General features: G+C 41.0%; 3 protein-coding genes across 6 annotated transcripts; all 3 read right to left on the bottom strand.

Annotated features, from left to right (window-relative positions):
• Window positions 1-267: 267 nt before the first annotated feature.
• LOC116622695 (kinesin-like protein KIF28P) lies at window positions 268-1308 on the bottom strand. Its single transcript, XM_032389251.1, has 2 exons — window positions 1129-1308; window positions 268-615 (listed from the first exon to the last, which is right to left on the bottom strand). The coding sequence occupies exons 1-2, from the start codon at window positions 1174-1176 to the stop codon at window positions 400-402; spliced, it is 264 nt and encodes an 87-aa protein (XP_032245142.1). The 5' UTR covers window positions 1177-1308; the 3' UTR covers window positions 268-399.
• A 7915-nt stretch (window positions 1309-9223) lies between these two features.
• LOC116622694 (kinesin-like protein KIF28P) lies at window positions 9224-54729 on the bottom strand. Its single transcript, XM_032389250.1, has 12 exons — window positions 54682-54729; window positions 54138-54332; window positions 42431-42634; window positions 41003-41038; window positions 29221-29445; window positions 19397-19551; window positions 15577-15688; window positions 14242-14309; window positions 12363-12472; window positions 11692-11813; window positions 10350-10440; window positions 9224-9369 (listed from the first exon to the last, which is right to left on the bottom strand). Exons 1-12 carry the CDS (start codon window positions 54682-54684, stop codon window positions 9311-9313), a joined length of 1380 nt encoding a protein of 459 aa, XP_032245141.1. The 5' UTR covers window positions 54685-54729; the 3' UTR covers window positions 9224-9310.
• Window positions 54730-60421: 5692 nt separating this feature from the next.
• AHCTF1 (AT-hook containing transcription factor 1) lies at window positions 60422-140244 on the bottom strand. 4 transcript variants are annotated; one of them, XM_032389246.1, is made up of 37 exons: window positions 139911-140244; window positions 137020-137131; window positions 126770-126894; window positions 124331-124584; window positions 120596-120776; window positions 115733-115940; window positions 114637-114753; window positions 110435-110519; window positions 108735-108885; window positions 107250-107382; window positions 106985-107166; window positions 106458-106519; window positions 105494-105622; window positions 99999-100089; window positions 98887-98976; window positions 96278-96418; window positions 95544-95648; window positions 94543-94636; window positions 92834-92957; window positions 92613-92669; window positions 91280-91426; window positions 90533-90720; window positions 85506-85650; window positions 85297-85428; window positions 84462-84612; window positions 83855-84005; window positions 83433-83525; window positions 80581-80758; window positions 78401-78604; window positions 77130-77541; window positions 75466-75589; window positions 73372-73457; window positions 71530-71738; window positions 68030-69986; window positions 64066-64199; window positions 62933-63015; window positions 60422-62163 (listed from the first exon to the last, which is right to left on the bottom strand). In XM_032389246.1, the coding sequence occupies exons 3-37, from the start codon at window positions 126885-126887 to the stop codon at window positions 61974-61976; spliced, it is 6906 nt and encodes a 2301-aa protein (XP_032245137.1). In that variant the 5' UTR covers window positions 126888-126894; window positions 137020-137131; window positions 139911-140244; the 3' UTR covers window positions 60422-61973. The 4 variants fall into 4 exon arrangements, with proteins under 4 accessions (XP_032245137.1, XP_032245140.1, XP_032245138.1 ...); XM_032389249.1 differs by having other exon boundaries at window positions 108747-108885; XM_032389247.1 differs by having other exon boundaries at window positions 139915-140244.
• Between the last annotated feature and the right edge of the window lie 3935 nt (window positions 140245-144179).

Here is a 144179-nt window from a genome sequence, read left to right as displayed (position 1 = left end):
CTCTGTCTTGCACACAGACACCACCATCAGTTGGATAAACTCTCAGGCTCCTTTCTGGTACTCAAGCCTTTAAGTCATGTTAAAAATAGGGCACCTGGGTGGCTCAGTTGGTTAAGCATCTGCCTTCGGCTCAGGTCATGATCCCAGGGTCCTGGGATCGAGTCCCGTATTGGGCTCCCTGCTCCGCGGGAAGCCTGCTTCTCCCTCTCCTGCTCATGCTCTTTCTCTCTCAAATAAATAAATAAAAAGAGAGAAAAAAAAAAACAACAGAAAGTATTCAGTGCTGGTGATCGGGACCAATCCCAGGACTTGGTGCCATGTGGGAGAGAGGCCCAGGAGGGAAACACAGAGGAGGGGTCTTCTGTCCCCAGACACTGTCCACAGAGTCCCAGCTCACACTCAGAACACATGGTGTCCTTTCACTGGGTCTCCACAGGCTGTAGGGGTGAACTGAACTCTGTCCCTGGGAGAGCGCCTCAGAAACCCCGTCCCCAGAGGTGTCCTCACCTCATGAGTCCTTTGGTGGGTCACTTTCACCATGACCTCTTTCTGTAGGTCGTAGCCCCTAGAGTCTGACGACGCTAAATTCTTCACCTTCAGTTCCATTCTGAGTCCCTGGCAAGAGAAACACTTTACCCTAAGTCACCCTGCCTGTCTTTCCCTTTCTCTGACACTCCCAAAATGTGTAAGTCTCTTGCAAGTTTCCTGAGGATTGGGATCCTATATCCAGGGGGCCAACCCCCGCTCAGGTCCTCTCTGTGGCCTAGAAGGCTTCGGGGTGCTGGGCCCAGAGAAACCCCACTGGAGGGCAATCTGGGATGGGGTGGTTTGGCAGGCAAGCATTGGTCTGGGGCCCTGGGGTCTGGGGCCCTGGTGGCCGTGGCGGCCGTGGCGGCCTCAGTGGCCAGAGGTGGAAGGAATGGCACTAGCGGCTGGGCCTGGTGAGTTCTGGGTGTTGACCTGGATTCTGTCACTGGCTCACGGTGGGGTCCCGGGTCCTGACCTCTCCAGGCCCCGATGTCCCCATCCATACCACGGAGACAGCTGGAGCAGTGGCGTGAGGGGCCGTGGACCTTGTTCCCCGGGGCCTTTCCTGGACCTGGCGCTGTACCGTCTCCTAGCTCTTACCTTCTCCAGCTCTTCGCCCATCTGATTCGCTTCCGCCACCAGCGGCATCAGTTTGACATAGTCCTGGAACACGGCCAGCACGCTGGGGTCTGCGTTCCCCTCCCCGTGGCCTGCGGCCCCTAGGAAGACAGCACAGTGCTCCTGAGCGCTGGCCACCTGTTCCGGGACACTTGTCAGCCACAAGGGAATTCATATGCTCACTCATTCGTTCGATTGTTCATCAAATGTCTGCATTTAAAAATTATAAGCATGTAATTAAACAAAACAAAAAAAACCCAGGGGTGTCTGTGTGGCTCAGTGGGCTAAGCATCTGCCTTCGGCTCAGGTCATGATCCTGGAGTCCCGGGATCGAGTCCCGCGTGGGGCTCCCTGCTCAGCGGCGAGCCTGCCTCTCCCCCTCCCTCTGCCCCCCCCACTCATGCACGTGCTCTCTCTCTCTCTCAAATAAATGAAATCTTGAAAAAAAACCCAAAACCAAGTAAGTGTGGAGAAAAACCACCATCCGACTCTCTCTTAAATAGCTACTCATCTCAACCCATGAATCTCGGCAGTGTCACGACAGGAAGATCCCTGCCTCTGGTTCTCATTTGTGGTCTCAGGGTCCTTGATCAAAGCAGCTGCAGATTGTCCCGGGAGGAGGGTGGGGAGCGTAAAGCATGGTTGGCTACATGAAGGTCTGGGGATTCCTCTTGAACAGCAGGTAACCTGTTCTTACTTCTGTCCCTTGGGCAGCTTGCAGCTGGGGGTCCTGGAGATGGTGGGACGGCCAGTCCCCCTGCCAGACCCAGGCTGGCGCTGCCTTGTGTCAGGGACTCTCAACTCTAGGGATTTCCTGCCCACGGGTCCACACTGTGCCCTGTGGCCCTGAGGTCTGGCTCCGCAGAACTGTCCACTACTGCCTTGTTGAGGACCCGCAGTCTTCACAGATGCCGAGTGCTTTCAACCGAGGGTCTGGCGCTTGTTGCACCTCGTTGCGCCACTAGCCCTGGGCTGGGGAAGAAGGTGTGCATGAGTAAATGGAGTATGTAGGCTTGGTGCTCCAGAGCCTTGTTTGTTTGGGTCAGGAACTGCAGCAGAAAAGGAGTAAGGAGGTGAATTTCGCATCCGTTTATTTTGCTGAAATTCGGAGGAAAAAACTGGTGTAGGGAAAAGGGAGAGACTGTTTTGCACGCGTGTGGGTGCATCCCAGTGCCCTCCACTCATGGTTTTCAGGCAAGTTCAGGCAAGCTAGTGTTCTCCAGGAAAGGGCTGGCCCTGGCACGTATGAGCCGCTCCTCCACCCAGGGGCCCAGCACAGCACAAAGCTTTCCGTGGAGTGCCGGTTCGCCCAGACCCCAGGAGAGCCTTGAGCAAAGCCACCCAGGCCTGGTTGTGGGAGAGGGGGAAGGTGCTCCGGAGCCTCCCTGATGCAAGGAAGGGCAGTGTCAGAGCTTTGAATGCTCTTGACTCTGAGGAATCCCAGATTATTGCTGGGGGGTGGAAGGCAGGTTGAGAGCAGAAGGAACATCTTAGACTCAGAAACCCAAGGCTGGATTTTCTCTAGTCCAGGGCCTGGACTCTGTCCATCACCGTCTCTCCAACCATCTGTCCAGCCTCACACTGGGTCTCTCTAGTTATTGGGTCACAGCTTCTGTAGGCTCAGAAGGCCACTGGGTGGGGCTAGGAGGTGAGTGGGGAGCTCACATCCCAGTCTGCCCTCGCCTGGGAGGGACCTGATGTCCGGGGCATGACGCTCCTGGGGGTGGCTGTGTTCCCAGACAGAGCAGGGAGGTGCCTGCATTTGGGCCCTGGGCCACACACATGCATAACTAAGCTTCTGTGTGGGGACTGATTCAATTTATCTCATTCATCATTCACACAACAAATACTCACTGAGGGCCCTCTGGAGATTAGGGAGTGAACATGCTCCTGTCAGCTCTGTAAAGCAGGGAAGGATCCCCAGGACTTAAAACCACATCTAGCACATAGTAGGAGCTCAGCTAATACTTAATGAAAGAAGATATAAATAAATGGATGAACAAGAGAAAAAAAAAATCCCAGTTAGAGCTGATATTCTCACATGGATGAATAGAAAATAATCAAGTAAAGCAATAAGTAAAATTTTAAATGTGATAAATGTTAGAAGGAAATAGAATTATGTAAGAGAGAGTAACTGGATAAGACCAAGAAAGGGGAAGATCTATCTGAAAGGTAAGATTTCAACTGAGGGTTGAAAGCTGAGAATGAGCTGAAGAGGCAAAGGAAAACAAGCAACAAGTACAAAGGCCCTGAGGCAGAACAGGGCTTGGTGTGTGCTGCAGGAGCACAAGGAGACCAGGAAGTTTCAAAGTGAGGTAAGGAGAGAGTGGTGTGAGATGAGGCTGTGGTGGGTCATATAGGGCCTTCAAGGCCATGGTAAGGAGTTTGGATTTTATTCTTACACTGAGAAGTTGATGAATGATTTTCAGCCTGAGAGTAACAGGCAAGAGAAGAAGGTGGCTTGCACAGAAATGGCAGTGCAAGCCGATGGAGGAAAGGTGGACTGGATCATGAAGTGAGGGAAGGGAGGAGGCCAATGTGGTAAATCTTGGGGTGAAAATAGGGTGCAGTGAGTGGTTGAGATGTCTGTGGGACGTGCAGGCGGAACTATCGGGAAGGCAGCTGGATGAAGATGCCAAGCAGAGCGCAAGTAGATAGCAAGAAATGGTTGCTGAGGGTCGTTTCCATAAGATGGTGCTGAGCGCCACTGAGGCTGGATGAGGACCTGGAGGAGCATCCATCTGGAGAAGAGTCCCAAGGTCCAAGCTCAACATGGCTCAGATGAGGGGGAGCCAGGAAAGGGGATGTGGGAGCAGCAGCCTGGAAGGAAACCAAGAGGGCGTGTTGTTCCAAGAGGAAAATATTTCATACGGGAGAGAGTACTCAACAGTGCAAAACGTTGCCCAGACCTCAGTGAGATGGGCGTGGACAGATGTCTACTGATCTAGAACACAGGGTGCACAGCGTCTAGGAATGGTCGGGACGGAGGCCGGCTGGAGGAGGCCAGGCCGTGCCTGAGAGATGAGAAAGTGGGAATAGTTGACTAGTTTTCTATCAAAGGGAATAAAAAGCAATATGGCATAGCTAAAGGGGGGCATGGGTCAAGGTAGGGGTTTGTTTAGTTTTCTGATGGAAGATAGTGGAGCATGTTTGTGTGATGGGAACGACCCATAGAGAGCATTTGATGGTGCAGGGGAGGGGACTCTGCAGGGACAAATGATAAAGAAGGTACTGGGGTGGGGGCGCCTGGGTGGCTTGGTTAAGGGTCTGCCTTTGACTCAGGTCATGATCTCAGGGTGCTGGGGCCGAGTCCCACGTGGGGCTTCCTGCTCATCGTGGCGTCTGCTTCTCCCTCTCCCTCTGCTCTGGGGGATGGAATCCAGAGGACAGATGGAGAAAAATGGAACATAAATATTATATTAAAAGTTTTCTGCACCAAGGGAAAACTAGACTAACTCCTGGGGCATTGAACTGGAATTGGAAGTTATCATATATGAACTCATGGTTTTGTGGATATAGACAAAGCTCTCCATATGTGTGTGGGAGATGTACATCTCTCTGTCCATAGAGACATATATCAATACAGCAGTCTGCACACCCAGCCCCAGATCTTGATTTATAAATGCCATTCTCAACCAAAAGGAGTCAGGATGCTAGGAGAAGTGCCTGACTCCAGTGCTGGGACTGAGAGTCCACAGATGAACCTAGAATATGTTCTTCTGCCAGAAAGGAAGCTGGTGTTCAAAGAACGATGGGGACATGTCAGGAAGACACGGAAGTTAGCTTGAAGGGACTCCTCAGGCCATATCTAGGACAGTTTGTGCATCAAAAAAAACTCTGAAAGCAACAGATTAAAACCCATTGTGTAAAATTGGATTCTGTGAGTTCACATCGACATAAATAAGTGAATAAGCAAATAGAGACCATTTCTTCTTCACAGTGGATTTTTTCAACTGAATGTAGAAGAAAGGGTCGAGCTAGAAATTCACCATTTGACAAAAGTCATCATCATAATCCAAGCCAAGAATGATCAAAGGATGATAAAACTAATGGATGAAAGTATGACGAGATGTAGGGTATCTACATATCTAAGTCTCTCATAAAATATTAATTAAAGGGGCGCCTGAGTGGCTCAGTCATTAAGCATCTGCCTTCAGCTCAGGTCATGATCCCAGGGTGCTGGGATCGAGCCCCGCATTGGGCTCCCTGCTCAGCAGGAAGCCTGCTTCTCCCTCTCCCACCTCTCTCGCTGTCTCTCTGTCAAATAAATAAAAATAAAATCTTAAAAAATATATTAATTAAAAAGATAGAATTAGTAACTTCACAGTGGAGAAACTGGGCAGCCACCAAAAAGATAAATTAAGGAACATTTTGCTAAACAACTGGCCTTTACTCTTTAAAAACATCAGGGTCATGAAAGACAAAGACCTTTACCAGGTTTAAGGAGACCAAAGACGTGACAACTGAATGTGGTCCTTATTTGGATGTTGGACTTGAATTTGTTGTTATAAAGGACACTGTTGACACGAACAATTAGTTAAATATGCATCAAGTCCATATTACTCTCAATTACTCTCAACCCACTTACTCTCAAATGATTAGGAAAAAATTATATATATATTTAAAGATGATGTATACACATATTTACATATATATACACACATTACAGATATATAATAAAGCAAGTATAGTAAATGTTGACACAGGAACTCAGGTGTGTATGAGAGTCCTATGCACGACTCTTGAAACTTTTCTGTACGTCTCAAGAAATTGCTTCAAAATTGAGAATTGCCCACACAGTGCTTCCCCACCATGGCAAGCGGCTCTGGGGAAGGAGGGCGGAGCGTGTCCAGGCACTGAGGACAGGTGGACTGGCCACGACGCAGTGGGAATTGTGTGTGAGAGCCACATGGCGGCTGTGAAGTGCAGGGGAGGCTCTGGAGAAGAACCTCCAGAACACGGAAATAAGGCAAAAGGGATGACTGTCCTTTAAATGTCCTAGCAGAGCCTTGCGTAGGGATTCTGATCCCCTAAGGGGATGTCCCAGTGTCCACTCACTAAACTATTGGTTGGGGCCCCGACCCCCCTTAGAGTCAAAAATCCACTCAACTTTTGACTCCCCCAAATCGTACCTACTAGTAGCCTATTGTTGGCTGGAAGACTCACCAAGAAACAATTGATGAACACACATTTTGTCTGTCTATGTATTATATACTGTGTTCTTACAACAAAGTACGCTAGAGAAAAGAAAATCCTAAGGAAGAGAAAATACATTTACAGAACTATGCTGTATTTATTTAAAAAAAAATCCACATATAAGTGGACCCATGCAGTTCAAACCCGTGTTGTTCAAGGGTCAACTGGATATACCACTCTCTTCTCTACTCCATTTATTAAAGAAACAGTTTTTTATTTTTTTTAAGATTTTATTTATTCATTTGAGACACAGAGATAGAGCATGAGCAGGGGGAGAGGCAGGCTCTCCGCCGAGCCAGGAGCCCGATGTGGGGACTCGATCCCAGGACTCTGGGATCACAACCTGAGCTGAAGGCAGACGCTTAACCATCTGAGCCACCCAGGTGCCCTAAAGAAACAGTTTAATGAATTAAATCTTTGACATGCCCTCATTTCTACATCTACATGGAAATCTATTTTAACTTTCCAAACATTGCCCTTTGAAACAGTGAAAGATGATTTTCTTAAGGCAGGAGCGCACACAGAGAAAGCGGTTGCTTTCAGATCAGCACGTGGAATATGCTGGGAAGGCAGGGCCCTGGGCTGCTCACCGAGCTTGTCCACGCTCACTCCTTCTGCAGCCGCTCTCTCCAGCTGGAAAAAGTCATAGTCAAACCTGTTCAAGTCTTCATTGCCTCTCTCTGAAGGAAACCCAATGTAGAGGTAGGCGCTGTTGGATCCCAAGATAATGCGGTCCTAGGGAGGAGACAGGTGGCTCAGGGGAAGAATGGAGGCCAGAGGTGTGGGATCAGCCTGCCCCAGGGGAGGCCAAGGCCCCATGCCCAGTCCGACTGTGTTAAATCACAAGACCTTCACGAGTTCCCCAGACAGGGAAGAGACCCATGAACAGGGAGGAAGAGGTTGGCATCTTGCTTTTGTGTGTATGCTTTCATTTTTTCTTCGGTATCCCACATCGAGCTCTGACTCAGGAATCCCAGTGGGGACCAAACAGACCTGGGCCCTCCCCTCTAGGACTTTATAGACAAATAGTGTAATAGCCTGAGAGAGATGCCTGAATGAAAGGGTGTGCTTCTGCAGAAGGGACGAGGGACCTAATACGTACTGGGGATCCGAGCAATCCTCTCCCGAGGTGCACTATTTAAGCTAAGACGTCAGGGGTGGTAAGTTTCACCAAGGCAGAGAAGACTGCTGCTGAACAGAGCCTGGGATGTTTTGAACAATCAAGAGAAGGTCAGTGTGACCTTCGTGCGGAGCAGTGAGGCTGGAGGAGGCGGAGCGATGGGGCCACTCACACAGGTGTGGTCACTGAGGATTTCCAGGAGGGCGGGGTCTACCCCAAAGAGCTTGTCTAGAAGGTTCTCTGTGGCTACAGTGTGGGGAATGTGTTGAAGAGGGGATTGGGCCCTATGGTGCTGAGGACTCAGGCGGGGGCATGGGGAGGAGATGGGGAGCCCAGGCTCTTCGAGGTGCTACAGTCTCTCCCTGTGGCAGGTTTTTAAAGAAGTCTAAGCTATCACAAAACATTAGAGCTGGAAAGGGTCTTGGTGAACTTCTAGTTCACGCCTCTCTGTTTTGTAGATGAAGTCCAGAGAAGTGAAGTGACTTGCCCAAGAACACACAGCGAGTTAATATCAGATCTCCCAACCCCAGGCTGTGACCGTGTCTGTCGTGACCGTAGCAGAAGGACACGGGGTGGTTGGCGCCTGTCGAGGACCCCCATCCTAGCTCTCGGGTTGGGCTTAGGGAATTCTGTGACCAGGCGGGAAAGTTCACCAGGTGCTGCAGCTTCGTCTTGGTCACGATGGGCACCCCATTAACGACAACTTTGCATTTGCTGTGTGGCGTGACCGTCACTTTCCCATCCAGATTGGTGAAGGAAGCGTGTTTATCTGAAATTCTAGAAGGACAAGAGTTTGTCTAAGGAGCCACAATAATGATGACTCTAGCGAACAGTTCTGATTGTTTGCCCTTTCTCCTGCTTCAGTAAGACCTCCCGCGGCCGCCGAGTGGCAGGAAGCAGTCTGGGGCTGTAGCTCCCGGGGCTGCAGGGGGAGAAGCAGGTGCAGAAGGACAACAAAGCAATTCCTTTACCAACAGAAGCACACGGGCTGAGGGCTGAGAGCCACAAGGAGTCCGGACAGGCTGGGTCATGGCTAGAGTCCTCAAGAACTCACAGGCCAGCAGGATTGAGGGGCGGGGGGGAATGAAAAGCAAAGCTGTTTCCAAAGGGATGCCGGGGCAGGCGGCTACTAATGACTGATAATAGTGTCCATACCACAGAGAAGTTTAGATCCATTTCTGGGTCTTATTATATAAATCCAGACTTTATACGCTAAAGATTTGGGGGATCGATGTCAGAGGTGTCAGAAATTGGCTGCCCCCTAGACATTATCTGTGTGCCCTGAATGACCAGCTTCTTAACTCTTCTAGAATGTTCCTCGACTCCTTGGCTGTCATGGAATGTTCTGAGTGTCGAGACACATGTCCATCCATACTGTTTGTTTGCTTGGTGCCCAGGGATGCTGTGGGAAAGGTTTTAACCTCAGATCCTCTTGAGTTCAGCCATTTACAGATCTGTGTAGGGTCCCCACAGGGAGTGGTCACGAAAGACGTGAACCACTTGTGGGCTCTCTTTTCACTCTTTGGCCTCATCTACTTATGTCCCCGTGTGCTAAATTCTCATACAGTGTCTAGCCACTGGCCTTCCCCTTTCTCCCCACATCGGAGCCAAGGAGACAAGGTGGGCGCAGCAGGAGGGATTCCAGTGAGAGCTTGAAAGCCCTTCCAAGGCTTTCTTCCCTAAGCCCTGGAGTGGATCCTGAGGACAGTCTGGTACTTTCTTGTTCCGGGTTGTCCAGCAGGCTTTGTGGCCTGGCCCGGCGACAACCAGACAAACACTGAGATTCTCCCGTGGGCTGACTGACTGGTCACAGCTCATGCATGCTGGACAAAGATGGTTCGTGTAGACTTACCCTAAACCTTGAAGAAGGATGGCATTTGACGCAGCCCGACCAGCGTCACACAAACCTTGAAAAGAATTGGGATAATTGGTCTTCAAAGTTTGTCAGGATTTGACCTGGACAGGGATCATGTCTCACGTTTGGGCAGTGCTATTTTGTCTCCAAGAGGATCGTGCGAGGGGATTTTGCTGCTAGGATTTTCAGTAATAAGTCCTTGGACACCACCCTGCCTTAGGGATAATTGTTTTACGTTCTGCGCTGTTCTGGTGGGATTCCTAACTTTTTTCAAATTCCACCTTATTGGTGGGAATTCTGGAGGAAGAAACTGTTTCGTCTGGGCCTTGGGAGATGCAATGAAGCCTGGCCACGGGGAAGGTCCTGGTCTGTGAAGCTCTGTTTCAGTCCTGTCACTGACCCCCAGACAAGGCCCAGAGCACAACATCGGCCCTCCTGGGGGGCTGCCCCCCACTTCCATCCCGCATGAACCCTCTCCTGTCCGGGGGTGTGTGTAAGGCCAGGGTGCAGAAAGCCAGATGTTACTATAATACCGATGCCATTTTCCAAAGTTTGAATAGATAAAAAAAATGTGGTATACACATATAATAGACTATTATTCAGCCTTAAAAAGGAAGGAAGGAGATCTGACACCTGCTACAACATAAATGAACCTTGAGGACATTATGTTCAGTGAAACATGCTAGTCACAAAAGGACAGATATTGTACGATTCCAATTATATGGGGTGCCTAGAATAGTCGTAAGTGCAGCCCACTTACGATCTGATACTGGCAAGGGCAGGGGGTTATTGTTGAATTGGGACAGAGTTTCAGTTTGGGAAGAAGGAAGGTTCTGGAGATGGATCGGGGTGATGGTTGCATAGCACTGTGAACACACTAATGTCCCTGAACTGTATACTTAAAAATAGTCAGCATGGTGAACTCTATGTTACGTATATTTACCACAAAAACAGAGATTCAAAAGAACCAGAAACATGCTTGTGAAGCAAGAAGCAAGGGCAGGTGCAGAGTGAATCAAGAGGGGTGAGTACCAGCCTGAATGAAGTACTTGAGAACACCCGTGAGCTGTGGGTCCTCGTTGACGTTGAGAAGGTGAGGGAAGGTCTCGGTCATCTGCCGCTCCTGGAGGAGACATGGAGAGGTCCTAGGGCCTGCACGCTCAGGAGAGAGCAGCATTCCTGTCCTATCCACTTCGCACCAAAGCCATTTGTCTATACATCCTGTCAAATCGCCCAGTAAAGCGAACCCGGACGAGGAAGGCTGAGTGGGGCTGGGGGCTCGACTGAGCAGGGGTGAGCCCCTTTGGCAGGTCGGCCATCGGGGGCCTGAGTTTATCTGGACAGGAGTGTTGCAAAGTGTAGCCCGTCTCCAACTCTGTTCCCGCTTCCTGGCTGCCCTGCATCGACCCCTTCCACCCTGACTTCTACTTTCCCCCCGAGTCCCCCGCCATCCCGACGCCCCAGGCCAGTGCCTCACCTGGCTCATCCTTCCCTGGGCCTCCACTAAGCCTTCTCCCCTACATCTCATGCTCCCCCGTCCTGCTGGCGAGCTCACTGGTCATCAGACATTGATGACAAAATGGGACATGCTGTAGGACTCTCTCTTGGTCACCTGAACGTGTTTCATCCCTGAGTATAGTACAGATTGGTCTTGGACTTCTAGAGGATCAATAGTCAATGAGAACCAGACTGTATGGTGCAGGCACAAGGAAAGCTTTTAAATCTTGGAATTCTGATAAAGAGTAAGGAGGGTAAGAAGCTTTGCCGTTGTTACTGTCCACACCTCTAGAATCCTTGGGCCCTAACTCGGCCTGGCCTCCTGGTGCTGCAGACCCTGCCTGCACTAGGCTCCCCTGGCCTGAGGCTCACCCCTCTTCCAGGCTTCACGAGCCTTTCAGAAGCCCGGCTGGACCTCCGCCACCACTCCCAAAGTGCTCCACATCTGGCCCCTGACTTGGGGTTCATGCAGAACCTGTGGCTTTGGGGGGCCAGGTCATGGCGGGAGTGTGCTGTGGATGGGGGACCAAGAGGGCATCTCCCTGACCCACGTACGAAATTCACATCGCAGCCCATTTAGGATCTGATACTGCCAGTGAATGACAGGGTAGGCACAATATGTCCCCACAAGACAGTTTGTCGTAGTCCTCAAATTCTCCCTGAATGGTAATTATCAACAGCCTCGAATCTACCCTCAGCCTCACTCATCAAGCCTCTTGGCTTCCTTCCCTCTTGTCCCTGCCGATAGCATTAATGTAAGTCATTGTCACATCTCCCATACTACATGTTCACTGAAAACAGAAGCCACTCCCATAATCCACCTGGCCGCAGCTCCCCGTGGGGCCCGGCCTCTGCAGGTGGAGGCAGTGAGGCTCACCTGGGTGATGGCCAGATACTGCTGATGCCACTCCTCCCGAGCCTGCTCCAGCTGGTGCGCCCAGGTCGGCTGGCCAGTCTGCGGTCTGGGCCCTGGTTCTGCCAGCGGGTAGGCCAGCCGCTCTGGAAGGGGGAGGCATTTTCAGCAACAGGTATGCAATGTCAAGGGGGAGGAGCAGAATAACTAATAACCAGCTGAGGCATCGTGAGCTCTTCTGCTGCCCCCAGGGATTAATGGTGAGGTCGGGGTGCTGCCACTAAGGTTTCTGGAGAGTTGAACATCATTTAACTGCATGAGACCATTAGTAGAATAAACGACAGATGGCCGCCGTGCAATTCTGGGAAGGAAAGTGTAGTCTCGGTAGAAACCATGACTTCGGAATAAAAATGGCAATAAAAATGAGACTGAAAATGACTCTCCAGGACGGGCAGGGCCGTTATTTCTTACAACTGCATGCGACTCTGCGTTTACCTCAAAATAAAGTGTGCTTTTCCGAGGCCAGGGCCAAAATGTTCCTAGAGGCTGCCCTGGCCTGGGCTAGGGCTCCAGCGATTCCAGGCAGGTGTTCGCCGCCCCCCGACCAAGCCTCATGCTGAGGCTGCAGCCGGTCCCTCCCTCCATCCTGCTCCCAGCCTGACCTGGACCGGGCACTGACTCCAGACTCAGTTTACCTGCCATCCTGGAATTTCCACGTGTGAGCAGTACTTTGTTGTTCTCTGCCTTTGACTCTCTCATCAGCGTCGAGGTGTTGACCACGGCTTTGTTCTGGATCTTTTTAGCCCTTCCATGTGCAAACATGAACACACACTCAGGCCCTGGGCCCCTTTGCAGAGCACTGGCCGGCAACTGGCGGAACAGGAGCCTTTCAGCCCAGCTGGTTCCACTGTGTTGGGTTCCAGTGAATCGTTAAGGCCAGAAGGAACTTGAGTGATGTCCACCCGCTCAAATAAACATGAGCAGCTCAGCCGGGCCCACAGCCCGGCCCTGACACGTCCTGGGTCCTGAATGCACTTGGCCGACTGGGCTGACTCCACTAGTGGAAGAGTCTACACAGTCAGGGCGGCTGCAACTGTCCTAACTCAACCCTGGAGGCTGTCCACGCTGCTCTGCACGTGCCCCAGACGGGTGGGGGTCCTGGGGGTTAACTTTTTCACTGCCTCTAGTGTATTGCATGGGACATACTTACACTAACACACTGACTTGCTCTGCATCTGAAATTTGAGCTTAACTGGGGATCCTGTGTTTTTATTTACTAACTCTGGCCACCTTACTCCTTTCACTGAGGAGGAGAGGATCTCCAAGGCTTGGCGCCCAAGTCACACAGCCCGTGGCACATCCGGGCTCAGAGCCCGGGACTTTTGGCTACTGTTTTCTCCTTCCTCTGCATCACATAGTCTCTCACGTGAAATCTGCTGGCAGCAGATTTGCACCTGGTAAGCAGAGAGACAAAATTGACCCAAAGATCTGAGCTTGTGGTGCAGATGCTGGAAGAAATGTCTAATGATGTAACACGGTCTTGAGGCTGCACGAGGCAGGACACTAGTCTGTGTCCTTGAAATGCAAGGTTCCCTCCCTGAGCCCAGGCCACAGGGAAGCCCCCGACGAGCGGCCACTACTTGGTGGCGCAGTAACAGCTATGGTTTGGAGCATCTGCCATGTGTCTGGCACAGTTCGTGCCTGATCGCCTGTGTTCTTCACCCCAACTCTGATGAGAAATCACCTCCCTCCATATGGGATGCAGCTGAGGGCTGGGGAGGCCCAGAATCCCAAGGTCCCATCTGAACCCGATAGGTGGGTCTCAGTGGTAGATTCTCAATGTCCGCCACATAAAGGAAAGGAGGAGGGGTGGCAGCCTGTGGCTTCTACCCTCCTTAGAGTATCCCTCACCCCGTACCCTCATCTTTCTTAAAAGGGTCCGGAGAAGCAGGATCCAGATACCTGCCTTGAAAATCAGGAACCTGTCTGGGCTGCAGCCTCCTCCCCAGGCTAAGTGTGTAGACTTGCTTCCCAGCCCCATTGGACAGAAGGAAACTGGCGATGATGAACCCTCCCCGGGAGGAGATGCCGATGACCGCCAGGCCTACTCCGAGAGTATGATCTGTATGCGTGGGGCCTGGAGAAATGAGAATGAGCCTGGGGGGAAAGCTGCGGAGCGGGAAAGTGGGTGCCAGCCCGGGGAGTTGCCTCCCACATTATTAGCATAAAAGTCCTCTGCCTGCCACTCCGCGCTCCCCGTGGGCCATGTGACAAGGGAAGAAATGTATGAATGGCCATGCTATTTGGCAGGAAAATACAGGGAGGACAATGCCAATCACATCGGGGGATTGGCAAGCCCTTCCCCATCGGTTTGCACCCCCGGTGTCTTTCCCATGCAGAGCTGGAGCGACCGAGTGACAGGCTCAGGAGGGCCCCAGTTCCCAGGAAGCATTCTGTCTTGTCTCCTCCCGCACCTCTTTCCCAACTGCCAACCCATAGGGTAGAGGATACCAGAAGAATCTGGCAGATTTAGAACCGAGAGCTACTAGGGATAGTAAATATTCATACCCGTACCTTTCAGCGTATCTTAATGTGGACAAAGTTTCTTCATAGCAGATGTCAGCGGGGCTTATGGCTGCTATCTGTAAAAAATAGCCCTTTCAGCTTGTGTGATTTTAGAGGGTTTTTTTGTTGTAGATATTGTACAGCTAATGTTCATAGAATATCTTGTAATTTACAGTATTGTTCAAGCTTTACAAGTCGGAAAACGCACGTGACACATTTATAGCATATGCTGACCCCACATATACCCCCACACACACGACACACACAGCTCACAGACACCTCAGATACACAACACAAACACACGACACAAATTCACAACACACACAACAACACTTTCAAGGGAATACTGTTAGCATATCCACTTTAGAAATAAAACAAAGGAGGTGTTAAGATAACTGTGCCGGAAATAGGATTGGAGCCACAGAGGATCTGGCACTTGGATGTTGGCTTTGCAGAGATACTCTTTTAAGTGACCCCCAACTTCCTCCCAAACCACATCTTTCTCTGTTAAAGCGTCGTAGCGCCCAAGTCAGGGCCTTGCCCTGCAGACCTGTTACACTTGACTTTGTAGTCTAACATTCTGAGCATCTTATGGGCCCTTTTTTAGTCCAGGTTCTTGGGGGATGTGCCCACTGTGGCCCACGGGCAAACAGACAACCAGAAGAACTTTGAAATATTTTTAAATGCGTAGGCAAGATTCGGCGATAGAGAACAAGGATGTCTTCTGTGAATTTGGGAGAGCATGCACAGAACAGGCCAGGCAGTGAGCATTTCTCTCCCAATCAGGACAGCAAGCAGGAGGCAGGCAGAGTTTGCCCGGCTTTGTTCCTTCCCACACCTGAAGCCAAAGAGCACAGAATCCTGATTTTAACACATTCTACATTGTACCCACTTGGCAAACCTTCAGTAGTAAGAGTCTGGAGTCTTTGCTAGGGTGACACAGTTCAGCTCCTCTCCAGGTTAAACACCTGCCTTGTGTCTCACACATGGTCAAACTGATTTCCAGTCTTGCCCTGAATGACCCCTGATTTAGAATAGTACGACCTTATCAGTGTGATTTGAAAAATCTGATGTTTTTTCCTGATAATAATAGTATGTTCCTTGTAGAGAGCCTGAACACTACAGAAAAGAATAAATAAAAAACGAAAATGAACAATATTTGAACATTGTAATAGAAAGAGTTCCAGGAGTCACGAGCTAGGTAAGAATGCGCTACATAAATGCAAAGTGTGACATCATAGTACACTAAGCATAATTGTAACAGTAACAGCGACAACAACAGTAACAGCGACAACAACAGCAACAGCTAAATTGGTGTCACATGCTGTAAGAGAATCACTTTACCAAAGTCGTTCTGCTGTTCCCGCCCAGAGCTGGCTGGAGCAGTTTGGTCAGAACAGAATCTCTGTAGGGAACATGCAAGACTCTCTTCCCCGTGGCTGCATCAGCCAGAGCACTGAATGAAAAAGAAAATACAAAACAACAGATAAAAAAATATGTCAAGAAGAAATCTGCCTCCCTGGGAATAAGTCAGAAACACCCCACCCGTCCCCTCGTTGACCCCATAAACCCGAGGCATGACTCTAACTAATATCAATTAGTTGAGACACCTTCTGTGCGAGGATGCTGCAGCAAGACGGCTACCCACATGGGCCACAGGCTCCCTCCCTGCCCTCAACCCTGGAGAGACCATGACAGACAGAGGGAAGCTTAGATCTGAGGAACAAACATGCTTAATCATGTGAGGAAAACCCGGGGAGCCTGCAGGCTATTGTAAATCTGTGTATAAAGAAGAGTTCAATCTGAGGAAGAGGGCAGCCAGCTAGCGGTGGAGTAGGGGAGAATGGGGAGTAGGTTTAAGTCCTCTTCTTGCTTTTCTCTCCTACTGCTTTCAGAAGAGCCCATAAAGTTAGGACCCCATATGACAAGGCACCAGAGAAAGCATGAATAAGCAAATGGGCCAATCCCCACCCAACTCCAGGGGACCGCAAACACAGTGGTGTTGTCACTGACCGGAGCAGGGAGGAGGAGGGAGGCAATCCCATCGATGGGAAATTATGATCACAAGCAATGACAAGGAATTTATAGAGTTAATCTAGCAGGTTTGGAAAAGAGACAAAATGATCTTCTAGAAAGAAAGAAATACAGTAATTGAAACGAAAAATACAATGGACAGGTTTAACAGCAAGTTAGACACTGCTGTAATTGGAATTAGTGAACTAGATAGTTCAGAAGAGATTAATGAGATTGCAGCCTGGAGACACGAGACGGGAAACAAGCGAGGAAGGTTAAGAATCATGGAGGACAGTGTGAGAATATTTAAATGGTTTAATTGAAGTTCCAGAAGAGAAGAGAGAAAATAAATGGGCACAGACAGTACGTGAGAAGTAATGGCTGAGAACTTTCCAGTCCTGATGAAAATCACTAATCTACAGAGCTTTGGGGGCCAGGGAATTCCAAGCAGAATAAATAAATTCACACTCAAATGCAACACAATGAAATTGGAGAAAATCAAAACAAAAGAGTTTAAAAGCAGCGAGGGGGAAAGATAGATTATCCTCAAGGAAATAGCAATTAGACCACTGGCAGAAAACAGGAGACTGTAACCATAATGAGTTGAAAGAAAATTCTACACATCTGGAATTATATACCCAGCAAAATTACCTTTCAAGAATGAGGTGAAATAAATACATTTCAACCGAACAAAAGCAGAATTTGCCATCAGCAAGTGATCACTGAAGGAAATTCTATAGAATATATTTCCACCAGGAGGAAACTGATCTTAGCAGCTCTGAGGTTCAAGAAGGAGTGAATAATTTAAAAAAATGAACACTGTGGGGGCGCCTGGGTGGCTCAGTCATTAAGCATCTGCCTTTGGCTCAGGTCATGATCCCAGGGTCCTGGGATCGAGCCCCACATCGGGCTCCCTGCTCCACAGGAGGCCTGCTTCTCCCTCTCCCATTCCCCCTGCTTGTGTTCCCTCTCTCGCTATCTCTCTCTCTGTCAAATAAATAAATAAAATCTTTAAAAAGAAAAATGAACACTGTGTAAAATAGAAATAATAATGTCTTTGGGGTTAAAGAAGAATAGAATTAACATACATATCAACAATTACAAATGTAGGATGGAGATCCTTGTATTATTCAGGAAGAGGATGAAGCATTTATTAATATTTAGACTTTGACCAGTTGAAAGTCAAATATATTGAATTTTGGTCTATGACAGAGGTAGCGCAGAAAATCCACTGTGGAAAGGAGAGACTATTCAACAAGTGTAACTGGAAAAATTGGTAATCTATAAGGAAAAAATAATGAAAAGGACGCCTACCCTACACTACACACAGACGTCAACTCCAGATGGATAGGAAATTAAGTGAAATGTAGGGAGATAACTTTTGGACTCTACTTTCCTTAAACAAGACACAAGAAATGCAAAACAAAAACCATTACCATGATTTCTGCTCATCAATAGATACCTTAAAGTGAAAAGACAAGCTACCTGCTGGGAGAAGATATTTATTATATACCTGAGGAAAGAGTAATACAAAATATGTAAAGAACACCTAAAAGTCAATAAAAAGACAGTAACTGAATAGACTGAGGCAAAACATAACAGGTATTTTGAGAGGAGACATATTGCCAGTAAATGTATCAAATGATGCTCAAACTTGCTAATAACCAGGAATATCAAGACCATGGTAAGATGCTCAAAATTTCTAGTAACCAGGAATATCAAGACCATGGCAAGACCATTTAATTAGTAAATATCAAGAAATGTGACAATACTAAGCCTTAGAAAAGATGTGGATCAATGGGATATTTATTGCTGCTGAGAGTATAAATTGGCTCAAACGCTTGGAAAATAATTTGTCCCCACTGTCAAAAGTTAGGTATTGCCAAAAAAATAGGTATTGCATACACCTTACAAATAATTCAACAATTTCAGTCCTTTGTCTATACTCAAGAGAAACTTTAATATAGTGATACCCAGTGATTTGTACAAGAATGTTCATAATAGCACTGTTTATAATAGCAAATAACCAAAACCTGGAAACAACCAAAATGCCAATCCAACAGGAGAACAAATGAATAAATTGTGGCATATGCCCACAATGGAATTCCCCACTACATCATAATGAAAAAGAAGTAACAACTTCTACTACAACAGGGGATCTCATAAACACAATGTTTAGTGACAGAAGAGAGGGCAAATTAGCCAAAGCCACACATAACATGGATACATATTGTTAATAATGTTGGATCAAAAAGCCAATCCCAACAATTCCACTACTGGGTGTATCCTTGAGGGGAATGAGAAATTGTTTTCCCCAAAGCATATGTACAAGAATGTTCATAGCAACATAGCAACATTATTCATAGTCAAAACCTGGATACAAACGAAATGTCCATCAATAAGAGAATGGATAAATGAATTGTGGTATATTTTCTACAATGGAATCCTACATAGCAATGAAAAAGAGCTGATACATTACATGAGAAACATGGCTTAGTCTCATAGATACAGTCATTTAGATGAAAATCAATACAGTTAGGCAAAACCAATTTCTAGTGGCAAAGGTCAACTTCTTTTGGTGGGTGTAAAAGCTAGGAGGAGGGTACAAGGGAGCTTTCTGGGTTTTGGAAATGTTCTATATCTTGAGCTGGGTGGTAATTACATAGATATATACATATAAAAATTCACCAAGCTGAACATTTAAGATTTGTGTACTTTATATAATTTATACTTTGATCACTTAAAAAAGAACAAGATCCTAAAGATAGTATAATATTTTACCCTTTTTGTACATTTCAAAAATGAGTGCCACTAACTAATAATATTCACAAGTGATAAAATAAGAATGGGTGAAAAAAGAAAGGGAGCAAGGGACAGAGAGGGGATAAGCAAAATTCAAGATGGTGGCTACCTCCAAGGGGAGCATAGCACAGAAATACCAACTATTTCTTGGGTTGGGTGGTGAATTTACTGGTGTTTTTAGTTTTATTAAAAAGCAATAAGTTTAAAATAAAATATATAGGAGGACCAGGTATGAGCCAATGAATTCATGAGTGGGTCATGAACCAAGGGCTATGATTAATCTGATTTTTTAAAAATTTCTGAGGCCATTTTTACGGCAGAAATAAATACCCATGCACCGATTATTTACCTGATAACATTTCCTAAATTGGTTAAACTTAAGTTAACTCGTGATCCTTCCTTCAGTCTGTCTCCTTCAGATCCTGAAGATTTCTGCCTTTCACTTCCTGCTAAATCCACCAAATTAATACTGGAGTGCTTGGTGAGGTCGCTGTCTGGGAAAACCTATAGGAAATCGCCACAAGTCATGCTATTAGAGTGGTAGCAGGCTACATATAAAGTCAATCTAGTTCACACTTTAAAACATTTTTTCTAACTGTACATCACACTCAAAATTATATATTAAAATTTACAAATTAAAAGGCTACCTTCGGACCACCTGGGTGGCTCAGTCGGTTAAGCACCCGATTCTTGGTTTCGGCTCAGATCATGATCTCAGAGTTGTGAGATCCAGCCCTATGTCAGACTACCTGCTGGTGAAGGAGCCTGCTTAAGATTCTCTCTCTCTACCTCTGACCCTCCACCCCTGCTCACTCTCCTCTCCTCTCTCTCTCTCTCTCTCAAAAAAGGCCATCTTCTTTACAATGACATTTCACATTAATACATCATCAGGCCCAAATGTCTCAGTTGCTCCTTCTCAATTTTGCAAAGCTATTTCCAGTGGTATATTAGGTACCAATTACTGCTCTAGTATTTCTGTGATCAAACGTTTTAAGTAGAAAATACTGGGAAATCTGCAAAATAAGGAAATGTTTGGAACAGTGTGGTCATGCAGGGAGGGGAAAAGAACGTAGATTTTAGAATGTGACAGATCCCCTTGCTGGTTACATGACTGTGAGAACTAGCTTTTCAGAATTGCAACTGTCTTAGTTGAAAAACAGGGATCACAGCATATTATTGCGGTGTTAGGAGGGTAAGAGATAAGAGAAGTAATGGTTCTCACCATGCCCAGCATACAGTAACAGGTGTTAATATCATTACTGACACTAATACGCAGAGTGTAATGCTAGATCCCTACACATATTTTTTCAGTGGATTTCTTCCCTTGCCTCTAAAACATCAAGTTAAAAAAGGGCAAACCATATATAAAGTTTATGAATGTTACTAATGTAAAATCATCTGAATAGTACTTAAAGTTTATAAAGTTCTTTATTCTTTTACTTTAAAAAAAAGATGTATTTATTTGAGAGAGTGTGCACGTGCACGCGTGAGTGGGGTGGGAGGGGCAGAGAGAGAGAATCTCAAGCAGACTCCCCACTGAGTGTGGAGCCCCACCCGTGGCTCGATCTCATGACCCTGAGATCACGACCTGAGCCGAAACCAGGAGTCAGATGCTTAACCAACTGAGCCACCCAGGGGCTCCTATTTTTTTTTTTACTTTTAATCGAAGTACAGTTGACATGCAACATTACATTAGTTTCAGGTGTACAACATAGTGATTTGACAATTATATATGTTACAAAATGCTCACCGTGATGAGTGGAGTTAACAAATGTCTCCATACAATGTCATTACAATATTACTGACTGTATTCTCTATGCTGTACTTTTCATCCCTGTGACTTATTTTTTAACTAGAAGTAGATACATCTTAATCCCCTTCACCTATTTCACCCATTCCTCTAAACCCTCCCACTGGCAACCACCAGCTTTCTGTATTTATGAGTCTCTTTCTATTTGCATCTGTTTGTTCATTTGCCTTGTGTTTTAAGATTCCACATACAAGTGAAGTCATATGGTATTTTTCTTTTTCTGACTTATTTCACTTAGCCTAATACCCTCTAGGTCCATCCATGTTGTCCTGAAAGGCAAGATTTCATTCTTTTTTAAAGCTAAGTAATATTCCATTGAGTATATATACCATATGGTATCAGTGGGCACTTAGGTTATTTTTATATCTTGGCTATGGTAAATGGTGCTGCAATAAATACAGAGGTGCATATATCTTTTTCACATAGTGTTGTCATTTTCTTTGGGTAAGTATTCAGCAGTGGAATTACTGGATTGTCATGGTATTTCTATTTTTAATTTTTTGAAGAACCTCCGTACCGTTTTCCACAGTGGCTGCACCAGTTTGCATTCCCACCAACAGTGCACGAGGGTTCCCCTTTCTCCACATTCTCACCAACACTTGTTATTTCTTGTGTTTTTGATTTAAGCCATTCTGACAGGTGGGAGATGATATTTCATTGTGGTTTTGATTTGCATTTCCCTGGTGATAAGTGATGTTGAGCATCTTTTCATGTATGTGTATCAGTCTTTGGAACAATGTCTATTCAGAGCCTCTGTCCAATTTTTAAATCAGACTGTTCCTTGTTTTGATTTTGATGTTGATTTTTATAAATTCTTTATGTATTTTGAATACTAACCCCTTATTGGATATGTCATTTGCAAATACCTTCTCCCATTCTGTAGGTTGCCTTTCCATTTTTGTTGATGGGTTCCTTTGCTGTACAAAACCTTTTTATTTTGATGTAGTTCCAACTGTTTATTTTTGCTTTTGTTTCCCTTGTCTAAGGAGATATATCCAAAAAAATATTGCTAAGACTATCTGAGCATTTACTGCCTATGTTTTCTTTTTTCTTTATGTAGATTCAGTTATCACTTTTGGTCTTTAATCATTTTGAATTTATTGTTGTGTATGGTATTAGAAAGTGGTTCAGTTTTGTTATTTTGCACATAGCTGGCCAATTTTCCCAACACTATATATTGAAGAGATTGTCTTTTCTCCCATTGTATATTCTTGCCTTCTTTTTTTATAGATTAATTGACCATAAAAGTGTGGGTTTATTTCTGGGCTCTCTATTCTGTTCCATTGCTCTATTGTCTGTTTTTGTGCCAGTACCATACTCTTCATTACTGTAGCTTTGTAGTATAGTTTGAAATTTGGGATTGCAATTCCTCCAGCTTTATTCCTCTTTCTCAAGATTTCTTTGGCTATTTGGAGTCTTCTGTGGTTCCATATAAATTTTAGGATTATTAGTTCTATAAAAAATAGTATTGGTGGGTGCCTGGGTGGCTCAGTTGGTTAAGCGACTGCCTTCGGCTCAGGTCATGATCCTGGAGTCCCAGGATTGAGTCCCGCATCGGGCTCCTTGCTCGGCAGGGAGTCTGCTTCTCCCCCTGACCCTCCTCCCTCTCATGCTCTCTGTCTCTCATTCTCTCTCTCTCAAATAAATAAATAAAATCTAAAAAAAAAAAATAGTATTGGTATTTTGATGGGGATTGCATTGAATCTGTAGCTTGCTTTGGATAGTATAGACATTTTAACAGTATTTGTTCTTCCAATCCATGAGCATGGAATGTCCTTCCATTTATTTGTGTCTTCTTCAGTTTCTTTTATCAATGTCTTATAGTTGTCAGAAGACATTTCTTTTACTTCCTTGGTTAAATTTATTGCTGGGTATTTTATTCTTTCTGATAGAATTGTAAATGGAATTGTTTTCTTAATTTCTTTTCCTGCTAGTTCAGTATCAATGTATAGAAATAAAAGTCTATAGATTTTTGTGTATTAATTTTTTATCCTGAAACTTTATTGATTTCATTTATTAATTCTAATAGTTTTTTGGTAGTCTTTATTCTATGTATAGTATCATCTTACCTACAAATAATGAAAATTTTAATTCTTTTGTACTTATTTGGATGCCTTTTATTCTTTTCCACATCTGATTATCTGATTCCTTTGGCTAGGACTTCCAGTACTCTGTTGAATAAAAGTGGCAAGAGTGGACATCCTTGCCTTGTTCCTGATCTTAAAGGAAAAGCCTTTAGTTTTTCACCATTGAGTATGATGCTAGCTGTGGGTTTGGCACATAAGGACTTTATTATGTACATTGAGTTGTTCTCCTTAAATCCACTTTGTTGAGACTTTTCATTGTGAACATATGTTAAGTTTTGTCAAATGCTTTTTTCTGCATCTATCAAAATAATCATGTGATTTTTAGCCTTCATTTTGTTAATGTGGTATATCACATTGATTGATTTGCAAATATTGAACCATCCTTGCATCTCTGCAATAAATCCCACTTGATTTGTGGGGAATGATACTTTTAATGTATTGCTGAATTTAGTTTGTTGAAGACATTTGCATCTATATTCATCAGGGATATTGATCTGCAATTATTTATTTATTTATTTTTTGCATCAGGGTAATGCTGGCCTCATAGTGTGAATTTGGAAGCTTTCTTTCCTCTCCTAATTTTTGGAATAGTTTGAAAAGGATATTAACACTGCTTTAAATGTTTGGTAGAGGGATACCTGGGTGGCTCATCGGTTGAGTGCCTGACTCTTGATTTCGGTTCAGGTCATGACTCAGAGTTGTGAGATCAAGCCCTGAGTTGGGTTCTGTGCTCGGAGGAGAGTCTGCTTGAGATTCTCTCCCTCTCCCTCTGCCCTTCCCCCAAATCATGCTTGCACACACTCACTCTCTCTAAAATAAATAAATCTTTTTTAAAAAAAAATGTTTGGTAGAATTCATCTGGGAAGCCATCTGGTCCTGTACTTTTGTTTGTTGGGAGTTCTTTGATTCCCAATTCACTTTTGTTACTAGTAATTGATCTGTTCAGATTTTCTATTTCTTCCTGATTCAGACTTGGAAGATTGTTTTTAGGAATTTATCAATTTATTCTAGGTTGTCCAATTTGTTGGTGCATAATCTTTTGTAGTTGTCTCTTATAATCCTTTGTATTTCTTTTTTTTAAAGTTTTTTTATTCATTTGAGAGAGAGTGAGAAAGAGAGCACAAGAAGGGGGAAGGGTAGAGAGAGAAGCAGACTCCCTGCTGAGCAGGGAGCCCAATGCGGGACTTGATCCCAAGACCCTGGGAACATGACCTGGGCTGAAGGCAGATGCTTAACTGACTGAGCCACCCAGGTGCCCTGATCCTTTGTATTTCTGTGATGTCTGTTGAACTTCTCTTTAATTTCTGATTTTATGTATATGGGTATTCTCTCTTTTTTTCTTGATAAGTCTGGCTAAAGGCTTATCAATTTTTTTATGTTTTCAAAGAATCAGCTCTTAATTTCATAGATATTTTCTTTTTTTTAGCCTCTATTTCATTTATTTTGACTTTGATCTTTATTATTTCCTTCCTTCTACTACGTTTGGCTTTTGTTCTTCTTTTTTTAGTTCCTTTAGGTATAAGGTTAAGTTGTTTATTTAATATTTTTCTTGTTTCTTGAGGTAGGCTTGTGTCACTATAAACTTCCCTCTTAGAAGTGCTTTTGCTCCATCCCAAAGACTTTTTAAAAAGATTTTATTTATTTGAGAGAGAGACAGAGAGAGAGAGAGAGCACATGAGCAGGGGAGGAGCAGAGGGAGAAGGACAAGCAGACTTCCAGGTGAGTGCAGAGCCTGATGCGGGGCTTGATCTCAGGGCCCTGAGATCATGACATGGGCCAAAAACAAGAGTAAGATGCTTAACCAACTGAGCCACCCAGGTGCCCCTGCATCCCAAAGATTTTGAACCATTATGTTTCCATTTTCATTTGTCTCCATGAATTTTTTAAGGTATTTATTTGTTTGTTTATTTGAGAGAGAGAGGGAGGGAGAAAGAGAGTGCAAGTGGGGAGAGGAAGGAGGGAGAGGAAGAGAGAGAATCTCATGCAAACTCCCTGCTGAGCACAGAGCCCAACACAGGGCTTGATCTCATGACCCTGAGATCATGACCTTAGCTGAAACCAAGAGTCAAATGCTTCACTGACTGAGCCACCCAGGCGCCCCAGTCTCCATGTATTATTTTATTTCCTCTCTGACGTCTTTGTTGGCCCATTGGTTGGTGAGTAGCTTGTTGTTTAGCATCCACTTGTTTGTGTTTTTTTCCAGTTTTATTCTTGTAATTGATTTCTAGTTTCATACCATTGTGGTCAGAAAAGATGCTTGATATGATTTCACACTCCTTATGTTTATTGAGGTTTGTTTGGTGGCCTAACATGAAATCTATCCTGGAGAATGTTCCATGTACACTTGAGAAAAATGTGTATTCTGCTGCTTTAGGATGAAATGTTCTGAATGTAGCTGTTAAGTCCATCTGGTCGCACGTGTCATTCAAAGCCACCATTTCCCTGTTGATTTTCTGTCTGGATGATCTGTCCACTGACATGAGTGGGGTGTTAGAGTCCCCTTCTATTATTATATTACTGTCACTTTCTCCCTTTATGTCTCTTAGTATTGGCTTTATATATTTAGGCGCTCCTATATTGGGTGCATAGAGATTTACAGTTGTTATATCCTCTTGTTAGATTGATCCCTTTATCATTATGTAATGCTCTTCTTTGTCTCTTGTTACAGTCTTTGTTTTATTTTTTTAAGATTTTATTTATTTATTTGAGAGAGACAGAGCACGTAGGTGGTTGTGGGGGAGAGGGAGCAGCAGACTCCCTGCTGAGCAGGGAGCCTGACGCAGATATCGATCCCAGGACCCTGAGATCATGACCTGAGCCAAAGGCAGATACGTAACCAACTGAGCCACCCTGGCACCCCACAGTCTTTGTTTTAAAGTCAGTTTGTCTACCCTAGCATTTTTTTTGCTTCCAATTGCATGGAATATCTTTTCCCTTTCAGTCTGTATGTGTCTTTATGTCCGAAGTGAATCCCTGTAGGCAGCATATACGTGGGTCTTGTGGCTTTTTTTTTTTTTTTTTAATCCATTCAGTCACCCTATGTCTTTTGATTGGAGCATTTAGTCCATACATTTAAAGTAATTACTGATAGGTATATACTTGCTATTTTGTTAATTGTGTTCTGGATGTTTTTCTGGTTCTCTGTTCTGTTCTTCTCTTGCTGTCTTCCTTTGTGATTTGATGATTTTCTTTACTGTTATGCTTGGATTCCTTTCTCTTTACTTTTTGTGTATCTTATAAGTTTTTGGTTTGTGGTCACCATGAGGTTCACATATAACTTTCAATGTAAATAAAGGTCTATATTAAGTTGATGACTGCTGAAGGTCAAAAACATTCTAAAAGCTCTACATTTTTCCTCCCCCAGCATGTTTTATGTATATGGTGTCATATTTTACATTTTTTGTTATGTATCCCTTAACTGATTTTTGTATATATAATTAATTTTATTACTTTGCTTTGTAACCTTCATACTAGCTTTAGAAGTGATTGATTTATTACCTTTACTATATGTTTGCTTTTGCCAGTGACATTTTTTCCTTGCACAATTTTCTTCTTGTTAGAGCCTTTTCTTTTCCACTTAAAGTTGCTTTAACATTTCTTGTAAGGCTAATGTAGTGGTAATGATCTTTAATTTTGTTTGTCCTGGAAACTTTTTTTTTTTTAAGATTTTTTATTTATTTATTTGAGAGAGAGAGAGCACAAGCGGGGGAGCAGCAGAGAGAGAGGGAGAAGAAGACTCCCTGCTGAGCAGAGTCTGACACAGGCCTTGATCCCAGGACCTCGAGATCATGACCTGAGGTGAAGGCAGATGCTTAACCACCTGAGCCACCCAGGCGCCCCTGTCTTGGAAACTCTTTATCTCTCCTTCAATTCTGAATCATAACCTTAATGGGTAGAGAATTCTTCATTGTAGGTTTTCTCCTTTCTGCTCTTTCAATATATCATGGCATTCCTTTCTGGTCAAGTTTCTGCTGAAAAATCAGCTGATACCCTTATGGGGTTTCCCTTGTATATAGCAATTTGCTTTTCTAATATTGCTGTCCTTTAGATTCTCCTTTTATTATTAATTTTCAATATTTTAATTATTATGTGTCTTAGTGTGGAGTCCCTTGGGTTCATCTTGTTTGGGGCTCTCTGTGATTCCTGGACCTGGATGTCTGTGTTTTTTCCACCAAGGTTAGGGAAGTTTTCAGGTATTATTTCTTGAAATACATTTTCTGCCCCTTTCTCTCTCTTTCTGGGACCCTGATAATGCAAATTACTTAGCTATGATTGGTTCTTTTTATATTTCTATCTTTTTGTTGAAGTTCTCGCTGAGCTCATCCACTCTTCTCTCTAGTCTGTGGAGCACCTGTCTCACTTGGAACTCTTTATCAGGCAGATTGCTTATTTCCATTTTGTTGAGTTCTTTTACTGATGTTTTGTCTTGTTCTTTTGTTTGGAACATATTTTCCGTTCTCCTGATTTTGTCTGACCCTTCTTTTCTTTCTGTGTATTATGTAGGTTAACTATATCTCCTGGTCCTGACAGTAGTGGCCTTGTGTAGAAGGCATCCTATGGGGGGCCCAGCAGCACAATCCCCCTGGTCATCAGAACCAGGTGCTTCAGGGATATCTGTTGTGTGGGCTGTGTGCACCCGCTGTGTGACTGGCTGCACCTGCTGTGGGTGTGCTGATGGGCAGAGCTGGCCCCCAAGCCAGCTTGCTGAGAGGCCCGACTGTAGCTGCTACAGGTGTGCTGGTGGTCAAGGCTGGCTCCCCTCCTCCTTGGGGAAGGAGTCTCTGTGGAGGGGTGCCTTCCACAGGGAAGGGGTGGTGGGTGAGGCATGTCCACAGGGGTGGGTGGGTGAGGCATGTCCACAGGGAAACACCGGGCAGGGCAAACAGTGTTAAGAAGGTGGGTGGAGAGTGTCAGAACTGGCTCCCATAAGGACTGACCAGCTAGGCAGAAGGTTAAGAAAAATAGCGCCTTCCAGCACTCTTGTTTCTACAAGAGCTCCTACATATCTCTGATCCTCTGGCACATGCCCTAAAATTAGTCACTATATCTTCTTCATGTATAACCCAGGCACTTTTAAACTACTGTTTCTGTGCTGGGTCTCACAGTGCGTGATGTAGTGTGCTGGCCCTTTAGGAGTGGACTCTCAGTTTCTTAGAGCTTTCCACCTTTCCCAGAGTTGAGTCCACTAATTTTCAAAGCCCAGTGTTATAAGGCTTGTCTTTCTGATGCAGGTCTCCAGAGCAGGGGGGTGCCTGATGTAAAGCTTGATACCCTGGCTCCTCAAGAAATACCTTGGTGCCTGTGATATCCTTCTTGCTTGAGGGTCTCTGTGCCTGGGCATTGGTTTCCATCTAGACCACTGCCCCTCCTACCCTTCTCATTGTGGGTTTCTTTTTATGTCTTTAGCTGTGGAAGAGCTGTTCTGCCAGTCTTCAGGTCGTTTCCAGAGCGAGTTGGATTATGCATAGTTGTTGTCTCTGTGGAAGGAGGTGAGCTCAGAGCCCTCTCTGCCATCTTCCCAGTCATCCTTCAAAGTTCTTTAAAATGCAGGTTCTTCTTTAAGTGTCCCAGCACTCCTGCAGGATAGCTATTTGTCTCATTTTACAGAATAGGAAACTGAGACTAAGGACGAGTAAGTTATTTCCCAAAGTTTCAAAGCTGGTAAACAGAGAGTTAGATATAGTCCAGTGTTTTCCCACTATTCCTGGTTAGAGCAAGGTAATCTTCATTTTCACCATTCTGTCTATTACTAGGGATGTGGCTTAGGGAACAGAGATGGTGAAATCATAGTTAACTGTAATGCTTACCCAGGCTTTGTAAATAACTATTTAGAATCAAACTGATGATGATCTAGAGTTTACTCTCTGATATCTACCAAGAAGTATGGAGGAGAAAAATGTGCTCAGTTTTTTCAAAAATTCTAGTTAGTGGAAAGTTACATGGATTAGCTAGTTTCAAAGACCTTATCTTGCTACTTCCAAGTATTGGAAAGGTAGTTCAGTATCTGGTGGTTCTCCAGGCTCATGGATCTGAAAGCTGGTCATCATCATCCTGGGGAGCCTGTGTGGAGCAGGGATATGGGGAAGTAGGAAAAGAGAAAGTGCCTCACTTTCTTCTGTTTCTGACCCCATAGCCCATGGTTGGAAGTAGCCACCTTAATCCATAGGTCAAATCTGAAAGGATTCCATAGTACTCACCAACTCATGCCACTGGGAACCCTTCCCATGGATCACGCTTAGTGGGAAACTGGGACAGCAGCCTTCCCATGAGTCTCACCTGCTTGAACTGAATGGTGATAACCATATGAGACCGGCTGCTGCTGGCATTCATGTTGGTCGATGCTGTGGTCCTTATTTTTGTCCCTTGTTCCATCAGCCTTTCAATCTGTGCATAGTTCTCACAGGGCACTGACTTCAGGCCATCCACATAAAAGCCCAGCTGTTGGTCTTCCCTTACTTTTAGTCCCCCAGGTTTCTTGGTTCTAGATAGCAAGTCTCTTACCTGTGGAAAAAAGAATAAATAATGTAAACTTCAGGAAGGCAGAGATGTCTATTTACTTCACCATTACACCTAACACCTACACCTCTGCCTAGAATATATTAAGTGCTCAATAAAAACTTATTAGATGAATGAATAAATGTTAAATTTCTGTAGGCACCAGACAAGCTCATTATTTAGGTAAATAAGAAATAGGGGAATGGCAAACAGGAGGGAAACCTGTTGTAATAAGTGACGTAAACATAATTTTTTAAAAACTCAGTTCTAGTATTTTCTAGTACCTAGAGCGCTTCAACCAGCCTGTGAACTCCCTTTGGGTGGGACCAGGGCTTTATTTATTTATTTATTTATTTATTTATTTATTTATTTATTTATTAAATTTTATTATGTTATGTTAGTCACCATACAATACATCATTAGTTTTTGATGTAGTGATCCACGATCCATTGTTTTCGTATAACACCCAGTGCTCCATGCAGTGCGTGCCCTCCTTAATACCCATCACCGGACTAACCAATTCCCCCTCCCCCTTCCCCTCTAAAACCCTGTTTGTTTCTCAGGTCCATAGTCTCTCATGGTTCATCTTTCCCTCCAATTCCCCCCGCCCATTTTTCCCTTCCTTCTCCTAATGTCCTCCATGTTATTCCTTATGTTCCACAAATAAGTGAAACCATATGATAATTGACTTTTTCTGCTTGACTTACTTCACTTAGCATAATCTCCTCCAGTCCCATCCATGTTGACGTAAAAGTTGGGTATTCATCTTTTCTGATGGCTGAGTAATATTCCATTGTATATATGGACCACATCTTCTTTATCCATTCATCTGTTGAAGGGCATCTCGGCTCCTTCCACAGTTTGGCTATTGCGGACATTGCTGCTCTGAACATTGGGGTGCATATGGCCCTTCTTTTCACTACATCTGTGTCTTTGGGGTAAATACCCAGTAGTGCAATTGCTGGGTCATAGGGTAGCTCTATTTTTAAATTTTTGAGGAACCTCCACACTGTTTTCCAAAGTGGCTGTACCAACTTGCATTCCCACCAACAGTGTAAGAGGGTTCCCCTTTCTCCAAAACCTCTCCAACATTTGTTGTTTCTTTCCCTGTCCATTTTTGCCATTCTAACTGGTGTAAAGTGGTATCTCAGTGTGGTTTTGATTTGGATTTCCCTGATGGCTAATGATGATGAACATTTTTTCATGTGTCTGTTAGCCATTTGTATGTCTTCTTCAGAGAAGTGTCTGTTCATCTCTTCTGCCCACTTTTTGACTTGATTATTTGTTTTTTGGGTGTTGAGTTTGAGAAGTTCTTTATAGATTTTGGATACCAGCCCTTTATCTGTAGTGTCATTTGCAAATATCTTCTCCCATTCTGTGGGTTGCCTCTTTGTTTTGTTGACTGTTTCCTTTGCTGTGCAGAAGCTTTTTATCTTGATGAAGTCCCAAAAGTTCATTTTTGCTTTTGTTTCACTAGCTTTTGGAGATGTATCTTGAAAGAAGTTGCTGTGGCCGATGTCAAAGAGGTTACTGCCTATGTTCTCCTCTAGGATTTTGATGGATTCCTGTCTTACATTGAGGTCTTTCATCCACTTTGAGTTTATCTTTGTGAATGGTGTTAGAGAATGATCGAGTTTCATTCTTCTGCATGTGGCTGTCCAATTTTCCCAGCACCATTTATTGAAGAGACTGTCTTTTTTCCATTGCATGTTTTTTCCTGCTTTGTCAAAGATTATTTGACCATAGAGTTGAGGGTCCATATCTGGGTTCTCTATTCTGTTCCATTGGTCTGTATGTCTGTTTTTGTGCCAGTACCATGCTGTCTTGGTGATCACAGCTTTGTAATATAGCTTGAAATCGGGCAACGTGATGCCCCCAGCTTTGTTTTTCTTTTTCAACATCTCCTTGGCGATTCGGGGTCTTTTCTGATTCCATACAAATTTTAGGATTGTTTGTTCTAGCACTTTGAAAAATGTCATTGGAATTTTGATCGGGATGGTATTGAAGGTATAGATTGCTCTGGGTAGCATAGACATTTTAACAATGTTTATTCTTCCGATCCATGAGCATGGAATATTTTTCCATCTTTTTGTGTCTTCTTCAATTTCTTTCATGAGTGTTTTGTAGTTCCTAGAGTATAGATCCTTTACCTCTTTGGTTAGGTTTATTCTGAGGTATCTTATGGTTTTTGGTGCTATTGTAAATGGAATCGTTTCTGTAATTTCTCTTTCTACAGTTGCGTTGTTAGTGTATAAGAAAGCAACTGATTTCTGTGCATTGATTTTGTGTCCTGCCACATTACTGAATTGCTGGATGAGTTCTAGTAATTTGGGGGTGGAGTCTTTTGGGTTTTCCACATAAAGTATCATGTCGTCTGCGAAAAGAGAGAGTTTGACTTCTTCTTTGCCAATTTGAATACCTTTTATTTCTTTTTGTTGTCTGATTGCTGTTGCTAGGACTTCTAGTACTATGTTGAACAACAGTGGTGAGAGTGGGCACCCTTGACGTGTTCCTGATCTTAGGGGAAAGGCTCTCAGCTTTTCCCCATTGAGGATGATATTCGCTGTGGGTTTTTCATAGATGGATTTTATGAGCTTGAGGAATGTTCCCTCTATCCCTATACTCTGGAGAGTTTTAATCAGGAAAGGATGTTGTATTTTGTCAAATGCTTTTTCTGCATCAATTGAGAGGACCATATGGTTCTTCTCCCACCTCTTATTAATGTGTTCTATCACACTGATTGATTTGCGAATGTTGAACCACCCTTGCATCCCGGGGATAAATCCCACTTGGTCGTGGTGGATGATCCTTTTAATGTATTGTTGGATCCTATTAGCTAGGATTTTGTTGAGGATTTTGGAATCCATATTCATCAGGGCTATCGGTCTGAAATTCTCCTTTTGGATGGGGTCTTTGCCTGGTTTGGGGATTAAGGTAATGCTGGCCTCATAGAATGAGTTTGGAAGTTTTCCTTCTGTTTCTATTTTTTGAAACAGCTTCAGTAGAATAGGTATTATTTCTTCTTTGAATGTTTGGTAGAATTCCCCAGGGAATCCATCAAGCCCTGGACTCTTGTTTTTTGGGAGGTTTTTGATCACTGCTTCAATCTCGTTACTGGTTATTGGCCTATTCAGGTTGTCAATTTCTTCCTGTTTCAGTCTTGGCAGCTTATGGGTTTCCAGGAAGGCCTCCATTTCATCCAGATTGCTCAGTTTATTGGCATATAGTTGTTGATAATAATTTTTAATAATTGTTTCTATTTCCTTGGTGTTAGTCGTGATCTCTCCCCTTTCATTCATAATTTTATTAATTTGGGTCCTTTCTCTCTTCTTTTGGATAAGTCTGGCCAGTGGTTTATCAATCTTATTAATTCTTTCAAAGAACCAACTTCTAGTTTCATTGATCTGATCTACTGTGTTTCTGGTTTCTAATTCATTGATTTCTGCTCTAATTTTAATTATTTCTCTTCTAATGCGTGGCTTAGGCGTCATTTGTTGCTTTTTCTCTAGTTCTTTAAGGTGTAGAGTTAGTTGGTGAATTCGGGATTTTTCTATTTTTTTGAGTGAGGCTTGGATGGCTATGTATTTCCCCCCTTAGGACCGCCTTTGCAGTATCCCATAGGTTTTGAACCGATGTGTTGTCATTCTCATTGATTTCCATGAATTGTTTAAGTTCTTCTTTGATTTCTTGGTTGACCCAAACATTCTTGAGCAGAGTGGTCTTTAGCTTCCAAGTGTTTGAATTTCTGCCAAATTTTTTCTTGTGATTGAGTTCCAGTTTTAGAGCATTGTGGTCTGAGAATATGCAGGGAATCATCTCAATCTTTTGGTATCAGTTGAGACCTGATTTGTGATCCAGTATATGGTCTATTCTGGAGAAAGTTCCATGTGTGCTCGAGAAGAATGAGTATTCTGTTGTTTTAGGGTGGAATGTTCTGTAAATATCTATGAGGTCCATCTGGTCCAATGTATCATTCAAAGCTCTTGTTTCCTTATTGATTTTCTGCTTACATGATCTGTCCATTGCTGAGAGTGGAGTATTGAGGTCTCCTACAATTAACATATTGTTATCAATATGACTCTTTATTTTGGTTAACAGTTGGCTTATGTAGATGGCTGCTCCCATGTTGGGGGCATAGATATTTACAATTGTTAGATCTTCTTGTTGGATAGACCCTTTAAGAATGATATAGTGTCCTTCTGTGTCTCTCATTACAGACTTTAGTTTAAAGTCTAATTTGTCTGATATAAGAATTGCTACCCCAGCTTTCTTTTGAGGTCCGCTGGCATGGAAGATAGATCTCCATCCCTTCACTTTCAGTCTGGATGTATCTTTAGGTTCAAAATGAGTCTCTTGTAGACAGCATATGGATGGGTCCTGTCTTTTTATCCAATCTGCAACCCTGTGCTGTTTTATGGGAGCGTTTAGGCCATTCATGTTGAGAGTGATTATTGAAAGATATGAATTAATTGTCATCATGTTGCCTGCGAAGACATTGTTTTTATAGATTGTCCCTGTAAATTTCTGTTGTAGATCACTCTTGGGGTCTTTCTCCTTTTATAGAACCCCCCTTAATATTTCTTGCAGGGCCGGCTTAGTGGTCACATATTCTTTCAACTTCTGCCGGTCGTGGAAGCTCTGCATCTCTCCATCCATTCTAAATGAAAGCCTTGCCGGATAAAGTATTCTTGGCTGCATGTTCTTCTCATTTAGTACCCTGAATATGTCTTGCCAGGCCTTTCTGGCTTGCTAGGTCTCTGTGGATAGGTCTGACGTTATTCTGATGTTCCTCCCTCTGTACGTAAGGAATCTCTTCCCCCTAACTGCCCTTAAGATGGTTTCCTTGGTTCTAAGATTTGCAAGTTTTACTATTACATGCCGGGGTGTTGGCCTGTTTTCCTTGATCTTAGGAGGGGTCCTCTCTGCCTCTAGGACTCGAATGTTTGTTTCATTCCCCAGATTAGGGAAGTTCTCAGCTACGATTTGCTCAAATACATCTTCTAGCCCTCTCTCTCTCTCCACTCCCTCCAGGATTCCAATTATTCTGACATTGGAACGCCTCATGGTGTCACTTATTTCTCTGATTCTATTTTCATGGATTCTGAGTTGTTTTTCCCTGGCCTCCTCTTTTGCCTTTTTATCTATTATACTGTCTTCCAGATCGCTTATTCTCTCTTCTGTCTCAGTTACCCTAGCTGTTAGATTATCTAGATTGGATTGGATCTCATTGATAGCATTTTTAAGTTCTGCCAGTTCAGCTTTCATTTCTGCCCTTATAGACTCTATGTTGCCATTAATTGATTTCTCCATTCTAGCCATTGTCTTCACAATTGCTAGCCTGAATTCCATCTCCGACATCTTGGTTATATCTGCATCCATTTGTAAATCTGCAGCATAAGTCATAATCTCTGAGTCTTTTCTGTTTTGGGGGCTCCTCCTCCTAGTCATTCTGTTGATGGGTGTTTGAGGGAATGTATAGAGTCCAAATTATTGACCAGAACCCAAGCAAGATGCACCTGTTTTCTTGGGACCTTAGGGTTGCTGGCCTCTTGTTTTCCCAGCCTGTTTTCTGTGGGAGGGGCCTGCCGTGCTGTTACTCAGGCAACCCTGTTTGGGCGGAGTTGCCCTGCGCCCCTGTGGCGGGGGATGGGCTCAGTGGGAATCAGTTTTTGGGGCTTTTGTTCTCTGGTGCCTTTCCCTGGTGGCTTTCCGCATCTCTTCCGCGAGTCAGAGCAGAAGAGACCGTTTCCAACCCTCTGCCTCAGAGCAGAGAGACCGCAGTCTGTTCTTCAGTGAGCTCTCCAGACCACACTGTCTCCGTTTCTGTCCGTGCTGCTATAAACTGCAGTGGCCTGGGTTGTGCGCTCCCAGTCGTGCCTCCAGGTCGGGGCACGTCTCTGCCCTTTGTGCTTCTAAAACCGCCAGCCGTTCCCAGTTCGCATGTGCGCGACTCCACCGCTCGGGGTTTCCACCCCGGAGGTTGCAGTTCACCGGCGGGACCCCGGTGCACCGGGTTTCCGTCTTGGAGGCTGCAGTTCACGTGCGCGCGACCGTCGCTCCGGTTTCTGTCCGGGAGGCTGCGGTTCGCGTGCGCGCGACCCCGCCGCACTGGTTTTCCACCCCGGGGGCTGCCCTAAAGTCCTTTCCCGACGCTACCGGTCTGCGAGTCTGTGCCCGTCCGCAGCGCGCGAGGCTGTCACTCACCGGCAGTGTAGGATCCCCACAGCCAGGCACCCTCCCGCTGCTGTTTATCCTCCGATATCTGCCCGCAGAATCACGGCTCTCCGCTTTGTACCTCAAAACCAACCGCCTGCGATATTCTGTTTGTAGAGATCCAGATCTTCTTACCGGGACCAGGGCTTTTTACTAGTAGATCCTGACATAGTTCCCATTGTAGAAGAGGCACTCAGTGAATGATTTTTGACAGAACAGTGTAACCAGAGCTAGGCTAACAAATAATGTTTAATACATCACATGTAGGATGCTGCAGATCTGCTTCTGCAGCAGGATAAAATATTGGAGTAGGTATGCACAGGTGTCTGGCTTTTAGCAGGTGCTTCTAAAACATTTGTGCTTGAAACTCTTATTCTCTTATTGACAAACATTTGCCTAGAAATCTTATTAATTGTTTTATTTGATTAGCAATTCCTTTGTGGATAATATAAAAATACACTATCCTAGCCCCTCTCTGAATTATCACAAATTCTCTATTACAAAGTAATTTTGTAATCTCGGTCTTATTTTACCGAGAACAGTGATAAATGAAAATAAAAATAAATAGTAGATAGTAACTTTCTAAGTACCTAATGTAAGCAGAAGGCCTGGTCTGCCTAGGTGAGATCATGTGCCCACAAATGCCACCACCCTGAACTCTCGACTTCCAATGGAAACTAATTCAATCCAAACAGTATCTGCTACAGTCACACCTAACAGGACAATATGGGTGATTCTTTGAATCTTATTATTGGAGAATTGTGAGATGTCATACCTAGACCGTGGCTTTGGGTGAAAGCCCATGTTGCCTCTCATCCAAGAAAAGGCACCTCTGACAAGGCCAACTAGGTCCTACTGTGGGATTCTGGTAGAGCCAGAGGCCCCAGAGGGGTGGCCAGTGTTATATGGTGCAGAGATGTCTGGACTGGGAGCCTGAAGACCTGGGTTCTCAGTCCTGGTTCTGCCTCTAACCTGGGAGTGCTTTGGAAAATCTCTTACTTTCCCAGTATTCATAATGGTAGAGGTGGATTAAATTATCTCCAAGAAATCCCCCAGCTCTGGTATTCTACAGCTGTTCGTCCTAGAGCCAAGGCAAGATCACAGATTGAAGTTTGGGCAAGCCAAACTAAGACAGTGGACATAAGGTGACAGAGATAAGGAGATATCAAAACAGAGACCACTTCTGGTATAGCTAGGAAGCCTTTCCTCTAACATACAAATTGTTGGAAGGGGCATCTAAGGCTGAAGATAGGACTGAGTAAGGCTTATTAGAAAAAAGCTAAGTAGATTCATCTGCGTGGAGTGGAAGTATGGGCACCCAGAGACAAGGTTGGACCCTGGTGCCGGGACCCTCCATGTTGTGCCTGGAGATCAAAACTGGTGATTGTCACAAGACCTTCACTCACCTGGGCTTTCCTGAGAATCCCCTAACTGTGCCTCTTTTTGACACACCTTCAAATCCAACTTCACTCTGCTGCTAGAGAACTCTTCTAGAATCCCAATCTGATTATCTGATTTCCCTATAAAACCCTCCACGGATTCTCTACTGCCTCTGGGACAAAGTCCCTTTACTTCTGGCAGACCCCCACCATGTATCCAACTCTGGCTACACAGGGTACTGACTGTTCCTTTAAATGCCATGCATTCTCATGTATTTTTGGACTGGTTAAAACTAATCCTGCCTAAAGTGCCCCTGTCTGTGTCCCCAACCCTCTGGCTGCCTCACCAAACTCCTACACATTTTTTGAGGTCCTAAGTCCAGCATTGACCATTGCTGCCAATCATCCCAGGTAGTCATGTACTCTGTCCTCTCTGCCCCTTGCTCTTCGCCATTCATGGCGCACATGTCATACATCACTGTCTGGAGAGGGTGTTGTAGCTCCCACTAGACTCCTCCATGGCGGGAATTAAGTCCAAGGATTAACTCATCCTCAGATGAGCAGGGAGCCCTACACGGGGCTCGATCCCAGGACCCTGGGATCACGACCTGAGCCCAAGGCAGACGCTTAACCAACTGAGCCACCCAGTCACCCCAGGATGTCCAGTGTTCTTATTTTAGAGATGAGGAAACAGAATTCCATACAGACTATCATCATAAACAGATTTCAGAAGGGAGACCACAGTGAGATGCCCACCAGAACTTGGTAACAAAGGAAATTAAATTGTCCTCCCAAAGTCATTGGTACAAAATAAAGGAGTCACACTGTCTTCCAAGCCTTAGCAACTTGAAAGAAATAGAAACTTGATCAGTGACCTTAACAGAAGAACCCATTTGGAACCCACAACTATATGGTCAATTAATCTTCGACAAAGTAGGAAAGAATATCCAATGGGAAAAAGACAGTCTCTTCAACAAATGGTGTTGGGAAAATTGGACAGCGATATGCAGAAGAATGAAACTGGACCACTTTCTTACACAGTACACAAAAATAAATTCAAAATGGATTAAAGACGTAAATGTGAGACAGGAAACCATAAAAGTCCTAGAGGAGAACACAGGCAATAACCTCTTTGACATAGACCATAACAACTTCTTTCCAGATATGTCTCCTGAGGCAAGGGAAACAAAAGCAAAAAGAAATTACTGGGACTTCATCAAAATAAAAAGCTTCTGCACAGCAAAGGAAACAATCAATAAAATTAAAAGTCAACCTACTGAATGGGAGAAGATATTTAAAAGGGTTAGTATCCAAAATATATAAAGAACTGATAAAACTCAACACCCCAAAAAACGAATAATCCAAATTTAAAAAGGGCAGAAGACATGAACAGTTCTCCAAAGAAGACACGCAGATGGCCAACAGACACATGAAAAGATGCTCAACATCACTCATCATCAAGGAAATGCAAATAAAAACCACAATGAGATATCACCTCACACCTGTCAGAATGGCTAAAATCAAAAACACAAAAAACAACAGATGTTGATGAGGAAGTGGAGAAAGGGGAACCCTCTTACCCTGTTGGGTAAGCCACTGTGGAGGGCAGTACGGAGTTTCCTCAAAAAGTTAAAAATAGAACCACCCTATGATCCAACAATTGCACCACTGGGTGTTTAACCCAAAGAATACAAAAAATTAATACAAAGGGATACATGCACCCCAATGTTTATAGCAGCGTTATCTACAATAGCCAAAATATGGAAACCCCAAGTGTCCACTGACTGATGATTGGGTAAAGAAGAAGTGGTGTATGAATATATACACAACGGAACATTACTCAGCCATAAAAAAGAATGAAATCTTGCCATTTGCAATGACATGGATGGAGCTAGAAAGTATTATGCTAAGCGAAATAGCCATTCAGAGAAGGACAAATACCATATGATTTCACTCATGTGGAACTTAAGAAACAAAACAGATGAGCAAAGGGAAAATAAAGAGAGAGAAACAAAGAAACAGACTCTTAAACTCTAGAGAACAAACTGCTGGTCACCAGAGGGGAGATGGGGAGATGGGTGGGGAGATGGGTGAATCAGGTGATGGGGATTAAGGAGCGCACCTGTCGTGATGAGCACCGGTTGATGTAGGGAAGTGTTGAATCACTATATTGTATATCTGAAGCTAATATGTTAACTAATTGGAATTTAAAATCTTTTAAAAAAAGAACCCATTGAATTTACTATCAACCTTCAATGGTAACCTTACACTCATAAAAGAGTGTAAGAAACAAAATGGATATTTTCTTTCTTTAATATAAAGAGAAAAACAATGACAGATTAATTCCTTTAATATTTATTTAGGAATGATTAAGTACAAGGCTTTGGATAGTGCTTGGGGTTACACAAAAACTATTAGGATATGGTCTCCTATAAGAAACTTACAGTTTTAGATGCCTTTGTCAAAATTCATCCACTCAGTAAATATTCAGGAGCACCCATTCTAAACCTACAAGTGCACTGAGGATTGAGAGGGTATTTCATATTGAAAGATGTTCACAAGGACATGAGCTGTTCTAGAGACACAAATATGTAAATAAAATTTCACAGTATAATATCAATTCAGGGGGAAAGGGCAATGAATATCTGGTATTTTCTAAGCTCTGTGTTAGAAATTTAAAACAGTGCACCTCAATGTGTGGTGTCTTATTTTAAATTCTCTATAAATGAGAAAACTGAGCTCTGAGATAAAGTGATTTTCCAAAGTCACATGGCTACTCAATGAGAGAGGTGGGATCTGAGATCATGCTCTTTCCAACCACCCCAGGGACAGGCAAACCATGGTGTGGGCACTAAATTCAGCCAGCCACCTGTTTTTGTAGGATCCTTGATATAAGAATGGTTTCCACATTTTTAAGTGACTGAAAAAAATCAAAAGAAAAATATTTTGGGGATGCCTGGGGATGCCTGGTTAAACGTCTGCCTTCGGGTCAGGTCATGATCCCAGGGTCCTGGGATCGAGTCCCACATGGGGCTCTTTGCTCAGCGCGGAGTCTGCTTCTCCCTCTGCCTCTCCCCCTGCTCATGTGCTCTCTCTCTTTCTCTCTCTGACAAATAAAATCTTTAAAAAAAAAAATATTTTGTGACATGTGAAAACTGATGAGAAGAACAAAGGCAAGAGAAATGCAGCTGAAATTAAATTTCCTCACACCTTGCAGCCTAAGTTGCAAAGTGTGGTGTTCCGCAAGGAAATCATGGCTGCCTTAATGTTGATGTATCTTTAAAGATTTAAGCAACCTTAACACATCCAGCGTCCTGGAGGCCTTGCTTCTAACATGCACAAATTCCTTAGAAACTTACCTGTCCCTAAACCCCGCTAACAGAAGTCCATAATCAGCCACTCCTCATAACCCTGGGGCAGCTTTTTCTGCCCAAGAGTCCTGTTGCCTTGCTCTAACAAAAGCACCTCTTTGCACCGAAAGCATCTCAAGAATTCTTTCTTGACCACTGGCTCTCAGCCCCACATCAAAAATTATGTGAAATTCAAGTTTCAGTGTCCAAGAACTGTGCCCCATTGGAACCCCCCCCCACCCCGTACTCCATTGTGCTGGGAGAGGGGGAGGTGAATAGTTGCAGCACAAACCATCTGGCCCTTTGAAAACAAAGTTTGCCATTCCTCTGCCCCACATGCTGACTGAGGTCAACTGGATGGGTAGGGGAGTGGACCCTGGAAGGGCAGAGAAGGGTAGATGTGGGGAAGAATGACATGTTCCGGAGAGGAAGACGTTTATGTGGCAGAAGCATAGACTGTGTGGAGTTAAAAGGGCAAGAAGTGGAGCCGGAGAGGTAGGACAGGGCTGTAGCCCACGGTGGGCTAACGGAGTTGGGACTCTAGCTGTAGGGTGGGGGAGGGGGAGACTCTGGCTGCAGAGACCCTCAGGTGTGTGTGTCAGAGAATACAATCACTGTTACCTGCTCATTGTAAATTTCCAGCATACTGAACGTAACCTGTATAAGAAAAGAGCATAAAGTTAATATTCCCTGGAACCTCATCTTTGGGGAAAAAAGTCATATAGGAACAATATAAATTTCCAACAAAGGGAGAAGCTAATATTGAATATAGTAATGCTTGGGGCACCTGGGTGGCTCAGTAGGTGAAGCATCTGCATTTGGTTCAGGTCATGATCCCAGGGTCCTGGGGTCAAGCCCCGTGTCCAGCTCCCTGCTCACGGGGAGTCTCCCTCTCCCTCTGCCCCTCACCCTGCTTGTGCTCTCTCTCTCTTAAATAAATAAATAAATAAAATCTTTTAAAAATATAGTAATGCTAATTCACATGCAATAAATGATTCTCACATAATTTTAATGATATGGAAGAAGTTCTTAATATAAATTAAAAACATATACACAACGCTGTGTGTGTGTATTTCGGTCTTGCTTGGCAACAGAAAAAGGTTATTCTTTATTACTCACTCCCAATCTGAACATATGTAGAGAAAAAGACTGGTCTTTATCCTACTGTGTATTCCTTCTGGAATATTTCTGGACAAGCCAACACTCTGTATGTGGGAGGCTGGAGGAATCAGAATGACTCTGGCATAGAGAAAAGGCCCTAAGATACTGACATTTGCCACCGCCACCCATGAGAAGGCGGGCTTGTGGGTTTCGTTTCCCAGTGGTGGGTCTTCCCAGTCACCTCTAATGTCCCCAGAGCTTCCAACGAGCTTGAGTGTCACATGTTTTAAACCAATGGCCTAAGATTAGCAGACAGGGAAAGGCTCCAATATGAGAGATCAAACAAACAGTAGAAAAAAGGAACTCCGAGAAAGCAGATGATGCATGGAGTAGAAGAAACGTTCTTTAAAGTCCTCTAACTCATAGCTTCGGAGAGAGAAAGAATGCTCTCCATGAAAAAACAGGATGCCACGGGGTGCCTGGGTGGCTCAGTCAGTGAAGCATCCAACTCTTTGTCTCAGCTCAGGTCTCGATCTCAGGATCGAGCCCCACACTGGGCTCCACAGGCTTGGAGCCTACTTTAAAAAAAAAGAAAGAAAGAAATGAAAATGAGCACACACCCACAGCCTTGGTAGAAGAGGGGAGTAAAGGAAGCCATCGGCAAGTCAGCAAGGGTCTTGTTCTATCAGCCTCAACGACAGTCTCTCATGAGTGTTAGCTTTAAGACATCTGCTTCTAGGATACTCGAAGTGCCTTTGGGTTTGCCTCCATAGAACCAGAAAAGGTCAGCATTCTAGTTAGCTGCAACTTGATTTTGCAATCCTGAGAAGATTTTGGTATGGAAAATTAACATTATCCTGAAATAGAGATGCTGTTCATTTGGAGCCAGGAATTTCCAAAATGAAAAAAAGAAATTCCTGGAAGAAGGGATTTTCGGATAATGCATACCTGGTATTCTTCATTTCCCTCCTGCTTCTCTATTGCTTGAAAGAGCTCCTCGCACACATTTGGAATAATACCCTTGTTTGCACCAAACCCAACCATGGAATAGCTTTTTCCAGAGCCAGTTTGGCCACAGGCTAGGAGGGTGGCATTATAGCCTTGCCAAGCGCTGTCCAGAATCCCCCTGCCGAGATCGTGGAAAACATCCTTCTGGAAAGAAGATCACAGACACCACGTTCAGCACATGCTTTCCACAATACCCTTAACATATAGTAAATATTCTGGTTTCGACCAATTGCTTAATTAGTATCATACGGCCTATTTGATAGAAAACTCTGATACTTAGAACCAGTGGAACAAAGCTGGAGACCAAAAAGGGAGTTGGCAATTTGGAAGACACTGATCACCATGGATCTTCAACTAGCTGGTATCCAATAGCAAATCCGTGAATCTCATAGCCTGGCCCAAACCTAGCCTGGCTCAGTCTTTAATATTCAGCAAATAGAAACAATTTCAAGGTGTCAGGGGATAGAGATCAGTCAAATGCCCAAACTAATTTTAGTCCTCTGCTGGTGAACTTTTTTTTTTTTTGCCACAAGACCCAGCGGTTCTGGAGCATTTCTACAATATGCACACATACATGTTCACCGCGCCCCCCCCTTTTAAGTGGGAGACACAGATGCCTGTGCCCGCAACTGCTGGAAAGAGAGGATGTGGTCTGGCTCTTTCAGTATCTGGGTCATGGTCAAAGCCAGCCATATTCTCTTATCTGAAGACATTCTTCTCTGGTCTCTAATATCAATAAAATAGTAAGTAAGTTTTACGTGATCCCTCCATTGAAACAGGTACATTTGTTTTTGTTTTTTTAAAAGATTTTATTTATTTATTTCAAAGAGCACAAGTGGGGGGAGGGGCAGAAGGAGAGGGAGAAGCAGACTCCCCGCCAAGCAGGGACCCTGACACAGGGCTCGATCCCAGGACCCTGGGATCATGATCTCAGCCGAAGGCAGACGCTTAACTGATTGAGCCACCCAGGCGCCCCTGTAATAGGTACATTTGTATCATCTATATAATTTTTACTTCTGGGAAAGATGCACATACCAACATAGTATGATTTATATATGGACAACAGACAGTAGCCAATCTTACTGTTCATTTCTCATAAGAAAGGAATAGAAATTATTATACTGGGAGCTTCAGGCCTAAAATACAGAATTTGACCCGTGGTTTCTGAAAACATCATGACCATACTTTTCCCAGAAAAATGTACTCACATAAAGGATATCTACTCTACCTTAGGAGCTATTAGCTAAGCCTAAGGAGTGCTTCGTGTACCTGTTGGCTATTTGCATTTCTTCTTTTGGAAAGACTGTCTATTCAGTTCCCCTGCCCATTTTTTAATTGGATTGTTTTTTGTGTGTGTTTGTTTTTGGATGGGTTTTGGTTTTGCTTTTTGTTATTGACTTGTATGAGTTCTTCATCTATTTTAGATATTAACCCCTGACCAGATACATGATGTGCAAATATTTTCTATTTCATATGTTGCCTTTTCATTTTGTTGATGATTTCCTTTAATGTACAGAAGCTTTTTGTTTTGATATAGTCCTACTTATTTACTTTTGGTTTTGGTGTCAAAGCCAAAACATCATTGCCATGACTGATGTGTAGAAGCTGACCACCTATGTTTTCTTCTAGAAGTTCTATGGTTTCAGCCCTTATGTTCAAGTTTTTAATACATTTCAAGCTAATTTTTGTGAGTGGTTTGAGGTAGGGGTCCAGTTTCATTCTTCTGCATGTGGCTGTCCAGTTTCCCCAACACCATTTACTGAAAACACTGTCTTTTTCCCATTGTCTACTTTTGGCTCCTTTGTCATAGATTATTGACCATATACACATGGGTTTATTTCTGAGCTCTCTATCTGTTCCACTGATCTATGGAGGTTGCCTTTCCATTTTCTTGATGGAAAATTGTTTGTTTTTGCCTTGGTTTCCCTTGTCTGAGGGGACAAATCCATAAAAATATTGCTAAGACCATTGTCTAAGAGTTTACTGCCTATGTTTTCTTTTAGGATTTTTATAGATTCAGTTATCACTTTTAGGTCTTTAACCCATTTCGACTTGATTTTTCTGTATGATGTAAGAAAGTGGTTCAGCTTCATTCTTTTCCATGTAGCTGTCCAGTTTCTCAGTGCCATTTACTGAAGAGACTGTGTTTTCCCCATTGAACTGACCATATAAGCATGGGCTTATTTCTGGCTCTCTACTCTGTGCCTTTGATCTTTGTGTATTTGTAATTTGAGGAGGATGGATATTAACTCTTCTTTAAATATTTGGAAGAATTCCCCTGGGAAGCCATTTGGTTGTGTACTTTTCTTTGTTGGGAGTTCTTTGATTATTAATCCAATTGTGTTACTAGTGTTCGGTCTTTTCAGATTTTTTATTTCTTTCTGATTCAGTCTGGAAGGTCGTATGTTTCTACAGATTCATTTCTTATAGGTTGTCCAATTTGTTGGCTTATAATTTCTTGTAATAGTCTCTTATAATCCTTTGTATTTCTGTGATGTCTGTTGTAACTTCCCTCTTTCTGATTTTATGTATTTGAGTCCTGTCTCCTTTTCTTGATGAGTCTGGCTAAAGCTCTATCAATTTTGTCTATCTTTTCAAAGAACCAGCTTTTAGTTTCATAGTTATTTTCTATTTTTTTAAGTCTCTATTTATTTTGGCTCTGATCTTTATTATTTCCTCCTTCTACTAAATTTGGCTTTTGTTTGTTCTTTTTCTAATTCCTTTAGGAGTAAGTTTAGGTTTATTTAATATCTTTCTTGTTCCTTGTGGTAAGCCTGTGTCACTATAAACTTCCCTCTTAGAACTGCTTTTGCTGCATCCCAAAGATTTTGACCCTTTGTGTTTCCATTTTCATTTGTCTCCACGTATTTTTTGATTTCCTCTTGATGTTTTTATTGACCCATTGGTTGGTTAGTAGCCTGTTGTTTAGCTTCCACTTGTTTGTGTTTTTTTTCCAGTTTTATTCTTGTAATTGATTTCTAGTTTCATACCATTGTGGTCAGAAAAGATGCTTGAGGATGCCTGGGTAGCTCAGTCAGTTAAGCATCTGCCTTCAGCTCAGGTCATGATCCTGGGGTCCTGGGATCAAACCCCGTATCGGGCTCCTTGCTCGGCGGGGGAGTCTGCTTGTCCCTCTCCCCACCCCGACTCATGCTCTCTCTCTCTCTCTCTCTGCCCCTCCCCACTGCTTGTGAGCACGCTCCCTCTCTCTGTCAAATAAATAAATAAAATCTTTAAAAAGAAAAGATGCTTAATACGATTTCAAACTCCTTACATTTATTGAGGTTTGTTTTGTGGCCCAACATGAAATCTATCCTGGAGAATGTTCCATGTACACTTGAGAAAAATGTGTATTCTGCTGCTTTAGGATAAAATGTTCTGAATGTAGCTGTTAAGTCCACCTGTTCTCATGGGTCATTCAAAGTCACTGTTTCCTTATTGATTTTCTGTCTGGATGATCTGTCCACTGACATAAGTAGGGTGTTAAAGCCCCCTTCTATTACTATATTACTGTCAGTTTCTTCCTTTATATCTCTTAATATTGGCGTTATAAATTTAGGTGCTCCTATATTGGGTGCATAGAGATTTACAATTGTTATAACCTCTTGTTGGATTGTTTGCTTTATCATTACATAACGCCCTTGTCTCTTCTTACAGTATTTGTTCTAAAGTCTATTTTGTTTGGGGTGCCTGGGTGTCTCAGTCCATTGAGCATTGATTTGGCTGAGGTCATGATCTCAGGGTCCTGGGATCGAGCCCCGAGTAGGGCTCCATGCTCAGTGGGGAGTCTGCTTGAGGATTCTCTCTCCCCCTCTGTCCCTTCCCCCACTTGTGCATGCTCTTTCTCTCTAAAATAAATAAATCTTAAAATATATATATATAAAGTCCATTTTGTCTGATAGAAATATTGTTACCCTAGCTTTTCTTTTCACTTCCATTTGCATGGAATATTTTTTCCATCTTCGTGCTTTCAGTCTGTATTTGACTTTGGGTCTACAGTGGAGTCCCTTGTAGGCAGCATATACATGGGTCTTGCTTTTTTCACCCATCTAGTCACCCTGTGTCTTTTGATTGGAGCATTTAGTCTATTTATGTTTAAAGTAATTATTGATTGGTATGTACTTCTTGTTATTTTGGTCATTGTTTTCTAATTCTTCTCTGTTCCTTTCTTGTTCTTTTTTCTTGTGATTTGATAACTTTCTTTAGTGTTATGCTTGGATCCCTTTCTCTTTAGTTTTTGTATATCTATGATGAGATTTTGGTTTGTGGTTACATGAGAATCACGTAATATTTGCTGTATATAGCAGTCTATATTAAGTTGATGGTTGCCTATGTTTAAACACATTCTAAAAGCTCTACGATTTTACTCCCTCCCTGTATATTTTATATACAGATACCATATTTTACATTTTTTAAATGTTGTGTTTCCCTTAACTGATTTAAAATATGATTTCACTACTTTTTTTTTTTTTTAATTTTATACTGGCTTTATAAGTAATTGATCTACTACCTTTGTTATATATTTGCTTTTACCAGTGAAATTTTTCCCTTCATAATTTTCTTCTATTTATGGCATTTCCTTTTCCACTTAAAGAAGTCCTTTTAACATTTCTTGCAAGGCTGGTTAAGTGCTGATCAGCTTTTTTAATTTTTAATTTTTGTCTGGAAAACTAACTCTCCTTCAGTTCTAAATGATAATCTTGCCAGGTAGAGTATTCTTAGTTGTAGGGTTTTTCCTTTCTACATTTTGAATATATCATGCCACTCACTTCAGGCTTGCAGTTTCTGCTGAAAAACAAGCTGATAGCCTTTTGGGGTTTCCCTTGTATAAACCATTTTGCTTTCTTTTTGTTGTTCTTTAGATTCTTTATCATTAATTTTTCACCTGTTAGTTTTTAAGTGTCTTGATGTGGGCTTCCTTGGGTTCATCTTGTTTGGGGCTCTCTGTGCTTCCTGGACCTGGATATCTATTTTCTTCCCAAGGGTTAGGGAAGTTTTTAGCTATTATTTCTTCAAATAAGTGTTTTGCCCCTTTCTCTCTTTCTTCTCTTTCTGGGACCCCGATAATGCAAATGTTAATCTGCTGGATGTTGTCCCAGAGGTTTTACAACCTATGCTCATTTTAAAATTTCTTTTCTTTGTTTGCATCCTCCAATTTGCTGTTGATCCCTCCTAGTGTCTTTTTCATTTCAGTTATTATAGTCTTCAGCTATGACTGATTTTTAAAATATTTTCTATCTCTTTTTTGACATTCTCCCTGTGTTCATCCATTCTCCTGAGTTTGGTGAGCATCTTTAGGACCACTACTTTGAACTTTTTATCAGGTGGATTGCTTATCTCCATTTCATTTAGTTTTTTTCCCTGAGGTTTTGTCTCATTCTTTCATTTGAAACGTTTGTCTATGTCTTCATTTTGTCTTACCCTTTGTGTTCGTTTTTGTTTATTAGGTAGGTGAGCTATGTCTCCTGGACTTGAAATGATGGCTTTATATAAAAGGTGTCCTGTAGGGCCCAGCAGCAGAACCATGTGGTCTAGAGATGGCTGTTGTGTGGGCTGCGTGTGCCCTCCTGTTGTGACTGGCTGCTGTGGTTGCGCTGGTGAGTTAGGGCTGGTCCCTGGCATGGCTGACTAATAGGCCTGGCTGTAGTTGTACTGGGGAACTGGACGGCAGGCTGCTTACCCAGCGCAGGAGCCTCTTTGGAGAGGTTCCAGGCCCAGCCAAGCCTGGTGGGGAAAGAGCTGCTTTGGAGGGATTGCCTGCAGTAGCTGCAGTCTGGGTGGCTGTGTCTACTGGGGAATGCTGGGTCAGGGCAAACAGTGCTAACACGGTAGATAGAAAGCGTCAGAACTGGCTTCTGCAAGCATTCGGCCAGCTAGGCTGAAGGAAAGCAAGAAGAATGGCACCTGCCAGCATTCTCATTCCTGGATAAAATTCCTATAGATACATGACCCTCTGACACATCACCTAAAACCAGTCAATAAACCTTTGCATATAGTGCTTTTCACACAACTGCTGCTGTGTGGGGTCTCACACTGTGTGCCCCTGTGTGCGGGACCTTTAGCAGTGGAGTCTCGGTTTCTTACAGCCCTCCGGCTCTCCCAGAGTTAAGGCCTGCTGATTTTCAAAGCCAGGTGTTATGGGGGCTCATTCTTGCTGCTCAGGTCCCCAGGGCTGGGGATGTCCACTGCGGGACTCCTCCTTTCAATCCTTGGGGAGAACTTCTGCACCTGTGATTTCCTTCTTATGTGAGGGTTGCTGTGCCTGAGGTTTGTTTCCCCAGTGTGTCTCTGCCCCTCTTACCTTTCTCAATGTGAGTTTCTAGTTCGAGGCTATGATATATAAAGTTGCTAAGGACACTTGCAGATGGTTGTTTGTGAGGGCATATGTTTTATTTCTTCTGGAATTCCTGGGTTGTATGGTCAAGTGTATGCATAACTTTTAAAGAACCTGCCTGTCTTCCAAGATAACTCAACATTTTTGCACTGCCATAAGTACCGTATTAGAGTTCCAGGTGTTCCACATGCCCGTCAACACTTGATATTGTCAGTTTTTAATTTTTGTCGTTCTGTCATCTTTGTCATTTTTGTCATTGTGGTGTTAACTTGCATTTCCCTAATAACTAAATAAATAAAGTTTGACAGTTTTTCATTGGTTTTGCATATCTATATTAATGAAGCCTCTGATCAAATCTTTTCCCTTAAAAACTTGATTTGTTTTTCCTTTTTAATATTAAGTATAAGAATTCATTGTATATTTTAGATATTTTTCTGTTTTGTAAATATTTTCCTTCTTTGTGGCTTGCCTTTTCATGCTCTTCCTGGGATGTCTTAAAAAGCAAAAGCTTTTTTATGAGTCTCATTTATTATTTTCTTTTATTATAATTGTACTTGAACTTAAAAAATATTTTTTTAAGGTTTGTGTCCTGCGTAAGATATCTTTCAAATCAGCTATCACAGACATTTTCTTCTTTCTTTTAGAGGTTTTATAATTTTAGCTCTAACAGTTAGGTCTATGATCCATTCTGACTTCATTTTTATATGGTGTGAGGAAAGGAGAAAAAGTCATACTTTTCCGCATGGATATCTAATATCTCCAGCATCATTTGTTGAAAGGCTTTAATTTGAAGAACCTTGTCACCAGTATTAGTTTTCTAGGGCTGCCATAGCAAATTACTACAAAATGGGTGACTAAAAACAATAGAAGATTATTCTCTCATGATTCCGAAGGCTGAAAGTCCAAAATCAAGCTGATGGCAAGGCTACACTCTCTCTGAAGGCTCTGGGGAAGAATCCTTCCATACCTCTTCCCAGCTTCTGGTGACTCCCAGCATTCTTTGGCATTCCTTGGCTCATAGCAATATCACTCCAATCTCTACTTTCATAGTCACATGGCATTCTCCCTGTATGTCCAAATTTCCCTCATCTTACAAGAATTGGATTTTGGGTCCACTCTAATCCAGTATGGCCTCATTACTACCTAATTACTTCTGCAAATATCTTATTTCCAAATATGGTTACATTCTAAGGTATTAAGTGGATATAGATTTTGCCCATTACAGCACATCATAAAAAAAAATGACAATATACGAAGATCGATTTCTAGATATTTCATTCTGTTCCATTGATCTGTATCTCTATCTTTTAGCCAATACCACTCTGTCTTGACTACTGAAGCTGTCTAGTGGGTTTTAAATTATTCAGGTTTCAGGGTCTTTCAAATTAATTTTGGCTGTTGGGGGGCCTGGGTGGCTCAGTCAGTTGAGTGTCCAACTCTTGATTTTGGCTCAGGTCATGATGTCAGGGTGGTGGAATCGAGCCCCACATTGGGCTCTGCACTCAGTGCATGGAGTCTGCTTGTCCCTCTCCCTCTGCTCCCCTCCCCACTTTCTCTCTCTCTCATAAGTAGGTAAAGTAAGTAAGTAAATAAATAAATCTTTTAAAAAATAATAATTTTTGCTATTCTAAGTCCCTTACAATTCCATGTAAATTATTGAAATAGCTTATTAATTGCTTCAAAACCTTACTGCTGGGATTTTGGTTGGGATTGCTTTGAATTGATTGATAAATTTGAATTCTTAATAATATTGAGCCTTCTAATGCATGAATGTCTTCCTTTCAGTAATGTTTTATAGTGGACAGCTTTTGCATGTGTTTCGTTAAATTTATTCTTAAAGTATTTCATATTTTTGGTGTTATTGTAAATGTTTCACAGTTTCAATTTCCAATTGTTGACTGCTAGTATTGAGAAATACTATTGATTTTTGTATATTGACTTTGCTAACACACTCATGAACTGTAGTGGCCTTTTTGTTGTTGATTTCTCAGGGTTTTTTACATAGATAATTATGTCAAGTACAAATAGTTTTACTTATTCCTTTTTTAATCTGCATATCATTCATTTTCTATTAATTACCTTCTTGCCCTGGCTAGGACCCGCAGTAAATGTTGTATAGAGATGGTGAGATCGGCCCTTCTTACCTTGTTCCCAGTCTTAGGGGGAACACATTCAGCCTTTCACTATCAAATATGATTTTACCCATGTATTTCAGGAAATTCTCTCCTATTTTAAGTTTGCTGAGAGTTTTAATTTTGATTGGGTGTTGAATTTTGTCACATGCTTTTTCTGACCATATATGCCCCCCCCAGATTCTGATCATATGATGAATTACATAGATATTCAAATATTAAACCAATCTTACATTCCCAGGAAAAGTCCCACTTGATAGAAATTTATTGTTTTAAAATATATTGTTGGAATCTATTTGCTGAAATTTTGCTAATTTTTTTGTCTATGTTCATGATGGATATTGGTCTGTAGTGTTTTTGTAATCTTTGGCTGGTTTTGGTGTAATATTGGCCTCAAAAAATGAATGTTCCTTCTTCTCTCAGCTCTAGGATTTTTTTTTTTTTTTTTAAGAATTCTCATTATTTCTTCCTTTGGTAGAATTCACAGCAAAGGCATCTGGGCCTAGAGTTTTCTTTGTGAGAAGGTTTTTAACTATAAATTCAACTTCTTTTGGGCTACTTGAATTATCTCTGTTTTGCTGTGACCTTCAGTAGCTGTGTCATTTCATCTAACCTGTTGAATGTATCAGCGATAAGTTTTTCATAATTTTCCCTTCTTATTTATTTATTTTTTGTTTTTTGTTTTTTTTAAATGTCTATAAACTCTGCCGTGATGGCTCATTTCTCATTTTGGTACTTTGTATCTTTTTTTCCTGATTGGTTTGGCTAGAGGTTCAATTTCATTGATCTTTTGAAAGAATTTAGCTTTGAGTTTCATCGATTTTCCTATTATTTTACTATTTTGCATTAATTACTGTTCTTTCTTATTTCTTCCTCTGCTTGCTTTGTGTTAATTTGCTCTTCTTTTTCTAAATTCTTAGATGGAAGACTAGAATGTTGACTTGAGACTGTGCTTCTCCAATAACTTAATGCTATATAATTTCTCTAAGCCTCTCCTTTAGCTGTGGCCCACAAATTTTGGTAAATTTTTAAATTTTTGTTTTTAAGATTTTATTTATTTGAGAGAGAGATTATGGGGGCGGGGAGGGGGAGAGGGAGAAGCAGACTCCCCGTTGAGCAGGGAGCCTAAGGCGGGGCTCAATCCCAGGATCCTGAGATCATGACCCAAGTCAAAGGCAGACGCTTCACCAACTGAGCTGCCCAGGCTCCCCTAAATTTCTTATTCAAAGTATTTACTAATTTTGTTTATGGTTTATTCCTTGACCTATGGATTATTTAGAAGTCTGTTATTTTCTAAATATTTGTGGATTTTCCTAAGATCTTTCATTTCTTTCTAGTTTGGTGGTCAGAGAACATACTTTGTATGATTTAGATAGTTATCTCACATTATTGAGACTAGTTTTATGACCTGGAATATGGTCTATTGTAATGGAAGTTTCACATTCACATATAAAGGATGTGTTGTGCTGTGGTTGGGTGGTGGGCAGCAAAAGTGTTCTCTATTACACAGTGGTCAGGCTGATGGTGTGGATCTAGTTTTCTATATAGTACTGATTATTTGCTCTATCCATTACTCAGAGAGGAGTGATGAAATCACTAATGACAGTTGTAGATTTGTCTATTTCTTCCTCAATTTCTAGTATTTTCTGCTTCATGTACTTTGAAGTTCTATTATTATGTACATACTCATTTAGGATGGTATGTTTCCTTAATAAATTATCATTATGGAATGTTTCTTGTGCTGAAGTCTACTTTATGTGATGTAAATATGGCTTCTCTAGTTTTTTTTTTCATAGGGTTTACATGGAGTGTCCATATTTAAATTGGGTTTCCTAGATGGACGGAGTTGGGTCACGCTTTTCCGATGATATCTGATCATTTCTGACTTGTAGTTGGCACGTCTATTTACATTCGCTGTACTAACTGACGTGGCTGGCATGAAATTTACCAGCTCGCTATTTGTATTCTACTTCTCCCGTCTCCTTTTTACTTTTCCCGTCTTTTCCTGCTGTGCTTTGGATTGAGTGCTTCCTAATCCCATTTCCCCACAATTGACTGATGAGTTACAATTTTGTTTGATTTTTTAAATTGATTACTCTGGGACGGTGGTTATCAAAGTGCATTCCAGGGTCCGTGAGATCCTTTTAGTGAGTTTGTGAAGTCAGAACTATTTGACAGGGGGTATTTTTAGGAGTGGTTTAATAAAACCTGTAAGTTTTCAGCTGAGTTTGGAAGACAAATAGGCAGACAAGAAGAATATTGAGAAAAGTTTTGGGGGAAATGAACAGAGCCTCAGTGACCTGTGGGACAAGATCAGTTGGAATCACAGAACGAATAAGATGGGGAGGGGGCAAAAGATATTTGAAGAAATGATGATTGAAATTTTTCCAAATTTTATTGAAACTATACACACCCAGATCCAAGAAACTTAATGAGCTTTGTCCAGATTGCAATGACCTCCTCTCCACTGTACTCCATCATTTCCTGTATTCTTATCCCAGAACATGGAACATTTCTGAATGCACTTGCCTGTCCCCCCATACCAAGTTGTGGGCAACTTTAAGATGGAATAATGCTTGGCACGTGATAAATACTTGAGAAAACAAGAGTTCTCAAAGGCTGCGTGCATCACAAATTTTGCTTATTTTGCTTATTTCAGAAAGGGAAAATATAATTGATTTGACTGACACTTCTTTTTCAAAATATGGCAGTATATTGGCAAATCAATTGATCTGAGTTCCTAAAAATTATTTAGGCAATAGCTGTACTTTGGGACCTCATGTTTAACATGAAAAAGGAATAAATTTATTTTTTTATTTTTTTATATTTTTTAAAGATTTTATTTATTTATTTGACAGAGAGAGAGAGAGACAGCGAGAGAGGGAACACAAGCAGGGGGAGTGGGAGAGGGAGAAGCAGGCTTCCCGCCGAGCAGGGAGCCCGATGCAGGGCTCTATCCCAGGACCCTGAGATCATGACCTGAGCCGAAGGCAATCGCTTAACCGACTGAGCCACCCAGGCGCCCCGAAAAAGGAATAAATTTAAAATCAAACTCTCAAATGGAAGTATATATCATAGCATGCCTGCATTAAAAAATTGTACTGTTCTACTGTTAACACTTCATTTAAAAAAAAAACAAACAAAAACCTTTCCTTTCAAGTTGTGTTTTAAAGCAATTTACCTGGCTTGCAAATTGACTGCTAGGATCAGCTGAAATAAACACACCATCTTGATCCTTTTGAAATCCATCGTGAGACCAATATGCCAGGTCAAAAGTAAATGTCTTCCTATGTTCTGGATTCTTAGGGTCTTGTATGGTTGTGGTGGTCCTGGAATGCATGGAAATCACACATTTGCTCCCAGAAGTCTTCTCTCTCTATAGTCAAATTACAAATTCAGAGTTAATCATTGTAGTTTTTCTTTGTCATCCAAGTTATTTTGCAAGTCTTGAGACATACCTCATAAAAAATTAAGTCAGGTACTTACCATTTATTCATTTTGTTCTCTCTTATTCTTAGCAGCTGTTAATGACAAGCAGTGGCTCTTGTACCCCCTCAGAATTGTTGAAAGGCTTGTCTCTAGTGATGTTAATTTTCTGAGAATAGCCTAACACCCAGCTATGCTAATAGCAATAACTATAGCAACAGAGAACTTCCCTGTTTCGCTCCCCAGTGGAACTGGTGAAAATTATTCATGAAAAAAATGAAAATGGAAAAACAACCAACCATTTCAGTACTCTGGAAAAGGTCCTCCGGGCAGACAGCCAATGACAAAACATCTCTTCAAGGAAAAGTACCACAGTTGTTTAGAGAGTCGAGTCTGGTATCTGAAGCAAGACCATTCCCTTCCTCTCTCCTGCCCGCTCAGCCAGGTGGAGACTCTACTCCAGCCTGCTGCAGCCAACGCCGCAAGGCTGCCTCTCTCCCCAGATTCCAGGAGCAGGATACCAGCATTTCACATCCTACCCTCACCTCCCGTGAGAGACTTGGTGAGAGGTGGGATTCCTTCTTCTACCCAGCACCCACGCATGCAGTGGAGGCTCTACTTCGGATGCATCCCACTGAGAATACGAGGCTGCTGGCCATGCTTGCTCCAGCCCCTGGGGGGTGTCCATGCCAGGGCAGATAAGCTGAGAGGATCTCAGGCTGCTTTTCCACACTCACCAAATGCTGGGCTTCTAAAACAGGAAGCACCTTGCATGTCCCCGCCCCCGGACCCAGGGACCATGATTAGAGAAAAAAAAGGATTATAATGGAGACGATGGACAGTTGGGTACCAATAAATTAGATAATTTAGATTAAATGGGCAAATTCTTAGATACAGAACTCCTGAAACTGACTCAAGAAATAGACAATCTGAATTGACCTATAACAAGTGAAGAGATTGAAGTAGAAAAAAAAAGAAAAAGAAAAAAGAAAAAGCCTAGAGGGTTTGGTTTGAATGCTGATTCTACCAAAAATTTAAAGAATACCAATTCTTCATAAACTCTGCCAAAAATAGAAGAGGGAATACTCAAACCTGCTTTTATGAAGGCAGTGTTACCCTGATACCAAATCCAGACAAAGACATCACAAGAAAATGGAAATGCAGACCAATATCTCTTATGAATATGGATGCAAGAATCCTCAATAAATTATTAGCAAACCAAATCCAGCAACATGTAAAAAGAATTATCCACCCTGACCGAATGGGATTTATCCCAAGGATGTAAGGTTGGTTTAACATCTGAAAATGATTGTATTAATCATATTTTCTATTTCTATATTTGATAACGTATTGACATCCTGGGGCCTAGAGAGACTGTCCCTCCAGGGCTAATGAATCCCTAGAGATAGTAAACAACTTGCCTTTCATGTAAACCAACCAACCCAAAGTCCATATCCCAAGTCCATCTCCCAGGCACCTCCTTTACTTTACCTCTCACACACCACGCCAGTATTTCCCTTGCCCAAAATCACCCCAGGGCCAGGTACCTGACAACTAGAGACCACCTCTCTAGCCCAGAGCCCTGGAATTACTCAAACTATATAATTCTAAAAGTGCTCAAACTCACCCACTATGCCTTGCCCATTCCTTCCTGCAGAAATCAAGGCTGTGGGCTGTGCTCCTTCTGACTTCTGACTGACCTTGATACTTCCCCATGGGGCTCTGTGTGTCATGCTCCATTCTCTTGGAAATTTTAAGGCAGTTGTTTTTGTGTCTATCACCTTACTATACTCGATTAAAATAAATCTCAAGTATACTTTAAAATAATGACTTCATGTAATGTATCAAGAGAATGAAAACCAAAATCACATATCATCTCAATAGATGTAGAAAATGCACTTAACAAAATCCAACACCTTTTCATGTAAGAAATTAAGAAATAGAATGGAACTTCTTCAGATAAAGGGCATCTATGAAAAACCCATAATTAATATCCTAAAGATTTCTACTCTCAACACTTCTATTCAGTATTGTATTGGAGGGTCTAGCCAGGACAAATAGGTAGGAAAAAAGAAATAAAAGGCATCTAGATAGGAAAGGAAGAAATAAAATGATCTCTTTGCAGATGACATGATCTAGTATATAGAGAATCCTAAGGAATTCACTAAAAAAAACTATTAGAACTGATAAATTAGTTCAGTAAAGTTGTAAAATACAAGATCAATACACAAAAATCAATTATATACACTTGAACAATCTGAAAATGAAATGGAAAAATTCAATTTCTGATAGTATCAAAAGGAACAAAATAGGAATAGTTAACAAAAGGAGTACAAAATATATCTTCTGAATACTACAAAACATTGTTGAATGAAACTAAAGATTATCTAAAAATTGGAAAACACCCTACATTCATAGATCAGAAGACTTAGCACTGTTATGATGGTAACAATCACCAAACTGATGTACAAATTCAGTGAAATCTCTATCAGAATCCTACCTGATTTTCTGCAGAAATTGACAAGCTGATGGTAAAATGTCCATGCAACTGGAAGGCACCCAGAATAGCCAAAACCATCTTGAAAAAGAACAAAGGATTCACAATTCCCAATCTCACAACTTAGTGCAAACCAAACAGTGACCAAGGCAGTGTGATATGGGCACAATGATAGACATACAGATGTATGTAATGAAATGGAGAGTCTAGAACTCATCCCAGGCCTCTGTGGCCAACTGATTTTCATCAAGGCTGCCAAAATGGGGAAAAAATAGCCTTTGCAAGAAGCGGTCCTGGAAAAACTTGATAGCTACATGCAAAAACAATGAACTTGGACCCTTGCCTCATACCATATGCAAAAATTAACACAAAACGGACCAAAGACCTAAATGTAAGAGCTATTAGTACAAGAGAACACACAGCAGTAGACATCCCTGACCTTGGATTGGGCAAAGAAGTCTCAGAACACCAAAAGCATGAGTTTAAAAAAAAAAAAAGTAAGACTTCATCAAAATTAAAAATGTTCATTCTTCAAAGGACACCATCAAGAAAGTGAAAAAGCCCATAGAATGAGAGAAAATTTGCAAATCATACATCTAATAAGGAATTGTATCCAGAAGAACTCAATGTAAAAAGATAATCCAATTTAAAAAATGAGTAAGATCTGAATAGACATTTAAGGAGGATACATTCATGGACAATAATACGAAAAAAGATACATGGCGTCCTTAGTCATCAGGGAACTGCAATTCAAAACCATATGGCACCACGTCACACCCAGAACAGCTATAGTAAAGTCAGGTAACTGGATTGGATTGGAGAAAGTGGAACTGTCGTACACTGGCTAGGGGGAGCAGAAGACGGTACAGCTGGCTTTGGAAGTCCGTTCCTCCAACGATTAAACTAGTTACTATATGTCTCAGCCTGGGTGTAAACCAAGAGAAATAAAACCATACGTCCAGGGGCGCCTGGGTGGCTCAGTCGTTAAGCGTCTGCCTTCGGCTCAGGTCATGATCCCAGGGTCCTGGGATCAAGCCCCGTGTCAGGCTTCCTGCTCTGCGGGAAGCCTGCTTCTCCCTCTCCCACTCCCCCTGCTTGTGTTCCCTCTCTCGCTGTGTCTCTCTCTGTCAAATAAATAAAATCTTTTTAAAAAAAAGAAAAAAAAACATACGTCCACACAGAAACTTACACGCGAGTGTCTATAGCAGCTTTATATCCTGCGGATAAGGCTGTGGAGAAAGCCAGCACGACTCAAACATCCACTGAGGAATGGATTAAACAAAATGTGTATATCCATACAATGCGATAGTAACCACTCACAAAGAAATGGAATTTTGGTATATGCTACAACATGGATGGACCTTGAAAACATTATGCTAAATTGAAGAAGCCAGTCACAAAAGACTAATCCCATTCACATGACTTGTACAGAACAGGGAAATATAGAGACTGAGGTTAGATTAAGGGTTGCTTAGAACTAGAGGGATAAGGATGATAGAGCTAAATGGCACAGATTCTTGACGTCATAAAAATTTTAGTTCTGAAACTGGTGATAGTTGTACCTATCTGTGAATGTATTAAAAATCACTGAATTGTAGGGCGCCTGGGTGGCTCAGTTGGTTGAGCGACTGCCTTCAGCTCAGGTCATGATCCTGGAGTCCCGGGATCGAGTCCCACATCGGGCTCCCTGCTCAGCAGGGAGTCTGCTTCTCCCTCTGCCCCTCCCCCCTCTCATGTGCTCTCTCTCTCTCTCTCTCTCTCTCTCATTCTCTCTCTCAAATAAATAAATAAAATCTTAAAAAAAAAAAAAATCACTGAATTGTAGACTTTAAGTGAGGGAACCTTATAGTAGGTGAACTATCTCAATGAAAATGTTTATAAAAAATTATAGCAGGGGCACCTGGGTGGCTCATTTGGTTGGGTGTCCAGACTCTGTTTTGGCTCCAGTCGTGATCTTGGTGTTGTAAGATTGAGCTCAGCGCTCAGTGCACAGTCTGCTTGACTCTCTGCCCCTCCCCTGCGCACCCCCCCCAACATATGGTCTTGGTCTCTCAAATAAGAAAGAATTATAGTGGCTAATATCAACGCTGCTTATTTGTCAGGCATTGTGTTGATTTACACATTATTTTCATCTAGCTTTTGAAACAGCCTGTGAAGTATCAACATCTCCATTTTGCACAGAAGGAAACCAAGGTTCAGAGAGATTAAAACCTTCTTCAAGGTCACACAGTGGGTGAGTGATAGTCAGGTCTTGAACCCAAGTTCATCTGACTTCAAAGGTTCCTGAGAAAGTGCTACCTCTTCTAACACAGTCAGTCTCACCAAGCTGGTCCTCCGACCCCACCACAAGGATTAAGACCGGAAGTCAGAGAATTAGAGCCCAGGTTACCCAGACAGGCTCCAGTTGTCCAGGCATGCCCCATATCCGTTCACCCTCAAGTCACCTCTTGAGTTGGTCTGCTCTCCTCCTTGCTACTGTTCTAGTATAAGCTAGCCAACGGTGGTGGTAGAATGCTATCAAATGCAATCTTTTTGATGAGAGGTCCCAAAGCCATGTAATTAACTTAGTGCCTACTTTCTACCTCATTGTTTAAAACTTGTAGCCACTCTAGCAGTATTAAAGGCCAGCGAAAAATACCCTGGAATTATTACTTTATAGCGTATTGACGGATTAGGTTATAAAAGTTTTATTTCCTTTTTCTTGGTTAAAACATTAAATTGCTCCTCACAATTCTTTGACATTTTTATTATCAGGTTGCTGAAAAGCCATGCCCCTTTAGAAGCCCCCATGAGCCGCTACACTTGAAGTGGTCGTTATTCACATAAAGCGCTATCCAATGATATGTCGCCTGGTTGCTGAAGTATTTTCTGGGATACAGATGAAAGCTAGGGGGCAGGAAATCATGGACACCAACTGAAAACGTGCAAAACAATCTTGAATACTGATGGACCACAGAGAAGAGCGTCAGGTTGAACAAGGTCCAAATGGGAAGGAAGACCTCATATATGGTCTCCATTGCACTCATCGGATGCCATTTAGGACTATTGTCCAATATGCCCTTGCTTGTCATTCTAGCATATCCTTGTCTGAATCTTACTCGGCCCTTGGGTCATGTGAAATGCCTCCACCTCCAGAGTCTTCATGACCGAGCCAGGTAGGATGAACTAAACCTGATCAGTCTCTGGCGGCTATCTGCCTTACCACTGTGGTGCGTTCTGCCATCAATTACTTACTTACATATGAGACAGCAAGCTGCTTTGTATCCCATTTCTCTAGTACCGCGTTTGATTCAAGCAGTCAAAAGTTCACTGAATGGGTCAATTGTTCAGAATTATCTTAAAATTTGTAACTAATGCCTTGATAATCAGAGATTGCTACAGGGTCCCAGAACAAGTACCACCTCTATTTTATCCTACAGTGTTGTAGCAACACAGCTGAATGAGCAGCTGGGGGGAAAAGTACATTTATTAAGAACAGCATATATCTGTAGTCACCAACCCGCATCGGTTTAAAGAATTACTAACTTGACAGTACGTTTCTCTCAGCAATTTTTTTATTGAGCTACTTGCGCAAAGGAATGAGGTTACGTGTTTACTAATTACGTAGAGATCGTTAAATTACTCGTTTAACAAGTTCATTTAAAAGGAAGTTTAATATTCCATCAATGACAAGCAGCTTGAATACATGTTTGATAACGATCATTAGCAAAAGGAATAAAATGCAAGTCCTAGTCCGAGTTTCAACCAGGCGGCGTCGCCTCCGTCACTAACCTGACTGAAAGGCCGCACGCGCACCGCTACTCGCACACCGTCCGTACTTGGCAGAGGCGCTGTCATCATTTCCCATCTCCCGTGGATTTATTTGGTAGAAAAATAAGGTGGAAAGCACAGTGCTTCTGCTTCACACTAACACATTACAAGCTTAGCCAACACAAGCAGTTTGTTTCTAGACAATCAATTATTAATGGTCCATTCGTTACACACTACCCATGACCTGTTATAAATTATTTTACAGCACTCACTTATTGATGAGTTTCACAGGCTACATCAAGCGTCCCCACTGAACTGCACAGTTGTACTGCAGACAACAGTGTCTTGTTTCTTTTTCCCTTCCCACCTCACACTCGTTCCCCGTCCTCAATAGTCTGTGCCTGAGGTCCTATGAAAATGAGTCAGTTTTCAAACCTGAATATTAAGGGATTTCTGTGATTTTACAGCAAGCTCCTTCACAGCAAGAATATTATAAAATTTGTTCAGACTTCTCATTCTGTCGATACTAGGCACACACGAGGTGTATCGAGCAGCCATGAAATAGTTTTGTTCGACATTTCCCTTTCTTCTCAAACCTTTCCAGGAGGCTAGTGAGCAGTGAACCGGTCAGTCTAACCTGGATGATTAGTCTCTGAAGAATGAAGAGACTTTAAAGGTAAAGAGCCTTTAAGCTTGCTGAACAAGAAATGCAAACATTGTATTTAACCAATGCCTTACTTGGAAAATGACAAATTTGAGGTAGAATATACAAAATTTGTTAAACTACAAAAAGCGGCAAAATTACATGCCCATAATTCGATTTCAACATAGTAACAGGCAAAAAAATATATATATACATTTTATGATTAGAAATCTCAATCATAGGAGCACAGTGCATAAATTATAAAATAGCAACTTTAAAAAAAATCAGCAGTTCTTCAATTATCTTCGTTTTAAGGCTGGTCTAATACCTTTTAACTGTAGCGAAAGAAAATGGGACCAATACCTACTAGCATTATAAAATCATTATTAAAACAGAAATCCCCTCTCAAAAATCTAACAGACACAAACTACTGTGAAGTATACACTTTATTTAACATTCCAGTAAGAAGCCATATTTACATATTATATAAATGTATGAAGTCAATATAAAATAGAAAATCTGCCCAGACTAAAAGAATCACACTCCTTACGGAGTTATTGTACTCACTGAAGACCTTCTGTTTTTACAAAAATTTACAGTAATTTATACAAATTATTTTCTTCCAAATTAGGTGATTTTTAATAATCCACACAATTCTGATGATTTTACAAATTGGTGTTCATTAAAAACTTGAAAAAAAATTATAGCATTTTTCTGCGTAAAACTTGCTTTGGAAGGGAAGACAGTTTCTTCCTGCTCCTTCCCGGAGCTCTTCCCGCTACTGCTGTCGCTCTTCGAGGCTTGCTCTGGACTCCGTCAACCGGGCTCGCCAAAGGAGAAATCAGCCGGATTTTCACGGGAGGAGGTGACCAATTATCTTCTTCTTTGCTTCTGAAAACAAAACACAATTCAAGTAAGAATAAATACATTATAATATCAACTAGAATCCACTTCCCAATTACCTTGGGGGAAAAAAGCCTGTAGGAGCAGTACCCTTTCCTGGTGCTTTGATTTTAGAAGTGAAGCAAAGCTTTTGGTCACAGGGTACCTGGAGGCTGCGTAAAGGCTTCACATGACGTCGGTGGGCTGAGAGCCCAGCAGGCCCGTGAAGTGTGTGAGAAACAGCAACTCTCGCACACCAGCAATCAGCAAGTACGGGTATACCTCCGTCGTATGAACGTTTCATATATATATATATATATATATGAACGGTGTTATGAGTTATGGTCCAAAGTCTCATGACGTCCATTTTTAAAGGAAGATCAAATGGATTTACTTTGTACTTTTATGAAATTCAACCATGCCTAAGCATCAATATACCTGGACAAACGTCCTCGTGAATGGAAGTTTTATTGCTACTAGTAAAATAAGTACAAGATTTTTAAGTTTATAATTATTTTTATTAATAGTTATCTACCTTTACTAAGGAAAGGGTGAAACCTCCCACTGCCAAAAACAAGACCCCCGTGACCCCTTTAAAAAGGACAGGTTGGCTTTCACTGCTGTGTGGGGAGACCCAGCCGTCGCCACAAGCCAGTGTGCACAATGCCCCTAAGAATGACCCTTTCCTGAAGAGCTTCATTTCTCTAAGTTATGACTCTTCTCAAATCTAATCTACAAAACAAAATGGATAAAAATTATAGCATAAAAAAGTTCATACCTGCTTGCTTGTTTTGTCTTTGCCGTCCTGGTTGTTTTCACTTTTGGCCTTCTCACAGTTTCCATTAATGGAGCATTGTCTTTCTAGGGGTTAAAAATTTTAGAAGCTAAATCGTAAGTAAATACTTGAAATCCGAGTTGTATTAGTTCTATCCTGCATCAAGGAATATGGCCAAAGAGGGCTAGTGAATTCAGATGCCACAAGTCCCAAACGGACCCCTTTTATCTTTAGTAGGAACTCTGGTCATCTAGGGCCGCTCTTTATCCCTATCCCCACACATCCAGTTCATCTCCAAGGCACGCATGTTTCACGTGGAACGTGTCCTTGTCTGCTGCGCTCCTGTTCCCACTGCCTCCGTCCACATCCGGGCTCTCGTCATCTTGTAAAGGAACTGGCCACCAGAGACCAGTTTTCCTCCCTAGAATTTATTTCACGTTTCCTTTAATGTGCACATGGCTGTTCACCCGTTTGTAAGCAGCTCCCCACCCCCGAGCACTGCCAGGCCTCTGTGCCTCTGTGATCCACGGTTTTCTCTTCCAGCGGTGCCTGTTTGCTTTACCTTCCGTCTATAGGGTTATTTGGGCATAAATGATTCTTAACATACCGTGAAGTAATTATGTGTGTTTTAGCCTCTTCAATTAAACTGAGCTCCTGAAAGACCATGAAATCTGCCCAAGTGATTTCTCTGTAAGTCTTTGTCCTTATAACTGGCTCATAGCAGATAGTTCAAAAAATGCTTATGAATTAATGTTGTTAAAACAAGGGTCTGTCTCCCTCTCAATCCCGGAACTGCTTTGATTTTAGGGTTATGTGCCATCAGGTGATACAGTCAACTCTGAAACACTCTCCAAGTGTGACTGTGCAAGACACCCCGGGGGTTCAGGGACCTCTAATCTAGAGAAACACATCCAGATCATTCTGATGAGACCCTAAAAGCTAAAAGCCTTTCCCCTAATGGGTCATCTAAACTGTAGCTGCCAGGAACACACCACTGGTGACATACTGTGTCCAAGGGAAGGCCCCCCCCCAAGTGCACACAAGGTGATCTGGGGCTTTCGGTATAAATGAGAAACACTGCCTAAACAAGTAAAGAGCATGTTTAAATAAGCATATGAATACAATTCATTTCTTACCAGTTCATCTCCAGCTCTGGATGTGTTAGATGTGGTTTTCCGCCTGGTCCGTGACGCAGGAGGTGAGAAGACAAACCGAGAAGGTATATCTGAAACTAATTCTTGCAGCTGTGCGGGAGCCTCTATTTTTTTCCCTAAAGCAAGGCAGGGAGAAAAAACACACTGTATCCATGTCCATCTAAATATGTATCAGTATCTATGCTTTTTTAAAGCTTGGAACAAACGACGCACATCGGGAAGGCAACCTGGAAGACAACCTGGAAGACACAAGCATCTGAACATGGCGGCTGCGCCAGGAGGAGAGGAACGACAGGGCAAATCCCAAGTTCAGAAACATCTAATGCCTCAATCTAAGTTAACACTACAACAGAAAAATAAGACCTAAAAAGCTCAGAACTATATCATTCCACTAATTCTAATCTTTACTGCTCCTCAAATGTTCTCAGGGAGGGAAGCGTCAATCTTGTACATAAGCTGAGCTAGATTGCTTTGTAAACCTTCCTATTCCAGAGACGAGGTTTTCATTTACGAAAGTAATTTTATCTTCAAAGAAGACTCAAAAGTTCTTTCCTTCCAGCTCATTCTGAGCTAGTTGTTCGGGTCAAAGCAACAACAGAAAAGTCTCCGCCATAAAGGGAAAGAAAAAGCAAGCAGAGAAAGTAATGAATGTGGAAGAACAGGCTGATAGGAAGAAATGCCATAGATAAATAAAAATGGTTTAATTAAGAACTGGTTCAAAATACGTAATTAAAAATATCACAGACTGTATCTCAGATTTTGTTTTTACCACAGGATCTCTGTATTCATGGCCAGTAGCCATGTTATGGAAGCAGCTGCTGAAGCCGTCTGCCACCGGTTAAATCCCAGCTCCTGCACTTGGCAAATTAAACCCCTCTGTGCCTCAGTTTCTACAAAATGGGATTAATAATAGGACCTATCAAGTCATCGTGAAGATGAGAGGATCGAACAGCGTGGGTGGCCCACAGTAGGTGCTTACTATTTCAAGAATTTACAGTCCTGAAATAAAATTCTCCAAGTCTAGTTCAGCATTATTTCACCCACCTGGACAGTCAAGACTTCTATAAGACATCAAATTCTGCTTTTAAAGCACATGATTGTTAAGAAAAAACAGAGGTGAGGTCAGAAATCAGAGTTCTTTCTGCTGCCAGAGGACTAGCGGCAGAGGCAGCAACAGTGGGGGTGCTGGTGGTGACCTTCCCCTTTTGTCGTTAAGAAGAAACCTATCTAGGGTCTTTCCAGGAAATGAAAACATGCTGTTTTTCTCTTTCTAGGCTACCTGGAGCAACAACTGCCCTGGCTTTTCAAAGACCAGCTCACGTTCTTCCCCTCCATCTCCCCCTACAATTCAAAGAAGTAAGAAAATATGAACACCCACTATTGTGTGCAAAAATGTTCGGCCTCCCCCATTTCTTCCACGTGCTTCTACTAAGCCAAACAAGATTTTATGATACTTCTTGGCATATTCACTCCTCACCCACCTCTCTGTTTCCTGAGGGGAAGTTTTGATGCCAGCGCTACACCCAAAGTGCCGGCTTCAAGGCCAGGAACGTACTGGTCAATGCTCTGAGCAGCCAGCAGGTGGGGTCCGGACACCGCCTCGCAGCCTGGGTGGCGTGGGGGCTCAGTCTCCCTGAACTTCAACCTCCCCTCACTGTGGAAGGAAGGAAGAACAGTAGCTACACTTCACTGCGCTGGAGTGGGAATCCAATCACCTGACGAACATCTACCCCAGTTCAGCCTCAGGCCCATGGCAGGCCCTTAAACACCTGCTGCTGAGTAACAGAAATTAGACAGACTCCACGGAGATGTCAAGCTTCACGTTTTTCTGACCAGCGAAATGCCTCTAACTAAATTCTAGGACGGCTGTTTCTCTGACTGCCTTCGGGTCATCCGATAATATTTCTGGGCCCGCTCCTCTGTGCTTCCTGCCCTTCCTAAAGAGCTTTAAGAAGATAACGTGAATGGGCAGAGGAGGAGAGAGGGAACTCTAGCCGGAGGGCAAGAGAAGCAAGGAGGGCCTGGACGCTGGTGACTGCCTTGTCAGAAGGCTGCAGGGCAGGCGCTATCCTCTTCGTTGTCAAAGTGAGAAAGCCAGATTCGGAAAAGTGAAAGGACTGGCTGCCCAGCTACTAAGTGGCAGAAATGAGAGATCTCAGTCCCCAATTTCTCACCACTTCTAACGCGAGAAGGTGCCTGTTTTTAACACTAGAGAATCTGACAACGGTTCAAATACGTAACAGGAGAAGGTACAAGCATGTGTGGCCCATCAGCAAGATGCGGTGCCAGCCGGGAAGCCTATCGGTGGGGAAGCCACGAGACACACAAAAATGTGAACTCTGGTTATCGGTCCTTCAGGTAACGAGAGGATATACACTGAATTTCTAATTTTCTATGGCAGGCATGTATTTTATTACAGACACAAGCTGTAGTTCGTGGGTATATAGGTGACAAGTTTATGTAAAGATGACGAAGATCAGAACTACTGAGACATTTGCCAAAATACCATACAATCTGGGTGTTTGCTATACTTTTCTAAGTCACAAGGAAAGTGTAAAAGAATTGTGTTAATGACCTTCTGCTACCCACACTGCGGCATTTAAAATTTATCTGATCTAGCAGCTTAGTCAAGTGAGCTAAAATCGGACACACTCCGGTCATTGCGTCCTGCTCCAAGGAAAGTATGGGCGTGACCTCCCTTTCCTCAAACTGTAAAAAACTGAATCCTACAGTACCACAAAATCAAAGATCTATTTTTAAAAACTGGGGGTGAGGGGAGGGAGACAGACCTCCTGCAACTACAAGTTATTTTGTAAAACAAATGATCAATCTGATGGCAAAGGGCCCCTTCCTGGGCTCAGACTATGTAACTAAAATAAATGACTGCATAAACCAACACATTTAAACAGTGTTTGCAGAGTGAATGCTGAATATAGAAAATTTTCAGTTTGCATATTTCTAAATGGCTTATCTTTCGTGTGGCCTTCCTCAAGTCATAAGGCAACTAACTCTACAGGATGTTCACTAATGCTTTTAAAAGTACACGCAACAGTTCTGAAAGGTTAAATAAATACAACAAAGTCACCTACTTTACTTACGAGTCCCTGAGCTGCTTTGCTGAAATTCAGATCTTCAACCTTAAGTGAACAACTACATTTTGCTCACCTAACCATTTTTATTACATTTGCCAAGAACGACCCTAACACGTTCTGTTCAGCTACACCAGTGTCTCAACATTTCCTTCATCATCATCACCACCTTTTAGACCCTTTCTCTTAATTGGCTGCTTCACTGAAACATCCCCCCTCCAAATCCTAATAGCACAGATAAAGACTAAGATATTTTCATTCTTTGGGGAGACACGTCACCCCCGCTGGGAAGGTATGAGCTATACCAACCCAACGATACAGTCGTGAGCTCAGGAGGGGCAATGAGGGAGGCTGGACGTGCAGCCACGCCAATTTATGGGCAACAGGGAGGTGGCACTGAAATAATTTCTGTATCCTAAACAATAAAATTCTACTGCTCCTTCCCTTCAAAACAATTTGAGGTTGCGGATATCTGCTGGGACATGAGCCAAACACAGTGGCACTTAAGATTAAAAATGCTGATTCTATTTGAGGAGAAATTAAGTCACTTATGTCAGGGCAGAATGAAGAGAAATGATACTATTCTAGATTAAACCTGTGTCAAGTGAATTATAGGGTTCAAGAGTCACAGTGAAACAGAAAATTCCTGAATCTAAAGATACTTTGAAATTTAAAATCTTTAAATTTTACTATTTAAAGTGTGTTTTCTTTTTTGGAGGGGGAGAGGAATTTCCTGTAACTACTAATCATTTTTAGGAGAAATAATTACGGTCTTAAATTGCGCTTTACACAACAGAATTTTAAGCTGAAGACTTTGAGCGAGATGAAAACTGTGCTCTGAATATAAGTAAAAGTACCTTTCTCTTTCCTTGGAACCTTTGACACGGGAGTAGAGAACACAAACTCATTTTTTGGTTCAGAGAGGTCGGGAAATGAGATGGCTTTGCTAGATCGAGTCCTTGTGCTGCGGGACGATTTTGGCGGAGCGGCTGAGGCAAGCCCCCTCTCTTCCAGGTTGTCAGTTTCCATAGCTGTCATTTCTTCATCAGTGTATTTTTCTGATACTGGACGTAATGCACATGTTTGGTTTGGATCTTCAGTCCTTTTCATAAGCTTTTTCTTAGAGCCAGTCACCACAGCAAGTTCATTTGGCACTAAAGCGGATTTTTCTAAGGGTGTTTTTGCAACATCAGTCTTTCTTTTGGCCGGGTTCTTTCCTGTCGACCTCCTCTTGGGACTTTTCACTTCCTTGGCAGCCTTGGATCTCACATCTCCAGATGGATTAACTTTTCTCGGTCTACCACGTTTCCTAGGTCTACCAAACTCTGCCTGAAGACTCAGCTGTGATGAATCCAGTTTGGAGTCTTCTGTGACATCGAGTGTGCTACTTGCCCTCTTTTTAGGACTTTTGTCAGGCTTGACAGGCGGTGGCTCGTCCATGGGCTTTCCATCTGGTTTATGTCCTCTACTTTCAGCAGCTTCTAGATTAGCACTTCTCAGTTTTCGGGTACTTCCACTGGGACGTGCTACTTTATTAACTTTTAGATCTAGATCTACCATTTCAACACTTTCCGGATAGTCTACGGATTTTTTAATTCCTTTAGGAGTCTTCTTGGTAACAGAAGAAAGCTTAGTTTCTCCATCTGGCTTATGTCCTGTCTTTTTAGAAGTTTCTAGAGTGGCACTTCTCAATTTTCGGGTACTTCCGCTGGGATGTGCTACTTTACTAACTGTCAGATCTAGATCTACCATTTCAACACTTTCCGGGTATTCCACAGATTTTTTAATTCCTTTAGGAGTCTTTTTTGTAACAGACGAAAGCTTAGTTTTTCCAGTAGCTGGTTCCAAGAGCTGAGAGGGTTTTACCCTCCTTAGTCTGCTATCTGGAGTAACCTCTAAGTCCTGTTCCATAGGACGATCACTTTCTAACATGTCCTGATTATCTTCTGTCCTTTTCCTTCCCCTCCTAGGAGTCACAGAATTTTGAGGTATTTGCAGGTTCTGAGATATAACTTTGATATCAGAACAGGCACCTTCAAAAGACCCAGAAATTTCTTTCCTTTTCCGAGTCCTCCTATCCAAAAGGCCCAGCCTGTCAGGAGTAGCAACAGCTACAGACTCTTCCTGTTGTGCTGATTGGACACTCAGGTTTTGGACACGTCCTCTCCTGCGAGTTCTGGAGGAAATCGTGTCATCAAGCTGGCTCACGTTTATAGTCACTGTACTTGTTTCCTGAACAGTCTTCAACGTAGATTTGACTACCTTGGTGACCTGCTGGCTTATTAAAGGTATGTTTTCATGAATGGACTGCTGTTCCGCTGTATCTGAAGTAATTTCTTTACTTCTCGTGTCTTTAATTATATCTAGTAAATTTTCTGCGATTGCTACTTTAATTGGTTCAGGCACATATGGTAAGGTCTCTACCTTCTGGGACTCCTGATCACTAGTCAGGACCGTTGGCAACTCTGCGTCGTGTCCACCATTTTCCTCACTGCATACATGTTTTTCCTCAGCTACTGTGTTTGCCGCTGGAGCTAACACATTAGATGCTGCAGAATCACCTGTCTCTAATTCTCCTTCTTCACCTTCCAATATCAAGGTAAAGTTGCTCTGAGCCCCAAAAAGTTCCCCGTCTACTTCGGCAACGTCACACTCAGCAGAGTCTTTATTATCAGGTAAGTCACAAAATTGTTGCTCAATGGTATCAAAATTATATTGGAGTTTAAGAGTCCCTGAGGGGTACAACTCATTAAATGAAAGACTCCTAGCCTCGTGTTCTGAATCTTGAACTCCGAGCTTTTCATGTTCAGTCACCTACAATGAATTAAAGATAAGAGACTGGTTAAAGAATTTTAATGTGTACATTTATTTTAGCCTAAAGCATACAGTTTTTTAATAATCATCTCACCCTTGGTATATGAATTGTTAAACATAAACTACGTTTGATATGGCATATACTTATGGGTTTATTTTATAAAAATATCTATTTAAGCAATCAGAGATTATTACTTGGTCAAAATAACTAGACAGAAAAAGATTTTGAGATTCTGAATGGAATTAAAATAGAAATTCCACATTTCCTTAGCTAAAAAAGACAGTCTTTACAAAACCTTGAAAATTACTATGATGCTAATTTAAGGACTTATTCTGTTCTCACCCGGAAAAAAACATTAACTGGAGAAAAAGACACAACCCCCAAATTGTGTTTTAATGGTAATCCCCAAAATCCCTAACTAACCACACTTTTTCTAAACAGCATGATCCCCATAAGGTTGAAGAAGAATTCACCTACATAAGCTCCCTTGGGCTAGACTCAATCCTCTTCCCTTTGCTGGGGCTGCATAAACCATGAAATTCCTAAGGCTTTCAAGTTCAGTACCTCTCCTGCAAGGGTTTGGTGGAAGAAGGAATGGTCCTTGCATTTACCTTTTGGTAAGGGAGGGGGAGAAAAAGGAGGAGGTAGAAAGTAACAGAGAGATCTCCTGACCAAGAAGGTAGAACATTACCACCCACCTAGACAATGACATATTCCCCACTCCCCACACATTCAGTGAGATGAAGACTGGAAATACCCAGAAATGAGGATTCTCACTCATACCACGCCCACAATTTTTATTAGCTTCCCGGCTGAAGTAAGGGGACTTTATCCATCTATTTTACAGTGAGAATACTCATGAAAATGCATATGGACAACCATGACACTTTTATGATTTAAGAAACTTCCCAAATACTATACAATCACATTTCTATAAATTAGAAGAGGTTTGTTTTTTTTTAATCTTACATTCATTTATCATATAAAGTTGCCTGTTGATATTAAAAGAAACGTGGCGGAATTTTTAGAAACCATATCGTATTAAGTACAAAAAAAAAAAAAAAAAAAAAGGAAAGGAAAGAAAGACAGAAAAGAAATCCTTTCTCGTGTTATAGAAGTTAAACCCCAGCCAGCTAATGAGCACTCTCCTACAAATATGCATGGGGGAACAATCCTATCTAACTGTATTCAGTTATTTTCAAATGCTCTGAATAGTTTAGTTGTCATACTTTTCTCTGGAGTAGCCAGTATCTGTTTTCTCATGGCTAAAAGAACTTTCATTTGAACCAGATACTAAGCAAAAATTAAACTGTTAGAATTCTGACTTCTTTAACATAGCTTTTTGGTGGTCACGAAAAACAATTTCTCACTTAAAGGATGTGTTCTTTTATAATCCACAAAATATTTACATGCTTCTTTCTAATGCACATTAAAAAGAGGTTTTTATACAACAGTCAAATAAATGAATACATTAGGTTTAAACTATGATTTGAAATCTAACTAAACCAAAACTAACAACAAAGTAAAAAATTAATTTTTTACATGAATTTCTTGAGGATCAGGAGGATCGTCAGAAACGGGAGGCTTTTCTTCCGCTAAGTCAACACTTGCTTTCAGGACATCAAGTTCTACTTTGTGATCTTCCTGTAAGTTCAATGTTATTTCCTGGTCAGGCTTATGTTCGGAGATCACAGGACTTTCAGGGATAGCAAGCCCAGAGTCTCCACTATCACCGTGCACATCGGCCAGAGCTGAAAGAAAAACAAAAAGACACACACACTGTTTGAGAAGCAAGAGAAAGGCAAAGGCTGTATTGCACTTGAGAATATTTCCTTGAAAAACTGTCCTATTGCCCAATAGTTTCTAACTTCTTAAAGGGGAAAAGCCTTATGAGAGTTTACATATTAATCCCATCTCTTCAGTATCCAGTTTAAACAATACGTATCTGCTTTCTACAAACACATGGAAGATAAATTTTACACTTAAAAATGACAATGGTGGTTTTTTTTTTTTGTTTTTTTCCAACTTAGGTATAATTCCGGCCCTTACTGTGAAACTTCAGTATAATGACAAGAGGGACCTGCAGTCTGGGCTGTATCTCACTGTGAAAAGGACTAGGTATCTCTCTTTTGGCAGAAAGCATCCAAATGGCCAAAAATATACTCTACCATTTAAAAAAACAACAACAAAAAACCTAGAGGGGAGCTGAGGGAGGGTGACAGCTCATTAGAAAAAATAAATCCTCATCTTTTACCTTCCTCTTTGACTAAGTTTTCTATGTCATTAGCACGCATAGTTTTATGTCATTTGGGTTTGTGAACGACACCCAAAGCATTTTGGGGTGGGGGGGGTAGAATCTGACTAAATCAAAACCCTTTAGTGTTTAACAAAAATCAGTAAAAAGGTTTTTGGGTTTTTTTTAAGTGACCCTAAGATCAAGACCTGAGCTGAGATTAAGAGTTGGATGCTTAACAGACTAAGCCATGCAAGCACCCCAATAAAAAAGTAAAAACAAAACAAAACAAAAAAACCAAGGAAAAAATATTTGCATGCTTTCAACAGATAATGGGGCTGGTATCCCTAAGATACAAAGACAGCTTATAAAACAAAATGAGGAAAGTTTTTCACCTGTCCGTTTGGTAAAGACGAATGGGAAAATAAGCACTTTACCTTCCAATTATCAGTGTGTGAAAGAAAAGAAGTCACTGGATTGAAAAAAAAATCAAATGAATTCTACATATTTGTTAATTTCCCTAGAGCAAATGCAGTCATTTGTAATTATTTTCCACTAATAAAAAGCCAATCTTGGCCTTAAATTAAAAAACAGAAGTTGCCCCATGTAGATATTGGAGTCCCAGAAGACAGAAAAGCAGATATGCCGCCTGGCTGGGGACTGGTAATTGATTTTACTCTTCTTTGATGTTCTGAAGGAAAATAGGTCCACAAAAACCATTCTAAGACATCTACTTTTAGACCACAGAGCGCCTTACAAGCAACTCACTGCTCTGATACATCTCCTTAGAACACAAGGCTACTTACAGCTACGGAACCTGACCAAAGAGGAAGAACTGAGATAAGAACACTCTTAAAACACTAAAATGAAATAATTCTTTTTTGTTGTTTTTTTTTGGGGGGGGGAGGGGAGAGAGAGCGCGCATGCACTCATGTGTGAGCCGGGGAGGGCGTTGGGGGTTGGCAAGGGAGAGGAAGAATCCCAAGCAGACTCCATGCTGAGCACAGAGCCTGATGCAGGGCTCCACCCCACCACCCTGAGGTCATGACCTGAGCCCAAATCAAGAGTCAGATGCTTAACCGACGAGCCACTCCGGCGCCCCTAAAATGAAATAATTCTAAAGTCAAAATAATACACACATTGACTGTTACCTGCTCTAAATGCAGAAGTGCAGGTCTCAACAGATACTAGTCCTTCGTCTAAAACTGGTACCTGGGATTTCAGGGTGAGGATTTTCCTTTAGAAAAAGAAATACATGCATTAGTGTTTAAGAAGGTCCCACCTGCTCTTCTCTGCTACATGTCATTTTGGTAATAAATCCCGAGGTTCGGAGAACTTAATACCACCCAAATTCATTTTAAATAACACTATAAAATTTATAAGTGAATTTAGAAACAAGTAATGCTGTATTTGGTATTCCCACTTTCTAATATGATGGCTTTAAACTACAAATAAAATTATTTTAAAATGCTGGTCAGTATAAATTACACTTAAGCCAGTTTTTAATTATCTGTGGGCACATTCTTAAGTCTATCAGATATTATGGAGTATTCCCTATATACTCAGTAAAATCAGGTTCAATATTTTAGTATTATGTGGAAAGAGTATGAAAAAAGACTCACAGTAGGAGACCAATGGGACCTGTATTAAGCCACTTGGTGAAATTAAGTTCTGGAAATATGGGGACAGTGATCCCTTCCTATTCTGAATAGGCCCTTTCCCAAAACCCAACAAAAGCGTGATTTTTAAAAAATGGGACAAATAAAATAATAAATTCAAGAAAAAACATGCATTTGGAATATATACCTATTTTATAACTGGTTTTTTTAAAAAGATTTTGAGAGAGAGCATGAATGTGGGGGGAGGGGAAAGGGAGAAGCAGACTCCCCGCTGAGCAGGGAGCTTGACAAGGGGCTCAATCCCAGGACCCTGAGATCATGACCTGAGCTGAAGGCAGACACTTAACTGAGCCATCCAGGCGTCCCTTATAGATGTATTTTTAAGACTTATCTCCATCTCACAATGTTACGATAACCAAGAAGCAACAACTAATAAATTTATATTTAAAAAAGACATAGGCTTGTCATGATGGTGACGATTCGCCAAGTAACCACAAAGTTTCTTGTCATGTGATTACTTTTTACTTTGCAACTGTTGCAATTCTCCATCAAACCCACTGCAATCCTATTTTCATTAAAGTTCAAGAAGTATTAGAATTAAATAAACAATCTAGATAATCCTTTTATAGTTTCCTCCCACTTTTTCTATGGAGGCCTGGCAAAGATTGCAACTAATCAGGATTTCTCTTCTCAGAAGTGAAGCATATGATCGGGTTCTATGTAGGAGATGTGACTATTACGGTAGTGATTTTTGTGGGTGGTGTGTGAACTCCCTCAGGACTTATAAAGCAATGAACCACTTACGGTATCTTAAATGACCATGTTTTATAAGGATTAATCTTACTAAATCACCCTTACTACTTCACGATAATTAAAGTTGCAACTTTTTGGTATCCTCTACAACAGCGTTGGTCCAAGTCCTGAAGCGCAAGGCGTCCAGCCTTGCAACAAGAGAAGGAGATTTTGCCAGAACGGCAGTCAATCACTTCACTGATGAGTTGAGCTGACTTTCAGGAAAGGAAGTTATGTACTGGTTTAGAGTCTAATACAAGCTGCCTGTCATGTGTTGCAACCACAAACCATTTGGGGCCTGGCCTCAAGCTCTTAGACCCCACTGAGAAGCATCAGGCTGGTAGACCCCACATCGTCTAGTACAGTGCCTGAATGTACAAACACTGAATAAAACTAACCAAGAGCGTAACAGTTCAAGCAGTCATTACAAATGAAAACCTGTGCTGGAGTCTTGTATTCACCACATGGTAGGGAACACAACTGCCTCTGAGCCATGTCCCCTATACTCCATCTTGATGCCGTAGGAGACCCACTTCATCAACCCGAAACCAGGAGGACTTCAACAAATACAGAGTCACCAAAGAATATAAAAGGAGATCTGCCTCACTTCATGACTTTGTATATTCAGGAAGTATCTAGTATCGTTCTAAGACTTCACAATAACTACTATGTAACACACACTTGTACAAATGAACGTCCTTCGCAACAGAAACCAGCACCAAAGCGGGAATGCCCAAGGTCTGAAAAAGAAGCTCATCTACGCACAGAATAGGAAGCTTCCGGCTCACCATCTCCTCACACTTTGAGCACGAGCAGCTCTCCCTGCTAGCTTACCCGTCGTGGGCTGGCGGAGCACAGCGGGAAGCTCCACCTCCTGGAATGGGGCGCAAGGGACTGAAGTCTGCAAGCACCTCCTCTGCAACCAAGAGGTCCTTTGTCTTCGCGCCGTCTACAGTGCCTATGAATCAGTGGGAAGGATACTTACCATCATTTATGCCAACTGTTTAGCGAGTACTCATGATCTTTCTTGGATGACTACTTTTTAACAAGCTTGTTGGATCTGCTCTTTTGTACTTTTAGAGTTACTCCGTTGGCCTCAGAATGCCAACAGGTCTTTCAAATAGCCCGAGCCCAGCCCGGGAGCCCCCGTACCCTACCGCTTCCCTCACTTGAGACTTAACATGCAAGTGCTGTACATAGAGCGACTCAGTCCTCGACAATCCAAGTGGGGGGATCATTATCCCCATTTTACAGACGAGGACACAGAAGTACAGTTACACTGATTATCCCAGGCCGCGTAAGTAGCTGAAATTCACAGCTAGCCTGTTTCACCCTATAGTGTGTGCTATATAATCCCCCACGAAAACAATACAAGTTTCTATTTGAGACTGCCTCATCTTTTTAGGAATAATCAATGAAGATACTGCCATGAACATCCTCATCTGTTTTATCATTCAACTATTTTGGTGGAACAGAGCACATCTGGACTGATGTACACTTGTAGACAGATGCTGTTCATGAGGACAGTCCTAGGCTCTTAGAGCAATAATGCTTGTGTTTATTATACAAAGACATCACAGCCCAAAGAAACCAGTATGACAGAGATTTTTACTGAAGTATTTAGTTTTACAGATTTGAAGATAGGAGTTACCTTTAAATATGCTTGTTAAAACCGTGCAGGGCTACGAAACCAAAAATAGACTAAATTTTCTGATCCAATTTTTTTTTTTTTTAAGATTTTATTTATTTATTTGACAGAGAGATAGCACAAGTAGGCAGAGAGGCAGGCAGAGGGTGAGGGAGAAGCAGGCTTTCCGCTGAGCAAGGAGCCTGATGCAGGACTCAATCCCAGGACCCTGGGATCATGACCTGAGCCGAAGGCAGCTGCTTAACCGACTGGGCCACCCAGACGCCCCTTCTCATCCGATTCTAAGCCAAGTCTCTCCCCTCCCTCTGGTGTTTCCCTGGTCCCTTCCATGCCTCCTATTGGAACGCTTTTCCAACTACACTGTAAGTGCTTGTTTGTTTATGTATCTAGTCCACGAGGCTCTAAATTACTTGCAGGCAGGGGCAGGCTCCTCAACACGGGAGCACACACACAAGGGGAGCCTACCTGTTCTCCACAGACATTAGGGGCTCAAAATCTTTTAAATATAGAAGTAAACATAAAGACTCTAAATTCATGGGCCTCTGAATATCTGTTTGGATTGTCCAGTGATTATTTTGGAGATAGGGATGGTGAAAAGAACGACCAACCTGGTTTCTGAGCAGCTTTCTAGAAAGTTGAGGCTGCTGGACAAGGTAGAAACTGTAGTAACAACCCAGACTGGAGGGTTAGTATTATTACTTCTCACAGCTACAATATGGCCTTAAGGCAGATGTGTGCATTGTGTCTAGAACCTAGTACACTGGGATCATGTAATTACTTAATCCTGATGCTTTTCTTATGGTGGAAAGAATTCTACACATTTTTTGAGTATCTGGAAAGGAGGTCTTACCCGTTTGTTTCTCTAGGTCTGGAGGAGTCACTTCTGATTCAGGCACATCTTTATCACTGTCCTTCTCAGTCGGTTCAGTTAAATCAATGAGTTCTGTGGAAGAGCTCTCTGGCCTTGAGGCCACGAAAATATCTTCCAAGTCTCCTGGTGACGGCGCATCCTGATACTCCAAGGTAGTCTGGTCTGACCTGGTGGAGGCACCGCTACTTTCTCGGCTCATATCCAGTTTCTCCAAACTCTGGGAAGGGGTATCCTGGGACCTCACTTCCACTTCCTGATGGTCCTTTTCAGGACTACTCAGGGAAAAGGCTGTTGTCTTGGCTTTGCTCTTCAGCCATTCGCTCTTTGCTGGACCTCCACATTTATGGAGAGGTGTAGTAACAGATAGTCTTGTTTTGCTGTCATCTGCAGCCTGTCAAGTAAAAGGTTTTGGGAAAAAAAAAATTTACTAGGAGAAATCAGTAAAGTCTAAGCTCTCCATCTCCAATCAATAGTAAATGATTACTTACATCCTTTTCATGTTTGGTATTTCTCTAGATTCTCTTCTCAGTCAAAACTCATTTATTCTAAATCCATTCTCTCCAGATACATGAAAGTTAATGGTTGTTAATGTTTCCCTGATTGGGAATAAAACGGTATTTCCAAAAGACTAAAACACAGAATAGGCAAGATGACCCACTACTACCAAATGGTTTCCTATTAACCCACAATGGAGCTCTGACCACATACCGTCTCAATAGACACCCAATTAGGAACTTAGTAAGAGAGCCAACACAATATAAGGTTAAAAAAAAAAACAAAAAAACCCAACATGGACTAAGAAATTTGGAGGTCTTGACTGTAGTCCATTTCTGCCACCAAATAGCCATTTGATTACAGGCAATTTGCTTGGTGCTTCTGGGCCTTATTTTAAAACTTCAGTTGTAAATGATCGGTTTGGCTTGGCCAGTCAGTGCCATGAGATTTTTACTGAACCCCTGTTTTCTGATTTCATGCCTATCTGTGAGACTGTATATAAAAATCTACAGTCATACTGATTTATGTGGGGCATCTGGGTGGCTCAGTCAGTTAAGCGTCTGATTTTGGGTCAGGTCATGATCTCAGGGTCCTGGGATTGAGCCCCAAGTCAGGCTCCCTGCTCAGTGGGGAGTCTGCCTCTCCCTCTGCCCCTCCTCCGGCTCATTCTCTCTCAAAAAAAAATTGATTTATCTGAATTTTTACTTATAAAAGCTAATATATTCTTAATTTGTACCAACTATTATCAAACTTACTCCAGGAATCCGTTTTGTGGCCATGCCTTCTTCCATAAATGAAATTCTAGTTTCCTTAAGTCGTAAAGGAGGGGTAACGGACCTTCCAGGTGACAGAGAGGGAGAGGGTAAAGGTGGTGTTCGAAGACCAGACCTTAAGATGGACTGAGGAGTGAACTCGGCAAATCCAGAGGAAGTAACTGACATGGCCAAAGTTTTAGCTCTCTGCAACAAAGAACGAACGAAATTCCACCATTAGTGTCTGTAAAAGCTGCTTACATAAGGACAGACAAGGTCAACTGAGTCACAACATACTCAACTCCAACAGACACATCAATAAAAAGTTTTTTTACAGATTACTGGAAAGAAAGTACAAAATTCTACTCAAGAGGTTTCTATACATAAGGCTACAAAACATAAAACTACATCCACAATCATTCTTTTAAGGTCTTGGTTATTCCCAGTTTAATAACTTAAAAGAGAGAGTGCAGAGATAAATTATTTAATGGGTGCCTACAAAACTTTAGTTAGATAAAGAGTCAGGACAGTGTGTGTAGAAAAGAACCAAGCTTAATTATAGCAAGTTAATACAAATGATAAACCTGACTTTAAGAATGTTTTACAAGAAATATAATTTCATCTCATGAATCCAACAGTAACTGATGACTTATGAGAATCCTGAAGATTTACCAGAATTAATAAAAATAATTAGCACAGAAACTATTCAGCAGCAATAATTCCTTCACTTCACTTCTCCTCTAAAGGATTAGCAAGCAGATGGCTGTATCCCATTAAATCATTAAATTCCATTAGATCTGTTACAATATTATACTGACTTTTTTTTTCAAGATTGTTTTTGGTAGCAGACACAAAATTATTCCTTGATTTAGAGAATACAAAATGTAATTTTTTTAATGGATAAAAACAGGAATCACCAGGAATCAGCCCTGGAGAGTAAATATCAGGCATTTAAAAAGCTCAGCAATCTTCTTTTCCACTTGTTTTAATAACTATTTTAGGACTGACATTTGTTGAACTATCTTTTATTCACCTTGTAAGGTAAGAATCAGGGGCGCCTGGGGGCTCAGTTGGTTAAGTGTCTGCCTTTAGCTCAGGTCATGATCCTGGGGTCCTGGGATCAAGTCCCATGTCAGGCTCCCTCAGTGGGGAGCCTGCTTCTCCCTCTCCCTCTGCCCCTCCTCCCCTGCTTGTTCTCTCTCTCTCATAAATACAATTAAAAAAAAAAAAATTAAGAATCCCCTGGCTTCCCTCTCCATGCTGAATATCCAGAAACAATGGAAAGAAATGAAGGTAGGGCACTTCCGGGACTCAATCCAGGATGCTGGGCAAGTTGCCAGCGCACAAGTGCTGTGAAACCATTCTGACAACAGGATGGGAAAAGGTGCCCACTCTCCGCCACCTCAAGTCTAGTTTTGTGGTTTCTCAGCTAATGATTTATCAGAGATGGTGGAGGAAAAGGAATTAAGACAGATATACTGCTAGTAAGAAGGAGTAACAGAGTGCAGTTTCATCAAAGGAGAGAAATTAAATAAATAAAAAAAGAAACCAGAGAACTAAAAAGCATATGACAGAGGGGCGCCTGGGTGGCTCAGCTGGTTGAGCGTCTGCCTTCGGCTCAGGTCATGATCCCGGGGTCCTGGGATCGAGCCCCGCATCCGGCTTCCTGCTCTGCGGGAGGCCTGCTTCTCCCTCTCCCACTCCCCCTGCTTGTGTTCCCTCTCTAGCTGTATCTCTCTCTGTCAAATAAATAAAAAATAAAATCTTTAAAACAATAAAATAAAAAAATTAAAAGCATATGACAGAAGGAAGAAGAAACAGCAAAATGGTAGCAGAAATGGTGGGGGGGGGGGGGCAAACCCAAGAATGTGAAAGCTTTTTTTCAAAGGTTTTAATTTAAGGTTTCAACTTGTAATAACCACAGAGACTTGGATTACCCTCAGAACAACGATGTAATTGTTAACCTTGAGTACATCAGGTAAGCACAAAAGGTAAATGTAGTAAAATCCTATTCAAGAAGATGTAAAGATACAATAAACATTATGCAAAGGTAACTCCCCCCAAACAGGCTTAATGCTATCCATTACCCAGAGATATCAGTTAGAGATAGCTTTTTTCTCCCTGCTGCTTGACACGTGAGAACTTCCTAGCTTCACTATGAACGTGAGCTATGCAATACTCACCTTCACCACGAAAGGAGTTTCAAGTACACGTAATTCTATAGTCCTGGAGGGACTGTGATGTGATCCTCTGAACAATGAACTGGACGCCACGTATAAAGGAGATCTTTTGGGGGTTTGCTGAATAAATCCCAAACGCTGACAAGGCTGGCGCACAGGATGAACAACCAAATCCAGCGGTCTGTAATCACAGTACACACACACAGTACACAGAAAGACCCAGGTAACTAACTTATCGAGTTCTGGTGAAAAAAAACCCAAAAAATTTATCATGCCATGTCATTAGACTTCTATATTCACTGGCAAATATGGTAACCACATGAAATTATAAGTTCAGTCAGGATATTAATATAATGCCATTACTTCAAAAAGTCAGAAAATTAATTCAGTAGTCAAACTGAGAATTAGGAATTCTAGATAACAATTAAAAAAAAAAAAGCTCTAGTCCCCCGCCCTCCCTCTCACCAATATTCACTGATAAAATAAATTCATTTGCTATAATTCTTTACGAACACATAAAAATTCCTTTTATCTACATGTGACGTACATAATGAATACTGGTTTGCTTTACCTTTATGGTTTTTATTGCAAAAAAACTGAGCACGAACACACACAAAAAGTTAATTTTTTCAAATTAATGAGGTCAGTGACAAAATGGAATCTCCAGATTCTGCTGAATGGTTTTCCGTAATGTCCTGGATGTAATTCATACAAATGATAAAACTAATCTCACTGATAACTTGTATTAAGCATGCATAGTCCCAAGAGTTTAAAAACTTAATTCACAGATAAAGAATTTAAACTTGAAAGTGAAATTTTCAGGTTACAATTTCTGATGGATCCTTTGCATAGGCAATTTCCTAATGAATAATGGTCCTTTTCCTAGCAATACAAACAATACATTTTTACTTCCCCAAAATGACTCTGTGCTCTGTGGTTCAGCTGAAAATGACCAGAAAGGTCCAGCGTGTCCCGGTGCCCAGGAATAAAAACTCCCCATGGCTGTACCTTCCTTGTCCTTCTTCACAAATGGGATGGCAGATGAACACAGGTCACAGATGGGTGCTTTAAGACCCAACCTGGTGCCCAGTGGGAAATATTTACAGGAAGCATTTCCTTAATCCTTACTGCTTGTTATTCTGTACTAAACACAGCTTTAGATTTCCACCAAACCAAAAATATCCCATCAGGCCACTAACATTTGTTTCTTTATTGTCTGTTCTAATTCTTCTTTTCCTTCTCTACCTCATTTGTATTCAAAATCTGTATTTGTAAACCGTGTGCTCACTTTTATACTGAACTATCCCAAATTGGAATTTTGTTAATTGCCTCTCACTGTGTTGGTATTCATGTTCAAGGTGTTCAATCATTTATGAATGACTGCTTCTCAAAAGCAGGGCCTGTCCAACAAAGGTACCTACTGAGTAAAAACAAAATTCTTATACTAATAAAATACTTCTAAATACTAAATACTAAAACAATTATCAGGAAAAGTATTTATTATATTTTCTTTAAAAATGTTAAATACTGCATCAGATCTTAGGATTTCCACAAATCTTTGAGCATGATACACATTAGTAATGCGTTACACAAAACATACACTGCACAAACAGCACATAGCCTTACTATACGCAGTGCCCAGTGATGTCACCTCTGCTATTCCACTGAAAGATATGCTAGTCACAATCAAGTTTACTTACTACCCACTAATGCAAACCAGTTTGAAAAACAGAATTAGGGAATGGAATGATTTCTATAAAAATAAATATTCACACCTCAATTGACTTTCTTCCATCTGAGTTAATCATAGCTTTGTAGGATTCTCATAATACTTCTTTTTCTTTAGGTCCTTAGGCCATTAGTCATGAATCTGAAAACTTTTATTATTGCTCCCTTCTTGAACCCCAGATCTATTAAAGTACAAAGGGACTGAGAAAAAGTGACTTGTGGGGAAAAACTGGAACACTACTGCTAGGAAAACAGAATGATAATAATAATGACTTTTATCTGAAATAATCTTCCTGATAATTAAAGGAAAACAACATCAATCTAATTAAATCCAAATCCCCCAAACAGAAAACCCTTTCATGCTTTGAAAATATGCCCACTCTCAACAGCTTTGGCTCCAACTGTTTGTAAATTATTAACTTATTCTGAGTACCTTATTCTATCGTAAATTCAGATCATTTTATTCTCAAAAGTAACGCAATTTTATTCTTGAAATTTATAATAATCAGGAGCATGCTATTAAAGACAAGGAAGCAAACATTAAGAGACAGCTGTTTGTTCTCTAATATTGAGGATATGAACACCTATTTCAACTATCCAATATTCTTAAATGAAATACAATCACAATTTCATCTTGGATGGAAAACTTTGACTTAATTATTTACTTTTCTAATACCACAGTTTAAGTTGTACAAGTATTACTGATCTGAAGCCACGGAAGGCATTTTAGTGGGCTCTGTTGTACAGGAGAAAGTTTCAATGAGCTGACCAAGATTAGTTACGTATTCTAAAAATAACCTCCATTCAGGGATCAATCAACAAGGAAGTGATATGAAAAGCAGCAAGTTAACAGTTTACTTTGCTCATGATTTTTAATAAAACAAAGTTTGCTTCTTTTCTCTAAGCAGTCTGAAATCATTAAGCCAAAATTCTAAGTAGGTTAGCAGCTGGTGCTAAAATTACTACACTACTTCCCAAATTATATAAAAAAAAAAATAAAAGCATTAAAAAATCATTAAAAACTCACTGAAGAATTTAAAATACTGTAACATTTTAAAGATAATTAAAAATGACAGTGTAATTATTGTCTAACATTGTGATTTTAAAATGATTTAACTAAGTCTTACCTAGAAACCTTTTGTGATGCTTTTAAAATTGGTGTTCCAACAAATGCCTCAGGCACTTGTGGATGTGGAAGAGGAGATGGTTCTCTTCTAGGACTACAAAGAAAATAAAAATGTAACTTTTCAGCATGTACTACGAAGAGTATTAAAATACGCTTTAAGAAGGTGGGATTAGGTTGGAGAGGAGTGCTTTCACTTTTTACTTTGTACATTTCTGCTTATTTACAAATTACAATAAATATAATTGCTTTTAAAGTTAAAGACAAAAAAAAAAATTCTTCTTACAATAAAAATAGTCAACATAGAGGAGTTTTTCCTTTTTACACAGACTAATAAATTCCAAGGCTGGATGGTTGATGACCGCTTCTGATACCGGGGAAAGATTAACGAGCGGCAAGAGCATAACAGGTATAAGGAAAGCGTACCTCTTGTGGGCTGAGGTGCCACCTTTAGGTTCAGTACATGCCCAAATCTCTCCAATTTTAGACAAGACATTACTGATGAAAGCAGATCTTGTTAACACAGCCCCTGTTGCAGCTTGCTTTGTAACAGTGGACAATGGTTGGGGTCTAGAAACTGTAAGGCGAAGAATGCAGGGTTTAATTTCCTAACACCAGGATTTTACTAGAAGATGAGTATGAAAGAGGGACTGGGACACAGGGCTCACAAGATAAGCAGTTACAGGTTATACTTAGTTCAGCAACATCTATGCAGAAATGTAACAACTTGGGGCTTTTGGAGGCAGTGAAAAAATTACTGTACATGTTCTCTAACAGTTGGACAGGAGTGTCCAAGCGAAATAAAACGAGTTTTTTATTCTGTACTACATTGCTAAATCAACTATAAAATCCTCCAAGAAAGCATTACATTTGGTGGGAGTGGCCCAGTAAAAAAAAAAAAAAAAAAAAAGGCACCATAGTAATGAATCAAAGCAAAAGTGAGCTAAATATAAGAGAACAATGGTTTCAGGAGGTAATCACTTGATGTCCTTTCTCACCCAGTACTTTATGATAGTTTTCAATCAAATCTTACCTTCTCGAAGAACAGGTGATGTGGACAGATGGTAAGGCTTAGCTTGCTCAATGGCTAATCTTCGCTGGATTTTAGGAAGGACTTTCCCATATTGCTCTACTATAGCATTTCGAACCTCTGATCTCTCCCGCAAACGAGGATCACGATCATTCTATTGAACATGACGTCATAGGTAAAAATTTAATCTTCAAAAGCGCTATGTTTATGTATTTACCATTTAAAACATAATTCTGAATACCTAAGACTATCTTCCTTCTCCCTACATATTCATTCTTCCACACCAAGGACCTCCTACACACACCTGACTGCATTATCAGTCCTCATCCGTCCGTAAGTTCCCCGCCTTCCCCCCAGGCTCGAGTCTTCACCACGACTAGCAACAATGATCATCATGTACCAAGCATCTACACGGGTCAGGCGACAGATCACCTCAGACACACCTGTGCGCATCCCCACAAAGAGATACTGTCATTTACTGATGAAGAACCAAGGCTCAGAGAATGTGTTCCAAGAGCAAAGCACAAAAAAGAATCCGTCTGAGCACTATGTAACTCCCACTGCTCCTCTACCTCTTCTTCTCGTTCCCCCTGAGTGAAGTGGTTAGTCTGGCAAGACTGTGGGCAGTTATCTAAATAGAAATGGCATATGTAAAAGAATTAGGTTAAGTAATAATAATGCCCTGTTCCCAACGTGCTAGAGAAGGTCAGACGAGGGTTCTCCAAGCTCAAGAGGATACGAAGAACCCAGTGGTTACCGAACTAGAAACTCTCACACAACAAAAGTAGCACCTCTCCTTACTCTCTTATCCCCCATAATGAAACACGTTTCACTATACCGAAAAATTGGTCTTCAGAGTTTGGTTCAGCCTCAGGGCAGAAACGTAATTGGCACGCTGCAGATAGTGAACTAGAAGGAATTCGTGATTCCGAATGTTGGTGCTGGACTGCAAAAATTTCACCAGGCAGTCCTAAGAAGAACGAAAAACACTCATCAGCTACTCATTTCCCCTGCGTTTCCGCCAAGCGGATGCTGGGGCGTCATTACCTGCTCGAGGTCTGTGAAAGGCAGCTTCAGCAAGTCCTCCATGAGGCCCGTCTCCTGGCAGACCTTGTACGTGTGTGTCAGGAGCTGCTCGACGTTCAGACTGGTGGAGTGCTGCCGCAGGAACGTCCAGGCCTCCACCATGTACCTGAAACAGTGTCCACAAGGCCTAGTGTTAGAAAAGCTGTTGGAGGCATTCAAAATGAGTGATCGACCTATAGAATAGCAATGACACTCTGTGTGATCCAGAAGTACTCTGAGCTTTTCTTAAACACGCATCATGGCATCATGACGTTTGCTGATCTCAACGAGCAGAGTTTGTGTGAGGCAGTTCTGGATCATTAGTGGAGAGTGTGACAGGAAAGCACAGAGCATACACGGGAGTGAGAAGACACAAACGAACGTGGCCTGGGGAGCAGACAAGGATTAGTGTGGTGTGGCAGAGAAAGCCAGGCCCTTACGTATGCGCACCCAGTGGGAGAGCAGTGGAAGGGGTAGTGAGCAAAGACCTACACAAGCAACATTGTGTTTATGGGACGGCAACAGGCTGAGCTCAAAGAATATTCTGACTGATCTATAAGCAAGATCTGATTGGAGAACACGGGTTAAATTAGGGAGTTTTAGACACCATGTGGGGACCATGAGATGCTGTCTTCTGCGGGCAGTAAGACATCAAATAAAGCAGTGTTTCTCATGACATACTGTTAAGACAAAAAAAAAAAGCAAGCTTCAAATTATCAACAGTGACTATAATTGTAAAAACTTAACCAATAAACAAAGCCTATAAATGTTTATGTGCTTATTTACTTAATTAGATAACAAAATGTCTTGAAAGATAGACACTAAAATTGTCAGAATTTTTGGAGGGGCTGATAACTTTTAGGGCTGAAGTGGAGGGTAGAATAAAAACATGGCACCTACATACGAGCATCAAGGAAATAATTTTCTTAAAAAAATCATCTTTTATCTAATTCTAAGTTAACACACAATTTTGATTTCAATGGACATCTTCATAAAAAAGCTTTAGCTATGGTTACTGAAATAGTCACAAACACTGACATAAAGACTTGTTAATAAATAACTAACACACATATAAGAAACACAGAATATGTGAACAAAATCACACCAATTAATATTCAGCATGAAAATGCATGGAAGGAAATTCTCGCAGCACCGACCTGGACTTCCTGTGGATACCAAGTTCCTCAGAGAAGAAAAGGGCTCCCTCTGCTGACAGGCCAGGCGGGGCCAGCTGTTCATTTTATTGTCTTGGGACTAGAGTATTTTAACATATTCTACAGGACTTACTAAGGTCAAGAACCCAAATAAGTAACACATTTACAGGTATCCCTAAAAATCTAAAATTGCCTTGTTCTTCACCCCATACCAGAACAGGCAGGAGAGTATGGTTGTTATAAACCTGAGTGTCTTAGGGGGTAATTTTTTTCCTACATAAAGAATATGGGAGTATTAAAAGGAGCACAACATTTTTATAGATAGAAAAATAGATAAGAAGGATAAATACTATATCACCATAAATTAAAAAGAAACCATATGAACATACGTATAGATGAAGTAGTTATGACATAATCTCACTATTTGTTGAATCTGACATAGGACAGGTATATGGAACCTTCACCATACTATTCTAGTTTTGTGTAGTGTACACTGAAATCTTCTTTTAAAATGCCTTCACCAAAATAAATTTCAGATCAATCAATACCTAAAGGATAAAACAAAAACCATAAAAGTGGTAGCAGATACCATGAGAAAACTAAAAAATAATGACATTAAAGTGAAAAAAAAGACATAAAGCCAAATGCAAATACTGATAATTCTGACTTCATGATTTTCAGCATAGCAAAATCCATTCTAAAACAAAGTAAAAAGACAAATGACAAGAGGAAAAAAAAAATCTCAGGATTAATATTTGTAACATAAAGAGCTCTAACAAGTTAGGAAGAATAATCTCAACAACACACAAAAAAACAATGGGCAGGTCACAAGCAGGAAATAGCATCTTTATGAAAATATTATTATTATGGTGAGACAAAACCTATGACTATTACCACCTTCACCCATCAGATGAATAAACACCAACTGAACGGCACAGGTGATGGGGGCGAAGTGGCCTAACCCTCACGAGGGCCGTGTGCCGTGATCTATCAAAATGACAACTGTAAATATCCCTTCACCCAGTAATTCCACTTTTAGAGTTTTATGTCTTACAAACTAAATCTGCACCTGAGCAAAATGTGTGATTACTCACGGCAGTGGTTAAAATGGCAACAGACTGGAAAACACCTAAATGTTCAGGAAGGGGAGCTAGTTCGATAAATACAGACACATCACAAGGAACTACTACGCAACAGTCAACAGTAGGGAAGCTCTTTTTGTCCTATTACGAAATCAAATCCAAATTAAATAGAAGAAAAAAGTACACTGCACCAAGACATAGATGTGCTGTTGTATTTTAAGTGTGTGTGTGTGTGTGTGTGTGTGTGTGTGTGTGTGTGTGGCGGATGTTGAAGGGTAAATGCTGCCAGAAACAAGCCTGGAGCTGCTCCCATCACTGATGTGCTGTGATCGGACTCCTACAAAGTTTTGGGGAAGGAAAGCTCCCCAAGCAGCCTGTTATCGTAAGGGGCAAATTCTTCAGGAGAAGAGCTGAGGAGATGAAGGTCATGTGAGGGGGGACGTGCGGGGGGGGGGGGGGGACGACTGGCTGCGTCCCAGTAGCTTGAAGCCACATGGAGGGAGGTTCATTAAATGCTAGCAAGTGCTTTTCAAAAAGTGGGGGGAAGGGTTTTAAGTAGGCGTGGGAAGAAACATAGATGCATTTGCTTACATATGTACACAACTTCTTAGGCAGGATACACGAGAAATTATTAACACTGACTGGGTACCAAGAAGCAGCATAGGAGGCTGGAAATGCACGGTGTATCCTTTTGAACCTTTCTGAAGCATGTAAATATCTTACTATTGAAAAAAAAACAAAAAACAAAAAACCAAATTCCTGACCCTCCTCTGCCCACCAGTCCATGGAAATTTTCCACTTTAAAGTATGATGCTGAGCAAATATAACAGTAAGAGTAAGATAGATTTATTTATGACTTATCAAATATTAATCTACCAGGAGAGTATACGTGAAGGCAAAGGGCAAATGATAATGTTTTTCCCCATTTCCCCTCCAGCAGGAGACACAGCTATCTCCAACTTCAAGCAAGGCTGTTCCACTGCCAACACTAACATAAATTTTAAAAATAAGAAAGCCCCCAAATTCCCATTACTCTACTGCTTCCTATGGTAGAAAACCATGGTGGTGGGAAGAGCAATAAGAAAATTATTTCAACTGATAAAAGGCTAGACTAGTGTGTTGGCAGTAAAAGTCCTTTCATTAAGGAGTGCACAGGGGTTCTCGGTAATACAGCAGCAAAGACAGGCTGACGTACGTTCCTGCGTAAACATCAACATACTCCAAAAGTGTAACTTTCATATGCTCTAGGAAACAAAACTCCTCTGACTCGCTTGGCTGCAGTGGTCTGAAACAGCCCCTGTACCGAGTCTGAACCCACATCATCTCAACAAACACCATTTTAGGTGGCCCTGTGGTTTTACTTCTGTGTGTCCTCTACAGGACACTTCAAGACTAGGTAACTGAGCCTTTACTTAAGACAAATCAGGTTTAGAAATCACGCAGTATGTTTCTGTTATCGTAAACATTAATATATAATGTTCGCTATAGCTAAAGGAGAGGGAATGAGGATCTAGCAAACCAGAGAAATGTGTTGTGAATGAATCGAAGGACAACAGGATCGTAGAGGAAAAACCAGCAACCTTTCAAAGGTGTTTTTCCAAGGTTCCAACATCTGTTTTTTCGATGTAAGCATCAGTGATCAAGTACCACCTGTTTCAAGTCAGTAGAGTGAGCAGCTTATATACAACTCAAAATAGTTTACATGCTGCCTGACTACCCAGTACTGGGACTCTTAATCCATTTATTAAATCTCTATCACCACTAGCATCTTTAAATTTTGTTTTGCTGTTATGTTCATTCCAGATTTATTCAGCTAGCCAAACACTTGTGGCTAATCCAAGTTATTTCATTTCAACAAGTACTTCCTAACTGATTACTTTTGAGGACACTGGCAATGTCCTACCTGTCTAGCCAACCCATTACCATACTACATAACTCCTCTTCCAGCTGAAATTTGGGAGATTCAACCTTCTCCTCTCAGAAATACATTAAGAGAACAAAGAAAGCTAAACTTTCAGAGTGCTGACGCTGAAATGGTGTTGGTTCATAAACGACAATCTGGGGTGAGTAAAGCAACCAATTTCTAAAAATTATGAAAGTGACCAACTAACAGAACTGACAAAAAAAACAGTGAGTTGGATAAAACAGTTACAATCTAGTAAGAAGCATTAGTTCCAAGCAATTTCCCCAACTAATTAGGTTAACAAAAAAACCCAGTAAACAGACCACTGTATTTCCAATCATGACCTTTAACTTGTCATAGCTGTCACATATACAACAAATAACTGCAGTAATATATATACTGCTATAATATAAATGGAAATATATCGTGCTGATTAGAGAACATTAAAATATGGCATAGGGAAGAAAAACAATGTAAAGATAGGACCTGCTCAAATCTGGTTCAAGTATTTAAGATACAAAACCTGATTTTACAACTCAATAGGATTTTATCCTTTCCCTATTATCTTTAGCTCCTTTTCAGCATACTCAAACCTCAACCGCCCACATGGGAGACTGTCCACATTGCCAATTAGCAACAGATATAATTTTCGAGTCTCAGTTTGCTTTCCCCTTTTACTCAAGGGTACTCCTTCTTCATCCTATTCTAGGATAAAAGGTTTTTTATGTTTTTCCTCACACTGACAGATGAAGAATCCTAAGAATATTATGTAATGCAACCAAAGCAAAATATTATATATTGCTGTTTCATCAATTGCACTTTAACATATACGATCAAGAATTTGATCGTATTTTCAAAACAGGTACTTACTTATTAGAAAGCAAAACGGTGAGGTGAAGGATAACATCATCGCCGCTGGACACCGTTGGCTTCATCGTCTGGATGTATCTGAGGGCTTGTCTGTGCTCACCTTGACTCATAAAGGCCTGAATAATCTTTGAATGTTGCCACGACACAGGTTTCACAGTAGCTGGGTGAAACAGGAGATCCAAGCCACTCTGCAAAAGGACACAAAAACTGCTAAATGCAAATATAATTTCCTGCACTTGGACAAAGTAACCAGCCTTTAAAGACGGGCAACACTAAAGCCACAAACAACGGTTTAAACATAACCTGTAAAGATCTACTTTAATCCATGGTATGTCTGATTTTAAATAAAAGCCTTATCAAAAGCCCCATTCTTCTGAGGCCTCGTTGGGCTATGATGTAGTATCTTTCCGCCACCAACGTCATACATCAGTGCCAAGCCCTGCCTTCTAACAGCAACACACCAAACGTGTCTCTAACAGAACAATCGCCGTATTTGCACTATTAGTAATTGTTTACTATTTATTTCCTTCTTTAGACAGGATGGGACCTGGAGTCCTGAACTGTTTCATCTTCGTATTCTTGCTGCCTACGATAGCGCTTGGTAAAGGTAATGACTGAAGTGAGTCCGTAAATTACTCCAGAAGTAGACTGTATCATATCTTTAATACCACATTTAATCCAGCTATGTACTTCTTTCTGAAATACTAACAGTTTATAAAAGTTTACATTCTAAGTGAACAGACTTACCCCATAGTCATTATGATCTATCAGCCAAAACCCTTGAATAAGTTTCACCTGGCCCCAAGGAATGGCAAAGGCAGTGGGAAATGATTCAATGCAAGTATCTGTTTTGTTTGGGAAGGAATACATAATATCAAGCAACAAATAAATGGTCTTTAAGAAAGAGGATTAAGGACAATAACAAGAAGAAAATCTCCTACATATATCTACTTATATTAGGTAGCAACAGACTAGAGCAGCAAAAAGGCTTGAAGAGACTGCTTTTAGGATTCTATAAGCCAGAATGGATATCCAAGTATGGTAATTTTATTAAATGCAGGTCCAGCCAGTCCTACAAGCAACTTCATTCACTCTCAACAGTAAGTACCACCACAAAAGAGATGAACAAAAGTCTACTTTCTTCATGAAGTCAGTAGCTTATCAGCAAACTGAAGAGACAGAGCTACAAACAAAATTCCAGTTATCAGCAAAACCTAACAGCTTAAGCAAACACATCGCGTATCTTATAAATTATGAATGGAACTACATAGTTTTTTAAAAAGATTTTCTTTATTTATTTGACACAGAGAGGAGAAGCAGACTCCTGCTGAGTAGGGAGCCTGATGCAGGACTCTATCCCAGGACCCCGGGATCATGACCTGAGCCAAAGGCAGATGCTTAATTGACTAAGCCACCCAGCTCCCTGGAACTACATTTTTAAATTAAGAAACTGACCATCAGTACAAAAATATTATTGCAAATACCATTGGGTTCAGACCCGATGCCTAAGGTAATACTAAACTAACATATCATGTATTCGTATTGAACACATAAGTTAATCTCATTAAGAAAGACCATTTGACGCTTGGGTGGCTCCGTGGGTTAAACATCTGCCTTTAGCTCAGATCATGATCTCAGGGTCCTGGGATCGAGTCCCATGTCAGGCTCCCTGCTCAGTGGGGAGCCTGCTTCTCCCTCTGCCTGCCGCTTTCCCTGCTTGTGCTCACTCTGACAAATCAATAAATAAAATCTTTAAAAAAAAAAAAAAAAAGAAAGACCATTTGGCCAGCTATGTTTCAGAACTGCTGTTGGTAACTCTGATGATGTCCTGTACACACACAAGAATCTGATGAGAGCTGTGGATCCTATCCCTAGAAAATTAAACCTAAAACTAAATTCTGCATAGTTTCAGGTTTGCCATAGACCATCTGAACCCAACCAACAGACCCTAGGTTAACCTTCCTTTAAAAAAACTGCAAATGTGCAACTGAGATTAGATTAGATTAGTGCGAGGTTCCTATTACTCTCAAATTTTATGATGTCGGTAATACATGAATTATTTGAGTGTTTTAAAGGATACAACAGCATGTTTGCTTGTTTCAGTGACGTCGTCCAGTAGGTATATGTCAAGCAGTGCCTGTAAAAGGGATAAAAAATTCACTGTGTTTTATATGTTCGTTCATTCACGTTCCCCATTTTCCCCAAGCCTGTGCCGGGTGGGAACAGTACCGCTAACCATGTCCCCACCCCCCCGGCAACCCTGCAGGGTCTTCATGGGGGAGCGTGTGGTCATGAACATACGTGCAGACTAGACGGAGGGTATTTTCCCGTGCCTCCTTCATCGCGCTTCCACAACCTCTCAACGCCATCTCCTAACTGAGACACCATTTCGTCAATCATCAAGCAATCAGGGCTCCACTTCCCTCTGCAGAAAGGGTGACATTCGGGATTATTCGTTATTCGTGTTAATTCCAAACTCTTACTGATCTCCACAATCCAAAGGAGAAGAGAGTTGAGAATAGGACCCCAGTTAGCATCATGTGAAGTCCAGTCACCAATAAGAATTAGATGAACCTTGCAGAGGCCTCAGGCTTGGTCATCAGCAAGCCCATGCACGCAGGTCAGGTCCCCAGGGAGAGCATGGTCCAGCTGCCAGATTCCTAAGGCGACGCTCAGTTTTACCTTCTGGAGCAAAAGCCCAAGAGCGTGGCAGCCAGTCGGGTATAAACATGCTACAGTCCAAAGTCAAAGAGCTATGATTTCCCTTTCACCACCTAAGTCTTCTGACCCAGTGATTCCTTCAAAAACGTATCACCGAGCGCCTACACGGTGGTCAGCAGATACTGTCCCTGCCTCCTCATCTACTAACCACCAGGCAGCGGCAGTTCCTACTTCCTGAGTCAGGCACCGCATCCACCGCTCCGTCTTTATTTATATGGACTGCGTAACTTACGTGACAAGCAGGACTAGAAAGCTTAGCAAACCCATTCAGGGACACACACTTAGGAAATAACAGATCTATAATTTTAAATTATGCCTGATAGGGCGCCTGGGTGGCTCCACCGAGTAAGCGTCCAACTCTTGATTTTGGCTAGGGTCATGATCTGAGGGTCGTGAGATGGAGCCCTGCATCGGGCTCCGCATTCAGCAGGGAGTCTGCTTCAGAGTCTCTCTCTCCTCCTCCCTCTGCTCGCGTGCACACTCTCTCTCAAATAAATAAAATCTTTAAAAAATAAATAATGCCTAATAAATCTCCCAAGTCTGTGCTCAGTTTCCGAGATTACTTCTTCTAAAGCACCGGACCCCAAACTTGCCACACACCAAATTATAGCCAGCACAGCCTTTTAAGTACTGATTTCTGGGGGATTCTTACAACATGCCTGACGTCCACGCTCGTGAACCACTGCTGTCAATGCTGCACGCTGTTCTACAAGCATCAATTCCCACCTGAGGAAGATGACTAATCCCTGCTCTTTCTTCTATTATCTCTGCTTCTTTATTTCAAAGGAACCAATGAGGTTAACATTCATGTATTTTATTTATTTATTTTAAAAAGGAGAAATAGAGGAATTAAGACAAAGAAAACAAGAAAACAGTGGTTGAAGGGCCTGAAATGCAACTGTTAATGCAAAGAACGTAAAAAGTCTAACTGGTGGTATGCTTCATGGTTTTCTAACGAATTGGAGCTTTTAGTCCTTTTCTGAATAAGAATCCTCAGGAAAAATATGTGCTTAAGTGACAGAATCTCCTCTAATAAATCAACTGTGGTAACTACTCTTTATTAGGAAATACTGAGTAGCCACACTCAACTTATCAAATAAAGGTGTAACCGTTAGGTCAAGGCAAACAGGCAAACGTTACAACTAAAATAATAATGCTGTTAACAAATTCTGTCACTTTACTTAAGAATTCCATGCATTTCATCTTTCTGTAGCATGATGAATTCTGAGAAAGCGATGACTTCTTAAAAAAGTAACTTCTAAGAGGTTTTGGAAGGTTCTGTAAGGTACCTTGCCAGACGCTCACACTTCTGTCGACGACTGGTATAGTAGTTCTGAATTATAGGGTAGTTGTAGTACAACCTGGACAACTGCACAGCATCATCTAGAATTTTTTAAGAGTCGGGAAAAAAGTCAATAATATTTCTGAAATATCTCAACAATACCTAAGGTCACCCACATTAATATTTTACTATAATTGCATGATGTTCTTTAGTCTGCAGGCTTCCTAAATTTAATAACTACATACCCCTTTATTAACAGATACACAAACGAGAAAACAGAGTCTCTCACAACAGTCGGTAAAAACAAGGATGCTGGCTTAAAACTCTGGAAAAGCTATTCCAGAAATGATTCTACCCCCTTAATCCTTAATCACTTCCTTAATTTCAAATGATAATTAGAAAGCAAGCAGTATTCACTATTTAAGTAAAAATCAAAGAGAATAATGAAAAAGTAAGGTTAACGGCAATTAGCAAAGGGACAGAAGTGCTTCTCAATAGAATGTAACATGTGCCCTGGAAATGCAAGAAGTTAGAGGCCTTCGAAGTGTTCTACATAAGCAGAGCAAAAGTCAAACTCCCTAATTCTTGGTATTGGCACAAATTATTAGATGAAAAGAGGTATTCCAACTGATGGCAAATAATCTTGGTTAATAAGCATATTAAAAGAACTCTTAAGGAGAAAAAGATCGGCAAACTAGATTATAAAACCCACAGTTGAATGGATCTAATTTATAGCTGATGGTATCATTGAACCCTTTTTCGGAACCATGTTTTGTTAAATATTCTTTCCTTTTATGTCATTCGGCCCAATATGCATGTATGGAACGCCTGTGCATCAGGTGTGGGGCAGGAAACTAGAAATACAACGTGAGAAAGAATGTAAGACTAGAAGAAAATGTAAGAGGGATGGTGGAAGAAAGGAAATCCGAAAATGAGAAACCCCAAATGATAGAGATTTGGCTAGGGTCATGTTTCCACTAATATCTACAGATTAAGTAAATGTTTTACCTAGGCCCTCCGGTAAAAGCCCAGAATGACAGAACCAAAGCACCACTTGTGTGTACTGGCAGATGAGCCGGGTAACCAGGCACTTTTTGTGCAAGTCCATGAGGCCTGTGAGGATGAAACACCAGTTGTGTAACATTCAATTTATCAACCACACATGAAAAATCAAGACCCTGGACAGTTCCCAAAATCGAATTATTTGGTGACTTTTAACAGCATTATGTGTATTTTTAAACACACTTAGCCTGAACAAATAACCTCCAAAATGCTAAAGTAACTCACTAAGTAGGTATTTTAGGTAAATACGCTTCCACCTAAGCTACATTTCCATTTAGCTAGTTTCAGAAGTCAAATGTAGACATTAACACAAACTAGCACAATAATATATCAATATAGGTTGTTCAAACCGGGCCTTTAAGTGAAACTGCCTCTTTTGTTTAAATGGCAAAACAAACACTTACAATGACTTCTGTGAATAAAAACTTACATATACTTTCAGAATGTGAAACTCCACTGGAAGTACGTATGCTACGTTCACTGGCAGTTTAACCCGCAAATTTCCCAAGCTTGCTTCAGCATGGGCTCACGGCGTATCTAATAACATTCTCTAGTTTCCATTTAAAAAGTTAAAATTAAAAAGGCCTCTCTGCACAGTGATGCATCTAAGACATGGAAGTTTATTGTTTCTCGAAGTAAAATTTAAATAAAAGCTCATTCCTATCACATAAAGAGCACACCTCTCTCCGTGATCTCTTGGGCCTCTGTGGTAAAACAGTTTAAGACGGAATTAAGGTTGCTGAGGAGCAAGTAGCACTGCTGGAGCGCCTGGATTGTCTGCGGGTCGGCGAAACGACACGAGCCATCAAATAATGGTGTACCTTTCCGGGAGGAAATACTAGGTTAGTTCTGACACAATAAATCTGAATTAGTTAAAATCATAAATGCAAAATTTCTCAAACTCCTATTAAGTACAGAATCAGACTATACATTATGAGATTTACAAAAACACAGTGGAAATGGCAAATAACCTCAAGAAACCAAGAAGGGACAAATACAAATCCCTATCCTAGTTTTTTAAGATGCAGAACGAGGTAAACAATGTGAGCAGAGGAAGGGGATATGGAGTCCACTTCAGGCTGACTAGAAATGAGGTCTATTCATTAAATGCTTCTCCCTCAAATAAAAATCTTTCATACCAGATCTTTTATGTGCCATGTTGTCTTGTCATGATTTTATAAGAGCACTTTTTCCACCCCCAGCCTTCAAAAGTGAGACATTAAAAATTAAGACCCAGATAAAGACTTATGATAATAAAACTGCATGCTTGTTACAATTCATTGTAGACTTGGTTGTCCTTTCATTTAAATTCAACAATGAGTTTACAAATTCATTTTTCAGGAAAAAAATGGGTATTTTAGTTGCTACTGGTTACATCTTTTGGTTAAGATTTAATCACATTAATATTTAATGGATAATTGGAAACCAGAAAACATAATTAGAAATCCTTCCTCAATCAAATGGATTTGTTTTACTTCCAATACATTTAAAGTACTATGCTTTGAATTTTAATTACATTTAGGTTTTTTATTTTTTTATTTTTTTTAAAGATTTTATTTATTTATCTGAGAGAGAGAATGGGAGACAGAGAGCATGAGAGGGGAAGGGTCAGAGGGAGAAGCAGACCCCCTGCTGAGCAGGGAGCCCGATGTGGGACTCAATCCCGGGACTCCAGAATTATGACCTGAGCCGAAGGCAGTTGCTTAACCAACTGAGCCACCCAGGCGCCCTACATTTAGGTTTTTTAAAAGAAACTCCATTAACCAGTAACGAAGCTCAAGGCAGCAAGAGTGGCTGAGTTACCAGGTTCAAACCTGAAGTACCACATTATGCTCAAAGTATAACAAAGGCATACAATTTATGAACTGATCTGAATTTTTTTCTTTTCTTACATGAATTACATTACCAGTCCTGAAAATATTTTCCACTCAAAAAAATACATTTTTTTGCCCTGACTCTGAATTACCAGGTGTTTGTTTCTCACTTCAACTGTATTAAGTGATTAAATATTTAAAAATATTTCATGTTTATAAGTTTCGTAAGTATGGCCTAAAAATACCATAGAACCCCGTGTCTATAGTAGTAGAAGAATAACTTATTTAAAAAGTCCACTTATTCATTCATCATTGACACAATGATAGAAATAACAAAAACATATACTTCTAAATAAACTTAAATTATACTTTCACGTACAGGGCAATCACATATTATACCCTGATTATTTTTGCACATAATGGGTTTTTGATATTTATAGGACACCTCAAGACTCAAAGTGGACAACAGATGAATAAGTAAGACTGTCAAGAAGAAAAATGGCTTTGAATGACTGATAATGACATCTGCTAGTAGAAGAAAGAGGTGAATGAGTTTTTGCCCTCCTCTTCAGCTTTTTTATAGTCATAAATATTTTAAATAGAAAATGAGTAAGTAGGGGAGCTTCTGAGGTCAACTGCCATACTCTCCTGACTCCATCATCAGCAAACTTCATAAATTAATCTCTTAAGATCAAAGATAAGGCTTCTTACAGGTGACTTTGCAGTGTTCCAGAAGCTGTGGGGAAAATGGTTCATTCTCCCGATCTTAGGGGTCCCGCAGAGGAAATATTTGAGAAGCTCTCCTTAAAGGAAACAACTTAAGACAAACCTAAACACCAGAGAGGAGTCAGGCAGGTATAAAGGGGTGAAGCAGGGGAGTGTGATACAACAGGGAGTGGGAGAAGCTAGCAAATGAGAGCCCTTCAGCTCTGAAACTTGGTACTGCAGACATATTAACATGTTGCCCGTTTAACAATCTACTGCAAAATCTCGCTCAAAAAATAATTCTGTTAGGGCGCCTGACTGGCTCAGTGGTGGAGCAGGTGACTCTTAATCTTGAGGTTATAAGTTTGAGCCCCACACCAGGTGTAGCCATCACTTAAATAAAATCTTTAAAAACAAAAATAATACAATTTTGCCACCCCAATATTAAAAGAAATGGTTTTCTTCTGAGACTTCTTTAAAGAGTTTACATTACAACTTCAGGGGCACCTGGGTGGCTCAGTCGGTTAAGCGTCTGCCTTCAGCTCAGGTCATGATCTCAGGTCATGATCGAGCCCCGCATCGGGCTCCCTGCTCAGCGGGGAGCCTGCTTCTCCCTCTGCCTCTGCTGCTCCTCCCTAAGGCTCATCCTCTCTCGCTCTCTCAAATAAATAAATAAAATCTTAAAAAAAAAAGTTTACAACTTCAAAATGATTAAAATTGTCATGTACTTAAAACATAGACCAAGGTTAATTTTTTAATACAATACTTACACAGTCTGTCAAATTCCTCTTTTGTAAAAACCACTTTATTCCATGTCCATTCAAGAACAAAGCGCAGATTAGCCGCAGAATTTGGTTGTTCTTATTTGTAAATATCAATGAAAAAAAAAAGAATTCTCAATTACAAACAAAAAATTAGTAACTTCAGTGGGAACCCTGACAGAGACCACGCTGATCAAGTGAGCAATGTGAACATCAACACTAACAGAAACAAACTGGTACGAAAACACAGCAAGGAGCACATCATTTTATGTAGCGCTGCTGTGAAAAATGTAAAATCTGAATTAATCATGAGGAAAGGTTAACACACACACATTGAAAGGCTGTCTGCAAAATGATAGGCTTAAATCTTTAAAAATGCCAATTTCTTGAAAGATAAAAGCCTAGGAATTACATGAGATTAAGAGAGATTAAAGGGACATAAAAACTAAACACAAAGTATATTCTGGATTACATTCTGGATTCCCTATCCCTATAAATGCTACCAAGGACATTACTGGCATGATTAGTAAGATTCCAGTAAGGTCTGAGATCAGATAATAGCATATTCAATGTTTTTCTGATTTTTCTAAGTACACAGTGGTTTTGTAATGACTGTTCTTGGAAAGAATACTGATAATACAAGTAGAGAAACGTTGATGTCCTCAACTTATTGTCAAATGACTCAACAAAAATAATGTGGGTGTGAGTGTGTGTTTTTAAAGAGGGGGATACACAACAGCTGGGATGAATCCCAAAGAATTTTGCCCAAGAGTCGATCCCAAAAGTTACATACTATATCATTTCATTTTGGAACATTTTTGCAATGACAAAATTACAGAAGTAGAGAATAGACTGGTGGCTCCCGGGGGTTAGAGGTGGGAGGAGGTAGGTGTGGCTATAAAAAAGGACAACATGGGGATCCTGACTGAGCTATTGTCTTGCGGGGGGGAAGGTGGTGATAAAAGGGTACACAGGATCTCTCTAAATAATGTCTTAAAATAGCAATGTGAACCTATAATTATCTCAAAATAAAGTTTAACTAAACCCCCCAAACGAATTAATCATTTAAACAATTTAAAATACAAAAGTAATTTTTTATTCGTTAAAAACTATAATCTTACCTTCTTTTGTCCACTTTTTGATACATCCAGTCAAAAGTCCCAGGCAACTTGTGTGGATTGCTGCTGACAATATAGCTTCTAACTGTTCTTCCTGAACCATGCATTAAAAAAAGAAGGAAAAAGAGTAAGAAGTGAAGATAAAGGATATCTGATCACAGACTCAGAGACAGCAAGTTCTGTAAGAATTCAAACATTTAGGGGCACCTGGGTGGTTCATTCGGTTAAGCGTCCAAATGCTGATTCTGACTCAGGTCATGATCTCAGGGTCCTGGAACCGAGCCCCACAAGGGGCTCTGTGCTCAGCAGGGAGTCTGCTTGAGGATTCTCTCTCCCTATGCCCCTCCCCCCACATGCACTCTCTCGAAAATAAACAAATCTTAAAAGAAAGAATACAAACATTTCAAGGGTTAGAAATAAAACATTTCAGGGGCGCCTGGACGGCTTAGTCGTTGGGCGTCTGCCTTCAGTTCAGGCCATGATCCCAGAGTCCTGGGATCGAGCCCCACGTTGGGCTCCCTGCTCAGCGGGAAGCCTGCTTCTCCCTCTCCCACTACCCCTGCTTGTGTTCCCTCTCTCACGCTCTCTCTCTCTGTCAAATAAATAAATAAAAAATCTTAAAAAAAAAAAATTTCATAGCTCACTAGGTGGCTATAAACACAAACACAGACAGTAACAAGCATTGGTGGTGACATGGAGTAACTGTAATCCTCATACACTGATGGTGGGAATGTAAAATGGTAAAGCCACTTTGGGAAACTTAAATACAGAGTTACCTCATGACCCAGCCAACTCCACACCCAAAAGAAATGAAAACACATGCCCACACCAAAACTCTACATGGAACGACATTATTCGTAATAGCCCCAAACTGGAAACAAGCCCATCAACGAAAGAATGGATAAATGAACTGTGGTACGCTCCTTATACAGAAATTACGTGACACAGACATTAAACGGGACGAGGGACTAATGCATGCTACCACATAAATAAACTGTGGATTCATATAAGGAACAAGGAAGTCTATGAAGACTGAAAGCAGAGGAGTGGTTATCAAAAGCCAGGGCGTGGGGGGGAGAATATGGGGGTTTTGTGGGGGTGATAAAAATGTTCTCAAATTGAATGTGGGGATAGGTGCACAATTCCATGGATTTATTAAAAACCATTGAATTAGACACTGTAAGCAGGTGACTGCAAGATATAGCCGTGTCTTAGTAAGTCTGTTACTTAAAATCATTATAAATCACACTGAATATCAAAGAAATCTATGAATGGCGTAGAAATAGATCAGATTAATGGGAAGAAATAAAAATCCAGAAACAGAACCCAGTACACACAAAGGAAATCAAATGAATGTGGTATATCTCAGTAGCATGAGCAAAGGATATTCTGCGTTCTATTTTATAAGTGGTGTAGCACAGCTGGACTCATCATCATCCGGGAGAAAGAAAATCAACCTTTACCTGATGTGATACACAAAGATGAACTGAACCCTTAAATGTTAAAGAAACATTTAAGTGTTAGACTTTTTAAGCCAGAGCTATAAAATACATCTGACTACAAAAATACTAATTTGTATGTAGCAAAAGATACCATAAAACAAATCAAGAGGAAAACAGTAGGGGGAGGATCTAGAAGATTTACGACAAAAAGGGTAAATATGTATCATAAAGAATTTCCATAGATAACCCAGTAAAAAAAGGGTAAACCCCATAAATATGTAATTAACAGAATACTGACCAGTCAATAAAAATATGAAATTGCATCTGTATCATCCTTTTCATGTATATAAAGAAGGGATATATAAAGAAATGCATGAAAGAAAAGTATAAAGTCCATGCACCATGTATACAAACAAATGATTACAAAGTGGACATTGACAACACCCCACCCAGGTTTAGACTGAGAATATTTGGCAGTAACCTGGAAGCTGTGTCTGCTCTGACCTGACCAAAAGCAAATCCCACTCTCCCCTCCCATCTCCCATGGCAACCACAACCCTCTCCTGCCTTCTGAAGTCATCACTTTCTTGCTTTCTTTTTCCTTTAACTCTACATGTGCATCACTAAAGAATACAGTTTAACTTGGCCTGTTCTAGGAATGGAGTTTAAAAAATAAAAAGAAAGGTACACGAAGAATGGTTAACAAAATGCCAATACTTATATGCCTCCAAACACTTTAGCCAATTTTCTAAATCCAAATTATTCATATATTATTGATGTAATTGGAAAAAAACCTAAACGGGTTGGAATACCAGGTTTAATCACAGAAAACACTAAATGCTGTTTTATTCACGTGGCTGAATTACAGGTAATTTTTTCTTGTTTCACATTTTTAAGATATTATTGCTTTAAATAAATTTGACAGTATGTAATCAGAAAAAAATAATCTGTACTAAATTCCTTAAAGTGAGAAAGTTAAATGGAGCACTTGGAGCACCCAAGGCCCTGAGGACGAGGATGAGCAGTGAGTTCTCTGCCATCAGAAGTTGAAGCACCAGGCGGGAAAGGCAGTTCCAGTCCCTGACGGGAGGATGGGCAGGGCCACTGGGGCCAAAGTTTCCTAAGGTCTTTCAATGAACCCAATCAAGAGCTGCAGAAAGCCATCTTGAATTTGGTGCTTTTTCTCCTTGTCTTGTTGAGGGCAGGGGAATGGACACCACAAAACAGACAAAAGACTGATCAAAGGTGTCCTTTGAATATGTATATGGTCGGAAATCAACAGCCCATAGTTAGATGATGCTGTTTTATCAAACCCTCAACAGTATTCTTGGGCCATTAGACAGAAAGAATAGATCTCTTCTGCACAACCTATTAGCAATTCTTCCATAACTCTCACGGGTTAAAAAGACCGTATTACTCACAATGAACAAAAGAAACCTTATCATTAACTGCTTTTAGCCTTTTCTGAACAAAAGAAAATTGTTACCTGTGGATAAAGATGGAACATCACGCACAGCCATTTACTTCCTGCCTCCAGATCATCACCAGACCCCAGTGAATAATCGTAAAGAGCAGAGATAGGTATCAATCAGCAAGGGCAAAGAAAAGAGAAGGCATCATGGGGTAAGACAGCTCAACAAAATCCGTGAACAGCAGTCATGAGGAAAGGTGACAGACCCAGCAGTGTGAGGGAAACCACGTCCTTAGGTCCTCACAGAGGGGAGCTACAGATGAGAATGGAATCGGGTTAGCTCTCTGAGCCCTCAGGCTAAGTCCTTGGAGAAACCAGGTACAGAGGAAAGTGGGGGGCAAGAGTGGTCAGACCCAGGGCTGAAAACAGGCAACTGGTGGACACTTAAGTCTATGGAACAGCCAGTCATTGATCCCACAGCAAAGAACCACGGATGCCTGCCTCACAGATCTTTGGAAAAATGGGATGGCCCCAACCAAAGTGTGGGCTTTCTCCACTGTAATGGTGCACGTCCCATCTACTATCCCCAAGAAAAGGATGCCTCTACATGAATTATACCCATGCAAAAGAGAGTGTATCATCTGTTACTGACCCACTTTACATACGAACAGATGACCAAGGGCCACCAAACACGTAAGGAGAGCCACCAGCATTAAAGAGACTAAAGGAAGAAAACCAACTGCAGAGGAAACAGAGCTAATGCAGAGAACCAAGTAAGACTGTGAACACACACGGACAGGAGCTGGTTCATCCATAAAACAGAATACTATGAACAAAAGACTGAGCAAAGAAAAAGTACTCCAAAAATTTTAAATGAGGGTCAAATCTTTAAAAAGCTAATAGGAAGACAGGGTGATGATGAAGAAATCTCCCCAAAAATAGAACCAGAGGCAAAGGTGACAAAACGCTGGGCAACGAAGGTAATCTAACAGAAGGTCACACCCTTCATCTAAAGAGGCTCCACAAAGAGCAAACACAAACTGAGAAGAAAAAAATTAAGCTTGTGTGAGACTGGGCAAGGTTTTGTTTTGTTTTTTATTTTTTTTAAAGATTTTATTTACTTATTTGAGAAAGAGAATAAGAGAGAGAGAGCATGAGAGGGGGGAGGGTCAGAGGGAGAAGCAGACTCCCTGCTGAGCAGGGAGCCCGATGTGGGACTCGATCCCAGGACTCCAGGATCATGACCTGAGCCGAAGGCAGTCGCTTAACCAACTGAGCCACCCAGGCGCCCTTGTTTTGTTTTTTAAAGGCCACTTGGAAACTCCAGGAAAAAACAAGCTACATAATAAGAACATTAACATTGATCACGACATGACCATGTGGTAAACACAGATACAAAAATATAAAAGGAGGGGGAATGAGGAGAGGAAATCTCCCAACGATAATAGAATCGAGTATTTCTCTTCACTCCATGAAATTAAGTATTAAAATCCAACCATAAGTGTTAAACCACAGTGGCAATATTTATATTCCTTCGGATGTTTAAAAGGCTCTTTTTCCAGCAATTCATTATGTTTCACAACTGTAATTTTTAAATAACTTTATCCAAACACTATCTGGGGAGAGTTAACATTTTCTCTTTCTCCATGGGAAAATGGAGCTTACTTCATTTAGCATGTTTTACTAACAAATAATGAGTTAAAATAAAGGTGAATTATGAGCTGTCCCCAGGCAACACTGTTTACTGCTAGAATGTCTCCTGGCAGGTAAACTGTACTGGGACCAGGAAAACTGTGAATGGATTATAAACCTCCACTTGGAAGTTAAGGTTCTGGCTTCCACGAGTGAGTCTGACTTCGAGAACCAACAGCCCTGTTTTGCAGGAACCTCGAATCTTCTCACACGCTCTCAGAAGATACTGGTTTCTATAAAACACTGCATCAGAATCACAGCAAGGGCTTTTTTTAAAGATTTATTGAGAGAGAGAGTGAGCACAAGCAGGCAGAGTGGCTGAGGGAGAGGGAGAAGCAGACTCCCCGCTGAGCAGGGAGCCCCATGCAGGGCTCGATCCCAGGACCCCAGGATCATGACCCGAGCTGAAATGAAGAGTCAGATACTTAACCGACTGCGCCACCCAGGCGCCCCCCACACCAAGGGCTTATTAAAACACTGAGTGCTGGGCTCCACTCCTAGAATTTCTGATTAAACAGCGCTATGATAGAAACCATGAACAAGTTCCCAGTGACGCTCATGCCAGTGATCACATGCTTTTGTTCTAGACCATGAGATAGCTACCTAAGTCAAGATGATTTCCACGCACAGAGGTCTCATTTTCTTGCACCCATGCAGTTCCCATAGGGGCTGGAAAATGGCCCCAGACCTGTTATAACAGCTTCTACTCATGACATGCCATGATGGGCCTCCTGTCCTACATCCTTCTTACAGCTAAGTGAACCTGGTGTCAAGTTATGGCCTACTAAGTCCTGGGAGTATGTATTTTAAGCCAAACCCAAGACCATAGCTAGTGATCATGCAGAGTGCATCTACTGAATCTACTTTTGCAAAAATTATCTAGTAGACTTTTATTATAATAGAAAGCTAAGAAAATAGTTCAAAAGAAACAACAGCGTTAGAAATCATCTCACCTGACTTAAACTGGAAGGGTGAGTATCAGTAAGTCTCGGTGACAGAAGGCCAGCCATAAGACATCTATTATAGCCATCTGGTATGAATTCACTGAGGGATGCTCCTGATTTCTTTAAAAACCTCAAAGTCTGTAAAGATCGATGAATAAGTATCAATTAATACACAATTTCAAATAATCAAATTTAAGAATAATAAACTTATCACCCTACTTTATACTTAATATTTTGAGAATAAAGCTAAAAGACATGGAATAGAAATTGTAAGACTCCATTTTTACACTTCTTGCAAGGAAAAGGGTTTATAGGTTCTTGAGCTAAACCAATGCTTGCTAGTTATAAATAATATTACTGATAAGGGTACTTTGGGTGGCTTTTTGTTTTTATGACAGGTAACCCTGTTACCTTCTCCAAAGCTGACAGACCTGGTGACAGATCTTAATGAACACACACACACACACCCCTGCAGTTTATTCCTTCTGATCTAATGTAAGAGAGATCTAATATGAATATAAATATGGCATTCAGGCACATCTAGCCGATTATCAATTTTGAAATCTGCCATTTTGTGTTTTCCTGGGAAAGTCTTTTTCAACATATAGTCATCCCCACTTGTGCCAGGCACTGTGCTAGGCACCTTCTTTGCATTACTTCATTTATTCATAAGCTTCCTGAGAAGAAAGAGGAGAATTAAGAGTACGGATACAAAGGGATATGGTGAAGGCACTGACCTACTTCTGCTCTTTTCCTTAACGTTCAAGTAGCTAACATCCACACAACCCCAATACTTCTTCTGGCAGGCTGCCATCAGTAACTGATGCTACTAACTGCTCATATCACAAACCTAGCAGAAGCTACCATTTAAGCTGAAACAACAGTTTATATAATTAACACTAAAGAAAGTTTAAATCCATGATCTGACTTCAGTTCAATAAGGCACACTCTGTCCACATTGCTAGTTACCTACCTCCTTTTGAAAGCCATTGCAAGTTATATGAACAATTCCTGAGTTTAACAAACAAGTGGCATCTAAAAAAAAAGATGTAAAAAAAAAAAAATGTGCTTACATATTATATTGTAGATGGCATTAATACACCAAAATTTATCCTAACAAGAGACTGCTAGGCAAGATATCAAAATTATTACATATAATAAATTTTAAAATAATTTTTCCAGGTATTTCCATCCTGACAAGATACCAAACTTCAACATAAATAATAGTTACCTTTTCTAGCAAATTCATAATAGTGATAATTTCTTTATAAAATACCTAAGTATTAAATTTCTCATGTACATATCAAATTAATTTCCTAAATTACCCATATATTAACAGTAATGAGACATGAACAGGTAACTATATATACATGTATACTACACACTATATACATACTGCACATATATGCACACACATACTACACAAATATATATTACACACATGCAGACATACTCATGCATGTTATTTTTCTCGAAAGCTAATGTTAAGGAAATACATACCAAAATTGTAAATATTTGCATTAAAAAACTGCTCAGGAGGTGGATATGAAGGAGGAATTCCTCGACTTAAGCTTCTCTCATTTACTAGTATATCCAAGATGTAATGTGGATAAGTCTTGTTCACAACAGAATCCAGTGACCACAATGCAAAATAAGAGCAATTATGCAGATATTCTCCTGATCTAAAAGAAAATGTTACAAAATCATTAAATGACTGAGCTGCTACACATACAAACACGAAAAAGAAGAGAGGGCGAAATCATACCTTAACGAATCTGGCATCTGTGCATGATACCAACGATTTATGTCAAAAAGCCCCAAATACATAGAAGGCTTTCCTTGTCCATATATATTCACCTGCCAGGTAAAGACTGAAACACTAGTGTCAGGAGACAGAGCTAAAAGAAAAGAATATCATTTTTATAAATTGAATAAATAATCACAAAGTAAAAGTAGCCCAAATAAAATTTTAGCAACATTTTGACATAAATTAAGAAGTTTTAATCATATTTGATATTTCAAAGCACAGTTCTATCGCTCATTCTATAAGAAGGGTTTCATTCTGTAAGAAGGGTTTCATTCACTTATATCTTTACTATTTCTCCATTTCAAGAAGATTTTATTAAAAAGTACTCATCAGAAAAGTTATATCCTGGTTTGTTTTCACTTAACACTTTGGCAACTTTGAGGTGTTGGACGTAAAAGTAGAAAATTATTTGAATGCATATTCTCCCAACAAGGGAACACAGCCAGTACCAGAGAATATCAATACTGAAAACAGACGCTTTGAGGCATTTAATTCTTTGGAGGAATTCTAGCTGAGAAGGGCTAATCCAGCTCTTTGGGAAAAGGGGGGAAGACAAGGACCTGGATGGTGGTTGTGGGGAATGGAAAGATAGGAACAAAGTAAGAGGCACCAATGAGAGAAAAAAGTAAACATCTGAAAAAAGTAAACAATGGGAAACAAAAAAGAGGGGAGTGGGGAATGAGAAAAGATAAGAGTTTGAAGAGCTGTGTTTGGGGCATGTTTAGTTGGACGTGAAGACTGGACCACAAATACAGATGTGGAACAAGCAGAGGACATGCCCAGGATGGAGGAGCGAACCATGAGGATGAATCCCAGTAAGAACACACACAAGCAGGGCCCTAGGGAGCATGTCCAGAGCTGAACGAACCTATGCAGGTATCACATTTATTTCTCACAGCCACCCTTTGCAAAAGGTACAACTGTATTATTCCATTCACAGATGGGGAAAGGGAGGCTCAGAAATGTGAAATAATTTGTCAAAGGTCACAACTAGTGACACAGCAGAGATCTGAAGCCATGATGGATTCCAAATCGATGCCATTTTTCCTATGCAAGGGTTGTTTACCAGGAAGAAGGGATGATACTAAAGAGAAAAAGAAAAATTAAAGACAACCAAGGCCTGTTTGCCATAGGTCTCAAAAAATACACAGAAGGAACCATTATTCATAAACTATTCATACTAGTCAAAACTAGAGACCATTCTTGCCTGTTTAGAGAGCTGGATTAAAATTCAAGGATCCCTTAATCTATTGGACTCTTGAGTTCTGCATAGCAAACTGGAGAATGAGAATACTGACAATCTGACACAGACCTAAAGAATATTCCAATTTTTTAACTGCCAGGAGTATGAACTCTAAAAAGCAGTCTGTCAAATCTTACATCAAGATAACTATTAAAATCAAGCATTCCACATGACATATAATAAGAGTGCTTTTAACCAACCTTCATTCATACCTTCCTCTCTGTCGCCATGATACCGATATTTCTCTATACTCTGGCATCCCAACAGTTTGGTATTACTAGTCTGTCCCCTCAAAGGAAACATGCCACCCGTGAGGTCCAGTGTGTATCTTTCTTCACAGTACTCTAACCCCTGAAACAGAAAATCTCTATCTTAATGGAATTCTAAGCCAGAAATCATTCAAAAATTAAATGTTCTCTGTATTTGAAGAGTTTTTACATGATACAAAGAAAACACAAAAAAGTTAAAGAGTAAAGAGAGCAAATCACTGAAAAGGGCTCTGATATTTTACATAGCATAAAACACAGATAAAAGGCTAAACTTAGTCTCTTGAAAACAGTGACCAACAAACCTTCTAAAGCAGTTATCAACCACGGGAACCTTCAGGCACTTTCGGCTGGAGTGTGAACTGGACTAACCATCACTATTCTGTACAAAGATACTCCAGGCCAGCAAACCTGCTCCTCTGTTCTCAGAGAAATTCTTGCTCTAGAACAGCAGCCCATACATTTTTTTTTGTTCATCAATCTCTTTAAGAAGCTGGGGCGCCTGGGTGGTGCAGTCAGGTGAGCGTCTGACTCTTGGTTTCAGCTCAGGTCGTGGTCTCAGGGTCGTGGTAAGATTTAGCCCCACAATGGGCTCCATGCTCAGCAGAGTCTGCTTGGGATCCTCTCTTCTCCCTACCCCTCCCACTTGTGCATGCCTGCTCTCTCTCTCTCAAATAAATAAATCTTTAGTGGGAAAAAAAAAGAAAAGAATCTAAGAAAGCTATTAAACTCCCCCAGAAAAATGCATAATCATAAAAATGTCACACATAATTCACAGACTTCATGGATTCTTTAAAGCCCATCCACATAACTTCAAACACTAGGTTAAGAAAGACTGTTCTACAGAAAGGAATGTAGGGGCTGACCATGTAGCTATTAGCAGCACACCACCTTTTCTTCAAATTCAGCTGGAGAAACAGTCATCTGAAAGGCTAATGCATTTATCCTCTTTTGTAAGTGGCAAGACCATTTTTTTAATTAAAAAAATGTGTATTTTTTTAAGATTTTTATTTTTAAGTGGGGCGCCTGGTTGGCTCAGTCAGTTGAGCATCTGACTCTTGATTTTGGCTCAGGTCATGATCTCAGGGTCGTGAGATCAAAAGCCCCACATCAGGCTCCGTGCTGAACGTGGAGCCTGCTTAAGATCCTCTTCTCCCTCTCCCTGCCACCCACCCAACTTGTGCTTTTTCAAAAAAAAAAAAACATTTTTAAGTAATCTCTACACCCAACGTGGGGCTCAAACTCACAACCCCGAGATCAAGGGTTGCATGCTCCACTGACTGAGCCAGTTGGGTGCCCCAAGACTGTTTATAAAGTCACCCCATGGCTTACTGCTTGATATATTAGTGCAACAAAGTGTGGCAATTTTTCCTGTGTACCAATTAGGTCACAAGATGAGTCGTGTCCAATCCCCTCATTTTAGATGAAAATGATACGTGGGGAAGTTAAGAGGGCTATGTTGGTAAAACTGTAGTCTTCTGATCCCTAATCTAACACTTTTTTCATTACATTGTGAATACAGTATTAACTTGAATAGAAGAATAACTTTTCAATATGTTAGTATCTTAAAAACTAAAAAAGGCAAAACAATGATAAAATGGTCATAATGAACCCATATTCCCAGTACCACTTACCTCATACAAGACTTGTCCTGATGCCAAACACTTTCTATCACCAAAAGCCAGCTGAAGTAGATGTAAACTCAACACATCCCCTTCACTGAAAGAAACAGAAACGAGCTGAGAAGAAACACTCAAGATCCTACTAATATATCAAGCAGCTCTTTCTGTCTAGTATACAATACTGAGTGCACAGGACAGAACTAAGGTCAACATGAAGAACTTACTGTGATTTAGTTTTCACAAAATGCAGTCCTTTGAAACAATAACTGATTTTTATTTTTAACAGATTCTAATTAACTTAAGCTGATGTTATTTGGACATTTTAGGTGACCCCTTATGTGGCAGAGACTACAGCGGTGTACCCAACACCGCTTCTCCCCGTCTTTAACAGGCGTGCTCTGAGCTGGGTGCAGGAGGCCCACGTTCTGGCCAACAGGATGTATATAGAATTATCCCGTGGCAACTACAGAAAACTGTCCTTAGGGGACTGCATGTCCTTTGTTCCTTCTTCCCCCATCTCATTATGCTTCTACCTAAAATGAAGATCTTGCTGCCCGGGACCACAGGATGAGGGCTATACAGTATGAATATAAAGCAAAGATCCCAAATCAACTCCTCACTGCTCAAGGACAGCGTGCAGTAAGTATTAAGAGCACAGATTTCCATATTGTCTGAATGTGAATTCTTATTCTTTCTGGCTGATCTTTCTTAGAACACATATTCTACTTGGCCTCCAGGATACCACATGATGTTCATGTTCCTCACACTACACTATCCATAGTCCTCTGCTGGCTGTTCTACCCTCTGCTTCTCCACCATCAATTACCTCCACGTGCAGAAGGATTCCCAGCTCTCTTCTCTACTGTTCTCACTCTGGGCTAGTGGTTCCCTATCTTGGTTGCTTATTATTACAATCATCAAAGGAGCTTTGACGAAATACTAATGCTCAGACCCTCCCATCAGAAACTAATTTAGACCAGACCAAATTCGTATACTTACCTTATCCTGGCCTCCATGGCCCTATATAAACTAGTTCTACTCTTCTGACCTCATCTATGACCAGTTTGCATTCTACCCTTTACCGCTCTTCTTCCTTTTCCTTGAGACATTTTTCTAAGGCCTTTGCATTCTTTCCCCCAGATCTCCCCATGGCTCTCCTACCTACCTGCCCCAACTGACTTCATTCATATCTCCCCAACTACACTATCTAAAAGAGCAGTTCCCTATACCACACATTCCATATCTCCTCTCCCAGCTTTTTCTGTATTTAACATCACTAACTGAAATTATATGAAACACATGCACTAGTATATTTATGAAATATACTCGCTGAAATAAAACATCTAGAAGAAAAGAAATTTATTGGTGCTACGCATCGTTACATTTTCAACAACAGTCACTAGCACATATAAACACTCAATGATTTTGTGGAATGAATAAACACATGGACATGAAACAAAGACAAATAACCTCTAAAAGACCAAATATTAAATAAGACAAACTGCATACAACCAACATTAAAGGGAACACCAGTTGGTTTTTTCATTCACTTTTCCATATTACAAAATTAATGTGGCTTGATTGATGAATCACTGACCTCTACCTCTGAAACCAGTAATACATTATATGTTAATTAATTAAATTTAAATAAAAATAAGTTTTAAAAATTTAATGTGGCTTTTATTATAATTGATGAGCACTATGGCAACAATTTAAGATCTATACCCATGTAATTCTGTGGTGATATAATCACTCTATGGTGATTTTTTTTCCTTTTTTATTGTTTAAATAATCACTCTGATGGGGAAAAGGAAGGAGCGCATCATCTGTCTTCTTAATTTAGACTTATAATCTAAGTTTATATTATTTTCATTTACTTATAATACCAATAACCTCCACTTAAATATACCAGTATAAGTATCACTTATATATGTAAGTGTTGTTTCCATATGTGTACAAGTATTATTTATACATGTATATACATATTATTTGTATATGTGTACACAAATATATTTTTATTATGTATTGTTCATAGACATATATGAACAAATGTAAATAATTTTGTATATCATTTCCGGGAGCTCACAGACTGCTCTATGTCTACACACAGACCACAGGTCAGGAATTCTGCTTTAAATCATATTACATACACATACCAATGTATATCACAGCCTTCATCAGATTCTCAAAGAGGCCCATGACATACTAATTTAAGGGCCCAAATCAAAGACTAGAAGTCCACAAAAATACCACTCTCAAAAATATCTCACATCAGTAATAGTGACAAATGCAAAGTAAATCATGCAGAAATAAATAACCCAACTTACCAATTAAATTAACCCTGTCCTATTAAAAGAATATTATATACAGTACTAGAAAGTGGTTTACAAGTCATTAGAGAATTGTTCCTATGGGTTACTTCCTCGGTGTGTTGTGAATAATAAAGACAAGTAAATACAGGGCATCACCTTGTTAAGAGAAACCGAAAACAGTATATTCTGCCCATATTTTAAACTATGATTCATTTGTGCTTCAAATGCAAATACATGTGACCCTTGAACAACACAAGTTTCAACTGTGTGGTCCATTTGCAGATTTTTTCAATAAATATAGTGGGAAGTTTTTTGGAGACTTGTGACAATTTGAAAAACCTTGCAGATGAACCGCATAGCACAGATATACTGAAAAAATTAAGCAAAAAGGCATTAAAGAATACAGTATGTAACACATTTAACACACAAAATACGTGCTAATTATTGATGTTTATCGGTAGGGCTTCCAGTCAACAGCAGGCTATTAGTAGCTAAATTTGGGAGGGGGCAGGTGTCAAAAGTTCTCATGGATTTCTGACTTCACAGAGGGGTCAGAGCCCCAGCTCCCACCTTGTTCAAGAATCAGCTGTAGAGAGCTCTGAAAACTACCTCAAAAAAGGACGAAGGAAGCGCATACATTTCACAAGGATTTTACGAAAGAAAATCAGGAACAGAGAATATTCAGATAGCTTCATGATTGTAAGAATAGAGTGGGCATCACTTACAGATAACACCAAAAGAATCAAGAGTGGTATGGTAAAAAAGAAGTCAGACTTATTCACCAAGTTCCAAAATAAGAGGAAAGCACTCTACAGTTTAGTGTGAGAAATTCAGAAAAAGTAAAATACAAAAACCCACATAAAGAATAAAAAAATTAATAGAACTTATCCTAAGAGACAGTCCTAGGAGGAAAAATAAGCAGAATACAACAACTGTTTAGAGGAAAGTCCCCTCACATTCCCCACCACCCAGAGCCCTCACAGGTCACATCCCTCCAATTGCTGCCCCCCCCCCCCACACTCAGATGAATGGAAATACGGGTTTGACTCAAGGAGGGGTAGCCCAACAGTAGGCTCTGTATTTTCATTTCAGTATTTTTCCAGGATTGACAAATTTCAAAGTGGCAAATCAATTCTCCATTTCCTGACTTACTACAGAGTAAGGCAAGACCAAACCACCAAGTGGAGACATAAGAACACAAAACCCCAAGTGACCACAATGCAGGTTACCTAGAGCCCAAGGCAGGATGGACTTGGGAAGAGAAAAGTACTGGGAACCGCACATTATCACCATCATGGCATTTATACCACAAGCTCAACTGTTTCACTGATCATCCAAGAAAGAACAAAACACCAAAGAAAAATAAGAGAAAATCAATACTTACACTATTCTAGTTGAACAAATTTAACTGGTTAGAATTCAGTTGAAAGATTTCTCACTAACTGTAATTGGGACAAAGTTAGACCTTATGACAGAGAAAAATTAACCAAGTTAATGCTAAGAATATACTGAAAAAGGCAAACAGGAGGACCAGGGAACAGAGTAAGGGTAAATAAAAACGAGAGAGGCATACACAACAAAGAGAAGAAATGAGATTATAAAAGTGTAAGAACACAGAAGGCCATAAAAATTGTCTAAGGCAATAAGAGGCTGCCCACTCCCCTGTATTGGCTTACTCCTAGAAACAGCAAACAAGTACCATTTCTTACTGATACCCCAGAATTTACTCAACCATGTCGAAACAATCATTTAACTTTCAAAATCATTTCAACTACCACTCACTAATTCACTGAATTATGCTGTTTTCACTAAAAAGAGAAATACTACAAGACTTTCCAAAAGAAATGAACTTCTGCCTCATCTTTGACAAGTGTTTTTAAAAACCACACGCATCACACTTACCTATCTTGTGTCGACTGAACAGCCCACAAATAACAGCAATTACGTGGATCATTCTCAGGTTCTTGAAAAGTGACTGCATACACGGGAACTCTTCCACCCTCCAGCTGTGTGTAGTATCTACAACAGGCACAAAAAATAGGACAGTTCATACTGGGTCTCGTGTGAAAATCTAGGTTGGAGCAACTACTGTTCACACAATCGTCTGATCTTAATGCACAGGGCACAGGACAGTGAGGCAACAGGCATGGCCGGGGGAGGGGCCAAAACTACTAGTGTGCCCACATATGCGCATGTGGGAACTCGTGCCTCCTGTCAGGTGAGGATGCGCCACTGTGGGCTGCTCCCAGCTAGAGGCCCCCTAGGAAAGATGAACACGGACACAACACTCCACCTCAGCTGCCTGCGCTTAGTTTCCTCACCACGACACCCCAGTGAGGGAGAATCTGAAGAATTCCCACAAACCACTTAGAAAGCACAGTTCACCAAGAGAGGACAGTGCCAGGGGAAAGACTGTGGAAGCCAGGTTCTCCAGGCATTCACTGAGCAGCAATTCCAAGACAAGAGCTAGTAAAAGGTTCTCAAGCAAAGAGAGTTGAGGTGGACTTGCCCTAGGAAGCTACTAGGCAACAGCACTGCCACTTCATCACTGGTACATAGTAAAAAAAAAAAAAAAAAAAAAAATCCACTATGCCTTGAAAAAAATGAATATTAAATTGACAACTTATGAGAAAAACAGGCATCTACTTAACTCTTCAGAGAGATTAAAAGTCTATAATGCCGATCTGCTACCTCCCTCAATTAAGGGCACTTCCCTCAATAAAGGGTTAATTCTGCAGCAATTTTTTAAAAAGGTTTTTTATTTAAAAAAAAAAAAAAAGAGGGGCACCTGGCTGGCTCAGTCAGAAGAGCATGGAACTCTTGATCTTGGAGTCATGAGTTCGAGCCTCAGATAGCGTGCAGAGATTACTTAAATAAATAAAACTTAAAAAAAAGTCTTATTTTTAACCATACCCTTTTCTCTTTATGCTAATTTTAAAACAGTAAGTTATATTCAGAAAGAAACTACCAATAACCGAGAGAAGAAAGTCATACTTACTCTCTTTTCATGCTTTTCATATTCCAAAGAGCTAGGTAGCCATCAGAGAAGCCCACGGCAAGCTGGTTTGTCCTGCTGATGTAGCGAAGGGCTGACACGGGAGTGCCCGATGGGCTCACCAGCTGGAAACACAGGTGGCGGCCCTCGCGCATCACGGTCTCCCTGATGTGTGGAACTTCGGCCGGGATGCTGGTTACAACTTCAAGGTCTGAAAAACAAGACAAGTAAGATTAACAGATCATAACAACCATAAAAGCAAATGTGTCACCCACTATTCAAGCTTCAACTGAGGACTACTGTGGTCAATTAAAATCAGATCAGTGATAACAAAGCAGGCTGAACTATAAAACAGCCAACCATACCTAGGTTAAATGCTCTAATTTTCAAAATACATTTAACTGTGTAATTTTTTAAAAAACCTCAGGGTACATCTCAAATATCTGAAGTATACTTTTTTAAAAAAGGATTACACAATTTCCTTAATAATCGTAAACAAAGCTGACAGGGTTTTCTTTTTTTTTTCCTAAAGATTTTATTTATTCATTTTAGACAGAGAGAGAGAGAGAGAGCGAGCACAAGCAGGGGAGAGGGGCAGAGAGAGAAGCAGGCTCCCGGCTGAGCAGGGAGCCCGGTGCGGGGCTCGATCCCAGGACTCTGGGATCGTGACCTGAGCCGAAGGCAGACACTAAACCAACTGAGCCACCCAGCACCCCTCTTTTTTTTTTTTAAACAAAAAGCTGATGGGTTTCTTTATTCAAATTTAGAACTAAGAACCTAAATATTCCCCTTGGAGAAATGGCTGGTTCCAGGCCTGGGGCAGAAAATATGTTAAGACGAGCCTAGGACATCTTGTGCCAGAAATCTAGGAAACTATCAAAGTCTAAAGGGGATCTGTGAGACTACATGAAGGGGTACTCATGAGTTTAAAAAAAAAATTTCTTTTGAACATCAGTAAACAATTATGAAAGTAAATGAATGAAACACATGAAGTATGCAAAACCTCCTGAGTTCCTGTCCTCACCAACAAAACACCTTACTGAACCATTTTAAGTAACTGGGTACCAGCTCCTTACTCTGAAAATTAGTACTTAAAAAAATAGTAAGCATTCATCCTGCCTCTTCTGTACAAACTGTATTTCAGGGTAAACAAATAGCCCTAGTTATAATGAGAAAATTCTTCTTTAGAATTGGAATTTTAAACAGAATTTTAAAATCATCATTTTTTTTTTTTTTTAAAGATTTTTATTTATTTATTTGAGACAGAGAATGAGAGAGAGAGAGAGAGCACATGAGAGGGGGGAGGGTCAGAGAGAGAAGCAGGCTCCCTACCGAGCAGGGAGCCCGATGCGGGACTCGATCCAGGGACTCCAGGATCATGACCTGAGCCGAAGGCAGTCGCTTAACAAACTGAGCCACCCAGGCGCCCTAAAATCATCATTTTTGTATCCCCTACTGAATCAGGAGATTTAAGGTAACAATCTCAATGGATGAAACAATTAATTTAAATTGGGTTTTTCAAGCTTGGCTCCACGGACACTGGGTCAGATAAATCTTTGCCGAGGGGAACAGTCCTATGCACTGCAGGATGGTGAACTGCATCCCCAGGCCTGTCTATTAGATGGCAGTAGCACCATCTCCCTCCAGGAACAACAACCAAAAATGTCCCCAGGACATTATCAAAGATCCCCTAGAAGGCAAACGTCACCCCTGGCTGAGAATCATTGGTACAAAGGCAGATGGGAAACTTTAACAAGGAAGGACTGCAGTGTCATCATCTGGACCCACTGATCACTAAAGGTGAAACAAGACATCATGTCCTCCCGATGTGATACAGTAGGAAATATCCAGCACTTCTGGAAGTGTCCTTGCCAAATGTCACATTTGAACCTCATCAGAGCTAACTTATATTTGCAGAAAATACAAAATGTAAATGACACCACATGAAAACACTCCACTAATTCCGAAATGTGGGGCTTTCTATCAGATAAACTAACTTCTCCAACAAGTCAGTAGAACTAAAAATAAATAGGAAAGGAGAAGTTAGAGGGAGGTCTGCTCTACATTCAAGGAGACAGGAGACAACTCAAATGTCATGTGTGGACCTTGTTCAGATCCGGATTCAAACAATACAAATGCAAAAAGATGCTCTAGAGCCATTGGATTACGGACCAGTTATTAGACTATACCAAGGAATTATTATTATAGTTAGGACTGGTAATGGCATTACGATTATACAGGACAGCCAATATTTGCTTTAAATTAATGCAGAGGCAAAAGGAGGAAGAGGGAAAAGAAAGAAAAAAGATGCACATATGGTGAGTTCTGAAAACAATTTAGGTGACGGATATGTGGGAGTTCTTACATTCTTCTGTCTACTTGAAGATCTCTGAAATCTTCAATAAAAGGAAAAATACTCAGGCCCATATATTGATATAACCACGAGCAAGGGCAGATTCTGTTATGAAGAAGGGAAAAATCATATATTGTACTTGAACAATTACTCTCCTAATCCCTTCTGCTTCTGATTATTTTTCCAAAGAAGAGCAAGGATTAAACTTTGCCAAAATAAGTACTTCATACAATGGAATAACGTACACTTATTCAAGAGAGTAAGGTAGGCTCTATCTGTATTGATGTGGAAAGATATACAATACCATTAGGTTTAGAAAAGTTGTAAAACAGTATATAGTACGATAAATATTAAGAATTTCACTTTTTTTAAAAAAAAATATTTTCTTTATTTATTAGAGTGAGAGCACGCATGCACAAGCGTGGGAGGGGCAGAGGGAGGAGAAACACTGAGCAGGGAGCCCAATGTGGGACTCAATCCCAGGACGCTGGGATCATGACCTGAGCCAAAGGCAGACGCTTAACTGACTGAGCCACCCAGGTGCCCCGGAACTTCACTTTCTATGTTACGTGTATTACAGCAAAGTCCAAATAGCTGTAATCATAAATTACTTTTGTAAACAAAAACTTTTGCATTAAACCCCAATTTTTTATTCAATGGCTTTGTAAATCTTATAACTGAGAAAGGATTCTGATCTCTGATCACAATCCAAAGAGTTCCATTATAAAATCATCCTTGTGCTGAATTCAACTACTGATTGCTGATCTCTGAAATAAAGGATGTTTTAACTCCACTATTTTGGTCTGAAGAGAGGTTTGTTTATTTTTAAGATTTTATTTATTTGACAGAGAGAGACACAGCGAGAGAGGGAACACAAGCAGGGGGAGTGGAAGAGGGAGAAGCAGGCTTCCAGCCGAGCAGGGAGCCCAATGCGGAGCTCGATCCCAGGACCCTGAGATCATGACCTGAGCCGAAGGCAGACGCTTAACGAGTGAGCCACCCAGGCGCCCCTGAAGAGAGTTTTAATTATGAATACAAGCATCTTAATTAGCCTTACATGTAGAATGATACTGTCTACAAAACTCTGGAACAAAATTCCATCAAGACTACTGAAGTCTTCGGGTGCCTGGGTGGCTCGGTTGGTTAAGCAGTCGACTGCCTTCGGCTCAGGTCATGATCCTGGAGTCCCTGGATCGAGTCCCGCATGGGGTTCCCTGCTGAGCAGGGAGTCTGCTTCTCCCTCTGACCCTCCCCCCTCTCATGCTCTATCTCATTCTCTCTCTCAAATAAATAAATAAAATCTTTAAAAAAAAAAAAAAAAGACTACTGAAGTCCTCTATCAATTTTCTATAAAGAGCAGTTCAAGCACTTCTAATATTCTATAAATACATTTTTAATTACTGTTATTTCTGCTAGTCAATTCTTTTCTTTTAAACTTTACCCAGGGTTAATCAGTCAGATCTTTGTACATATCAGATTTTAAGATAAAGTTTCTATCACTGTGAGAATTTTTCTTCTTTTTTTTTTTCTTAAGTGTCCATGTGGCCATTATTTCTGCCAAATCAAGTTCTTTCAAGTCGTATTTTACAGATTTAAAATTTTGCTCAGAAATCTGATTTGGTTCTTAAATTTCTGGTTAAATACAATTTTTACTACTTGCAGTTTTAATTAGTTTTACTATGCACTGACAATTTTTATTAGTTATGCTCATTATAAATTGGGATAAAATAATTATTTGTTTCTTAGCTGATCCACAGAGAAACCGATCTGCCCTAATAGTACAGGACTGCTTTAACTATTAAGAAGGTCTTCAAGATCAAATGGTCCTTTCCTGAAACTTTAACACATACATTTTTTAAGATTTTTAGGTTAGTTCTCCTCCCTGTATAAATCAATCATTTAAATGTCCCATAAATAAAAGTCAAAGAACGGAAAGCATTTGATGAGAAGACTTATAAGCATTAAGTTATTAGTGTTAAAGGAAGAAAATTCTCCTCACTTTGTAAAAATATGAGTAAGTATTAGTTCTATCTTAGGATGTTATTTTGTGGAAGAAAACCTTCGATTACTATTTTATTTCCTATTACACTACCTTATTTCTAACTTGGCCTTACCGTAGGCACATAACTAGTGTGCCAAAAACACTGTTAGATCCTACACAGCTGGACAGTTTTTTACTGTCTGATAAAGATCAAGATTTTATACCGTCAGCCCTTCTTCTGGCATATACTTAATAACAGCTATTTTTCAAGTGTATATGGAAAAACAAATCAAAATCTCCATTTCTGTCAATACCTACTTTAAGTATATGAATAACTCATCAATAAAATAGAATAACTCATGCAAAAAGTATCCAGTGCCCAAAACAATAATACAATAAGTCCAAACAATAAAAGAAACAAAGACACATGAAGAGAAGCTTCTAGATAAAAATTTTTCAATATTTAGGGAAAAAAACCCAATCCATTGCATCAGAGTATTCAGGTGCTCAGTTTTGGGTTTGAAACAATTACCTGAGGCCTCTAATTCATTCTGACTGCATGACATGTCATCCAAACACAGGTCAATAAGAAGGATCTGTCCAACATCGGTCACCACTGCAGCGACTCCAAAAAGCCATCGGAGGCTTGGGTGCAAATGCTGAGTGCCGGCACTGGCTCCTCCATGACTAATTATGGGTTCAATCGCGGTCACCTAGAAAGCAGAATACAGCATTTGTTTTTCTTATACAAAGTGAGAAAATACAATTAAAAAACACAATAAACAAATTTGGACGTTAAAGCAGGTTATTAGTTACCATGGATTTAAACATTTTCTATTAGAGAATTATAAATTTGCATTTGATACTTGTGAATCTGAATAACATAATGAAATCTTCAAATAAAATAGAAATGACACCATTATTTCAATATATAATTATTTCATGCCGCTGAAATAATTGATGTTTATTGAAAGCTTACTATATGCCAGGCCTTGTGCTAATTGGTTCATGTAATGTTCACGATAACCCTGGATATTGGATCATATATAATTCTACCTGTTCAAAAATGAAACCACCCTGAAACTTAGAAAGTTTAGCTGTGGTTATTCAAGTCACACAGACATTAAGTGTAAAACTCAAATCTAGATTTTTCTCTTAAGTTCTCAACCAGCTACTCCATGATTAGATAGCCTCTCTTCCTAAGGAAGAGTGAAAATAAATCATTCAAAAAAAATTTACTGTTTACTCTTTAAAATAAAAGTCTTGCTTATGCCTTAGCCTGAAGAGGTCTAACCTTCTTTAATAAAAGGGCCATATTACAATGGACTTCACACTAAGCTTCGGCAGTGACTGGATCACTGACATTTAACAAGAACTTAAATTATTTTTAAAAAATCATACTGTAGGGGTGCCTGGGTGGCTCAGTCGTTGGGCGTCTGCCTTCGGCTCAGGTCATGGTCCCAGGTCCTGGGATCGAGCCCCGCATCAGGCTCCCTGCTCCGCAGGAAGCCTGCTTCTCCCTCTCCCACTCCCCCTGCTTGTATTCCCTCTCTCTCTCTAAAATTTTTTTTAAAAAATAAAAATTAAAATTAAAAAATATCATACTATAGCTACATTACAGTTGTGTTTTTGCCTCTTCCTCTCATGAGTCAAATTTTAAATGTCTGTACCTAAATAAATAGTCTGTATTTTATACTCAGCTTTCCTTCTGTTTCCTATTAATTCACAAGAATTAAGTATGATATATGATAATTAAGTACTTAGTGACTTCTACTATGATACTGATGAGTCCTAGAAAGGAGTAAATTTATTATCAATGGTTTATGCATTAATACAAGTAAAGTTTGTTTCGGGCTGTAATTTATTATCACAGACTAAAGCCTGGCTCTGTCTATATTTCATTGCTACACAAAACATTCTACAGTGTTTCTAATTCTGAAAGCTGTAATTTCATGGACTGTCTTCCTTTTCTAAATTATGGCAATAATGTCTATAAATACTAGAGCACCGTCTCTTCAATTCCCTCAGATAGGAATTAAGAACTCTGTTTGCATTCCCCATACAAATACTCTGAATTAATTGATAATGGTACCTTAATTAGTAAGGCAGTTAAAAGCAAACAAATTTAACAGGGGATACTGTGCCCTAGCCAAAAAACAACTAGTTAACCAAACTTGTATGGAAGGTTATCTATCACTACTCTCTTAATCTTTCCCTTCTCCCTCTTCCATGGGATGCCAGCCATCCACACAACTGAGCAACCAGGAACTTATCTAGAACTCTTGTTCTGGGGCGCCTGGGTGGCTCACTCGTTAAGCGTCTGCCTTCGGCTCAGGTCATGATCCCAGGATCCTGGGACTGAGCCCCACATCAGGCTCCCTGCTCGGCTGGAAGCCTGCTTCTCTCTCCCACTCCCCTTGCTTGTGTTCCCTCTCTCGCTGTGTCTCTCTGTGTCAAATAAATAAGATCTTAAAAAAAAAAAAAACAAAACAGTTTGCCTTCAGCTCAGGTCATGATCTTGGGGTCCTGGGATGGAGCCCCAAGTTGGGCTCCATGCTCAGCCAGGGAGTCTGCTTCTCCCTCTCCCTCTGCCCCTCCCTCCTGCTCATGTGTGCACGCGCGTGCTCTCTCTCTCTCCCTCAAATAAATAAAAATCTTTAAAAAATAAAAAAAATAAAAGTCTTGTTCCTTTTCATTTACTCTTAACCAAATGATGAACAGGTCCTACCCATGTCACCTCCTGAGTATACTCTGAATCTGCCCCATCCTCTCCGTTTCCAGAGTCATTTCCCTGGTTTGGCTCACCATCATTATCTGCCCGAACTACTCCAATCCAACGAGCTTTTTACACTATAGAGTTCTGCTTTAAACTTAAAATGATTTCACCAGAGACTTCAGGCAGTGGCCACAAACTGCAAACAAGGCCATTTACTATCTGAACGCTCAGCACTTCTAGACCCCACCTCCGCTTTCCCCTCTCCCACAGCCATTCCAAATAAGGTCAGTTCCCAAATGTTCTAAATACTACGACTTTTTACATGCTGGTCTCTTTGCCTGAAACGTCCAACCTCTATGAATAGAAATTATCCACCTGTTTCGTTTCCATGTTCCATGTGCTTGAGTTTACCAAAATACTCATTATATTTATGCTGTAAACTTATGACCTGTCTTCTCCCACTAGATTACCAGCTTTTAACAGTGTGGACCAAGTTCTACTTATCTACTCATCTCCAAAATCTAGCACATAGTTTGATCTAGAGTAAGCACTCAATAAACTGCTAAATTAATTCTGCCTTTAAAATCTGCATTGGCAAGATTAAGATAACCAGGCTATAAACCACTTCAGACCCCTATATTTGCCCACTGAGTCAGCTTCTGTAAATGGCAAAAACATAGTATTTTGACATTTATCTCCCTCTTAACTTTAAAAATGCTATTCTATGACCACAACAGAACATTTATATGCATGCCTACATTTGTCTGTATGTTATATATTTTTATACATTGTCTATACTGTATATTGTTTATATGCTATTATATATTTGCTACATATTTTTTCCATACTATGTACAGAGAGAATTCTACTCTTATATCATTTTGTATTTATATGTGTGCGTATATTTGTTAAGGACATACTTTTTCCTAGCATATGAAAGAGCAGGAATAAACCTACTGAAGAAACAACCTGAATTCAAAGTACTTCTATACTTTACTACTGGTTAAGATGTTTGGCATATGGAAGGCATACATATATTAGAATTAATAAATGGTGATTAGAAATGAATCTGCTATTTAAATATTATTCAAAACTTAAACAACAGTGAAGACATATTTTCCATAGTGCTCCAAGGCTACAGTCTCAAATTAAAAAAGAAAAACAAACAAAAAAATGCCATACTAATGAACATAATATTCTAATACAAACTTTCAGTAACCTCGAAAAACACAACTGAAGATAACAAGACTCAGATGATACTTTTCATATAAAAGAATATTAGAACACTTGATGTCATCCCTACTTTCACTCTGCAATTCTGTAACCAAGAATAAGAAAGTTCTATTTTAAGTGTTAGGTTCTTTTGATAATATACTACCTTGAACCTCTTTTTGATCTTGAACTTTTAATGACAACTAACACAATGTCATAAAAGTAAATGAATTATGAATGTGCAGCTCACTGAACGTTCACAAAGTGAACACACCTGTGTCCTCAGCAGGGGGGCTCGGCTCTGAAAGCTGCAGCTCACAGGCCTTAACCAGTACCTACCCTTCCAGGAAGAACAACTGCTTTAACCACTCTGGACACGCCAAGGTCATAAAGACAGAGAACACTCCCTTCCGCTTCTTCTAATCCAATTAACAATCCAACTCTCTTCTGCCAAGAGAATTCCTTCATCGCCAGGATCACAGGAGGCTGTTGATTGACTGCACTGAATCTATATGCAGACAACCGCTCTCCTGTTAGAGAGTGCACTACCTCCAGATGTTGACCACAAGCCAGGCAAGCAAGTCCTCTTCTCCCTAGAAGAAAGGAAAGAAAAACGGAAAAAAAAGAAAAAAAGCAAAAATGTTGCTTACTTTAATACTGTATGTACACCACCTAACTAAATACAAGTTAGATCTTTTACATATATAATACATAGCTCATTACATATATAACTTTATGTATTATCTCCAAAGGGAAATCTAAGCATTTATAGAACAGAGTGGTCCAAATTAGTGAAATATATTGAACAACTGTGACCTCAATACTAAAGTAACCATTCGGTAAAGTCACTATGCATGCTATGGGGTGCCTTTATATATGCTATAAAACAGATTATCTCATTTATTCCTTGTCACACCTCAACAAAGACAACAGAGAGGTAAGTTTAGTTAACTTTCATACAGTTAAATAACTTGCTCACAGATGGAACGGCTACAGGGGTACCTGGGTGGCTCAGTTTGTTAAGCGTCTGCCTTCAGCTCAGGTCATGATCTCAGGGTCCTGGGATCGAGCCCCACATCAGGCTCCCTGCTCCACAGGGAGTCTGCTTCTCCCTCTGCCTCTTCCACCCACCCTGCTCGTGCTCTAATAAATAAGTAAAATCTTAAAAAAAATAAATGTATGGCTACAGATACCAGAACCAGAAGTGCATCACAAGTCTAACTCCAAAATTCACACTTACACTGTGTCATACCTCAACAATTAAACCAGGTGCTCTGGGGCTCATAAAATGGAACACATGATTCTATTCCCGAAGAGTTCAAACTCTAACTGAGAAGACATAACTAGTATAACAATAGGAAATACCAGAAGCACTTCTTGACCCCTTAGTAGTCATGTCTGGATTTTATTATGTACAAAATATAAAGTAACTAGAGGTTTTTAAGCAATCTGATTTATGTTGTTATATATTACTCTAGCTGCTAAGCAGAAAATGGACAATAAGGGGGAGCACAGGATCCACATGGGGAGAGAATACCCTCTGCCTGGTCAGTGGCTGTGAATAAACAGAAGTGGATTGACCGGAGAGTCATCTTAGAACAGGACTAAAAGGATTTGCTTATTGATGAATAAGATGTGGGGAGGTAAGTAAAACCAGGATCAAGAACATACTCGAACTTTCCCTTGAGCGGCTAGATGAATGGTGGTAACTTTTCAATTTGTGATGTCTACCATTCATCTAAGTACACAGTTGGCTATACCTCGTTGTAGCTAAGGGAGGCTACCTAGTTTAAGGAAATAGCACGGCACAAAGGAGACCCCAAACAAGCCGGATTCAAAGATCACTTTCACCACTTGCTATCTGTGTAACTGGGATATTTGATTCTTAGCCACACAGAACAATGAGGGTCTAATACCTCAATGAAAAGTTGTTACAGTGCCTGCCTAAGCACTGTTACTACTTAAATGACTGGTAAGTTTTGCTGTCTACCTGCTAGGACGGATGACTGTGAATTCATTTTCAGAAGTGTCCTGTAAGATCTTTCACTTGACTGAAATCCACAATTTAATGGCTACTCTGGTATGGTTTTCTGCTGCATTATATAATCAAACTATATATTAAAATCTTGTTCACATTAGTGGAATTAAGAAACAAGACTTTCTGAATATTTTGTATTACCCAGGGCCCTACAATCAGATTTTTCTACTCATAATGACTATTTAGGTTCTAATCCAAACTCCTCACCAATAAAACTTACTGATTATAAAGAAATAACAGAGGCACCTGGGTGGCTCAGCTGGTCGAGCGTCCAACTCTTGATTTCGGCTCAGTCAAGATCTCAGGGTCGTGAGATGGAGTCCTGCATCTGGCTCTGCACTGGGTGTAGAGCCTGCTTGAGACTCTCTCTCTCCCTCTCTCTCTGCTCCTCCCTCCCCCGCCCCTTGGCTGGTGCATGCCCGCGCACTCACTCTCTCTCTTAAAAAAGGAACAGCTGTGTATTATTTCTACTTCCTAAATATAAATATCCAACACTAAAAGATACAAAGTATACAGTATTTTTAATAAGGAAAAATGAACAATAACCACCCCAAGATTCACTGAAAATGTGTTCGAGAGTATAGAGATGTTATTATATAAGTAGTTGTAGATTTTTTATAGTTATATAAGACCACTATAACTATTCTTTTTTTCTCCCACACTAAAGGAAATTACAATACATGCTCATTACTAGCTTACAAATCAATCGGATCAGTAAGTTTTCAGCAACATTACTGTACCTGCAGCAATCTTTCCATGAAGCACAGATTCCACTGTGACTTCATCTTCCAGGGCCTGAAGACTCACTTCTGGCAAGGGCAGAAGACCACTAGTCACTTTTGCTGTTAAGCCTCGCATACTTTCACTGTAAGTATTTTTAAAAGATAACATTATTATGATATCTTTGTACTATAATATACTTGATTATCTCTAGCCAGAAGAAAAAAAGAAAAAACCACCACACAAAAGTAAATAAGCTAAAACTAAAATCTGACTATAAAGCCCGTTTTATGTGCTTCTGGGTCTGAGGTATTCCCACCTAAAAATATATTTCCCAACAGCTTTAGGAGAGTGTAAATTTATTAAGCCAGATGTCCTAAGGATATACATGATTCCCTAGCTTGTTTGAAAACTGGTTCAATGCAATTAATCTTATTGCCTGACCCACTCTCAAAGAACTCTTCACACACAAACAGGGAGAACTGATGCATTTTAGAAAAATTACTGCCACAGTAAAAGGGGAGAAAGCCCATAAAAAATGTCCAAACACACAGTAACCTCCGGAATAGCTAAGGGAGGGATGTGTCTTTAAATGGATAGAGGAAAAAAAAAATTGAAATTTATCTTTCACTTCCAATATATAGAAGATTAAATTCCTGGAATGACTCTCCTATTGTAAACAACCAAAAATGATGGTTAAAAAACTTTTTTGAATGAACTGATAAAGCCAAACATGAAGAGACAGCAGGAATTTTGGAAACCTCTAAGCTGGCTTTGGCCTCAAGGGTTGGCTACCAAATCTAGTGCTGTGACTCTTGATTTTGTCTTGAGACTCTTGAGATCCACAGAGGCAGAAGAAAAAGCTAAGGACTAACAGAGCCAAGGCAAGCTAAGACGGGCCTCCTCCCCATGCCATTCAACTCCATAAGGCTATACCATCAGCATAAAAATCAGTGAAACACCCATTGTGCAGGACAGGGAGCAATAATGCTGCCCGTTTTGGCCATGACTGGAAGTGTCTACTCAGAAAAAGAATACTTCCCTTCATACAAATTGGTGGCCACAATTCAAGCTATGTTATCTGACAACACTCAGGGAAGAATGTTTTATAAATTATTCCCAGGTTGGTTATGCTCCACATAACCCACAGACACCACCAAATATTCTCTGGAATCACAAAGAGTTAATGACTCACAGTCAAAATAACAAACTGTAACAAGAATACTATGATCAACAGCCAGCAGAATCAATCTATCAAAGATTTCAGATATTGAAAATGATCAGAGAACAGAAAATACGTTTAATATGGTAAATAAATCAAAGATTTAGCTTGCTAATGAGGAAGAAACCTTAAAAATTATAATGAAAAATGGTCAAGTAGATTTAAAAAAAAATAACAGAACTTCTGGAATGAAAAATAAGTAAAATTTAGAACTCAATGGGGAAAAGACCTCAATGGAGTAATGAGAATTGCAGCATATCCAACAGTATGGACAAATGTCAGAGTATAATACTAAATAATAAAAGGAGCAAAAAATACCTGCAGAATGGTTACATTTACATAAAGTTTAAAAGGCTGTGAAACTAAGAAAATATTTAAAAACACAAACATATGTAGCAAAACTATGAATAAAACAAGGAAACAATAAACACAAAAACCATAATAGTAGTTACTTTGAGAAGAAGGAAAGGGGCTGGAATGGAGAGGAATACAGAAGGACTCCAAGGTAATGGTAATGTTCTTTTTCTAAAACTTGATGTTGAGTAGACAGGTATTCACTGCACCATGATTCTTTATAACTTACAAATACTCTTTTGTCTCAACAAATAGTTCTCTTGTACCTACTTAGAGTCAACAAAAACAAACTCAAAAAATAGGTAATACTGCATACTAGAAAGAGAAAGAGAACACCAAAACTCTTCCAGGATGCAGGACAGAGAGACAAAGAAATAAGTAGTTGAAAGTTACAGGCAAGAGGGGTGCCTGGCTGGCTCAGTCATCATCTGACTCTTGATCTCAGGGTTGTGAGTTCACGCCCCACATTGGGTGTAAGATTACTTAAAAATAAAATCTTAAAAAAAAAAAGTTATAGGCAAGAGAGGGAAAAAATCTAACATGTTTATTCAGAATCCCTCAAAATATAACACTAAATAGTAAGGAAGAAGCAATATTCTAGGGATGCCTGGGTGGCTCAGTCTGTTAAGTGTCTGCCTTCGGCTCAGGTCATGATCCCAGCATTCTAGGATCAAGTCCCGCATCAAGTCCTTGCTCAGCAGGGAGCTTGCTTCTCCCTCTGTCTGCCGCTCCCCCTGCTTGTGTGCACTCTGACAAAGAAATAAAATCTATTAAAAAAAAAAAAGAATCAATATTCTAAAAGGCATTTCCCAGATCCGTAGTCATACCAATTCTCTGGAATCAGGAAGAACAGTGAATCCTAAGTAGAATAAATAAAAAGAAATGACTTCTCAACAAGAACAGTGGAAGCTAGAGGTTTGGAATATCTTCAAAATTCTAAGTAAAAATTGCTGTCAACATATAATTATATATCACTGGAATTATCCTTAAATATGAAACATGTTTTTAGAAAAAAACAAAAACAGAGTTTATCACAGATAAACTCTCCCTTAAAGGGAGTTCTAAAGGATTATAGATAGAAGGCTTCAGGTAGAATAGTGATCAGATAGAAGGTCTGAGATATAAAAAGAGCTCCAGATATCTGCAGTGGGGTCCCCTGAACCTTCATATGATCGGTGTAAGCATGAAAGGAAACTACCAGAAGCCAAGGAATGAATCACTGGAAAAACAGAGGAGAAACAATCCCCAAAGCTTACACAAGCCCAGGAATAGCTCCAGAATGGAAAAACCTCATAACACATGAGGCACTGAGTAGAGTACTCAGAAAGGTATTGACTGCTTCAGTGATGGGGGAAAAAAAATCAGCCCTTTTCTTTTTTCTTACAGATTTTACTTATTTATTTGACAGAGAAAGAGAAAGCGAGAGAGACAGCACAAGCCAGAGGGAGAGGCAGAGGGAGAAGCAGACTCCCCACTGAGCAGGGAGCCCAATGCAAGGCTCGATCCCAAGACCCTAGGATCATGACCTGAGCTGAAGGCAGATGCTTAACTGACTGAGCCACCTAGGTGCCCCAAAATTAGCCCTTTTCTAAAGGTCATTCTGGTCTTGTCTGAAAAAGCAAGCCTCAAAAGAATCAAGCTGTTTTCAAATAACTTAGCTGCACCCCAGAACAAAGCTTAAGAATATGTAAAGGAATGCAAAAATATTCAGTATTAAAGAAAGTGACATTCATAGTATCTGGCATCCAATCAAAAGTTGCCAGGCATGCACAAGTGAAAAATATGACCCAAAATAAGGGGGGGAAAAACAACCATTAAAAACAAACCTAGAAATTACATAGAAGTTTGAATTACTAGATGAGGACATTAAATCAGTTATTCTAGCTATAATCCCTCTGTCCAAGAACATAGAGGAAAGCATAAGCATGTTAAGAAAAGACACAGAAGACACAAAAAAGACCAAATCAAACTTCTAGAGATGAGAAATACTGAATGGGATTCATAGACACCAAAAGTATTACTGAACCTAAACACCCACAGTAGAAACTATCTAAAACAAAGCACAAAGAGAAAAAAAGGCTGAGGCAGAAAGGAAAAGACCAGAGCATCAGTGAGGTATGGGACAATATCAAGTGCCCTAATATAGGGCAGCAATCTCCCCAAAAAAAAAGGACAGAAATATTTAAAAACTAATGGCCAAAATTTTCCAAATTTGATAGAACTATAAACCCACAAATCAAAAAGGCCAATAAACCTCAAGCACAAGAAACATGAAGAAACACCACCAAAATACATCATACTTGTGCTCGCTTCAGCAGCACACATGCTAAAATTGGAACAAAATACAGCATATGCAAGGGACAAAGAGAAAATCTTAGAAGTATCATACTGCAAAGAGGAACAAGAATGACAAGAGACTTCTTGTGGAAAACGATGCAAGCCAGAAGACAGTGGAATATATTTTAAGTTATGAAAGAAAAAAAAAGTGTCAACCTAGAATTCTATACCCTGTGAAAATCACTTAAAAATGAAGGCAAAATAAAGAACTTTCAGACATACAAGAGCTGAAAAAGATGGTCACCAGCAGATATGCAGTACAAGGAATGTTAAAGAAGTTCCTTCAGGAAGAAGAGTATTTTGAACTGAATGAAAATGAAAACATGACATATCAAAATTTGTGTGATACAGCTTAAAGCAGTGCTTAGAGGGAAATTCAGAGCACTAAACATCCATAAGATCTCCTATCAGTAACCTAAGCTTCCACCTTAAGAAACTAGAAAAGGAACAAACCCACCATCAACAGAAAAAATAAAAGAACTGAATTTAATGAAACAAAACAGAAAAATCATAGTTAAGAATAATAAAACAAAAAGGTGGTTCTTTAAGAAGACTTAAAAAAAAAAATCAACATAGTATTTAGAAATAGATCAATGACAGCAAGAGACCAGAGAATGAACTATTCCACTTACGACAAAAATTACATTTCAAATCGCTATGAAAATGATACCAGATGGAAAATTACGAACTTTTAATAATGTTCTGGGATAATTTAGCCATCCCTGCTGGGAAGAAAAAAAACTCCTCCTCAGTATGATACAGAAATGGGAAATTATAGGGTGCCTGGGTGGCTCAGTTGGTTAAGCGACTGCCTTTGGCTCAGGTCATGATCCTGGAGTCCCTGGATCGAGTCCCCCATCGGGCTCCCTGCTCGGCAGGGAGTCTGCTTCTCCCTCTGACCCCCCCCCCCATGTGCTCTCTCTCTCTCTCTCTCTCAAATAAATAAATAATCTAAAAAAAAAACCACAAAAGGAATGGGAAATTATAGATGGATTAAAGATCTGAAAGCATCCCCTACCCCAAAATGAGTGGTGAGAAGGAAGCTATAATCTATGAAGCAACTTCTATGTACTGGGCATTAATGAGACCTTAAATCTTCAGGTAAAACTGACACCATGTCTGTCCTATAGTTTCGGGCACCCTGCCTCATCTTTGTATCCCTGGTACTATCATTCTGAGAAGCGCAGCATACAACACTGTTTTTTGAGGGGGAAAAAAAACCTGCTTCAATGGCTAACCCCAAAAGATAATGATGTTGAAGGTGAAAACTGACATATGGAAATAAAAAAGCTTTTGGGGCGGGGGGTACTCAATGGTCTAGAAAGAGAAAACTCAAGGGACAAGAATCATGATCTCGGAGGGTGCACAGAGCCATTTGACTTAATCACTAAATTCCAAAATTTAAGAATTTTTAAATTGTAAAAGAGCAGCCTAATTTGAGGGAAAACCTTAAAGGTAAAATTTATAAATCCAAAATTAATCTAAAACAAAAGGAAGTAAGGGCGCCTGGCTGGCTCAGTCACTAGAACATGCGACTCTTGATTCTGGAGTCGTGAGTTCTAGCCCCACGTCTGGGGTAGAACCTCCTAAAATAAAAGGAAGTAGAATGTTGTGTGAAACATTTGCTATTTTGAATTTACCAGGGGGTAGAATTTTATTACTACTGTTACGTTATGTCAAAACAAATTCAACAAATGAATATCTGTTGCATTAACCCATCAGAAACAGAACCCAGAGCTGTATGGACTGTGGGGTAAACCACCCTTTTATGTTTTCAAGTGTAGAGGTTCCAAGTATACACTGTATCCACGTATTTTTTTTATTTCTTCTTTAACTTCCTGGCTGACCCATTCATTCTTTAGTAAGATGTTCTTTAACCTCCATGTATTTGTGGTCTCTCCAGTTTTTTTCTTGTGGTTTTCTTCAAGTTTCATAGTGCTGTGATTGGAGAGGTGCCTGGCTGGCTCAGTCGGTGTGCCTCTTGATCTCAGGGTCGTGAGTTTAAACCCCATGTTGGGCGTGGAGCCTACTTTAAAAAAAGGGGGGGGGGGAAGACAAACAGCATTGTGATGGACAATACCCATGGTATGATCTCATTTTTTTTTTTTTTTTAAGAAGAGAGAGAGAAAGAGAGGGAGAGAGAGAGAGAGCACAAGTGGGGGTTGAGGGGCAGAGGGAAAGGGAGAATCTTAAGCAGGCTCCACGCCCAGCGCAGGGCTTGATCTCAAAACCCTGAGATCAAGACCTGAGCTGAGATCAAAAGTCGGATGCTTAACCGACTGAGCCCGCCAAGCGCCCCTGATTTCAATCTTTTCGTACTTGTTGAGGCATGATTTGTGACCTAGCATGTGATCTATTCTGGAGAAGGTCCCACGCACACCTGAAAAGAATGTGTATTCTGCTGCTTTAGGATGACATGTTCTGAATATATCTGTTAAGTCCATCTGGTCCAGTGTCATTCAGAGCCATTGTTTCCTTGTTGATTTTCTGCTTTGAAGATCTGTCCATTGCTGTAAGTGGGGTATTAAAGTCCCCTACTATTACTGTATTTTTATCTATTACTGTATTTTTATCATTGAGTTCCTTTATGTTTGTTATGAATTGTTTGAAATATTTGAGTACTCCCAAGTTGGGGGCATAAATATTGACAATTGTTAGATTTTCTTGTTGGATAGACCCCTTTATTATGATATAGTACCCTTCTTCACCTCTTGTTACAGTCTTTGGTTTAAAATCTAGTTTGTCTGATATAAGGATGGCTAATCCAGCTTTCTTTTGATGTCCATTAGCAATGATAAATGGTTCTCCATCCCCTCGCTTTCAATCTGCAGGTGTCTTTAGGTCTAAAATGAGTCTCTTGCAGGCAGCATATACATGGGTCTTATTTTTTTATCCATTCTGACACCCTATGTCCTTTGGAGAATTTAGTCCATTTACATTCAGAGTAATTATTGATAGATATGAATTTAATACCATTGTATTACTTGTTAAGTCTGTTTCTGAAGATTTTCTGCTCCTTTCTAGTCTTCGTTGCTTTTGGTCTTTCCCACTCAGAGTCCCCTTTAATATTTCTTGCAGGGCTGGTTCAGTGGTCACGAACTCCTTTAGTATTTCTTTGTCTGGGAAATTCCTTCTCTCTCCTATTTTGAATGACAGCCTTGCTGGATAGAGTGTTCCTGGCTGTCTATTTTTCCCAATCAGTAGGTTGAACATATCAATGCCACTCCCTTCTGGCCTACCAAGTTTTTGTGGCGAGATCTGCTGCTAACTTGATATGTCTCCTCTTGGAAGTTAGAGGCATCTTTTCTCTTGCTGCTTTTAGAACTTTTTCTTTGTATTTTGCAAATTTAACTACAATATGCCTTTGCATTGGCCCGCTTTTATTGATTCTGATGAGAGTTCTCTGTGCCTCCTGGATTTGGATGTGTTTCCTTCCCCAGATTAGAAAAGTTTTCGGCTATAATTTCTTCAAACGTCTGCCCCCTTTGCCCTCTCTTCTTCTTCTGAGACTCCTATGATAGGAATGTTATCACGCTTTATGGAGTCACAAGTTCCCTAAGTCTACATTTATGATCTAAAATTTTTCTTTTCCTGTTATTTTCAGCTTCATTATTTTCCATAATTTTATCTTCTATGTCACTTATTCGTTCCTCTGTTTCTTCCATCCTTGTCATTATATCCAGTCAATTTCAAGTCTCAGTTACTGAATTTTTCATTGTGGCCTGAAGTTTTTAGGTCTTTTATCTCTGTGGTAAAGGACTCCCTGGGGTCTTCTATGCTTTTCTCAAGCCCAGCTAGTATCCTTATGATTGTTCCTTTAAATTCTGGCTCAGGCATATTACTTCTGTTTCAATTAGATCCATGGCCGTGACCTTTTCTTGTTCTTTCTTTTGGAATCAATTCCTCCATCTTGGCATTTTGTCTAAGTCTCTGTCTTCAGTGTGTTAGGAAGGCCTGTTATGTTTCTTCTTTCCGAGAGTAATGGTTTTAAGAGGTCATATACCATCCAGGGCCTGGCACTTCAGGCAGTGTCCTGGTGTATGCTGCGTGCACTGTGCTTTCCCTCAGGTTAGTCCTCTGCAGAGTTTCTCCTTGCCTGCAGTGGGCAGTGTGTGGCAAGTTTTAACTAGGTGTGCTCTGGTCTGCTTGTTAAAAGAGACCTGATGCCGTCTCCACTGGAGCTGAAGCTTTGCAGCACTCTGTGGTCAGTAGACATGGTGTATTTGGTTGGGGGCGGGTTGTGCTGGTCTTCTGGGGAAGGGGTCCACTATCTGGTTCTCAGGCACACTTGTGGTCCAACTTCTCTGGAAAAGTACTTGTCCTAAATTGATCCATGATTTTCTCTCTGCTAGGCCCAGTCACAAGTCCACAACACAGAAAGACTTCTGAACAGGTATATCCAGGGTGCAGCCATCCATCTCCAAAGCTCTGTCGCTTCTGCTCTAGCTGATGCCTTCCACTTCAGACCGGTAACAAGACGGTTTGCAGCCACGTCAACACCATGCCTCCAAGCACGCCCAATAGTTGCTTCTTTATAGCTACCCCAGGTACACAGTGTCCTGTGACCAGTATTTCCACAAAAGGTTAACATTATAATGATGTTAAGTTAGTGCTATCCTTAGAAACTTAAAAATTAAACTTAAAGACTCTAGAACTTTGAATCCTTGAAGCTGCTAACTTCGTTAGTGATCCTGTTTAACCTCTCACATTCAACGGATAATCAGTTTATTAATTCTTAGTCTATTTCTTAATTCATTCAACCAATACTAAATGCTTATCATATGGTAAAATGCTTGATGCGCAAAAATGAAATGCTGAAACCATAGCTTCCTCGTAAGTGCTCCTCTGTGTTCATCTCCCCATCTCTCCTCTTTATTCAATTGTTTCTTAGGATTAGGATAATAATTATAATTCATTTCTTGGCCCTGCAAGTTAATTAGACTTAGCGTCTACATAACTAAAGGAATTGAGCCCTTTAGTTCCATCAGAATTAGAGCAGTGTTCGCAAACTGTTCCTTTTTCAAGAGAAAAAAGAACTTCTCAAAACTCTTAGTGTCTGAGAAACAGCAAGTCGAACAATAATTGCAGGTTCCATCCAGAGTACTAGAAAAAGCACGAACTTTGAATTAAAATGGCTCTAAGTCCAGGTTCTACCACTTACTAGTACATGTAATGTTGTACTTTTCTACTCTGTCTTCGTGTCACACCCAAGCTTCTAGAAAATGTGAATACCTCTCTCTCCAACTCTTAGCTTATCATGATGCCTGGCACAAAAGAGTTAAAAAAGTGCTCAGTGAATGAAAGAGAAAGTTTTTCAAATTCACAAGTTAGCCTTTGAATCCATAGGGCAAAAATTGGCTTCAAGACCTTTCAAATCACAATTTACAGTTATGAATTTTAACATTTTAAGCACACTGAAAAGAACTTCTGAAAAATTATACTATTGAAAAGAACATCTCATATAGACATGTATGTTCACAAATACACATTAAGCAGCTCTGCTCAGTTTTATACAAAATTAAGTAGAGTTCCAGCCTTTATGACATGCCAACATCAGCAACCTCTGAAAGTTTCAATTTCTTCTCAAGGTCTAGGTAGGCAGAGCAGGACACTGTGCTGGCTGCCAATGAAATAAAAATATTGTTCATCTTCTTGATAAAGCAGATGGATTATGTCACTCCCTTCTCAAAACCCTCCAATGATTCCCTACCTCATATAAAAACCAACATCCTCAGCCGCAGGCAATGAATGGCAGCTCCGAACTATCTCTAGTCTGTCTCCCAAAACCATCATCAGTTTGTTACTGCCCAGCACTTAAAATTCTTTTATGCTGTTCCCCCTTTCATCTCTATCTGCCAAAACCCCATCCATCAAAGACTAAATTCCCAGTGTGGCCTGGGTAGACCAATCTTTTCCCACTTAATCTTATCTCTGAGCTCACTCCTTTCCACCTTTAGGTTAGCAATCATAAATATTATTTTTAAACTTGTTACTTGTGTTTGCCTGTCTTCCCCCCTTTAGTATTAATTCCTAAAAAGCAAAAATCATGTCTTGTTCCTGTGAATTCCAGAGTCACAATGCCTTGCAACTAACAGATCCAAAACATGGTAAATTAGGACAGCAAAGATAGTACTAATAGGGAACAGAAATAGACATGTTAAACAATAAAATCAATTTTTAAAAACTCAATATTCTTAAAAGCCAACAAGAAAACAAACAACCCAATTAAAAAATGGCCAAAGATCTTAGCAAACACTAAGAGGATACACAGATAGCAAATAAACACGTGAGAAGAAGTTCCATTTCATATGTCATCAGAGAAATGCATTATCAAAGCAATGAGACACCACTGCACACCTTTTAGAACGGCCCAAATCCGGAACACTGACACCACCAAATGCTGGTGAGGATGTGGAGCAACAGGAACTCTCCTTCACTGCTGGTGGGAATCCAAAATGGTACAGCCACTCTGGAAGATAGTTTGGCAGTTTCTTTCAGAACTAAACATATTCTTACCATACAATCCAGCAATCACACTCTTTGGTGTTTACCCAAAGGAGTTGAAAATATGTCCACACAAAAAACGGCACATAGATCTTATCACAGCTTTTCCTCATAACTATTAAAATCTGTGAACAACTAACATGTCCTTCTGTAAGTGAGTGGCTAAATAAATGGTAGAGCGTCTAGGCAATGTAATACTTACTCAACTCTAAAAAGAAATGAGCGAGGGGCCCCTGGCTGGCTCAGACAGTAGAGCATGTGTCTTGATCTCAGGGTCCTGACATTGGGCATAGAAATTACTTAAAACAAACAAACAAAAACTTTAAAGAAATGAACTATTAAGCCATGAAAGAACATGGAGGAATTAGAATTATAACTAAGTGAAAATAGCCAATTTGAAAAGGTTACATACTGCATGATTCCAACCTACATGACAATTCTGGAAAAAGCAAAACTATGGAGACAGTAAGATCAGTGGTTGCCAGGGGTTAGCAGCAAGCAAGGGATGATTAGGCAGAGCACAGAGGATTTCTAGGGCAGTGAAAGTACTCTGATAATACTATAATGGTAGATACGTATCATTATACATCTGTCCAAACCCACAGAATACACATCACCAAGACTGAACCCTAATGTAAACTATGGACTTTGGTGATAATGATGTGTCCATGTAGGTTCAACATTTGTAACAAATATTCTTCTCTAGTGGGGAATGTTGATAATGGGGGGAAGCTATGCATGAGTGGGAGCGCGGAAAGTGTATACTAGAGCTCTCTGTACCCACCACTCAACTCTGCCGTGAGCCTAAAATGGCTCTAAAAAATAAAGTCTATTAAAAAGAAAAATCTCAATATTGGCCAGTTTTGGGTCCAACTTATTTTTAAATATATATTGTCTCAGTACTAAGATGCAAAACAAAATTCACAAAACTACTAGGAAAGATTTTATAACACAGAATACCACGAATCAGTTCTGTGGGAAATTACACGCATCCTCGAAAGCAGCTGAATTCCACCACAGTAAATAAAACCTCACCTAGTTGTTCAATAATTATATTGTAACAACATTGAGCAAACATTTCTACAGGATATTTTGTACGCATTTTTACTTTTTTTGTGACTCTTAAAAAGACTAAGAATTACAATGCACATGTAAACTGTCAGGGGACTCGGAAACTTCCAGCCTTTTAGTAGCTGCTCTTTCAAACTTAATTCAAACATTTATTAATCTCCAAGTACTTTTAAAACATTGTGCTGGGCAGGGAATGCAAGGGCACGAAGATGACCCACTTCCTGACCTCAAAGAGTTTACCTTCTAGAAGGAGATACGTAATCAACCCTTAGAATATCAGACACAAATAAATGCTACAACAAGTGGTATAAATAATGTGGGATAAAAGGAAATGGAAGAATGACTAGAAAACATGGCATTTAAGCTGAGGAGGATCTGAAATTTCATAACTTGAATAAAGCAGGGATGGAGCTCCAGGCTGAAGGCCATGAGCAAAGGAACACCAAAGTACATCTTCAAGAAAAATGGGCCCAGGCAGGGGAAGATTCTGGAATAGGCAAAGCATAAATTTGTGAGTAGCTGAGTATGGACAGAAGAGACTTATCGTGGAGACTGTTGACCTAACCCTAGGAGAATTAGACTTCGTTCTGAACAAAACTTAGGAGGTGCTGAAAATTTTCATGGTCAGCAGGAGAGAAAGGAACAGTGTTCTATTTCCTCTTAAATCAAGATGTGTCCATCCCCAAATTGCTACAGAACAATCTTTTAAAATTTTATTTTAAAATAAATTTGGCTGTTTTGCGACCTGGTGACACTTTGATAGGTTACTGAAAAACAGAATAAAAAATTACAGTTATGAAGAGAATGCACACTTCCCATAGCGTTTAACGCACTTGGAGCATCCCTCCAGCATTAACTTGAACTGGGCTTGTCATTCCCTGGTCTCTGACCAAGTCGGTCAAAGCTCACGAAAGGTTCTTAAAATCTACTGATTCTTTAGGATATTTTGAGAATAAACTGAAGCTTAAAGTTTCCAAGAGGTCTATATTTTATCCTAAAGGGTCCAGGTTCTTCCAAATACTTCTCAAACGGCCAATTTGAAAAAGGTAACAGCGAGCACAGCCTCTTTGGCGCTGAGAACAAACTAACCTCCCCCACAGCCCAGCACTCAACTAGTAACAAAAGTGATCGCCCTCAATTTCCGGGGGGGGACCGGGAAGGCGAATTAACAACCACCCCAAGACGTGCTGACCAATTCGCCGCACTCTCCAATCCCGAGCCCGACCCCTCCCGTGGCGCGGACTCACCCGAGCCAGGCCCAGGAGCATGTGGAGCACACGCCGACGGAAGACCGGCGCCAGGCCGGCCAAGGTCTCCACCGCCCCGGAGCACGGCGCCCAGGGCACGCCGCGGGCCCGGCCGCCCTGCGCGACGTGCGGGCCGGGCCGACGGCGCGGAAGGCGGATCCCGCAACGCCTCTCCGCCGCCATGTGCCGCCGGTCGGTGGTTATGTAATCCTCTACCCGGGGGCCCCCCTGAGCGCGCCACCCCCGCCGCCAACCGCGTCCGCCCGCCGGCCCGGCCCCTCGAGCACTGCCGCCGGCCCCCGCCCCCGCGCCGCGCGCCCCGGCCCCCGGTCCCCGGCCCCGCGCGGGGAGGCCCGCGGCCCTGCGGCCCAGGCCGCGCGAACCCGCCCTCGAGCGCCCGCCCGGCCCCTCCCGCCCTTCCCCTACCTACGCAGGGCGGGCGGCTGACCGCCCCGGCCGCTGAGTGCAGGGGTCGCAAGGCCGCGCGCGAGCTCCTCCCGCGCGGGTCCGTCACAGCATCTCCCGGGAGACACGGCCGCCACAGGCAGGGCGCGCACGCCGCCGCCGCTGCTGCCGCCACACCTCCAGCCTCCGCCCGCGACCTCGCCGGCCGCCGCACACCCGCAGCGCCGGGGGCACCTCCGCCGGCTGCAGGTCGGCGCACAGATCGGCGACTCCGACGCCGCCGCTGCCTGCGCCGCGGTTCCGGGTCCTCCTTCCCGCGACTCTGCCTCCCACACTCAGACCGCGCCGAGCCTGCTTTAAGCATTCCCCCGGGCGGACCGACCCAGCCTTATAAGCGGGGGAGGGGTGGGGAGGGGCGGGGCGCGGAGGGGCGGGGCGCGGAGGGAGGGCGCGGAGGGAGGGCAGCGGCCGGAAAGGAGATCGCGGCTCGGAGACCTCAGTTCTCGCGAGTGTTTCGGGCCTAGGCGCCGGCTCCGCGGGAATTTTCAAACTCTCGCAGGAGAAGGTGGGGGGAGGGAAGGGAAGCCTGCCTGGCACCGGCGGGTCATTTACATAAAACAGAATCTCGCCGTCTCCAAAGAGCTGCTGGGGCGGGGCTGGGTGAAACTACAAGTCCCGCGATGCCTTTCGCGCCACCCCGCTGTGGCGGCCGGGCGCGCGTATCCGCGCGGAGTCCGGGGTGGTAGTCTCTGGCCGCGGCAGCCGGGATCCGCGTGCCTGGCGGTCCCGGAGAGTGACGCCACGTTAGCGTGTAACCTTGTCCACTGGCGGCCACGGGGTGGTCACTGTCCCCGTGGCAGGCGCGTGTGCGCTCGGTGGTTTTCGTTCCCTGTGCTCCGACTCTTCGAGCCCAAGGTGGGCCTACTGGGGAAACGTTTTTCTTCCTCTTACATATTTTTAAATACCCGCGCTTGCTTTCGTGGCCACCGGTGTCACGCCGCCTAGTCGAATCTTTTTCCTAGTTTTACCCCGAATCAGTTACCATTTTGGTCGCCGTAGGAATTTCTTTAATTTGTTGTTAGTATCTTTGAAGCTAGTCCCAGCACCAAACGCGTTTCAAACAAATAGATGTCAATTATGTCCCTGATAGTAAATACCAAATAAAAGGATTATTAACATAAGGTAGAGGGAAGATTGTAGCAGGCCGCTTCTGTTTTCAGGAAAGTCTGTCCTTTTCTGTTACCCTCTCCCGTATGTTTTTTTGAGATATGCTACCTTTTAAAATGTAATTTCCTTTTTTCTGTAATTTGTGTTTCTTTATTGACAGCAACATCTAAATGTAACAACATATTTGTTTGCAAAGGTACTGGGCTAAGCTGCGGCAGCAGAGTTAAAAGGGGTTTTGGTTGTTTGTCTTAATTATTTTAAATAGACCTTTTCAAACAAATCCCTCTGGCAAATGTGCTGATTTATGTCGTAGCCTAGCTTCCCATCCTACACTTACTTTCTTTGGCACCATTTTATGCTCAATCCATGAGTACTGAACTTCTTGAGTTCTTAACTTTGGTATCCTGCTCCTAAAGCTGTGTGACATTAGGAAAATCAAGTGACCTCTCTGGGCTTCAGTTAGCTTTAGAGCAAGGGGGACTGGATTAGAGGATTGACTCATTACACATACATCTGTTAACTTTTCTCTAAGGGCCTGCCAGTTGTAAAATTCAAAAGTCTATCTCCTCATACTTATTATTACAGATTAATCAACTTTCTAAATCAGATTTTATTCTTTCCTTTCATCATTACCAGCAGAATGGTTTCTGTATGGTTATCTATAATCAGGACCAATCCTACCTGTCCTATTTTATTTCCCTTCGTAGTTCTGAGGATCCTTTCTTCACTCTGATGAGAAAGCAAAAGGCAAACCGAGGGCAAAACATGAGCTGAAACCTCACGACCCGCACCCCCCAACTTAAGATGGGATATAATATATATATATATATCAGATATTCCTCAGGCACTAATAACTGCCTAAGAACAAGGCAAAGGAAAAATAATTGGTCAACTGATAAAGATCACAGTCATATAGGACTTGAAACTCCACTAGAGTTTGTAATGTCTTAATGATTTACAAGAAAAACAATCTTAATAATAGACCTCCAGGAACCTATAAACTCAGTTTCCTGGAGCCCTAATGTCCCCTTCACCTCCATAGGATAGAAGACCCTATATGATCAGTCACTCCTCACAATCACAGTGCAGGTCTTTTTGCCCACACGTCCTGTCCCCGCGCTATAATAAAACACCTTTTGCACCAAAAATGTCTCAAGAATTCTTGACTGTTGTGCTCGATGATCCCACATGAACTATCCTCCAAATATATTTCTGCCTTTCAGTGTCTCCCAGCCTCTCCCCTTGTCTGAATCTCAATATCCCTCGGGTCCAGCTCAAGCCTCTTTTCTCTCCCAAATCTTCTCTTCAACTTTAACCCACATTCATTACTAAGAACTTGCCCTGAAAATATGCTGTGACTTTATGTCTGTTTCCCTGTTTGCCTCCAACTCCCTCCATCCCCCTCCCATTACCCGTCAACCTGAGAGCAGACTATATCTCACTTTTTTTTTTTTAAGATTTTATTTATTTATTTAATTGACAGAGAGAGACAGCATGAGAGGGAACACAAGCAGGGGGAATGGGAGAGGGAGAAGCAGGCTTCCGGCCGAGCAGGGAGCCCCATGCGGGGCTCGATCCCAGAACCCTGGAATCATGACCTGAGCTGAAGGCAGTCGCTTAACCAACTGAACCACCCAGGCGCCCCTGTATCTCACATTTTTTTTAACACTACCCTCATAACTGCTAGTTGTTTATTTAAATTCCATTCGAAAAGTGAATTTTCACTTTCATGCTCTCGTTCAACCCTTTTTCCTCTTTTTCAGTCATTTAAGCATATGGCAAATTATTTGTTAGTTCCAAGAGATGTTAATAAGTACTAAATGAGGGAAAAAATCTGGGTTTGCTAGTCAAATGAGTTTGGGGAAAAACTGATTAAATAAAATCAAACATTTCTTTTACGTATTACCTCACAGCCTTTAATAGGCTTGGCATTTCCCAAAGTTACTTGACCGTGGACTCCATTTATGCTCTTGGATCATCTGGCCTCATTGGTGTTCCCCAGGATGGACCTTGGTAAACATGGCCTCAAAGCTTTCCCTTACTGGAGGAAACATTGTGTCGTGAAAAGAATATGGTCATTTGGAGTCAAAAGAACTTGGGTTTTAATCCTTTTCACTACTTTCTGGCAACCTGACTTTAACTGAATTACTTCCCTCTCTGAACCTGATCTCTCCTCTGGGAAGAGAGGAGAACGTTACTTACTTCCCTTGCAGGGCTCTTGCAGAGATTAAAGAAAAGTACGTGCCCAGCTCAGAACTTCATTCCCTTTTTACCTATATGGTCAATAAGGTTTGGGTTTTTTTTTTTTGTTGTTATGGTTTTGGTTTTGGTAAAAAGCCTACAAAATGATCATGTCTAGTGGGGACCCTCATGCCTTCATTTGGAATGTTTATTTAAGAGGCAATATTTCAAGACCATGCGAGCATCCTGGGAGCAAACAGACAACCATGTGATTTCAGAGATCTTAGAATCTCACTGAAGTGTTGTGATTTAGATCTTGTTTATTTTACAAAGAAATTGGTGGGGGCAGGGAACTTTCCTGCTTTAACAGCAAAACAACAACAAAGGGAGCTTGTCTGTCTCAAATACAGGCAATCCTTTGTCCTAACAGTTACATTTTCATTATTCTTGTAGAGATTATTGGTTAGAACAAGCAGTGCCCCACCCTTAACTTTCCCAATTGACAATTAGCTTGGTGACTGAAGAATGTTATTTTTCTTGTTCCCCATGATGCTTCCAGAGATGGCATAATGCCAACATATAAATTAATAGATAATTGTTTAGTGAATTAGTGTATATGTATTGATTTCACCATTCAAAGCAAAATATACAGTATTTGATTAAAAGGGACACTGGAGATATTCAGGCCAAACAGTTCATTTTATAGATGGGGAAACACATTGTCAGATGATTTTCCACAAATACTTTGGGGTGGATTTTATTTGTTTTCTTTTTAAAAAAAATAGATATTAAATCAAATCTAGAGTTTAAGAGTCATTTGAGCCAGCCAAGCATCCTTATTATGTCATTATGCCCTTGTAAGAATGTTTTACATGAATGATACCCCAAAAAGCCACATAGTTTCTTTCTTTCCCTCTGAACACTGATAGTATTTGTCATGAA

This window comes from Phoca vitulina, unplaced genomic scaffold, assembly GCF_004348235.1.
Source record: "Phoca vitulina isolate PV1807 unplaced genomic scaffold, GSC_HSeal_1.0 scaffold54, whole genome shotgun sequence".
Lineage (NCBI taxonomy): Eukaryota > Metazoa > Chordata > Mammalia > Carnivora > Phocidae > Phoca > Phoca vitulina.
The sequence above is the reverse complement of the archived record's forward strand: the minus strand, read 5'-3'. Positions and strand labels throughout refer to the sequence as shown.

Bases quoted from the DNA above. Each gene is read 5' to 3' on its own strand.
- LOC116622695 (XM_032389251.1), bottom strand. From the start codon at position 1,176: ATGCCGCTGGTGGCGGAAGCGAATCAGATGGGCGAAGAGCTGGAGAAG. The intron at 616-1,128 runs GTAAGAGCTAGG...TTCTCTTGCCAG, and splicing joins TGGGCGAAGAGCTGGAGAAG to GGACTCAGAATGGAACTGAA.
- LOC116622694 (XM_032389250.1), bottom strand. The intron at 42,635-54,137 runs GTAAATTGCTTT...TCTTCTTTCCAG, and splicing joins GCAGTCAATTTGCAAGCCAG to AAGGATGTTTTCCACGATCT. The intron at 15,689-19,396 runs GTAAATAATCGG...TTTTTCATTCAG, and splicing joins AATTTAGGAAATGTTATCAG to TGCTCTGGCTGATGCAGCCA.
- AHCTF1 (XM_032389246.1), bottom strand. From the start codon at position 126,887: ATGCGAGGCTTAACAGCAAAAGTGACTAGTGGTCTTCTGCCCTTGCCA. The intron at 110,520-114,636 runs GTAAGTGTGATG...TGTTTCTTTCAG, and splicing joins GTTCAGTCGACACAAGATAG to TGAAGGGGATGTGTTGAGTT. The intron at 71,739-73,371 runs GTAACAGTCAAT...TTTTTCTTTCAG, and splicing joins CACTTCTGCATTTAGAGCAG to CTCTGGCCGATGTGCACGGT.